General features: G+C 36.5%; 3 protein-coding genes and 1 long non-coding RNA gene across 9 annotated transcripts; 3 read left to right on the top strand and 1 right to left on the bottom strand.

Annotated features, from left to right (window-relative positions):
• The first annotated feature begins 27,187 nt into the window (after positions 1 to 27,187).
• LOC105385072 lies at positions 27,188 to 28,932 on the top strand. The gene is made up of 3 exons (XM_011555386.3): positions 27,188 to 27,464; positions 27,920 to 28,109; positions 28,603 to 28,932. Exons 2-3 carry the CDS (start codon positions 27,923 to 27,925, stop codon positions 28,869 to 28,871), a joined length of 456 nt encoding a protein of 151 aa, XP_011553688.3. The 5' UTR covers positions 27,188 to 27,464; positions 27,920 to 27,922; the 3' UTR covers positions 28,872 to 28,932.
• Positions 28,933 to 44,018: 15,086 nt separating this feature from the next.
• LOC119691031 lies at positions 44,019 to 52,027 on the bottom strand. The gene is made up of 4 exons (XR_007266900.1): positions 51,665 to 52,027; positions 50,581 to 50,783; positions 45,151 to 46,169; positions 44,019 to 44,622 (listed from the first exon to the last, which is right to left on the bottom strand). It is a non-coding gene; the product is annotated as an uncharacterized LOC119691031 (long non-coding RNA).
• A 1,828-nt stretch (positions 52,028 to 53,855) lies between these two features.
• On the top strand, positions 53,856 to 142,286 carry LOC105385073 (synaptogenesis protein syg-2). 3 transcript variants are annotated; one of them, XM_038111937.2, is made up of 17 exons: positions 53,857 to 54,125; positions 59,951 to 60,153; positions 84,451 to 84,601; positions 101,067 to 101,263; positions 108,348 to 108,458; positions 116,014 to 116,220; positions 120,051 to 120,205; positions 121,620 to 121,764; positions 122,396 to 122,526; positions 124,721 to 124,883; positions 126,558 to 126,709; positions 127,691 to 127,913; positions 128,814 to 129,029; positions 133,591 to 133,719; positions 135,133 to 135,234; positions 139,857 to 140,005; positions 141,322 to 142,286. In XM_038111937.2, the coding sequence occupies exons 2-17, from the start codon at positions 60,060 to 60,062 to the stop codon at positions 141,421 to 141,423; spliced, it is 2,427 nt and encodes an 808-aa protein (XP_037967865.2). In that variant the 5' UTR covers positions 53,857 to 54,125; positions 59,951 to 60,059; the 3' UTR covers positions 141,424 to 142,286. The 3 variants fall into 3 exon arrangements, with proteins under 3 accessions (XP_037967866.2, XP_037967865.2, XP_048480801.1); XM_038111938.2 differs by lacking the exon at positions 139,857 to 140,005 and having other exon boundaries at positions 53,856 to 54,125; XM_048624844.1 differs by lacking the exons at positions 53,857 to 54,125; positions 59,951 to 60,153; positions 84,451 to 84,601 and adding an exon at positions 84,791 to 84,853.
• Positions 87,611 to 94,566, top strand: LOC119691943. Of its 4 annotated transcripts, XM_048624839.1 has the most exons (4): positions 87,611 to 88,791; positions 88,921 to 89,108; positions 89,572 to 89,820; positions 90,338 to 94,566. In XM_048624839.1, the coding sequence occupies exon 4, from the start codon at positions 90,345 to 90,347 to the stop codon at positions 93,858 to 93,860; it is 3,516 nt and encodes a 1,171-aa protein (XP_048480796.1). In that variant the 5' UTR covers positions 87,611 to 88,791; positions 88,921 to 89,108; positions 89,572 to 89,820; positions 90,338 to 90,344; the 3' UTR covers positions 93,861 to 94,566. The 4 variants fall into 3 exon arrangements, with proteins under 4 accessions (XP_048480796.1, XP_048480798.1, XP_048480799.1 ...); XM_048624841.1 differs by having other exon boundaries at positions 88,921 to 89,820; XM_048624843.1 differs by lacking the exon at positions 90,338 to 94,566 and having other exon boundaries at positions 89,572 to 90,128.
• Positions 142,287 to 144,179: the final 1,893 nt, after the last annotated feature.

Here is a 144,179-nt window from a genome sequence, read left to right as displayed (position 1 = left end):
TTCCTTTGAACGCATTCCAAAGTGTTTCGGTTAGCATCTGCACATAAGTACACTCTTGTATACTTGGAAGTACCCAGTTAGATCTAGAGCGAAACAATGATTTGTAGTGTAATGTAAATTAAAAATAAATAAGGTTTTTGAATACTTAGTTGCATCAAAATTTGGTAAGTATGGCAACTAACGTGCAAAAGAAAATAACTGAATGATGATGATTAAAATAAATAGTAGTTTACGATGTCCTGTCGAGTAGCCGGTGCTAATTTATTTCTTATGACTGTGATTTGGCACTAATACACGCAGAGAAATATCTGGCTACCTAAACGAGAAAAAACGCTACTGTAACTAGAACTTCTGTTTGCAGTCGTGACAGCAAGACTCGCGAAGTTAACTTTACAAAAACGATTCTGTTATTATTTTACCTGTCGGTTTATTAATGGCAACTAGATGTTTAGTGTAACCGACCAAACAATTTAATACTAACTACAAGGTAACTTACGCGCCTGTTACAATACCAATGTAATTGTAACCATACGTCAAGTAAAGATTACTAGATCGATTTTAAGGACTACTATGCAATGTGGTAACCATAAACACTTTTTTCTTTGGGTTTACTAAATACTTTGCTGTATCTACTAATGAATTTGTGTAATATAACGACTCGAACTTTAATGATTACTGTTCATATTGCAACGCTAGCTGTATGTTTTTTGTAACAAGTACAATACACATTGTAATGCTAGCATCCTAGCTATTGTTACAGCTACTATTTCGTTTGCAGTACCTACTGGTTTAGGAGTCGGCGCAGACAGACAACGGAAAGATCCTCGCAAAAATTTCCGCGAGGATCTTTCCGTTGTCTGTCTGCGCCGACTCCTAAACCAGTAGGTACAGGCATACGAAATAGTAGCTCTCTGGAATCAAAAATAAAAATATGAAGTACATAGAAAAATGACATTTATTTTATATTCTTAATTCTTCTCAATACAATCATCAGGGTTGTATTGTAATTGTAACCACTTGATTTATTATACCTATCTTAAATTGAGATCAATTAAATATCAGACTCGAATAAATATAGGATAACAGGGTTTTTTTAAAAATGATGTAAGTATTTGTTTAAGTTGTTAAAGATCAATGTCCAGGCCCTGTAGCACGGGGCGCTATTAAGACGTGACAAAAGTACTCAGTCGCGCTCGCTCTTGAAGCTGCGCGATGTGAGTGAGCGCGATGCAAAACTCTTATCACGTCTTAAATGAGCCCCGTACTAGCCCTTCTGATCAGTTATGTTATGAAATCATTAACAGTGCTATAGTTTCTGTCCTTTTTTCTTAGCTTTGGATGGTCGCCATAATTGGTTTTTCGTCCTGCATGTGTGTTGGGTTTCCCAGAAGCAGCGTCGAAAGCATGAATGCTTATATTGACTCCATTTCCTCGTAATTTTCATGAATGAATGAATGAATGAATGAATGCACCCCACCAGCCAGGAGTTACCCTGTATCACGGAAATCGCCGCGCCTACTGGGGGGCGCTCAGTTTTGAAGGGAGGAGGAACACACGCTCAAGGATAGGTGAGGAAAGTGAATATCATCGACCGAGTATGCACCCTAATTAGCCAATCTAGGAGAATAGGTAAAGGTAGGAAATAGGTTTTTGGAGAGCGTAAAAGCCATCTTTGGCATAATCATTGTTGGTATGTAGGTGCCCGATGTAATCCGTGTGTCTGTTGGTGCTCGATGTAGTACTGCATGCATGTAGGTGCCCGCTGTAGTCCCTGTGCCTGTAGGTGCCCGATGTTGTCCGTGTGTCTGTACGTGCTCGCTGTAGTACGTGTGTCCGTGGGGTAGGTGCTTGAAGTAATCCGTTTGTCTGTAAGTACCCAATGTTCTCCGTGTGTCTGTAGGTGCTTGAAGTAATCCGTGTGTCTGTAGGTACCCGATGCTCCCGTTTGTCTGTAGGTGCTTGAAGTGATCCGTGTCTATAGGTGTCCGATGTAGTTTTTGTGTCCTGTGCTGATGCTGGAGTGGTTCCGTGCTGATACTGGAGTGGTTCTGTGCTGATGCTGCTGTGGTCCTGTGCTGATGCTGGAGTGGTCCTGTGCTGATGCTGGAGCGATCCTTTGGTGATGCTGAAGTGGTTCTGTGCTGATGCTGTAGTGGTCTTGTGCTGACGCTGAAGTGGTCCTGTGCTGATGCTGAAGTGTGTGACTGTAGATGGCTGAGTGGTCCTGTGCTGATTCTGAAGTGGTCCTATGCTGATGCTGTTGTGGTCCTGTGCTGATGCTGCAGTGGTCCTGTGCTGACCCTGAAGTGGTCCTGCGCTGACGCTGAAGTGGTCCTGTGCTGATGCTGAAGTGGTCCTGTGCTGATGCTGGAGTGGTCCTGTGATGATGCTGGAGTGGTCCTGTGCTGATGCTGAAGTGGTTCTGTGCTGATGCTGTAGTGGTCTTGTGCTGACGCTGAAGTGGTCCTGTGCTGATGCTAAAGTGTGTGACTGTAGATGGCTGAGTGGTCCTGTTCTGATTCTGAAGTGGTCCTGTGCTGATGCTGGAGTGGTTCTGTGCTGATGCTGGAGTGGTCCTGTGCTGATGCTGTTGTGGTCCTGTGCTGATGCTGCAGTGGTCCTGTGCTGACCCTGAAGTGGTCCTGGGCTGATGCTGAAGTGGTCCTGTGCTGATGGTGAAGTGGTCCTGTGCTGATGCTGTAGTGTGTGACTGTAGATGGCTGAGTGGTCCTGTGCTGATTCTGAAGTGGTCCTATGCTGATGCTGGAGTGGTCCTGTGCTGATGCTGGAGTGGTTCTGTGCTGATGCTGCAGTGGTCCTGTTTTGACGCTGAAGTTGTCCTGTGCTGATGCTGAAGTGGTCCTGTGCTGACGCTGAAGTGGTCCTGTGCTGATGCTGAAGTGGTTCTGTGCTGATGCTGTAGTGTAGTGACTGAAGATGGCTGAAGTGGTCCTGTGTCTGATACTATATTTATGTCCTGTAGCGTTCCTATGCCTTGCGTCTGTGACTTCTGGGCTGGGTAGTGTGGGCGGGACTGATGAGACTTATTCCGTGTTTGTGTGCGTCTTCGAATGGTGGCGATAATTGATGGAAAGTAAATTGGTTGTTGTCTTCTATTTATTATTTAGTTCTAGCTGGCTCGTATGTAGGCAGCGGTTGCATATTGACAATAGTTGATATATTGATTTTATTGTATTTTAACCTGTGTTCATTTTTCAGTTTCCCTTGAATGGCGTTCGTTGATGTAGACAGCTACATCTCTCCATATAACAAGCAAGGTCCATATAGCAAACAAGATCAAAAAAATACTTGAAAGAATTCTATTAACATCTTCGGTGAGCTATTGTTTTAAGGGTGCAGTTTCTGTCTATAACATTTTTGTTATATTCTATTTGAAAGTATCTTTGTTGCAATGTGGGAATTTTGTTTAACCAACTTTGGCTTTGTCTACTTTTACCCCATTGTTTCAGTTTGGGTCTATTTTATGGCTTGCAGATGTTCTGTTTCTTTTAGCGCAATGGGTCTATTGCCGGACTTTATTTTAATTTTTTATTCTGGTCTGAAAGAGAGCTTATTTTTAAGAATTACGTTTGCTGTGGGAAAAATATTAGTTTATGGTCCTAAACCCTGCACGTGTTTGTATAATAGGATACCTACGTTAGAGTTCAGGATGAATGAATGAATGAATTGGGGATATTTTAATTTACTAACTAAAGTTAAATTTATTCGTTGATATTTTGCTAGATGGTGGAAGCGTCGTGCTAGATATTTTTGGATACAGACGCACTAGTTTAATTATTAATCCTTTTCAAAATATAACAGATATTATTTTTTATTATACATTAGGCACACTGTTCATGCAATAAAGAGTTTGAGATTTTTTGTTGTTGACTAAAGGTAAATTCATTGAATGATATTCTGCTGGATACTGTGCTATTTGGATAAATACATGGTAAAATAAAAGCAATATGAGATGAAAAAAATACGCATTAATCACCACGTTTTTCTTAGTTACTAGAGTAAGAAAACTAACTTCGAAAGTAACCACCACTCTCGTTCAGGAAATTGAGATACTTATATTTCAAATTTAGCATTTGGAAGGATGATAATGAATGCCTTCTGTCAGGTGCCTCAAAGGTCTAGATGGTAAACTACGGTGGTGCGGATAGTTGGTATTTCCGAAGCAGCGTCAGCCGGTCTCTAGATCGGGGTTGGAATTCTCTCACCAGATTCTCGCGACGATTGTTGCTTTAGGTTTGGGGTGTGACGGTGGCGGCTTGCGAACTTCTATCACACCTAAAGGGGCCGCGTCACACTATAATTATACACTTCACTCATACACTAGAACCGCACACTTTATTTAAATGACTATATTGGTACAAGGCAAGATATTAGGTAATGTTATACTCTAGTGTACACATTCCAAAACTTTATCAATAAATAAGAGATCACTTAATAACTTATAAAGACTCAAGCGCTTTCGTACAACGGTTACTTATTAACAAAAGGCAACGCGAAACAAAGGATTTTTATGCGTAAGGGCCAGCGGCCAACACGTGTTGGGGCCCGGGAGCGCCCGGCGGACCCGACCGTCCCGCTTGCCTGTCACAATGCAACTCCGACTCCATTTCCTCGTAATTTTCATCATCTAAAAAACAAAAGATTAAATTAAAATATTTAAAATGGTATACCTTATAATATAACCATAATGTTAATGAAGTCGTACATTTTATTACCTATCAAGAAATACAATCAAATCGCTAATATTTTAATTAAGTTAATTATTAAATATTTTAACAAGTTAATTTATAGTTAGAGGTACCAACTTACTTTCAAACGTATCAATATACTGATGTAAACCCACAAACCCCACTGCTGCAATAGCTGTGGGATATCTCCGTCAACGTCATCGGATATCACGCACAAAATCACGTCAAATTTAGCGTAAAATACACAAAAACAAATAATTTATAATCAGTGAGCGCTAGGTGAGCGTGGTCAAAGACACAATGGCGGCCAAACAGTATTTATGATGGCTGATATGATGATTTACAAAACATAATATAAACAGAACAAGATACTTAGCTATGAATACCACCTCGATTGTTATTGTAACATTATTATTTTAAATATTCTAAAACACGCTAACAGAATAGCACGGATTAATACATACATTGTACCGTTTACTATTTCCGGGGTGGTTTTTACTATAATATTCTTGTTAGGCAAAACCACTACATAAAAAGTAAACCAAATTAAACACAAATTATACGACACTTAGAACGATATGTACTGCAAACAATAACTTAGTTGTAATAAAAAGATTATTGTTTTGATTACAGACACACTCGTAGTCCACTAGTAACATTCTAAATCATTAACCGGAACTAGATCATTTAGTGACTGTGAATCCCTGTTTCTTAGTACACACAATTCATTATTATACATACTAACATAATTATTGTTTAGGATGCAATAATTATTGATGTTTTAGTTCAATAATATTTTTTGTGTGCTACATAAATGAAATAATGTACCAGTGCTACATAATGTAACATACGATTAGTAAGAGTGAATAATTAGTCGTAGATATAACAAGGACCAAGTATTTCAAACTAGAAAAGTTGTAACCTGATTCAACTAAACGATTTAGTAGTTCTGTTTGTCACCAATTTCTCTGCGTGTACTAGGTACTACCGCTTCATAAAAATCGCCCTGATAAATAGGGCTACCGTAGCAGTTTTATATACTTACGATATAAATTTAAACGTTACATTATGTACCTACAAAATTTGATATAGGTAATGTTAAGTAATTACTATGTTAAAGTGAAGATTGTGCAGAGCACAATTGCAGTCACTACTTAAATCGTCGTAAGCATCGCTAAATCTTGTTTCCCGCCGTAAGATCAATTATTTGTACATCACTTCAGCTTTTACGAGGACAAACAATAGCTGGAACTGTACACAGCGTATAGCATTTGTCGCTTAAAGCATAAAGACCAATTTTGTGTGGGTGCGATTTACTTCACGATCTGTTTGCAAACGACTTTCGGCTACTACCAGCTCAACTGGGAATAACAATTGTTAACTTTGAATGATCCTTAAGCCATTCCATTTGGTAGAGTGGCATGTTATCCATACTAAGGTAAGACATTTCGGTTTTAGTACACAGGTAGGTGGTAAGTTTTATGAGATGTGTTAAAATATTCTATCTTCGGTTTAGCTCGGGGTGTAAAGTTGATACGCGAAGTCTAGAGTTATAACTTCTAAGCCTTTAAAAGTGCATCAAGTTTGCGATATACCAGTGCGCTAAGACACTCTAAGTCGTTTGGCAATTTATGTTTTAGCTGTGAAGGTGTTCATTATTAATTTATACGAGTATAATAATCATAAACTTCCATCTATCTACATTATTTTTACTAATGTTACGCATGTGAAAGGTTCTAATATTATAAGTAATCATAATTTTCATATCAAAAGCTCCGTTTAGGTCGTGTTGGTATCAGGCTATCTACATCGCAATATGACTACATCGAATTTTGACCTGGTAGCAAACTGACTAGTTGTGATTTAGCCTAGTTCTTTTTATTGACTACATCGCAAGCTATGTAGGTATTAAATTGACTACTTAGTTTGTTTGACCACATATTATTATGCCAGTACAGTCAACTTAAAACTAATTTGCAAATCCTTTTCTATAGTAGATCATCATAATAAAGGTACATTGTCATTGTCATACTGTATGGGTCTTGTATTATGTACGGAACCCTTTAAGCGAGGTCGTCTTGGCCGGTTTTTATAACTTCTTACTTCATTAGTGCTTGAGTTACCTCCTTCTAATTTGGAGTAGGTACTGGCCACTTGATTATTTGATAAGCAAAACATGATTAAATGTCATTTGATATTGACATTACGTACTTATTCAATTTTATTAATTATTTATTACTTTCCTATTGAGTTTTTCCATTGACATATATTACTGAGTTTTTCCAATTAAGATGTCGAATTTAAATCTAAAATTTATAAAAAATGATGCAGTTCTTTGGTGTGACGGATATAGATATTATTTTGTGAGAATATATTCCAATCAAAATTCCTTTTGGCGTTGCTCTAACAGAAGTGAGTGCAGTGCATCTTTAACCCTTAACGCAGATAGAACTGCCATTATTGTGAGAAAAAAAGAATCGTAACAAATAAAAAATATAGACAAAATGCATAGGGAACTGGTTTTAGAAACTGCCAAGAAGAATGTATGCGAAAATATGTCGGCAGTAAAAAAATTACGAAAAGGCTGTAATGGATTTCGTGAATGTAAACCCTTCAGCAACTAATGCAACCCATGAAATAAGAAGTTACATTATGCTATTTTAAGTGGTTACAGAAGTTACATTATGTTATTTTTAAGTGGGTAATGCTTGGTTTAAGTAAATAAATAAATATTTGTATAAAGAATAATGTAGTTTCGACTGTACCATGATGAAACAAAACAGAAACGAGACGAATAAACGACATAGTCAAATTGATACCTACATAGCTTGCGATGTAGTCAATAAAAAGAACTAGGCTAAATCACAACTAGTCAGTTTGCTACCAGGTCAAAATTCGATGTAGTCATCAGTGGCGGCTGGTGCCTCAGATACCCGGTGGTGCACTTAATGGGTTTAGTAAATTTTGGAAGAAAAATAGATTATTACAATTAGAAGTAAAAAAAATATAAGTATATTTTACCTTATTTATATTTTAAATCAAATCTGCGTTCCTTTTTTGACGCGAAATTGCTTCTCCGCCGAAACGAAAACAACACACGGAAATCAAAATAAAGCATTTAGTCATTTAGTCTCTCACATCCACATAACCATTTCTTTTTATTGTAGATTTCACTTTTGAAAATTCAGGTATTTTGTTTGGCACTCCTGTTTTAAGATGAGAAAAGGCCGAGGCCCAGCAGATTTAATGTCCTGTCTATTTTGAAATGTCCTATTGCTTTTTATGAAGTCAATATTGTATTTTGCACTCATTTTCACTCACACACACACATACACACTCACGAAATCTTTACTACTTTCTTAGTTAATGAGAAATTAGAGTAACAAATTAATTACGTATTCGCGCGCGAAAGGTGAAACTGTGACAATGACATGACAAGTGCATCGTTCGTAGGTCACGCCACCGGTCAAGGCCAGCGCCCGCGCTCCCCGTGGCGTCATTCGTATTATTTCGGCAATTTCCGGTCGCGTGCGGCGCACGAATTTATCCTAGAACTGCATACAGTTTGTACTGAGCATCTTCCGTCTCACGCGCCAGGCGATTTCCATCCTGTTTCATACTACATGTAGGAGCTCGCTCCGTGCGACAATCCGAGCGCACGAGGCCGTTTTTGTTCAAGCAAAAATAAGATCCAATTCTTTCGCAGTAGAAATCAAAATAGGCCAGCTCGATTTAATTTAACTCGTAACGATAATCAGATTTATGTAATTTCTGTTTAGGGTAGGTATTACGGTTGATATATTGGTATTTTTTGTGAAGTTTTTTTAGACGTACCTAGTATAGGAAGAAGGAAGGTACATATTTAGAAGGTTTTTAAATGGTAGTGCGTCGCACGGGCGCACTTGAGGTGCAGCCGCCACTGGTAGTCATATTGCAATGTAGATAGCCTGATACCAACCAACCCAAAAATAGTATCTCCATAGGGAATCAGTAGGGAGTACAAAATCTTCCGACACTGTGAGCAGTCAGCGACTAACGCTTATCTGACTGCCCAATCTTTTCAACATGGTCACAAACCCTAGTCTGCATGTCATCGACACAAAAAGAAGAAGATTCTGGTTGTAATATTGTCAAAATGATCATAACATAAACTTGACATAGCCATCGCACACATAAACTTGAACAAGGTGAGATCCCCTTTTTTCGTCATTCTTCTATGAACGGATGTTTTTTAAACCTGCCGCCCTTATCATATTTTATGAGATGGCGTCGTTTGGGCTTCCTTACGGTATGATTATAAGATGCACATAGAATTTTGTGTACGCTTCTTTGTTATTCCGTTTATTTATGTTCACATTGTTAGTACTGAGATGCTGGTTATACACACGGGACGGGGTAAATAATTCTTCGGGGTTTCTAGTAAATAATTAAAATACACGTTTTAATTATTTACTAGAAAGTTTTATTTCTATACGTTTTGTATGGTGCACGAAAGGAGCTTCGTCGAGTGATGTAATGTAATGTCAACATCAACTGTACTTTTTAATGTCCGGCGCACCCTAAACTGTCACCTAAGTGAGTTACAACTAATCCAATAATAAATAGAAGATTGTACAACTCTAGTATTTGTCTCCGTTATACCTACTTATAAGAAGCCTAAAAGAGAAACAAGCATACTAGGTATTTTTGAATTATAGGTGAATTTCACTGAAGGGATTTTATACAGACACATGTTTTATTGAAAACATAATATTAATTATCACCTACGACTACGATACTAACAAAGTAAATGCGGAAGTTATTAATGAAAACCGACGAACTCTATGAAAACCAATACAAACATATGATGAAGTCCTCAAAAGTTTGTCTATGCGTGTTCCACGCAGTGTATTCCCGTATTCCGCAGAGTATTACACGGCCTCGACTACAGAACAGGAAACGTACAGCGGTAAAGCCTCTAACTTTTATATTATTTCGATTATAATAATATTATGTACTGTAGATGGTACTTTTCAGCCGTTTAATTGGAAGCTTTGTTACCAGATACCTAGATACTCAATTACGCAAATAGACAGATACACATATAATTATACAGATACACAGAGACTAGAACACCTCTTTTTACGTTGGGGGTTAGAAATATACTTTGACAAGGCGCATTTCCGCCCAACCTCAATGCAGCTGCTTCCTGCATTAAAAAAAGCAACACTTTTTTTTAATGCAAATGCAATGGGTTTTGGCAATTTACGAGAACGAGTTTTGCCATCTGCATACCTACATTATCTGCCAAAAGTTTTATGATAGTTTCCACTAGAGACGACACTTTGTATGCGAGAAAATGTAAACTTTTATAATTTTCGACAAACTATCAAACCTGTACTAGACGTACTTACTGTACCCGGATAGATCGCTCACTGTACCCGGATAGTTCGCTCACTGTACCCGGGTGCGTCCCTGAAAGTTTCGCGCGACCAATCACTCGGACGTCCGCGTCACACGTCGCCGGCGGAAATTTGATTCACAACTTTCTTTTACACCGGAACCGGCCTGATGAGTCGGGATGGACTGTTTACCGGACGACCGATACTTCTTTAGTTAACTTCGGGAAATTGAGCGTCTAAATGCGACTCTTTTGGTTTATTTTACTGATACGGTTTCGTGTGTATATGGGACGCTATGACGTCTCTAGAATTTATTTTCCTGTTTTAAGTAACCTGTTTAGAAAAAAATCGTTCTCTTGAAGTTACAATTTTCAGTCAGCAGGCAGGAATAAAAACTTACCAATGCAGGTATTGCCTTTTTCTAAAATTCGAAATACTCTCATGTATCGACACCAATATTTCACTAACCACCATATTATTATACAAGAGGATGACACGAGGTGAACTTGTGTCGCGAGCAACACGATTCGCTCCGTAATCTATCATTTTTATGAGTACACCATAAAGGCAGTCAGCGCGCAAGCCAAGTGTATATAACAGCCTATAAAAAGCATTCTGCCGAGAAATTCACTAAACTTCATATCGCTATATTTGGCGATATATTGGAGCTGTGAACGCTGAATATGTTAAGCTTGTTGAGAACAATAAAAGTTGGTCGCGGCAGCCGAGATGCTTACTGCACTTTAATAGCTATAACTTTAAGTTTATACGTGTGTTTTATACGGCTATGGTAATACAGAGCAGACAAGCAAAAAATAAAGGCTAAAGTTGAGATAGAAATCTGTGCATAACAGAACCGTATTTAAATGCGTTTATGCGCTATTGTTAATCATTTAAATCGATTCATTTTCTAGACATGTAGCCTAAGCCTAAGTATGGAACCCTTAATTACAAGGTACATGGAATGTCTGTGATATATACAATATTTTCTAACGGGGATAACACAAACTAGTTACATGTTGTTGTTTGAAACTGTGGAATGTAACTGTTTCATTTGAGATAATGTAACTTGAGGTAGATTATCACATTTAACCATAATATTATTGTGTGCTGTAAACATTCCCGAAGACATTCATGCACTGAAATACGATGCCATAATAATATAAAAGGGAAAGTTGCAAAAGTGAAGAGTTTTACTGCAAAGCATTAAGCTGAAAATGGTTATCTCATGTTTTGTTAAGGTATTGTAATAATATTTTTGTGACAGATTTATGATTAATAAATGGATAAAATTATTGGGTAATAATATAGCCTATAAAATTATTATTTTTCATAAATCTTTCTAGTGATTATACTTACGTAAAAAATCATATGCGGACACAAAAAATCTATTTTCCTTCACATGTTTAATACTCATTTCCTTTACAGGCGCATTTTGCGCGACTCCATCGCTCAGGGTGTCGAAATGCCTCGCACGCTACGATCAGAAAATGCACTTACCACATTCTACAGGAGGGTTACTCTATACTGACGAAAAACGAACGAACGAGACCTGTTGTATATGTCGCAGGCATCTGGTTTAATCTCCTGTTTGATTGAACCGCTAGCCCGTTCATTGGATGACGCTACTCAGTTGAATGACTAAAGAACAACTCGTCAAGTGGTTGACTGTAACGTCCAACGTCTTGACTGAACGTTATTCAGCGAAGTCGTTAAATGGGATATAGTATAGCAACTTTGTAATGTCTGGTTAGGATGAACATGACCAGACAAGAGTCAACAAAAAGACTATGTTACAAAGCTCTCATCTCACAAATTAACGAAACAATAACAATAAACGTACCTTGATATTGTTGTTCATAATTATCCAGTTTCAGCACATTTTTTCTTTAAAACTATCCGCCGGCGGTGTAATAATAGGTAAATCCATGTTGTCACACTATTTTAACATAAATATCGCACTTTAAAGCTAATTTATTTGCAAAAAATAACAATACAAGTGCTTTTTGCGTCAGCTGTTCGCTGTTAGACGCCATATTTGTTTTATTCACCACCTGACTGATTTTAAGTCCGCTAACTAGTTGGACGTTTTGCGACGCTTGTACAATCAACGTTCGGCCTAGTCATACAACTGAATAGCGACATCCAATGAACGGGCTAGCGGTTCAATCAAACAGGAGATTAAACCAGATGCCTGCGACATATACAACGAGATAGAGTCATGGCACAGCAGTTCTCCGAAACTTCGTTTTTCGTCTGACGACGGACTGGTGTAGTGGTTAGTGGTCCTGACTGCTATGCCGAAGGTCCCGGGTTCGATTCCCGGCTGGGGCAGATATTTTTTTAAAGACAGATATTTGTACTCGGGTCTTGGGTGTTGATATTTATATTTAATATGTCTATGTATTTTTGTAGCTAGATATATCTGCTGTCCGATACCCATAATCGGGTTCTGCCTAGCTTGGGGTCGGATGGCCATGTGTGAGATGTCCCCACTTTTTTATTTATATTTTAGAGTGACCCCCCAGGCGCCGCGTCGCAATACTCAACATACTGTTTGTTTCTACGTAGTTCTCGACGCGTAATGAACTTTTCGTGCTATTTGACTAGGACTTCCTCGCAAGTGCTCAGTAAGGAAGATAATACAGCGAGGAACATAATTGTAGACTTGCGTAGCTATACCTTATTTATTTATTTATTTATACACTTTATTGTACACATACAAATAAAAACATAAAAGAGAACAGTTACAAATCAAAAAAACACAAACGTATACAAAGGCGGGCTTATTGCCAAAAAGCAATTTCTTCCAGCCAACCTTCGACTGGGTGAAAGAAAAATGCCATTAGATCCCTTAACTAATTTGAGTAGGTACAATTATCAAACTGAACTTAGCCTATGATTTAAACCTAACCTTAAATTATTACTGTATAGATTACAACTACTTACAACATAAAATATACTTATAAAAATATAAATACATATATATACCTATTTTACCTGCCAACCTAATGATTCAAAATAGTGATGCCTAACATTTTTTTTAAAAGTTGCCATTGATGGTGACTGTCGCACTCCCTCTGGCAAGGAGTTCCACAAACATGCTGCCTTCATTGCGAATGAATCGCTATAAGAGGCGGCATTATGATCAGGAATGCTCAACAATTTGTTCTCTACTGACCTCAACGCTCTGCCCTGAGAATGAGAACACAAAAACGAAAACTTGCACTTCAGGTATTGGGGAGATGAGGGGTTATTTAAAACACTGTACAATATGTTGAGAATGTGAGTATTCCGGCGAAGGCGAATTGGAAGCCACTGTAATTGAGCTCGATACTCAGAAATGTGATCATATTTGCGCAATCCGAAAATGAATCGGATGCACAAGTTCTGGAGACGTTCGAGTTTGTTGAGTAGCTCTTCAGTGAGGTCAAGATAGCTTACATTGGCGTAATCAAGAATAGGGAGCAGTAAGGACTGTGCCAACGTAACTTTAGTGTTCAGTGGTAGAAAGTACTGCAAGCGCTTAAGAGAATGGAAGGACGCGAACATCTTCTTGCTGACAGCATCTACTTGGGGAATCCAAGAAAGTGTGCAATCCATGATCACGCCAAGATTTTTTACCGAAGCTACGTATGGTATGACAGTCTGATCGTATGTGACTCTCGTGACAGCTGACACGTCAATTTTGCGAAGCATTCGTGAGCTTCCGAGGATAATTGCTTGTGATTTCGAGGGATTGAGCAGTAGACCGAAAGACTTGACCCACTTAGAAATAATTTCCAAGTTTTCATTAATACAACTAACGGCCGTGTTCAAGCTCTCAGGTGGTGCACCGGCATAGAGCTGAAGATCGTCTGCATATAGGTGGTAGTTAGAAGTAAGTTTGTTTGCCAGGATGTTGATAAACAGGGAGAACAGTAAAGGAGAAAGGACGCCGCCTTGAGGAACGCCAGCAAGAACTTGACACCAAGAAGAACTCTCAGCATCAGTACGTACACACTGCTGACGCCCTTTGAGATAAGACTCGAACCACCTTGTAACTGCCGGAGATACGTTAAGAGATTGAATAACACCGAGGAGTAACTCGAAGTCAACCGAGTTGAATGCATTGCTGAAGTCCAGCAACGCAAGGACTGTAAGTTTCTGATCGTCGATGTTGTGCCTGATGTCATCGGTGACTTTTATTAAAGCTGTAACTGTACTATGGCCTGGACGAAAGCCGGATTGAAATGAGTTCAGGAGTTGGTTGTTGGAGAGGTAGGAGGACAACTGTTCGAAGACTAGGCGCTCGAGAACTTTGGATAGAAAGGGTAGGATAGAAATGGGTCGGAACTGGGACAAGGACGTGGGATTAGGGACTTTTGGTAATGGAAGAATGAAGGCCTTTTTCGAAAGGCTGGGAAAAGAACTGCAAAGTAAAGAATAGTTCATCAAATTCGTGATGTGCGGTAAAATTACGTCCAGAATAGAAACTATCATGCGGGCACCGATATCATCAATACCTACAGCTTTGCTAGTAATATCAGAGATGCATCTCTTAACGTCACGGCCAGTAACAAGTTTGAAATTGAAAGAGGGGCAGTCAGGGATAGGCAAGGAAGAAAGATGATTAAGAGCTTCTGTTCTAATTTGGTCATTTAGAACTAATGGAGGTGTAGAGAAATGCTTGTTTAGAGCAGAGAGGTCAATGTCGAAGTTAGAATTTGCCTTAGACTTCCCTATGCCCAGTGTTTTCAAAAAATTCCACAATTGTGAATTATCACAGTTTTCTATGGATGTATGGATGTATCGGCGTTTTGCGTCCCTACACACTCTATTGCAGCGATTCCTCAACTCCTTGTACACTTTCAGGTTCTCTTCAGTTGGTTGTTTCTTGTAGCGGTACTTGGCGTGATCTCGTTTCGTCATGAAGCCTTTGATCTTGTCCGTAAGCCACGGGGCAGGGAGCTGTTTGACACGGACAGGACGAAGGGGTGCATGTTTATTAAACAGGTTCGTGAGAAGAGAGTTAAACATAGTTACCCTCTCGTCAATATCGTCTATGTCGTTCAGCTGTGCCCAATCAATGGCTTTTGCATCCTCAAAAAGCCGCTGCAAGTCCACTTTTTTAAAATTACGTTGGAGAATAGTACGCTTTTTAGGTTTGGGAGTGCGGACCTTGTAGGAAACATAAAGAAGATCGTGGTATGAAAAACAATCAGCTGTGAACTGACCGTGTTTCATAACAAGATCTGGAGAAGAAACAATGATCAAATCTAGGAGAGTAGGTTCTGAGTTAGGCGGGTGGTGAGTGGCCTGAAGAGGTAAAATGTGAAGGTTTTTAGAAGTGACAATGGACTGCAAGGTATTAGAACGAGAGTTGTTTTTGAGAAGGCAAGTGTTGAAGTCACCCATGACGATGGTATTGTCGAATAAAGGGGAGAAATCTTCAAGAAGCTTCTCGAAGGAGGAAAAGTAATTTACAGTCATTGAAGGACTATAGCAAACTCCGAGGAGAATCCTGGTGTAGCCTAGACGCACTTCTATCAGAAGGTGTTCGGCTTTCTCAGAATACTCACTCGGAGATTTGCTGACGATGGTAAAGGGAATATGACTACGTAGATAGATAGCCACTCCACCTCCGCCTTTGTTAGTTCGGTCGTTCCGAATAAGCTGAAAACCTGGAAGAGGGTAAACGGATGAGTCAAGAGAAGGTTTTAGCCAGGATTCAGAAACAAGAATGGCATGAATATTATTATTATCAAAAGATGTAAGCATATCGGAGTAATGAGCCGGAATACTCTGAGCATTTATGTGAACTACATTCAGAGATTTCGGACAGTTCGAAAACGCATTGTTGAGATTCGAAAAGAGAGAAACGTAGGACAAGTCACAACTGCTGGCTGTGGCAATAGAGGAACAAGAGAGAAAAGAATCATCGTCATCATCACTATGGGCAGAATCATAAATACTCATATTAAAAATATATACTTAATAGATACAATACAATATACTACTATGTAACTAAATATACTACTCTAAAACTATTTGTTATACTAAAATATTTTACCTGCACTATTATTGCCAAAAACCATATAATAGTTTGTACAAAGAACATAATATAAGTGTCAAATACTTATTCTGAGATTTTGTTACAAATTTTTAACGTTATCGTTATATAGTTCGTTACCGAATAAAATTACAGATTAACTACGCTTATGACATTGACAATTTGACATTGACACTTGAAAACAAACACAAAACAAAATTAAGAAAGTTTGTTTGCCCCCCAGAAATCTCCGTTTACACGGGGGAGTGTGTAGCCGTTCTTGAAGCTTGTAATTTTATCGAAGCCCATAACATTGATAAGGCTGTAGTTTTTACCGATTCTCTGAGTTGCTTACAAACTCTAACACAATGTCCTTTTAAAAGTAAAACCCACTGTAGTTACACACTACACATTAAAGACTGCCTTAGAAGGTGTAACGACAAAAGTCTTAGAGTTGTTCTGGTATGGATCCCAGGTCATTCTGGTATACCAGGCAACGAATACGCAGACCAGCTAGCAAAAAGAGCTTCTTCAGATGCCAGCAGTGACCGAAAATATTTCCAAATTCCGACTTATGACCTCCTTAGCCTCCCAGCTAAGGATAGTTTGACTATCTGGCAACATGAATGGGAGAAATCTAGCCGGCTCAAGGGCCGATTGTACTTCTCCATTCAACCGAAGGTTCCTCATAGACCGTGGTTTTTTAAATTTAAAAATCTTCCTAAATTAATTGTTTCCATCTTGTGCAGAATTCGTCTGGGTCATTGTTGCTCCCCTGCTTTTCTCAATAAAATAAAACAACGGGATTCGCCCATGTGTGAGTGTGGACAGGACGAGGGGACTCTAGATCATGTTTTCCTGAATTGCCCCATTTTTGGTTTAGACTCATTATATCCATACCTATATAAAATCAAAGTTCCTCTTCCAATAAACTTTCATCAGTTGTTATTAAATTTTCATGACCCTAATTTTATCATCGCTATTAGTAAATTCATTGTTAACAACAAAATCAAGTTATAACTCCATTCCTCAAATAGTAGTATAGATCTATCTATATATAATATGTATTTATCTTTTATGTTTATTTATATACATTCGTAAAGTTTTCAAGATCTACCTTCAATAAATTACAATTCAAATAAATACACATGCAGTGTCATGACATGATACTGGCAGAAATTGTTGGCACACCCGACAGATTGCCATAAATTAAATTTCAATTCAATTCAAAATTAAGAAATACGAAACTGAAGGTGGAATAATTTTAAAGAATAATTAATTACCTTCAATCTAAAGTTCGAAAAAAGAACACTGAAAAACTTGGTAATTAGGCACTGAAAAACACACATTAGCGCTTGTCCTTGGACACAGTGGCCTTACTTCGCGTCACGGGTGCCGCGGCCGAGGGAGCCGGCTTGCTGGGCTTAGACAAAGCCTTGGCACCGGGTGCCTTCGCGGCCGCCGTGGTCGTCGGAGCTGCTGCAGGATGCTTCCTGCACAGCTCGTCCAGCTGCGCCGCCGACACGATCTTGACGCGGCTGTCATCAGGGAGCTTTACATACACGGCCCCATTGGCCGTCCAGCACGCCCGGATGCCGAAGTGCTTGCGACTGCGGCTGTACAGCTCCTGCCTTGTCCTGGTCAAGAACTCCGAGACCACCACTGAGCTAGTCTTAAGGCACTTCTTCTTGGACCAAATGGTTGCCTTTGTGGACATACTGGCTAGTCTGACAAGAATGGGACGCGGTCGCTTGGAGTTTGGTGCACCCAATCTTATGCACTGCTGCATGGAAGACTCTTGGAAGTCAGCGATCCCCAGCTTAGCCACAGCAATGTTGGAGATTACACCAGGAAGGTGCTCATTGGGGTCTTCTGATATACCAGAGAAGAGCAAGACCTTGCGTCGACTCTGAGAGTCTAGCTCGTCCACCTCGTCTTTGTTTCAGCAAAGATGATTCCTGTGACAGCTGACCATTTTCCGAATAAATATTATTGCAAAATCTGTCTCAATTAATTGCATTTCATTGGACATGACTCATGCAATAAGTGGACAGACAAAATCTGTAAAGAATTTGATAAAGTATGAAAACTAAAAACCTCAAAATGTCTCATAATAATAATAGCTGAAACGAGGCATACGGCCCCTAAATGCAACCGATATCGATAGTAGTACCGTTGTCTCTTATTGCGATAAATATCATTTATTTATTTTATTTTATTTATTAGCGAAACAAACAGCATTATTTTAAAAATAAACTTTAACTAAAGAAAGAACTTATAACTAAAATGCCAATTACATAATACACTCACGGGCAATGAAAAGGTTCCACTGAGAAAAGCACCAAATTACTTTTAAACGGAAAAGGCTAGCTTAATGCCGTCTTCTACAACATTGAAGTACATTTAACAGTGCATCAGGATATTACCAACTAAAATAGGTAGTATTTTGCTCCAATTTTAAATTAAATCTTTGAAAAAATTCGAGTCCTTTGTTGTTGGAATTTTGTGAGTGGAACTTTTTCATTGCCCGGCAGTGTATATCATACACATTGTGTGTGTCGCAGTCCGTTAAAAGTCAACTATAAGAAACGATTCTTCTACTACATTGAAGAGATATTTGCCGAGAATAAATATGGTTAATACATAATATATTATGTATATGTCAAAAATGGACGGACAGAGTCACTAACCACTATGCCATCCGTTCGTCTCCTTAGGTCCAATAAAGCTTAAAAGACATTAAATTTAACTGATTGAACTACCCACCACAACTACCTATAACTTTAAGAACATAATGAGCTAAACTGGTAGAATCCATTAACAATTCACTCATGCTTAACTTTGTATGGCTGTTTGAAAGAGGAGTTCAAACATTTGCGCGTTCATTTACTTTTAAAAACATCAAGTCTACTAGCGCGCCGCCTCTCTTTAAAATTACTAAGCTGAAGCTACTCTCATATGCACAGACCTTAGAACAAGAAAATTAAAAGAAGAGATTTGCCTACCAGAAACTTGCAAATTCTTGTTTGAGTTTGAGAGGTTTGAATTGAGGTTCAAAAGTTTTACAGTGAGGTTGTAAGTTCTAAATGACGACTTATGTTGTAACCCCCTGCAGAGTACCAACTTACTTACCATATAGTTTTTTATTTATTTAAATTAGTATAAATGGCAAACCTAGTAAGTAATACTTAGTATACTAACATGATTTGGGGTCCAAAAGTTAGCTATGGTGCAAAAGGATTAAGGAATAAAATTCAAAATCTGCTTTTTCCTAATACCTAGGTACTTCTTAAAGACTAGGGTTAGACTACAGTTTAAACCCGTGATAAATAAAATAATCGGCCAGTCAGGTTAAAATTTCTAATCTCACACATGATTTGTTCTAAGCTACATTCGCAGGTAAAGAGTCATGTATCTTTGGAATCTAATACACTTAATGGACTCCGTCGAGTATTCTAGAATTACCAAACAGCCTCACAGAGGTACAAACCAAGTAATTATTCGAATGTACGAGACTGGAGGCATAAGTGGTATAGCAATGTATGCGTTATGTATTAAGTCATTAATGAAATTAGCTTTGGAGTTAGTTCTAGAATTATGTTTCGCCTTTGGTTTTAATATTAAGTAGGTTGACTAGACCGTATCTAATAATTGGATGGTTTTTTTCGTGTCTGGATGGAAGTTTTTTTTATGGAAAACTTCGAACGAAAAACAAAAATAACATTCCTATTAACTACAGATGAAACATTCAATAATTTATATGTTAATGTTCGGAGGTATATTAATATTAAATACCATTTAAGGTTGAAGTCGACATTCGGGATTCCACCGGAGACAGAAGGGTGAAACTTCTTAGTTAATGTATATTTCAGTACCTGCAAAACAGTTTGGCAGTTCCGGGCGCTTCGAAAATCATATTTTAACATTTATTAGGGAGTTCCCCCTTCATCGACTTAACTTAAACGCAACTGCTGATAGATTTAATTTGCATAACATGAATTCATGACGAGCTCCGCTAAAAGTGGGATTCAGGATTTCATCGATGGGGGCTTGCCAGCAGCTAGCATGCTTTTCCCTGCTGTCAAATGAGATTCATAAATTTGAATAATGAGCCGTATGGAAATTACTCTTTCGTGAGCGGAAATCCGACGGTTTTAACTGTTGTCATGTGATGAAGACAAGATTTGGTTTCAAATGACATGTTTATTCCTAGTCTTTTAAATATTATAAATAATTTATATGTTAAACCACGTACTTTGCTTATGAGTGCACAAATCTCGCCCCGTTTCCGCCGCAAATCTTCCAAAATTATGTTGTCTCTTGCTCTAACAACGGTATGCAAATCCTAGTACCGTTTTACATACAACGTAATGTCTGCTAACGCAGCGGTAAAATATATCGTATGGAGTGTCGAGACCCTACACTGAGTGGTTTGAGCAAACTTGCTGCGTCCTAGCTTACACTGCCGTTCTGTGTTACTAGAACAATCCCATTCAGTCTTAATACACACTAGATTGCGACTTTAGGTGCAACCTGCTTCAACATGGTCCTGTTATGACTTTTGAATAAAAATCACTATTATTGTATTATCATAATCATCATCAGCCCGTAATCGTCCACTGCTAGATATAAGCCTATCTGACTGAGCACCACAACACTTTTCGGCCTTCCTGATTCAGCCACTACATACCTGTCTAAAGAAGTTGTTGGTCCAACGGGCCGGAGAGAGTCTCACGCTACACTTTCTTCTGTTCGTGGCCTCTACTCAACAACTCGTTACGGATCTTCGGCATATATGGCCAGCCCACTCATACTACAATTGTTATTAATTTTAAATTAAGTTAATAATATATTATGATGTACACTTTAATAAATAAATAAAGTTTTTTATAGCTTAATACACTGCCGGGCAATGAAAACGTTCCACTCACAAAATTCCGATAACAAACGACCCCATTTTTTTCAAAGATTAAATTTTAAATTGGAACAAAATATTACCGATTTTAGTTTGTTATATCGTGATGCTCTGATAAATGTACTTCAATGTTGCAGAAGACGGCATTAAGCTAGCCTTTTCGGTTTATAAGTGCTTTTCTGAGTGGAACCTTTTCATTGCCCGTGAGTGTAGTAAATATTTTTCCCCTTTCGGGAGACACCACTGACCAGCCCTTGCTGATGCATAATAATAATTAGGTATGTGTGTATATTTATCGACAAAGTAGAAATCTGGCAAATACGACGTAGCCTGGCACATGACGAAGGTTCTAGCTGTTGCAGTGGCATCGTACTATGCTTTAATAAATCCCATAGCCATTACACGTAAAATGACCTGCCCGATGTAGATCCTACCACTGTGGAGTATGAGATACGAAATTAGATGACTGCTCAGTTATGCTTATACCTACGGATCTTTAGGGTTATGTCAGCATTAAGTGTATTGCTGTCTGTCAGTATACGGACAGAAAGAGATAGACATAGATTTAATCCCAACCAACCTTTGCTTAATGTTCCTTTCGGCAACACCGCATTAGCGTCAAACTTTTTTCAAAAACCGCATTTTGCTCTATAGCTCTTCCTAGGGCCACTTGCACCAACATTATTAAATGTAGATTTAGTGTTAAATCTCGATTTAGTGTCAAATTCTATATGGATTGACGTTTCTTAAATCGAGATTTGACACTAAATCTACATTTAAATGTTTGTGCAAGCGGCCCTTAGTAAATAAATTCTTAGGTTTTAAGTAAAACCTTCGTAAACCAAGCTCATGATAGTATTTGCTTTGTTATAAAGGTGAGCGAATTTATGTGTGTGTGTTGTTTGTTATAACAGTCATATGTTAGAACAATGAAGCGCCAATTAGACATTCAAGTTTTTATATTTACTTCCTCCGTATTCGTTATGAAAAGAACAGTGTTTACCTCGGTTGAACCGCTTGGCTAACAATGAACCTACTGTTTCACAGGAAATTTAATGAGTACTTACGTCTTTAAACTAGCAAAAGTAGTATGTCAGTATTCAACGAGTACTTTAAAACAAAACCTAACCAACGTTAAAAACCCCAAACAGAGCCGCATAACTTTTGAACGGCTAAGCCAATTTTGATAAAATATGGCTAAGAATACCTGAGGTAACATTACCTATGAACAAAAAAAAAACAAATGGAATCGGTCCGGCCGTTTGGAAGCTACGCTACCACAGACCGACACACAAACACGATAAACTTATAACACCCTTTCCGTCGGGGGTTAAAAAACAAACTGCACAACAGTTTACCTCGCATCCGTTGACTAAAGGAGTTCAGTGTAGCAGTTTACTACACACACAGTCGCAATTAAGGTACAAAGGCCGTCACAAGCGCCCTTTGACGAGCTAACAATGCAGCCAGGAAAGTTAACCATCTCCTTAGAAGTAAACACAAACGCTATTTGCCCATAAAATGAGTTGTGCGGCCAGCTGTATGTCAAGACAAGGCAACTAGTTATGCGAAAGAATAGATACTTTGCATTCAACTATAAAGTACCAAAGTACCAACAGACCCCTTAGCATGAATTTTCATCGTGAACGTGAAGTAGAATTCATCGAGTAATTTTGTATGAAAATATGAACAGCGCCCTTGGCGGTCGGTAGTAGAACTAAGATTTTCCTACAAAATTCATTCATAAGGGGTCAGTACTAGTAGGGTGTTGCAAAAAGGGTACACCAAGCAGAAAGGGTATGACTCAGATACAGACGAATTGAGAATGCAATCCTTTTTTCCAAGTCGGTTTAAAACTAAAAATCGCTTTCCAATACGGCATTATTTGCGCTTAGCAAAATTTATCGCGTCTACCTATCTATCTATAATTCAAACTCAGATAAAGACCATTCCTCAAGTTTGCCTTCCTCAGATAAACGGGGTTGGTAAAGAAGAGTAAAAGAACTATTGGAGGATAAACTGAACAGGGTCCTTATTCTGCAAGCAAAGCTGTTACTACATTGTGGCAGCATTACTCTGTTGTATGAAGTGCCGTTCCGTTGCATTAGGGTGCTTACATAGAGAATCGGGTTCCATGTATCTACCTGTACCGGTAACCTGATTATGCGAAAGCGCTCACTCACGGAGCATTTCCCGGATTTTTTAATGTCATGAGCGCTTTCCCATAATCAGGTTACCGGTACAGGTAGATACAGGGAACCCGTTTCTCTATGTAAGCACCCATAGTGGTTTTATTGAAAAGTATTGTATCATACATTGAAACGTACATTATATTATTGGAATAATTACGGGGCTACCAAAGGCTAACTAGTGCCACTAATTGAAAACAACTTTATAATATATACTTACGCCTGGCACACCCTGAGCAGGTGATAACACGGTGACAAAATTACTATAATAGTGATTGTCACCGACTCTGTAAAAAGAAGAAGAATATAAACTTTAATACAGATGACACTAACTCCTCCAGTCATTGTAAAAAAAAAGAACAGAAGTTACAAAGCTTATATACAAACTATAGTTGCAAAATGGCGGTTAATATCCATTAAGTATAACTCTACCTAGGTATATAATCAACTCAAATAAACACAACAAAAACAAACAAACAACAAAAACTCACGGGCAATGAAATGCTTACACTCAGAAAACCACCAAATACTCATAAACGGGAAACCTTCTGCAACATTGAATCACATTTATCAGAGCATTAGGATATTACCAACTAAAAACGGTAATATTTTGTTCCAATTTTTAATTAAATGTTTGAAAAAATTATGTTGTTTGGTGTCGGCATTTTGTGAGTGGAACTTTTTCATTGCCCCTAAGTGTACATTCACCTACCAGAATCAGGCGTCAGTTGGTTTCGGCTGCTGCGGGAATTTCTCCGGTCGCGTTTAATCCAGTCTTATTTATGGTGAAGCGGTTAATTCCACCTATTTTAATCCTGTAGGTAGAGTTAATGCAAATAGAATCAGAATAATTTGCCTGGTAGAAGTCTAGTTATATAAGAATTATACTGAAAATTATCGCTACTCTACATACCTCTGCTAAAAATGAAAGTCAAAGATAAATAATATGGCTTTTATGACCGACGTTGATTGCTCATCCTAATCCTAACTAATATTATAAATGCGAAAGTAACTGTGTCTGTCTGTCTGTCTGTCTGTCTGTCTGTTACGCTTTCACGCCAAAACTACTGAACGGATTTTAATGAAATTTGGTACACACATGGTCTAGACCCTGAGAAAGAACATAGGCTACTTTTTATCCCGGAATTCCCACGGGAAAACTTTTTATGGCGAAGCGAAGCTCGCGGGAACTGCTAGTAAAATATATATTTAATTTATGAAGGATCTTCTACTTGATCACGAGCTAGCGCTGCGGTTTTGTGAATAACCCGCTATGTACAGAGTCACCTGTTTAGTATGCTACGTTATTTTCAGGTCACAACATCCCTCAGGATGCATTTAGAGCTACCTCCACTAGAATTAATTTGAATACGGCCTTCGTGCAAGTGATTTCATAGAAGAGATGTGTAAATTTTGTTGCGTCATTATTATCGTGTGTGTGTGTGTGTGTGTGTGTGTGTGTGTGTTTGTAATGCTAGCAAATGGATACGTGTCGAGGTTATAACATGATTTCGGTAAAGAAAAATATTAATAAGTAGTTGAGATAATATAATATTATGTTATACATAAAGCACCGATCAAGGTGTCAGCTTCCTGCATTTTCATGAAAATCCGTCTAAAAAGTGTTTACGTAAAAGAGTAACCAATATCCAAAATGAAAAACTTTTGCGTATTTCTAACTCATTACTATGTAATTCGCATCATAGACACGCAACCCATCCCAATCAATGAATATTTAACTTGTGACTCACCGACTCACATTCAACGCAAAAAAACTAGCAGACCAATCAAGTTAATTACAAACAATTTGAGCACCCCTTTTTGTTACTTTTATGCAGTTTAACCATGACTCATGTAGTATTAATGCATTTTTGCATACTCCCCCTAGTCTTCTGCCGCCCATTTCATAAAAAAAACATCATAATTTTCATTTCAGGTTTCGGTTGGATAGTTTGTATTAGCTACCTATTGTTACACAGTTGGCTCGTAAACAAGATTAAAACCTCTCAAAATATGACACATATTCGCTTAAGTAGGTATTGTAAGGATTCTATTTTTCTTTACGTAATATGTAAGCCCTCTGGGCCCGCATCGATGACCTTAAACAAGGAGCCGGTAGTGGGTGGATAAGGAAAACCGAGGATAGATTATAATAATAATAATTATAAAAATATGTTGGGATATCTCACACACGGCCATCCGACCCCAAGCTAGGCAGAGCCTGTGTTATGGGTATCGGACAGCTGATATATCTACACAAATACATAGATAGATTCATATTAAAAATAAATATCAACACCCAAGACCTGAGTACAAATATTTGTCTTTAAACAAATATCTGCCCCAGCCGGGAATCGAACCCGGGACCTTCGGCATAGCAGTCAGGGTCAATAACCACTACGCCATTCGACCGCCATATTGTTGAGGCACTCCTTGCTGCGAAGCTGGAGGGTTACCTACTTCATACTAACGAAAAAGTAACGAACCAGAGATGTCGAACTATCGCCAAGATTTATACAACGAGATGGAGTCGTGGCTAAGGCAGCAGGGCAAAAACTTAGTTTTTCGTTAGGTATTTAGAGTGACCCTGGACCTGGCTGTACTTTTTATATCGAAATTCCCCAAAACGATTTTAAGGCTAAGCCAAGCAAACAACTGTTAATCTTAGCCATACATGTTTAAAACTGATCCGTAATACAATTTGTTTTTATCACCATCTTGGGTAACACAAGGGCGATAGTGGCCCCGCTAGTTGTAAAGAGAGGTTATGTTGCTGCGTACATTTATAACTACGATTTTATCACTATGGATTAAAAAAAAACATGATTACTGGACCATCTATGATTGTATCTGGAACTGAGACAACGTACCTACCTATGAACTTGTAGTATACGATACTCTACGTTGTTTTTTTTGCATACACATTTATAATTTCAATAAAACCATTTTTATCACTACGCGTTCGCATTTCACACCTTTTCGTGGTAACTATAGGGTGAGTCAAGGCAATATACTTCCGGAAGGTAATCTTTACGATCAAACTTTATCTGCTGACGTGAGGGTCTGGCGCCGACTAGTAACATTTAAAATTGCCAATATCCGTCGCCCTTGTTCGTAATGTTGTATGTTATGCACGTGCGACGTTGTTATACCGTGGTTATTGGTTAGTCATCAAATAGGGATAATGTGTAAAATTGAATATTTAGAAGTAAAGTAGAAATCTGATGTATGTTGTATGATAAATCGATTAGGTCCCGTGGCTGATTGGCTAGACAGTTGTGTCAAACTTAATAATATGAAATCATTGAACTTTATAATTTGTACTTAATCATTCATTGGTCATAATTATTATTTGAATTTTGTAAACAATAAAATATCCGCGTTTTCAATCAGAATTGAAATAAAGGTAAAAAACAAAGTGATTGTGTCCGAATGATGAGGCTAAGTACGAATATATTTTATTTATGTATAGTAGGAAGTGATAAATTTGCAAGAAAGCTGTAGTTACATTATGTAGGTACATATTATTATGATTTTAAATACAACACCTGCGTTATTACTTTCCTAACATTTCAATAGTGACTTCTAGTCTATCACTAGAAATCACTATTGAAATGTTAGTAATCTGCAAATTAGGTACCTCGATTTCGATCGATGTGTATCTATAACAGGTAAATAATTCAGGTTCAACTGTTTTACATACCCTCCATATCCTTTTTCGAATGCGTAAATTGTGTTTTATCTTCAACCTTCAATCATTTGCGGACAACACTTAATAACTTTGCCAGACACAATAATTTATCCACTGTCTCTTAACTTGTCTTAACACATTGCAACGTCTAGGCTGGTTTATTTATCCATTTAACCCTAAAATTTAAAACTCAATGCAACATTTGTAATGATCATCGCTATATAATGATGCATTGTTGTAAGGCATTCATCAGTACCATAATGATTCTTTCCACGTTAAGACTGTTTTATTTTATCTCACTTATAAATGCTTTTGCGAGAATTAGTCGACAAACTAGTCTGGATTACGAAAACATTGGAAATTTCAGAGACTTTGATGGCGATACATTTTTGCTGCTAAAAGACCTTTGCATCAAACTTTCTACATCTTTAGTATACCACAAAGATCTGGTGAAGGATATTGTGTGGACCGGAGTCTATTATTGGGGCGTATTTTTTCAATTACAAAAAACATGTTTCAATGTGAAGCTTATTGAACCTACGGTTGAGGTAATAATAAAAAATACATTTAGCTTATTCATTCATATTCCAAAACATTTCACAGACTGTTATTAATTTGTACAACACAACAACGATAAAAATAATACGAGAGCAATGACTACCATTTCATGTAAATTTTCTCAATATTACTTTGTACTAGTCTAATTATATAAAATGCCTTAGGGCCTGTTTCACAATGTCTGCATAATGGCTACGTGGCCTGTGGGATAAAAGACATGCTGTCACTGTCTAAAACTTTTTTTTACAGAGAGTGACAACATGTATTTTATCCCACAGGTAGTAACTATCCAAACATTGTGAAACAGGCCCTCATAATAAATAATTATAGTTGTGTGTGCCTGTAATTGATACATTTTCACAGATTTTGATTTTTAATGAACTTGGAAATTAATGGTTGTTAGTTATACCATTTTAAATAAATAAATAGTATTCTTATTTACCAGGCCATGCGAGACGCTCACAACCAGATGGACGAATACCTCGCCACTAAACCACACGACTGGTACGCGGCATCGCTACATATCATAATCAAAGATCACTTGAACACCAGAGAGATGTTGCTGTACCAAGACCCAGGTTCACCTCAAGGGCACTTCAACGCGGTTCCTCGCACCATGCTCCCACAAAGATCAGGTGAGTTAATGGAATGTTAAAATCATAAAAAGTTGTTTTAGGAAATTTTAGTATTATAATCTCCAGTAGTGGAGAGGCACTAAAAGAAGAAGAAGAAGAGGAAATTTTATTCACAACTTTCTATTTTTGTTGGTAAGAATTAACTTAAAATTATATCTTTATAACGTTAAAAAGCTGTTTGATGCTTGAAATCGGTTCCTCGTTGTTTTTAATGACTAAAGGCCACTTACACCCTTACGTATAGGTAATATTATATGGAAATCGGCCGATTTCACTACAAACATACACGCACTACACGCAGGCATGGCGAGTCATCATCACGATCATCAGCCTTCTATGGCGCACTGTTGGGTATAGGCCTCCTTGCTTGTACGCCAATCTTTCCTGCGTGTTGCACACAATAATAATATTATGTATTTGAAAATTTCAAAGCATACCTGTACCTATGTATACACATACAGAATGATATATTTCGTGCATAAATTCCTTTCAGTGCAACCAGAAGAACAAGAATCAATGGACATGTTCGACTTGAGACTGCAAGTTCTTCACACGTCCAGCGCGACCTGTCCCAATGCCAAGTTCCTTTTCATACTAATGTGTGACGCGGGAGCGATACTCCTGACCACTGTTGAGGATAACAGCAACTGCCCCGATAAAGAAACACTAGATGAAGTTATTAACAGTTTCACTATGCCTCTCGGGAGGTACTCCTGTGAAGCGTATTTGAATATGACAAGTTATTTTATTTATAATTTCTGATCGTGGATAAAAAAGTGTAAGCGCTAATATAGTTAAGAACTTTTCGTTCAAAAAGGTTATTAAATTAGGTACGTTTTCTTGGAAAACTACAATTTCTTCTACCTCTACATTGTTTCAGTTTGATTTACGGCTTCATCAGTTTTCTTATAGAAAATGTAAAAATTAAATATTTCAATTTGCCGCACCGGTTGAGAAAATATAGGTAGGTACAGCTAGCTGCCCCGCGCTGAACCTAATTGTAAATGAATGAATGCATTAATAATAAATTACGCCCGGAACCACTGCTGCTGTTAGAAAAATAAATTCCATTATAGACTGATGAGATAACGCTTTAATATTGATTTTAAGACTTTCCCAAAGGAATTCCGGGATAAAAGTGACCTATCGCACTTAGGAATAATGTAGCAATAAATTACTTATAAACAATATCAAAATCGGTCCGAATACAACCAGTTCACCATCCACAAACTATTTTTTTTCACAAAGATACATAATAAGCATTCATGATCATTAATAACGTTAGTTAGTTAAATACTTTTAGTAGGAACACATTATATAATTTCAACTTAACACTGAACCAGACGGACTAGCAAGACTTGCAACCAACAGCTATCAATTTACACCTGGAGCATTAAAATCCATTTAGGAGCCGCTCGATTTAAATAGATTACTCCTCAGAGGGCGAACATTTGAAATCCTGCATCGATTCTACTAATCCTCCCTCCACCGAATATTGGGGATCTAGTGTCGGAATAGGACCACTGCAGGCCATCAGGATTTAATTCGAAATCTTCCGAGCAGAATAGGGGTGGCGAAACCCCCAACTTAATTAGCGAGAAAACTTAATTACAAAATTCATTTCATACTCGAAGACTGCAAGTCTTAAGTAAAATTTTATGCAAGTGGATGCTGTAAAAACTGTTTTATGCAGAAGATAAATAAAAATAAAGCTAATTGATGTACATTTTGCTAAAAGGTTAGATGTTTTTAAGCTTGATGGAAGGCACACTTTATAAAAGTAAAATACTAAATTTGCATTTAATTAAAACGTATTGTAGGAAAATTGATTATTTTTAGAAACAACTTATGACATAGGTACCTACATTTTGGAATATATATTATTTTTAATCATAATACGCGAGTTCATCATTCGTTGTTGTAATAATTTGGTTGGAGGAAACTAACTAAGTACATAGATACGAAGTAAAGCAACTCATAATTAAATGACATTGAATTGTCCTTCAAAACTCTTGCTCTAGGTAGATCTCGGGCTTATTCTAGTATACTACTCTGTGTAAAAAGTATCAGGACTGGATCAATAAAACACAAAATGTTTGTTATTCATCCAAATTTATTTTTTCACCTACGAAGTATTTGTATTAATAGACGCATTTTTCCTGAAATAAAAATGACATATTATGTATCTAGCCTATCTGAAACCTAGTTAAACATTGTGAGATATGGCGTTTCGACTTTCTCCGTGTTCGGCATCATAAGGGTCACAGTGACAGTTAAATAAAGTCCATTTTTCTCTCCACCTTTAATTTGCAAGGTGCGGGTGCCTATATAAATAGAGTGAGTCGCCCGCGCGCCTCAGTTGTAATATCACCATGCAGAAATGACTAGGTTTCAGATAGGCTAGATACATAATATGTCATTTTTATTTCAGAAAAAATGCGTCTATTATGTAGTCTGAGCCTATCTGAAACCTAGTTAAACATTGTGAGATGTGTTTATTATCGCATGGTGGAGAGAAAACCAACTGTGACCCATAAGCTACTGATGAGTATATCAGTAGATAAATATTTGAATCTATAAATTTATAATGCATAGATTTCTAGGTAATAGATATACTAAAAAGAAAGGTGTAAGTATACATAAGACTTAAGTACTTCCTTATTATTCCTGACTTGTCAGAAAGTTATGGAAGGTATGTACCTATACATATAGGTAGGTATTTATACATATGGATACACACAGTGCCTCTTCGAAAGCAATACTTATAAGTAATTATTGATCAAAATCTTGTTATTGTCAAGGCAATATTTTTAACATACACTAGCCGAATGGATGGAACCAGTGAAATACTTTACAACAATATTTAAAAGCTGTAAAATGTAGAATATCGATCCAGGCCGCTGGGGCTCAGGTCAGCACATGCTGACTAGGGTATGTAATTCTGGACTGACCTCAGAAATGCAGCAGCCGACCCTGGAGCCTCGAGGACCTGCTCGGTCAGCCCTGTACGACGACACGGCCTGCAACACCTGGCGCGGCATCTAGTCCTTGGAACGAGGAGTGGTGCTTGAAGGGAAGATAATTTTACTAAATATCTCAGCCTCATCAGCTACTGGAAAAGATTAGATGAAGGCTGTGACACTGGCGGATAACTAAGTATTCAGTTTTTCAAAACATGATGCAGGTCACTATATTCATATTCTAGATTGACAAGTAACACACAGTCTAATTTTGTATTCTAACTAACTCGGCGGTTAACGAGTTCCTGTGCAGTCCTACTAGGAAGGAAAGTTATTTTATAAGCCTTTGCACCGATTTTGTGGGCTACTATCATTCTGTATCATCATGTGTGAATATTATGAGCTCTGGCAGCATTCCTTGGTAGATGACATCAATTAATAAACATTGATTAACACAACAATAACAATTATAATAGTTGATAAATGAAACCCGGCTAACATGTCTTAACTGGGTAAGTAAATGATCAGTCATGCCACCAGGATAAGTAAAATTTTCAGTACTTCATATGAAAAACATTAACAAGGTCACCTTTAGGTATGTTCGTCAACACTAAGGGCAGGTCTCGGCCAAAACCTTAAGGCTTCGCCTTGTTGAACTTCAAAGGTACGTAGGTAGGTACCTACTTACATTGTTGTAGGTTCGATTTTGAAACCATTAAGTCAACCTGGATAAAACAAAATAAAATAGCTCGATTAAATAAAGATGGTACGTAAAGATGTTAGTTGTACCTGATCAGACCTGATGCAACGACAGCCAACAAAGACTCTCTAATCTGTGGAAGCAACAATCATGGTGGCGGGAACATGGACAGTTGGACGAGCCACTTCGAGCCTGACTTATCAATCAGAACTGACAGTTCGCCAACAGCAGATAGCTTGCGGCTATCTATAGGTAAACTTAGGTAGTTAGCTATACCCAAGAAAAAGTCCTTGGACATCGATATGACAGTGGAACGGCGAATAACTGTGACATTCTTTAAAACAAAAAGGCTTGTTGTTGTTGTTGTCCAGCTAAGGAAGGTTACCTACTTCAGCAACCTGGTATTGCATTCTGAAAGAACTGCGAAGAGTTAATATTATGACTAATAATTATTACTTATTTAGAAAGTTTTCCGCAAACTCTAATAAATCAAGCAGCTACCACGTCACCGCTGCCCGGTTATAACAATGCACTAGCTTAGTAGATATATATACCAGTTCTAGCCTTCAGCTAGAGGCCAGAGAGCTCCTAAATGAGATGCGAGTACGAGCATGACACAAGTAATTTTTTACTTGGTAACTAGTTACGTAACTAGGTAACTGAAAGATCCATAAAACAGTTGAGGATTACTCAGAATGGAATTGTGAAAACGGCACGTCTGCATCTTAACCAGTCAGTCTAAGTAGTTTCAGCAGATACAGTGTTGAAAAATAGTTATGAAACGTTTGCGCCAGAATCGAATTAAAAATACATTTTCATTAGAGAAGCCGTTTAGGCATGAATAGGTACTTTCACCCTTTGGATTGTGCTCCAAATGATGACCTTCGAAATTCATAGAAATTTAATGACGACTGCCATTGTTTATTATCTAGCCCCGTACATTGAGTAGGGCTGCGGCTACACGTGATGTGATACTCAGTACACATTAGGTATATGCATGTTCCCAGAATAGTGGAAGTTATAATTTTACCAAAAGGTAGTCGTCTCGTGCAAGAGCACCGTGCAAGAGACAGCTGCTGCGTAGGAGGTTCACGCATTTTTCAACAAAGAGCTCGGATACACACTCACAATCCACTGGGACATAAGGAAGACAGCTAATATGGTGCCACTCAGAAACCGCGATGACACTCCGATCATGATCACCGGACAGTAGGATCATAATAAATTCGGTAACTTGTGAAGCGGTATGGTATAGCAACAGCGACTTTCACGAAATCAGGAATTAGCTCAGTGCTTTTAGGTTGAACACTCGCCGGTGGGATTCACTTTGCTCACAGCCGAGAAAAGAAAAGACTCAAAGCTGGAATCTGCCGATGTGTCATGACACTTAAGATAGTGTCTGGGGGGTCACTTTATATGACGAAAAACGAACTTTCAGTGCACTGCGGCGCGAGCCGCTCTGTTTGTATGTATTAAACGTGCCGATTGCACGACAACTCTCGTTCGTTCGTTTCTCATCAGTATAGAGTAACGCTCCTGTACTTACCGTGCGTCACCATTCCCATGAGCAGTCCAATGATCTTTAGGCAGTTTAGAACAAAAGCTGCATTAGACAGTTTCTTCAGCAGAGACATCGAAATAAAAAATTGATTGCACAACTATCCCCAGGAGCAGTCTACAGGTCACTTTGGGCAGTTCAGAAGAAAGCTGCTTTAATAGAATACCCTACCTCAGCGGAGGCATCAAATTGAAGTGCTATAACAATTTTAGAAGCGGTGCACGTTACCCGATTTGTCGTCATCCATGCCGATGCGGCTACGGCGACTGCAGGTGGTTACTCAGGCTTCGTTGGTGTGCCCTTGTATGGCTAACATGACCAACCTTGGCAGTAAACGTTCGTCTGCATATGCCAAAATCACTGATGAATAGCGCACGTTACTCGATACTTTCTAAATAAGTCACTCATAATGATGGCTGATGATGATGATGACCGTGCTAGCAATAGTGCAGGCGGTTCCGCTGAGCATAAAATCTCTTCCCAGACAGGGGGCGTTTGGATCTGGCAACCAGAACAGGAGTGCCAGGTGTGCGCAGCGATGCAGGTGGGACAACACAGCCGCCAGGGCAGGAGTACATGGCTGGGTCTATGCAGCGATGCAGGTACCACAAACCGGTGGCCAGCGCCAGGACCGGGTGTACGCTGCGATGCAGGTGGCACGAGACGGCGGCCAGCGCAGGAGCACAGGGCCGGGTGTATGCTGCGATGCAGGTGGCACGAACCGGTGGCCAGGGCAGGAGCGCCGGGCCGGGTGTACGCTGCGATGCAGGTGCCACGAGACGGCGGCCAGCGCAGGAGCACAGGGCCGGGTGCAGGTTACACGAAACTTCAATTTCACCGAATCGGCCTGCCTACCCTCAGCGGGTAGGTACCGGCGGATCACATTACTCACCGCACATGCCACAATGTCCCAACATACTGAAACTCGGAGCCACGTGCTTCCTGTAAAAAATCCTATGACGGTCCTGGAAAGCTCCTGTTTGTAAAGCCTTACATAAGCTATAATCAAGTGCATTATTATAATAGCAAAGTTTTTATCAACTGTTTTCTAAAAATATTAGAAATTGAGGGTAGAAAAATATATTTTTATTATTTTTTCCTGTATAAAATTAACATATGCTTTACTTAAAGCGGTCATTAATGTAAGTAGATCTAGCTCAAGCGCCACTAGTAGGACCGGAATATGTGATCAATCATCACCACGACTATTGAATCGGACCCTACTGCGTGGGATAAAAACCCCAAGCGCCGGAGCATTATGACCAGTGGCTGAGCTTTTAAAAGCAGTAAATAATAGCATTTTACTCACGGCTTATCAACTCAAACCTTCGTTGCGAAATCCTCAGCAATGGCTGCGTGCGCAGCAGCCGGCAGGCCCCGCGCCGCCTGGTCCGCATCACGCTACAGCTCCCGGCAGCGAGGACTCCGCAAATTCAATATTATATTTTTCCCCGTCGGAGCGAAGCCGACGAGAACCGTGGCTACATTGAGCCATTTTGCCGAAGTGTTCACTTCAAAAATCAAAAACCAACTGAGGCGCGCGGGCGACTCACTCTATTTATATAGGCACCCGCACCTTGCAAATTAAAGGTGGAGAGAAAAATGGACTTTATTTAACTGTCACTGTGACCCTTATGATGCCGAACACGGACAAAGTCGAAACGCCATATCTCACAATGTTTAACTAGGTTTCAGATAGGCTCAGACTACATAATAATATAATTGCTCCTTTTGCTTCACAGCATTTTTTTAAACGCTGTTTTCAGAGTTGTGTTTAGTACTCGCTGGGATTTTTCCTTATTGTCTTCTATCGATTGAAAACAGTGCCACGAAGTGATACTTTGAGTTTAGGAGAAGGAAACAAGAAGGAGCATACTTTGAAGATGATAAAATAAATTTGAATGAACAACAAACATTTTGTATTTTATTGATCCAGTCCCGATACTTTTCGCACAGAATGTATTACAGATGTTGCGCACATACTCATAGGGTCATATCTGTTATAACACACACTCATAATAATCACATAGATATTGTTCAAAATGACAGATGGGAATATTAAAATCATTTTATAAAATCAATACAGAGGCGATGTTTACTTTGCGGTTGCGCCCTCTGTATCACCCTGTACATGTTTATTTACTTATATCTTCTAACCATCATAAACAATTCAAAGGCCGCCCGCCCATCAATCTTGGGTTAAACAAATTGAAGACTGACAGACAAAGGCTCGTTATAGCTAATTCCAATTCTACCAAATTACCCTTTAAATAAGGAATCCGGGAACTAGCCACAGAGTGAGCCAAGGGACTGTTGGAATCATTTTTGTTTGTCATCATACCGACGTTACTAACAAGCTGGTTAGACAAATAATTTAATTTTACCCCGTTATTCATAAAAACAATATTGACCGTTTTAGCTATTGAACTGTTTTGTCACTCTGTGGCAAAGAATGCTGCGTTGTTATCCATATATTTTGGATCATGTCTTATAAATTTATGAAAAACAACACAGGGCGGCGACGCACCGCATCAATGGGGCCACGCCCTAATTGACACTACTAATTATTTAGGTAGGTACATTTATTACTCTACATATGTCGAACCCAATATTTATCAAAATACTATAGCGACTACTATTTCTACGTCTCGCACCAGTCAGTGACTGGTAGATTACGGGTCGATCACTGAGTTTCCATGTGAAGCTGTAATGCAAAAAATACATTTAAAACAGAATCAATATACATAAGGTATTTTTTTTAGACGACCGGATGGCGTAATGGTTATTGACCCTGATTACTGAGCCGAAGGTCCCGGGTTCAATTCCCGGCTGGGGCAGATATTTGTTAAAACACAGATATTTGTTCTCGGGTCTTGGATGTACCCGTAAAATGGCAATAGGCCCTAAAATGGTAATATAACACTGGCGAAAAGTGGGTGCAGCAATGCACCTCTGCCTACCCCGCAAGGGAGTACATTAGTACAAGGTGTGAGTGTTTATATATATTTTATATTTTATTTTCAAAACAATAATTCCGAAGGCATCTGTTCATTTGAACCACATACAATAAATAGTCTTGTAGCCGGGGCCATGTTGCTTTGCGTATACTACAGAACTTTCTGGACTGGCAGCCATGATGGAACAATGGCATCGCGAATAATACAGAAACTGTTTATTTGTATCCAGTTGGTAGGCTGGAGCTCTGGGAAATCGTTTGTTACAGCTATTGTTAGCGTATTATCAATGCTGCGCGTTCGTTATTAGTGCTTAGTAGATCTTATTATATTCAATTTCTTTTATAAAGTATGATGGCCTTGCCACAAAAACTTAGATAAACAGATGAACAGATGTTTAGTGCTAACAAACGCCTGATAAATCTGTCAAATTTCTGTTCAAACACTTGCTAAACATTGTTTAAAGTAATTTTTCTTTACTTATAATAATTTCCTTTCTTTACGCTTTAAGAAGCTATAATTATACACTCACGGGCAATGAAAAGGTTCCACTTAGAAAACACACATTTACTCCTAAACGGAAAAGGCTAGCTTAATGACGCCTTCTGCAACATTGAAGTACACTTAATAAAGCATCAGGATATTACCAACTGAAAACAATAATATTTTGTTCAAGTTTTAAATTAAATGTTTGAAAAAAGTCGTTTGGTGTCAGCAATTTGTGAGTGGAACTTTTTCATTGCCCGGGAGTGTATTATATGACACCCTCTATCTTAAATACACACGATTTTTACCGTCAAGCGGGACAAATACTTGATGCAGCATCAAGCTTACTAAATAGTGTTTTCTTTCAAATATGCTTTACAAGTATGTCTTTTACGTTTATCAAGCATACTTGAAGATACAAACTATTATTTCACACCAGGACTTAGCATATAGCAACATCCAGAATCATCATCTTCCAAGCCGTTGCAATAAAAAAACGCACGACCTCTTATTCTGAGGAACACATATACTTCACTAGATTCAATAGATCACTACTCTAAGAATCAAAATGATACAAATTTAATGATCCCGTATTCCTATTACTCACAATTTAGGTTATAAACAACGACTGTTAATGTTGCGAAACATAACACCGGCTTCCAATTAAGCTCTACAGTATTTTATTAGTCCTTGTTATAACAGTCTCACCCTTTCCTTATCAGTGCAGGCACGCATGCCAGGAGTATTAAATCATAAGTCCCTCACATACGCTTGCATTGCATAGGCAGCTGCATATAAGCGAAGCGTACAAAGCAGTAAAGTAACTTAATACTTTGAACAGACGGTGACGATGAAATTTATCATTCTCAGATTGACCAGGAGTCTAAAAATTTGACGTGTGGAGTAAAAAAAACATGGAATTTAAAGTTTATAAGTTATAGATCACAATGACCTCACTTTGCATTTTTATAATATCTGTGTAATCACTGAATTATCTCAAACATTGCTTAAGCCTTCTCACTTAGCTGTCAGCTCTGTTTGAATCTAAATCTAAATACTAAGTATTATTATGTTAATTTTCCTGCTTCATGAAAATCTGTCATTGGTGGCATGCAGGTTGCTTTTTATTCAGGCGGGAGTCGATTCGCTTTAAACTTTTCTTACATTGTGATGGAAGTTAGATTACTGTTTCGACTTTACTCTGCCTGCGTGCTGCGTGCATCATTCGACAGAATTAGCCGGTACAGTTCACGCGGGTCAATATAATTAGCCATAATTGCTGATGCTAGGGTGAATTATTAAGCCCCAGCCCGGATGTATGACGTATCTTGGGATTGATTGCGTAATCCGAGCTGTGTGTCTATTGTCATTGTAAGTTTGTATTTTTAAAGTTTCTTAGTCGAAGGCTAAAATATTAGGTCCTTACATATGAAATTGGCGTTTTGTCGTAATGGCCACTTTGATCTCAAATATTACCTTTATGGTTAGGAATTCCAAATTCAAATTCATACAGCTATTTACTCATGCATTTGTGTTTCAAACCCCCTAATTCATTTGTTTTTTCTTCTTTTGTTTTTTTCTTTGTGTCACTCTGTTTACAAAATGGAAAACTTGAAATATCACGTTATTTACGAGTATGAGTTCCACCGTGGAACCAGTGCTGCAGAAACGGCTCGAAGGATTAATGATGTGTATGGTGAGGGTGTCGCAAAAGAAAACAAAGTGCGTTTTTGGTTCCAACGTTTTCGTTCTGGAAATTTCGACCTGCAGAACAAGCCTCGTGGACGGCCGGAGACCAAAGTTGATAATGAAGAATTGAAGGCTATTGTGGAAGCGGATCCATCGCAAACCACGTCCGAGTTAGCTGCAGGCTCCGGTGTTAGTGATAAAACTATTCTAATCCACTTGAAGCAAATTGGGAAGGTGAAAAAGCTTGAAAGGTGGGTACCTCATCAATTGAGTGAAGCAAACCGACAAACGCGCGTCGACTGCTGCGTTACGTTACTCAACCGGCACAATAATGAAGGAATTTTAAATCGAATCATTACCTGTGATGAAAAGTGGATCCTCTACGATAATCGGAAGCGCTCATCGCAATGGCTGAACCCTGGCGAACCAGCCAAATGCTGCCCTAAGCGAAAATTGACTAAAAAAAAGTTGCTTTTAAGTGTTTGGTGGACTAGTACCGGTGTCGTTCACTACAGCTTTCTTAAATATGGCCAGACGATTACGGCAGATATCTATTGTCAGCAAGTGCAAACCATGATGGAAAAGCTAGCTGCTAAACAACCGAGGCTGGTCAATCGCTCTAGGCCACTGCTGCTTCAGGACAACGCTAGACCACACACTGCACAACAGACGGCTACCAAATTAGAGGAGCTTCAATTAGAATGTCTTAGACATCCACCGTACTCTCCGGACCTTGCTCCAACAGATTACCATTTTTTTCGCAATTTGGATAACTACTTGCAAGGAAAAAAAATCAACTCCGATGGGGCAGTCCAAACCGCCTTCAAAGATTTTATTGATTCCCGCCCGAATGGTTTTTTTAGTAAGGGGATCAATGAACTACCTATGAGATGGCAAAAGTGCATACATAGCAATGGCACATACTTTGATTAATTTAATATATTTCATTTAAAAAAAAAAGACTTTATGTTCCTCCTATAGAAAACGCCAATTTCATATGTAAGGACCTAATATCTATGTAAACGAAAATCTAAGATCTGCCCGTCTAGTACAGGTTTGATAGTTGGTTGAAAATTATAAAAGTTTCAGTTTTCTCATATGCAAAGTGGCGCTTCTAGCGCAAACTAACATGACACTTTTGACAGATAATGTATGCAGGTGACAGAAGAAAACCAAAACTTTTTTCGTTTACATAAATTGCAAAACTCGTACTAGAGGCCCTGTCCATTCTGTGCCCGTAACCGTATATCACAAAAACCGCGTCTTTTAAAGTAGAGACAGAAACGATAAATAACTTAAGATAGCCATGCTAGTTTTGGTATAAGGCCACTTTTTGGGTTCTGTGGTACAATGGCACAAAGAGAACCTTGTGTAGGTAATTCTATACACTCACGGGCAAAGAAACAGTTCCACTTACGAAACGCAGACAACAAATGGACCCCATTTCTTAAAACATTTAATGGCAAAAAATTTGAACAAAATAATAACGTTTTTAGTTGGTTATATTCTGATGCACCGTTAAATGTACTTAAATATTGCAGAAAAAGTTGTTAAATATTTTTTTTCTGTTCAGGAGAAGTTAGAAAATTTTCTCGATGGAACTTTTTCATTGCCCGTGAGTGTATTATTTTGTCCTGTCTGGTCGTTTGTTCATCTTATGACTACATAGTTAAAGCAAGTTAAAGTCTGTCGTTAGATACATACAGCAAACCGCTAGCTGAGATTTGTCAAACAAAAATAAAAACATATTTATGAAGAGACTGAAAATAACTTTCACAACACTTTTACCCTATCTTCTAGATACTATGAAGACGTACAAAATTAATTTGATTGCTCTTGTATTGAGTTATCATTGAACGATAATGTTAAAAGGCTTCTTCAATCACGTTAACAAGTTAACAACTACCTAAATGAAAAGTTTTAATAGCTACTGTAAGTAAGTATAAAAACATTACACGTAGAACTATGTAGCGTCTCATGTCTTTTAACACATCTAGGAAAATATTATGATCGTAGGCTCATCAATAAATATTCAATACTTTTTGACGGCTGAATGGTGTAATAGTGGTTAGTCACCCTGACTGCTATGCCGAAGGTCCCGGGTTCCGGGTTCGATTCCCGGCTGGGACAAATATTATTTAAAGACAGATATTTGTACTCAGGTCTTGGGTATCTATCTATATTATATATTTGTGTAGATATATTAGCTGTCCAACACTCATAACACAGGTTTTGCCTAGCTTGGGGTCGGATGGCCGTGTGTGAGATGTCCCCACGTATTATTATTAATTTTTATAAGATATTGACATTGAAATTGATAAGATTCGGCGATGAACCAACGTTCAACTAACTCCAAGAACTTTCCCAATATATTTTATATGAAGGTTATCTGTTTGTAAACTCATGCTGACTCGCCCTCACGTTATAATGTAGACAGTGGGCTCTACCTTTTTTGGCCTAAGATTTATTTGTCTAATCTCGTATTGTATAGTAACGTTTGGTCAAAGTCTCGTTTCGCCGAAAATCGTATGGCATAAATCTTGTTTAGTAAAAAGTTATTTCGCATTTAAATCTTGTTTAGCCTAATAACGGTATGGCCAAATCTCAAATAGCCTAACAATACTATGGCATAGCTTATACAAACTACTAATATTCATTTGGCTTTAACTTTGACGAAGCGTCTCCCAACATAGCGCAAACAGGTGCCTTGCATTGCATTATTAAATTTTCCGCTATGTGGGTAACGCTCCGCTCCGCTTTGCTTTCGACGAACATGTGCACCTAACACGCTCCTCCTCGCTTTGCTCGTCGTCACACCTATCTTTAGGTTTCGATCCAATGGGGTTTAATGGCGTTTGTAATCATTATAATGGTCATTCACTTTCGATATTTTGATAATTCAATATCGTGATTTTCGAGATGTAGGAGAAAAATACCACAATTTGTACATTTAAAACATACTTAATATAGTATTTATTAAGATAATATTGGGAGAAACAAGATTATACCAATACGAACAATTTGAGCAAACGAGACTTCGGTGTTTCAAGTTTATGCCAAAAGAGTTTTAGACGAAACGAGTCTTATGCCACATAAGTCTTGGCGAAATGATGATTCTACCAAAAAAGTTTATTAGTTATAATTATAATAATTAGTTTATGAGTTATGCGAAACGAGTTTAGGGTAATAATGACTAGGCGAGATGAGGAGAACCCCTAGAATATTCATGATACCTCTTTCTAAAAATAGGCAAGTACTCAAAAAAGTTGAGTGTACGCTAGAAGTATGTAAAAAGGCGTTCCTGTCATATTTTATGTATAAGAAAACGACGATGGCCATTCACACGTTAAAAAGCTGACGACTGTAACCCTCGAAGGGTTAGTCAATTCAATATGAATGTAGAATAATTCCTAATACGTATAAACAAGTTCAACAAAGTTGCTAAGCGCCCAAAAACTCTGAGGTACATTTTGTAGCTGTTTGTACATTTACCCCAAACAAATTCGTCTTTAACTTTTACTTAAGGAGCCGAACATTCATTAGTATGAACCGTTATCTGTGAACTTTAGAGAAGTCTAATCACCACAGAGTGTTAGAAACATCGGAAAGTTGGTAGAATTTATTCCCCGAAGCTCCTACATGATGTCAGAAACTGATCGCTTCTACTGTGGAGTAAAATCGGAATATCGTTTTTACCGGGAGCCTACGTCATACAAAGAACATTGCCTGCAAGTTTCAGCAGGAAAAATTCAGTATTTTTGGGTGTCCGTTGATTTTCAGTCAGTCATTCAGACTGAGGGATTTTATAAATTTAGAAGATAATATAGATGTTTATTTATTTAAAATACGACTGTTATTATTAAATGTTATAATATACTATACATGCTGTTGCAAATATAGTATACTAACAGAGAAAAACAGTTCCCTATTACTAAAAAGTCATGTGACATTGGTCGACGGTCAAAGTTTCTATGGAGTACTACATATTTTTTTCGGACAATTATTTTCTTTTAAAAGTAGTAGTAGGTACAAAAGAATTCCAGAATTCAGAATGACACTTCGAGTCACCCCCTTTCAGCTTAGTATACCAATTTTGCAACACCCTGTATACTTGCCCTGAAACAGAGTATTCCCGTGGGTGAGCACTGAACATACCTTGCGTTCAAACTTTCTTATAAGAGAAAAGGTAATATATGTAAATGAGTGTAACTTTATTCCCTCGAAGCTATAACAAAGACTTTGACCGTTGATAAGTAAAGAGGGATCTACCCCTCGTTTGGATTATAAGGAGGAATAACTTATTATAATAAACATTAGAGAAGTAATGAAAACATAAAGGACTTAGCGCTTCCTGAATTTGTTGTCTCGCTGTAAAATTTTATGGGACGATGTTTCATTGTTGCTGCCAAGTTACTTTGACGGTGGTACTGTTTGTCTTAGTGAAAATGGGGGTGAGCTAAGCTAATATTGCTATTTGCACCTAATATTGTAGTATTGTAGTACCAAACAAGTACATTTTCGAGCAATGAAAAAGTTCCATAGACAATAGCAACAAATTACTCTAAATCGGAAAAGGATAGCTTAATGATGCCGTCAGAATTTTACCACCTAAAAACGTAAATATTGTTTATACATTTTAAATTAAAGGTTTTTAAAATTGGGACCATTTTGGTGTCAGCATTTTGTAAGTGGCACTTTTTCATTGCTTGCGAGGGTAGTTAGTCACTCAATATAAGTAATTGATGTAATATGAAGTAGATCATATATTATATAAAGGTGAAGGGTTGTAGAAAGCAATATCCTGTGTCATTACAATGTACGTTGAAGGCGTTCTTCTTTGCGCAAACAAGAAAATAAATTCATAAGGTAGGAAAATTTCCATTTTCTTTTTTCGAGGCTCATCTATTTCTTGAACGCTGAACCATTTTTAATAATCCTATACTGGGTGGTACATTACCTACCTAATTCTTATCCATATTTGTATGGATATGAAGTGCTTATAATTTTATTGTATCTATGTGTATGGTAGCTAAAAAAACATAACTAAAATTTTAAAGTTTAAAATTTCTAACATAGATCTTCGAGTATTGTAAACTCCCAGTTGGGTCATTCATTAATTTGGTGTTTAACTAAATGAGATGTATATTTCTCTTCCACATTGCATTTCAAAACTGTTTCGATGGAAACTGAAACATAATAATATATTAATACCTACATATTATAATTTACTTCAATTCATTAATTTCTCCTCTAAAATAAGTAGGTACCTATTCCAACACTGATTTCATTTATGAATTTAATAAATTTGCAATATTAAGATAGGTCCTACATTTAACAACGCAATAGAGTATATTTATAACAAATTAAAGGCGACTTGCACAAAAATCTTAAAATCTAGATTTAGTGTCTAATTGACTTAAGGAAAGTCTAGACTTAAGATTGTGCAAGTCGCCCTTAATATTGAAAAAATGGGATAATTTGGTTGCACATTTTGTAAGTGGAACTTTATTATTGTTCCTGTTAGCTTGGTACTATAGAAGATGCTGAAAATAAGACACTCAGGAAGTTTGAAGTAAAATACTTTTATAAGGAACACAAACTATTCAAAAAGGAATCTAATAACAAACAGAAGTCTTTTAAAAGTTATCCTTGTTTTTTCTGCCATCTTGAATTGAATGAATCCGCATGAATCCAGTGACCGGCCAGTCAATGCGAATCACAGACAATATAGAAACTAAAATGAACTAAAGAACAACTCCTAGCTACATCTAGTAATCCGGCCGGACCTATGATGAAATAAGTAGCTTGATATTAGTAAAGAATAGCATTGGTAAATTTAAACGCTAACAGTCGGCCGTCCTGTTATTGGGAATGTCCCCATTCCCTGTCGGCCATTCGAACGCTAACTAACAAGTTCTAAATTTATGTTAACAAACTGAATGAATTAGCAAAATTAATAAAGTTATTATATCTATGCGGTGATATTAAATGCACTTAGCAATCATAATTAAAACAAAACTCAAAGAGACTATAAGTAATTAGTAAACCATATTCCGGCTGTTCTTATTGATGTACTTAATGCTGGTCTGACGCTGGTCTGCTACGCTGCAACGTTGCTAGGTGAATTTTTGGTCGGCTACACTGTATGTTCATTGTTCCTCAGAATCTGAAATAGGTACACAAATTATATATTAATTAGTTGTTTTTTTTTTTTTTTTTGTTTATTGTTCTACTGCTGGACAGTGGCCTCCTTATTAGTGTTCTACTGCTGGACAATGGCCTCCTTATTGTTGTTCTACTGCTGGACAATGGCCTTATTAGTGTTCTACTGCTGGACAATGGCCTCCTTATTAGTCTTCTACTGCTGGACAATGGCCTCGTAGCAGAATAAATCAAATTAATTCGTACGAGTAGGTAAATTAAATAGTGATTATTTGAATATTGATATGATTTTGTTTCTGATATAATTTTTAAAATTTAAACATAATCTTTATTTATTTTGAGTAACATTAAAGTGAAAGAAAGTATTATTATACTTAATAAGAGTATTATAAGAAATATAGGCTTAGTTTACATATAAAATGTCACTAGTATTGTGGGTACCGCTTGTGCTTCGGCATACCAGTCACAACCCAGTGTGAGTACCGCTTGCACATCGGCATACCAGCCACATATACTCGGACAACATACTTACTCTTTATCAGATAAATAGTATAGTGGGTACCGCTTGTGCTTCGGCATACCATTCACAACCCAGTGTGAGCACCGCTTGCACTTCGGCATACCAGCCACTATATACTAATTATCATTAGGTGAGCACCGCTTGTGCTTCGGCATACCATTCACAACCCTGTGTGAGCACCGCTTGCACTTCGGCATACCATTCACCTTTTATTATAACAATATTAAAGTGTGTGTATTATCATTCAGTGAGTACCGCTTGTGCTTCGGCATACCAATCACATCCTTGTGTGAGCACCGCTTGCACTTCAGCATACCATTCAACTTCATTTATCGGAACAATACTGTTCGGTCATCCATTCTCATAATATATTTATAATGCAGGTATCTTAGTATCAAAATATATTCCAATTCTTCTACTTTATATATAATATTCTTGTATTTTTATATTTAAATCATCATTTATTATAATAACAACAGTGTGTTAAACATTTTGATTTATTAGGACAATACTGTTCAGACAGCCATTCTCATAATATATGTATATAAAATGTAAGTTTCTTTCCATGTTCTCATAATGTATTCAAATTATTATATTTTAATTCTAATATTCTTGTGTCTTCATATTAAATCAACATTTTCTTTGTAATTTTATTAAAGTGTGTTAACCATCTTGATTTAATAGAGCTTTAGACAGCCATTCTCTTAATATTCCAATACATTCTTGTATTATGTGTATAAAATGTAAGTATTTTCTTTCCATATTCTCATAATGTAGGTATTCCAATCCTTTCATTTTATGTCTTATATTCTTGTGTCTCCATATTAAATCGGCCTTTTCTTTGTAATTATATTAAAGTGTTTTAACGATCTTGATTTAATAGATCAATGCTGACCCTCAGCCATTCTCATTATGTAGATTTTTATATGCATATTCTCATTTTATGATTATTCCAATTATATCTTCATATTTAAATCATCGTTTTCTTTATCATCATCATATTCATCATACAATATGTAAATATTCCTATCCTAAAACAAGAACAGGAATTAGAATAGAAAAGTGAGAAATAAATTGCATATTAGTCGCAAGTAATAAGTTACATCCACAGCTTAATAATGAACCTAGTTAAGTAAGGTATAATATTATATTATGTACTTTTATCATAAATAGTTCTTATTACCTTTATCTATTTACAGGAAAATTAACGAATAATTTATTATAAAAATTTTGAAATAATGATAGCCAATTACAAGTTTTTAATTGCTTGAGACACGGATAAAAGTTAAGTGTTACAGTTGCCACGAATTAATTATGAATTATTCATATATAAATTAGTTGATGTAATGGCATTCCTATTATATTGTAACATGATTATATTATAATTAGTTAAAGTTTCGTGGAATTTTATATTAATTATTTTAAATTGACCGTATCTTAAGTATTAAGTTTTCTATCAAATGAATATAATATAATTAGAGTTAGTATGCATATGAGTTGCAAAATCAAGAGTATAAATATTTGAGAGTATCATTACATAACATGACAATATTTGTGCATATTACATGGTGCATGGTAATAATTAGCATGCCATGATAAGAATTTACAATCAAGCATTCAGCAAGTAAGTAAACACATATAAGTAGGTAAAAACACCTCCTGTGGGTTGACTGGTAGAAAATGCTTGTAGCATTAAGTCCACCCTTTGTACACTTATTTTTATATTTGTGCAATAAAGGATTAAATAAAATAAAAATATGTAGAGGTAAATACAAGTAGGTGCTTATAGCTACCTTTAATTAACAGCCTTTTCAGTGTCGGCATAATTAAAACTAGAAAATACTTAGATACCAATGGTACCTCAAGATACAGACCAAGCTTAGTTTGGTGACCGCTATCGCTACTGTATACTTAATTTTTTTTTTTTTTTTTATATGTGCAAAATATTGATTAAATATCCTATCTCATTATAAATTTCATCGATGTCAGCATATTCAAAGAAAGTACAGTGCATTAATTTAACCTACTATTTTTATTTGTAGATAAGTACAATAAAGACTCTTAAAAACATTTCTTTATAAGTACTTCGTTTCTTTTTTTTTTTATTGTTTCCGTCATTGCCTTCAGATTGATCTAGAGTATTTCATTCACCTTGTTATGAATAGTGGAGGACTGTTAGGTTAATTGTATTTGAAAGTAGGTTTCATCAAATCATTTCTACGTTTTTATGTAAAGGGTGTTTATTTTTTAATTTTGTTTTATTGAATTTTTATCTTTATATATGATAGGCCCAATGGAATGAAATTTGTATGTAGGTACTATGTCAACCTCGCCATATTATGAGGACGTGGGCTTATTACGAGTTTTGAATATTGAATATTTGATTATATATAGGATAATGTCACTTTGTTTGACTTCTCCTTTTGTAAATAAAGCCAGCAAAGTAAGATCATGTATAATTAATTCTGAACCTCTACGTCAGCAAGCCAGCGGCAACACAAATAAAATATATATTTGAAATGTAGGAAATAAAATAGATTTGAAATATTTTGTTTTAATTACTGCTCTATGCCCAAATAGTATGAGATGGGTTCTTGGCAGTTCCTACAGGGATATTTAAAGTAACTGATGTGATGACTGACTGTGCAAAAGCTTTACAGTCTATTTATAAAGTCCAGAACTGAAATTGATCCGAACTAATTGTAAAATACCGTATTAAATTGATCTATTACCTTCATCTAAGCACCAATCCGTTAAACGATATAGTCAATTGCTATTTTATTTCCTAATATAATTAACTGTAACTGTAAGTATTCAACAGGCAATGACATAAAGTCTCCACAAATTCGCACTCTTTACTTCCATGACTATAGTTAGACTGTATATGTGGTCAGTAGTCGTGTTCCTTATTTAAATAAATTAATAAATAAATAAACAAATAGTACCTACGGTATAGTTTTTAATTATATCTGTGTTGTTGACGTTATGTGATTCACACCAAGGTGATTATCAACTCGAGAGACTTATATAGCTTCCACTATGTTTTTGTTTTTTTTTATGACGCTTCCTTATGTCTGGTAAGTAAAGTTGGTTTTCCTTTTAGTCGTCAAAAATGTATGGGATTTCAACTGTCCAAAAACCAATAATATAATGGACAGAGCATAATTGATATTTTCACACTGTAGTTTGAGTTTTAAAGTTCACAAAATGTAAGCATTTTTAGATTGAAATCAATGTGAGGCTGAGCATTGTTATGTATGGAAACTGGTCAATAGTTAGTTTTATTTATATTTAGTATTAACAAGTCATGGAAAACCAATAGAGAAGAGAGAGAATATTCCAGGTTCCGCAATTTGTTTGTTGTTAGACATTTGTAAGATAGTATCATGATAATGCATGGGATATAATCCCGTTTAAGTTTATCTAATAAAGATGAAGGCTTTTGCTAAGTCTAGGAATACAAATATTGTTTTCTAAAATTGCTTATAATCATAATATAAATTATTATCATTGCAACTATGTTGGTGTTACATTAGTTTTAATTCTAAGTAAATATATATAATTTCCATTATCATAGTCTCCTATACGATATAACGACTTTTCCTTAAAACTCAACAAAGCAGTAGGTACTTAAAAATACAAAATATAACACTTCATAAACATTAAAGTTGTAATATACCTATGGTAATTTATATTTATTTAGCAGATCATGAATAAAGTATTCAAAACTTAGGGACCTAGTGGTATTTACTAACAGAATAATAACATGTATTTATACTTAATGTTTTTAAACTACGGAAATAATGTTATCAGATTTAAAAGTTGTCTGAGACGTCCAGCCTTCTTAAAGGTGTTGGAAAAGACCCATATTGAAACTAATACGGATAATAATATGTCATAAAATGGGTGATTGCATGTACATTCACTCTCACTCAGCACAAAAGGTAAACAATCTTTGTGTGTCCTTTTTAATAAAAATACAATTAAACAAATTAACTACAGCCAAAATACTTACTTTTCCATCTTTATACATATATGAAGTTGCGGTTTTTGTAAAACAAATGTTTGTTTGTCAAAGTCTCCCAGACTCTTAACAGATTAATAAGGTAGTTCACAATATATTAATAACGTAAGTTTTCCGTCGTAAAAACAGCATTGATGAAGAAATAACATATTGTGTATGAGACCAAAATTTGTTTTAATGAAATTCCCAATTAGGTACTGTGGAGGTCCACAGTTTAAGTTATGATTTGTTTCAAAAGGAATTATATGAGTTACTAGTAGGAAAATGCTCATTATTATACATAAATATTTGACTGATGATACACTATGACATTATAAAATTAATAATGTTATTCAACATTGATATTTATTAATTGAGGCATTATTGTACTTGTATTAACACAATTCGTTAAGTCATTATTTATTGTACCTAATGTTTAAATTATGGAAATAGCATGTGTGCATGATTTGTACTCTCAGCTCTCAATATTCTGCTGAACACCTGTTATTCATACATTACCTATGTTCACAAATAAAGAATTGAATAAATGGTTTAATTACGAAATCAATCATTCTATGCATTTCATGTGTATTTATGTTTCATTTCATAAATTTGTTTTGAAATTAATTCAAATAAAAAGACACTCCAAGGCCGCTCAAGATCCGCGCCAAGCAAGAAAAAATACATTATACGTCTTGGATTTTGCAGATATTACTAATAGTATTAATTAATACTTCTGATTTGACCTGCCTGTTGCGATGTGAATATCTATGAATTACACAGAATAGACTGTGCTATTTGATCCTTTTGGACATTGTTTATATCCTGACTTGTTTAAAATACAGGTAGGTAGGTACTTACTATCCACAATAATATTCGGAAGCAAGAAAGTTAGTAATGTAATGCTAAACCTTTACAATAATAAATGAATGTAACGTTAAAATGCAATACAGCTGTTACAGGTCATGATTAAATAGGTACTAAATGGTAATTTAATGTTCTCGACTAATCTCTGTATTTGACTTTCATATAGATAACTTATATTATTAGGACATCTTTATCTTTCCTGTTAAAAGTTTTTCCTAAAGAAAGAAGTTCAACAAAATTTTACAGTTTGTGAGCCAGGTTGAACCGCCTGGGTGGTATGATAACTAATAGGTATATTGGAGTATTGTTTATCTATTGTCTCAATGGTGAGGCATTCAATGTATAGTTTTAATTCATATGTTGTATTTTTTTTTATAATTGATTCGAAAATAAGAAAACAAAATGACAGAAAATAATGTAAGCATGCGGGTATAATGAAATGATATATCTGAAAAGATTTTAAATAGATGATGCATGCACCTTCACTAAGGCACCAATAAAAGCATACACACACACAAAACATTTTCGTCAACAGATAGCATACAGAAGAAAAATCAAACACTCTTACGTACGTGTACAACTCCAGCTGATGGAATAGAGAGAAAACTTCGCCACAGATTATGGATTTTGCATTTGTATCACTTTCTGAGTCTTTTCTTAGCCATGAAAACTCATTTTCCCAAAGTTGTGTGTACTTCTGTGTCCTTTTTTTTCTTCGTCAAAACTTTTCGATTTTTAGATGGGGTACTTGCGTTATTATTATCAGTACAGGATGCTTGATCGGCATTATCAATGTTCATCAATCACGTTATAACGAATGGATAAAAGTATTCCAAACAAACAAAACCAATGTCACAAACAAAACAAACCTCAAAAACTTCTCAAAATAACTTGTCACATGTGACATTTGACGTTTGACATAAGTGGCTGCGTTCAAGATCGTCCAAAGTAAATAGTCGACTTTTTTTTGGTTTTGATTATGTGTTTTTGCGTAATATTATATGACTAGTAAAAATGTGTAAAAAAAAGTCTATTTTAGCGTACTCTATTAGTGTTATAGATTATAGATCACGCTTAAATGATATAGAGTACAATACTCTAAAGTAGGGTTGGCATTCCATGGTGGATATTACATCGCGGTATTAAGATTTTTTTTCTGTAGGATATTACCTACATCGTCAGTTCATGCTAAAAATTCAGTTATTACTTGATCAATTAAATCAAAGAGAAATAAACTTTATGATTATTAATTATTGACTTGCTACAGTTGCTACTGCTAATTCACAATAATGGGAGGAATTGCGAATTCTCCATTTTGCATTTAGGCCTAATACGCACGCGATATTTCAAATAAAGTAAAGTACTTTGCATTCACTGTTGCTGTTTGCAAGACAACAGTTTTAATACAAATCTACCTTATAAAGCTGTGTTTTGCACTTTTCGATAATGAAATTAATCACAATGATAAAATTTTCGCCAAATATAGCGTGATGATCGCGTTTTTACCTTTTATAACCTTATTTGGACTTTACGTGATATTAATTTCTTAAGATAGTGGTTAATAATACGTAAATTTCTTTTCAGTAATCATAGAAACTGCATATTGTTATATCCATAACAATTTTCATAACTAAGCACAGAAATAAATTCACTTACCGGTGGGCGTAGACTTACTCATCTCAATTCTGAAATGTTAGCTTGGTACTATAGAAGATGCTGAAAATAAGACACTCAGGAAGTTTGAAGTAAAATACTTTTATAAGGAACACAAACTATTCAAAAAGGAATCTAATAACAAACAGAAGTCTTTTAAAAGTTATCCTTGTTTTTTCTGCCATCTTGAATTGAATGAATCCGCATGAATCCAGTGACCGGCCAGTCAATGCGAATCACAGACAATATAGAAACTAAAATGAACTAAAGAACAACTCCTAGCTACATCTAGTAATCCGGCCGGACCTATGATGAAATAAGTAGCTTGATATTAGTAAAGAATAGCATTGGTAAATTTAAACGCTAACATTCCTTAGTTTATATCCTAATTTAGGCGAATGCATATCCAAAGCGCTATCTATTTATTATGGTCTGTAATTTAAACCCACACACACAAATCATATCCGTCTACAGTATATCCTGCAGTCCAAGGATGTAGCCAAGTTTAAATTGAATAAGGTTCTCTGTGTACGTTATTCACTTTTGGTTAGAATGAATTTAGTACTACATGTTAATTATTTAAGCTGTCTAAAGTTAAAACAGCGCTTATTCTGAAGTGTTTGTAAGGTAGAATAAGTCACTTATTTATATTGTTACCTTCCCTCTGCTCTGCGGCTCGAATCTGGCTGTTTTAGGTAAGCTTCGGCATCGTATGCAACAGACGTAAGGCATTCAGTATTATTTATATACAAATTCACACAAATGCGTCCACTTTATCGGCATTTCAGACGCAGTTTCTCCTTTTATGACAATCCGTTTGATGCGATATGTACAATGCCGATGTAGACACTTAGGTAGATAAATTATAATACTAATACTAAAATCACTGTGGGATAAATTTTACCTCTTAATGTTTATTCAGAAGCAGAGAATACGGATGGCCTTTGAATGACTTTAATTTAGCTTGTAATAGGTAACGGCTACTTCTCCTAATTAAATTACTCATTCTCTCAGAAGAATGTCATTGAAATAATTGTTCGGGTTGAATCAATTTACGCAAGCATGAGCTCGATTCAGGAGGTGTAGAGATAATCCTAAGTATTAATATAGGTATGTATAATCTCCGTTAGTATATCCACTTCAATTTTTCAAAGAATTTTTGAAGTTTCAAGACCGCCAGAATATCTTTTTTCAACTTTCACTAGAAATAAAAACGTTATCGTTATTTACGTTATCGTTACTATCTCCGTAAAAATATGAATAACATTTAAAACAAGGTGTTGATTGATTTATTGTGTTGAGTTAGTTGAGTTGTTGAAATCTAATACATTATAATTGGGTATGATCTATTTCTCTCCCCAAATCCCTCATTGGGTACCCTCACTGAAACTAGCTAGGTACTTTTGTATAATAATTTAACTTCGCTTTTCAGGTGTAATCCTTATGGAGGTACTTCAGCTGATTTGTTATTGTTTGTATAGCTTAATTATCGTACATTGGGCTATTAATAGTAGTAATTATGAACTCTACAGAGTCTTTAAAACGGATAGAAGTTTATTGAAATTTGCATGTGATTAAAAGTCCCAGAGAGTCTATTCATCTAGCCTACCCCTCTAAGAAAGTATCTTGGTCGTACTGAAAAACTTAATCCGCTAACTTACGTCCAGGCTGCCTTGATAAATATTTAAGCCAAATTACATCTAAAATGTTTGCTCATATTCCCATAGGAGGGCAGCGGAGTTCCTCTAACTATCTCAAGCACCTACTGATAAAGTAAAGAGCCTTAGATGGATTCACTTTAAGCAGGACCTTTTTCAACTAAGTTCCAAGCAGGACAGATGCCTAGCGCTGGAGATTTCATTAAAATCTTAACCGAATTAAAAATTTAAAAGTGATTAGTACTACAATTAGCCGCCGAGATAGTAATTAGCGGGATAGAGACGCCCTGACCAGAAGCGAGGCTACCGAGATTAATTATTATTAAGGACCATAATTGGGAACTCGAGCGAGAGAAATCTGCGACCGCCCTTGACTCTAAAAACTCCCCCAAAGTTATTTTATTTGACAGTAAGCCAAATGTTTAATTAGTGGGAACGGTTGATACCTCGGACGAAAGATGGCGCGCTCCGGCTTGATACAGACGCGGAGAAAAGTTGATATATTAATTAACTCCTGAATAAGTCCGTCAGGCCGAAGAGTTACTCGCGCATGCGCCGTGGGCCTGTCAACTTGCGCCCTTAGTAATATCGCGACTGTCGTAGCGCGCACACGTTCAAACGACACGGGGTTGAGAGCCGATCTTATTGCCTCAACGGTTTAATCGGATGCGGTGAATGAAAAAATTACAGGCGCACTTTTTGGCGGGAGCTTTGAATTTGAATTAAGAAGTGTACGTTGGATTTCGAATGTTCGTTGTGTGAGTGAGCGATGTGTTTGTGACGAGTGAAGTTTCAGGGGAAAGACGGTGAGTGTGTTCGAACTTTTAAGTGTATTGCGGAATCTGCGGTACAGCGCCACTTATCTGTTAGCCCCCAACTCCACTACTTTATAAATACTTATGTTATTTTCCGCCACCAAATTCCTTTATATTGCGTCTGAATAATTTAAGCATACAGTTAGAAAGCTGCTCATCCCCGCATTCTTTCCGAAAATAAAATCACCTAACGTAATTAGTGTGACTTTTTTTATAATTACTACTTACTATTTTTTATAGACAGTGTTATTTATAAATTGTATTGTTACTATTATCACGGTTTATGAATTTAACATATTTTTTATTTCATTTAAAACTGGTGTCCCCAATCTAAACAAAAACATCCCTAAAGTAAGATAAAATACCTAAATTCATATATTTTTTACGGACACAGTTTATAACCTATATTCCTTTCTCAGTAACTTAGCTTTACATTCAACAGAACAACTACACTTAACACTGGCTTAGTACCTAATACGAATGAAAGAGATTCTCTTTAATTCTCGTGTCATGATGAATAATTTTCAACTACCTGCTGTTATATTTAGATTCGTACCCACTACACCGAGGAAAGGCAGACCTGTCATGAGGATAACACTGTGTGTACCTATATACAGTATCTCTCGGAAAATATCCTCAATAACATTATTTTCATTTCTTGAAAATTCAAGATATCCAAAGTTTTCAACTCAAAGTTATGATGACTCTTTAATCCACCTACCTTCATACTTCAGTTTTTTTTCTATGCGGACTCAATTCGACAGCGGAAAAAAGTTAGGTATGAAATTAAGTTTAGAAACATAATGAACTTAGCTATATTTATATTTTGATGAAATTAGCGACTTTTCCGCACGAGTTATTGTTCACCTTTAAAGGGTTTCGCGTGGGAATAAAGAATAAGGGATAATAAAAAAAAATTAACGTAGAGATACTTAGGTATGTACATTTCAACTTCAACACAATGTAGTTCTATCTAACAGGCGTACAGGATCTGATTCCCCCACAGATCATAGAATAGGTCCCATAAGTGAATCATCATGGTGAAGCACAAACTCCAGTCAGACAAACATCATCAGATGGAAGATGAATAAATTGTAGAATATTTTATCAATAAACATACGAGCCTTATTGATTTACTCACACTCAATTTTGTCTCGTGCAGTCAAAGTGTTTGCGCGGGTGGGTATACCCCGTATACCTGCTATTTTTACGGGGCGAAAATATTATTCTTCATCCACAATTAGCAGTCGTAGTTGCCATAAAATATGCTAAACCTAAAGCAGAGACAGTTACTCAAGAGATCTTGGCTTCTTAGCAGCAGTGAAGTGATTTTGTATACCTACATACATACAGGATGACACAGATAAGCTGAATTACCTTTGATCAAGCCATTAATTGGATTAGACTCAGTGGCCGGTCACTTGTGCAGATGCGCTTAATTGTCTGAGCTCCGAAGTGTCTTCGTCGACTAATATTTATCCGTCGGTCAACAAGGAAAATTATGACATTTTAGCGGTTTTAATTTATAAAATACTGGTGAATTGTTTCTTCTGCTGTAGGTTCTGTGTACCTTTTAAATCGGTATGTGGCTACGATCATTATATTTTATTAAATAAATATACCTATACCTACTCGCTAGCGATAATTAAAACGTTTCAGATACAGCGCATTAAAATATGTATATCAAATTTCAAAAACGTAAATATATGTATATGTTCAAATTTAAAATTAAGTACTTAATTGTTTTAAAAATTTGTGTCATTTGGTGTCGGCATTTAGCGACTGGAACTTTTTCATTGAGCACGAGTGTAAGTGTTATAAATTATTACGTCAAAAATATCAGTGGCTGTGGAGAAGTAGGTATATAAGAATAATTATCAATGTAGATTAAAATGAAAAAGGTGCCGGCGATATATTTCAGCGCGTTACTTCGTGTAAAAATAAAAGCGTTACCCGTGACAAGGGTGAAGCAACCTTTTAGGGGACACCCTTGAAGCTGAAATAGATTCGCGGAAAAGTACACCTAACTTTTAGGCCGTTTTTATGCAAAATAATTTTAGGGGATTATTTTGACGATCGCATTTGTTAGTCTCTCATCAAACGGACGTGGGTTTAAATTCTGACTTTTACTGACTGATAAGCCAATTTAAATAAGTAAGTTGATTGGATACAGCTATAATATTACATTAGCCATGAATTACTTTACTCTACACCAAGAGTAGCATTTGCGGCGGTCGTGCAACTAGTTTTTTTTAACTGATGTTTATGAAGGATTTCAAGAATGATGTACCTAGTGTACCTACGTATATTATAACAATCCATCTTCAGTGAAGTTCCCTGCTCTATACCATGTATGTTGGGACATTAGGTAATTAAGTTACATGACGCAAACAAATATTAATTATGCACTTTTACATTCAAGGAAGAGTTAAATTTAATACCTTTTCACCCTTAATAACATTAACGTTGAACAACATTCAACTACGAACATTTTAGATCTAACACATACAAGATGTAGGTAAATTACAAACAAAGATACACAAAATATATATTAAGATTTCGATTAATTTCTCGAATACACTAAACTTTAATTACCCGGTAGTATCGGTACCTATGCCAGTAACAGAACACTATGAAAATATTAGATTAATTCATTTCATAAACTCACTTTGAAAAGAATAGATTCTGTACCCTGTTATCGTTCCCTTCTAAATAAACTCGCTGTAATTTAATCAAAATAGATGTTAAGACCTTGGTTACAGACTGAAATTGAGGTCTCTAGAAAAATATACATAATATTTCCCTGTCATCTACAAGAAAGAGATGTCTGAAAAATCATTTCTATAATAGAGTAGTTTATAAGGTCAAAATGTTAAAAATATAAACCTAATTTTAAAGGTACAGTTTTATCAGTGCAATTCTGGAAATTACAAACTGTGTTAATTATAACCTGCACATCTTCGTCACAAAACGATAAGCCTGTATAAAACATAAGTACAGACGAATTGAGAATATCCTCCTTGTTTTAATGTCGGTTAAAATGCATACGGCCGTTGGAGACAGCAATAACCCAAGAAAGGTAAATTTCGTGCGTCTGAAAAGCTGTTCATTAGTTGCAACGCACCATATTTTGCTACTACTTTACGGTCAGAAATATAGCTATTTATTCAAATTAATTTATCATATTAATAACTAAAATTACTCTCAAAACCAAATCTAAACATACCTACTTATTTGTAACTACGTCTCCTTGTATTCCGACTGATGCTAGGGATTAACTGACCTTGTAGACAAAATTCAGGATAAAAGAGAAATATACTGCTCGGAAAATTCGCACAAATTGTTTATCTTGTTTGAGACATGAATCAGAAATGACTAGAGTCTCTGTTCCTTGATTTATGTAGGCCGCCATGAATTTAATATGACTCGGAGGTCACAAGGCGAATCGTCTACAGACGAACAAAATGGTTATTTGATTACGTATATTATTACTGTACACACGGCGTCGCTGTCATGACCCTCAAGCAATAAACGTTACATACTTATGTGATTTATTAATACCAGAGACAATAGCAACGCAGTATTAAGGAAAAAAAAACATACCTGAGGTACAAATGAAAAATGGCAGGCAATTTTTACGGAACCCGCTAGAGATAATACCGATGGTGAATAATACTTTTCCTAGGCGTAAATCGGAAATAATAGAACTTGGCATAAATCAGAATGAGACCCAAATCATTCATGTCTACTGCAGTTAATCCACAGAGAGTGAAATCATAGAGCACAAAAGGTTATTTTTCTTTGGCCAAAAAACACCCTATAACGAAAAAAAAGTATGGCTATCACGAAATTTTCCTAACTCCACCGTGCCCGTATAATACACTGCTCCTTTATATTATAAAGGGAACTAAAAAGCGGTCCTATATTTTCCCGATGGCAACACAATTACTTTGCGATCCAACTTTTGTGCTGTTACAGGCCAGCTAATGGAATATAGCGCAAAAAAACTTGCCACGTCAAAAACACGAGTGCAAATATCATAGTTGCTTTTCTTTTCAAAATAACAAGAGCGTACTAGAGCCCGTCAGAAGCAGGGTGTTGTTTTTATTTCGGAAGGGATACCGTTGAAGTGTCATACTGAGCAAATGAGGGTTCCGTAATCCGGGTCGGTGCGCACTCGAAACTTTAAGGGTTGCGTGCGACGGAATCTCAGAAAATATCGTACACGTTATGTGTAACATAATATATCATAATTTTAACCCTCACTTGAAGTGAGATGCTTTTTGAATAGATTTCTCTTGGCAAATGTATAGTTAATACTGTCTAACAATGACATTTATGGTGTAAATAATCATTAATCAAATCACAATCAAAGACAGATATATTCTCTTACTATATTATTAACTACTAAAAGCGGCTACTATCATTTATCACCCACGCAAAATGAATAGGTCAGTAACAACACAACCTATTAAAGTTACATCAATGGAACTCCCAAATGAATACCCTCCTCATATTAGTTGACATGTTATTTAATACCAATATTGATAAGGCTTTATTAATTTTGCAATAGGTCTTACTTAGATCACAATATAAGCCGCAGGTGTTTTTAGCGAACAATGCTCTGAATATGCTTAGGAATTTTCGCTGATAGTCTGTGGCACTTTACACCGCTTGCGAAGTAAGGAGCAAAAATGAAGAAAATCACACCCACTTCAAGGAAATTTCATCACTATATTGTTGTTGTTGTCAATCCTCAATATTTATGTTAGAATTTAATTAGCATTAATCTCATATTGTATATTATGATCGGTATTAAAATATAAAACACATATTTTATCTAATTTAAAAAGTCGGCATGGCACATTCGATGGACAGCGTTTAAAATATCTTTTAACTCAAGATACTATTTTTAAAATAAGCTTAATTTAAATAACAATAAGGTCTAATTGAGGATGCGGGGAACAATAGCTTCCTCCCTTATAATGTAGGTCATTGAGCTTCTCAGACCAATGAACTTGGTTAGACATTAGACAAGTGAATGCGGGTCATTTGTTGGAGACAATCACGGTATCGGCTACCAGAAAAATATACTTTAATCAGCCCCTATTAGGTTTCACTTTGATTTAAACTTCCTACCTATTATGATAGACTATTTTGGTAGACATTATTAACTCACAGATACAGACCTATGATATGCCTATGTATTTAAGGAAATACACAATAATAATGATAAGCTATATTAATACAACAGTCAACGGCTGAATAGAATTTCAAAATTTACCTCTACAATACATGGCCCGAAACCTCAGACAGATATAACTACGTGGTCAGATCCCCAGGGAAATCTCATTATTAGTCTCAACTAAACTATTTCGTTTAGTACACGTTTTGTACAAACTTTGTTCATAATAACAGCGTTCACAGAACAAATTTGCGACCCCAGCTATATTTGTAACCAAACTTGAAACTTTCATCTAAGTTTCGAAATTATAAATTTGACCTTTTACTTTGTTTTATCTATGTGTGATTTTTTGAATCTTCGTTTCTTCGTCGTGTATTCCATTTTTCATTTTATTTTGTTCTTTTGAGGGCCATTGTGCACAAGCACTAACATAGCAGCTGAGAATAGAGTAGAATATTGATTTGAAAAAATAAGACTGATTGTTTCTTGTATGCTAATGCACACTAGGCTCAGCTCAGTCCTTAGTTTACTGTATGTGAATACAATACAACAATTACAAATACTTTTATTTGTATATGGTGTTTATGGAAACTTGACACCGCACTAATTCTTAATTTTTTTATTGTTTCAGAACCAACTGTGCGCGGGCGCTTTGCGAATGGAAGCGAGGCAACTAGTCGCTCGGGGTCGCGAGTGTCTTGTGTTTTTCCTTTCGTGTTGTGATTTAGATAGAAAAATAAATGTATGCCGAGATTATCCAGAGAATATCCATGACGTTACTGCTTCTGGTGGTGACGTCGTCGCCGTCCGCCACACTCAACACCATTATGGCGGGTAAGTTTCACACACAGATACACACGCACAGAGCCGTGGTGATAAGACCTCGTGCTGTTGAAATCTTGGCATAAGCCAATGTAGGTACTTATTTGTTGCAATAAAGGAATTAAAGTGCAATCATACCTCGTGTTTTCACGGTGATGGAAAACCTCGTGAGGAAAATATGAAAAGTTATTTTCTTATCGTAAGACTTCATTAACCGTGACGACACGACTCGATATTTCTTTAAAATAACAGATCTAAATAAAGATTTTAAAGGTTTGTTTCACCTACTAATTATTTGTAGTACTTAATTATTTGACCTATACTAATTCTATGAAATTTCAGAATCCGGGCAGGAATTTAATACTTTTTCGTAATATTACTGAAATAGAAGCCAATTAAAGGAACTTCCCCGTATTTAAATAATGTAAGCAAAAATACTAAAGGCATTTTTATAATTAATTAATGTTTCTCAAATTATAACAAAGATTTTAAATTTAACCTAAATTAACCGTTTTAATTACCCGTATTTACGCTGCAGGTCTGGAGGTCAAGTTATATTTATTTATTTATTTATTTATTTATACTTTTATTGCACAATATACAGAAGTAAATATGTACAATGAGGTGGACTTAATGCTAGAAGCATTTTCTACCAGTCAACCTGCAGGAGGTACCGGGAGCAAATTGTATGGGAGTGCAAAAAAAAAAAAAAAAAAGAACTTTACACGATTTTAGAGAGAAAAAAAAACAAATAAGTGCAACAAATAAATATAAAATCCTGCAACAATTTATGCTTATGGAGTTTACTAATAGATAATATATAATCCTATATGCCTAATATATATATATATATATATATATATATATATATATATATATATATATATATATATATATATATATATATATATATATATATATATATATATAATACATAAATACATAAATAATATTATTATATAAACACACAACAATAGAGGTGTTATAAAATGTTAACTGAAAATTCTTCGCGGTTGAGCCAACGAAAGGTAACGTTCACTTCCATTGTTAGTTCCTGGGAAAGGGTAATTAATTATTTTAACATACGTAACGTGCGTGTTACCTTATTTACTTACTTTGTATGTTTGCAATGCGTGAGTACGTAATTGTGTAGCGTAGGTTGGAAACTTTAAGGCACTTGATAGACTGGAAAAAATAAAATTTACCTAAGGCTCATAGCCTTATGTACCTATTGTCATAACAATAAACTTATCTATCATAACATATTTTATTGTACCACAAGTCAATAAAAAAGCAATAATAAAGTCCCCTAACTCAAACCGATTATGTGGTACAATAGAAAACCTTAAAAGTGTTTACAAACAAAATCCGATTCCAGAAAACAAATTTCATTTCTAATACCAGCAACGATTAGGTTAAAAGATGTTTATTTCATAACGCATTTTCATATTGTAGTATAAAGTTTACATTTTAGTAGTTGCATTGTGAGATTGATATTTGTTATTTCAGGCCTTCATTGTAGGTAGGTACTTATACATTTTCTCCTCATAAAATTTTTAAAGACAAACGCATATATTATCCCTTAATATTCCACTGCAGGACATAAGCTTCCTCCAAGAATGGAGGATTCTTTCCATAATCTCCACGCTTGGAAGGCGGGTTAGAGATATCAGACAACACTAACATTTAACTTCCAAGACACAACAAACATCTGCCCCGGCCGGGGATCGAACCTACGGCAAAGCAGTCAGGCTCGCTAAACACTACACCATCCGATCGTCATTACTATTTACTTCATGCAAAATAGCGTATATTCCAGGGCGCAGAGTAGATATGTGTGTATATTTGCGTTCCTGGCCCTGTAGCACAGGGCGCTATTAAGACGTGACAAGAGTTCTCCATCGCGCTCGCTCTTGAGGCTGCGCGATGTGAGTGAGCGCGATGCAAAACTCTTGTCACGTCTTAAATGCGCCCCGTACTAGCCCTTCTCCTCTAGTGTTAGACAGAGTGCTAAGGGTCAGGGGGATCACTATATAAATGGAAAAAAAGGAAGGAGAGTCTTCACGCAATTGGTACCCTTAATGCAACTTGATAGAGTCGTGGTTAGCGGAGCAGTATCGTTTTTTAGGGTTCCGTAGCCAAAATGGCAAAAACGGAACCCTTATAGTTTCGTCATGTCCGTCTGTCCGTTTGTCCGTCTGTCTGATTTACTCGGAAACTATAAGTACTACAGTGATGAAATTTGATGGGAATATGTGTTGTATGAACCGCTACAAAAATATGACACTAAATAGTAAAAAAAAGAATTGGGGGTGGGGCCCCCCATACATGTAACTGAGGGATAAAAATTTTTTTTTCGATGTACATACCCGTGTGGGGTATCAATGGAAAGGTCTTTTAAAATGATATAAAGTTTTCTAAAAAACATTTTTCTTAAAGTGAACGGTTTTTGAGATATCAGCTCTCAAAGTCGTAAAAAGTATGTCCCCCCCCCTCTATTTTTATAACTACGGGGTATAAAATTCTAAAAAAATAGAGGTGATGCATGCTAATTAACTCTTTCAACGATTTTTGGTTTGATCAAAGTATCTCTTATAGTTTTTGAGATAGGTTGATTTAACTGTAATATTATATTTGCTGCTACGGAACCCTTTGTGCGCGAGCCCGACTCGCACTTGGCCGGTTTTTTTATAGCTCCGGAACGCTGGGCTAACCACGACTCTATCTTGTTGAAGTAAGGGTACCGATTGCACGACAACTCTCGTTTGTCCGTTCATTCGATTACTATAGTGACCCCCCAGGCTGCGAGGGCCGCTGTCAGTGGGCCCGCCATTACCCGTCCAACTGAGATTTATCTGAAGCACCCGGCTTGTAACTTTAACAATATCTTCCGACTTCTCCAGGACTAGACAAGTTTTTCCAATAATGTATTTGCTAAGGGTGTATATTGGTGGTGATTGGAAAAGTGGCGCCGTATGTTTTAGTTTTATTCTTGCACGATCACGGTTTGATTTGGTCTAAACTAAATGGCTTTGTTCGTAATTATTGGTGATGAAATATTCTTTTTATTTTCTGAGTTTGGTCATTATGTTATGTTTATCATCATTGAGTTATGAAGTCACACAGCGTGAGAAAGACAATTGACTTTTTATAGGCAACGAGGCAGTTTTCAATGGATTCATATATTTGAGACGCTCAATAAACACAGTATTAAATAAATAAAAAAATATAGGTATAAAAATGTTGGCACTCTCATCAGCAACATGAGCTATTTTGAGAACTAGCGAAATTCGAGGAAGTCACTTAAATATTATGCGAATATGTACTAATATAACAAAGGTACTAAACTTTATCAGGAAAAAGCAATTTGGGCCCTTCATGTCGCAAAAGTCTTCGCTCAATTTAAAGGGTCAATGGGCTTATAAAGGAGAAGTCACGTAGACTCAATCTCATCTATACCCTTTATCAATCGACACCTGAAAATTTATTATGTAGACTTTTTCTATACCTTCATATAGGAAAAAATAATATGAAAATATGGTAAGTACCTACCTTGGTGGCACACCTATTTAATGATACTGTGATTTTCTTATTCAAATTTTTTATTTACAAAAAATTGCGTTCTATTCACATAGTTTGTGCACTTAGGCCAACCCGCACTAGGCCAGTGTGGTGGGCTAGGCCTAAAACGTTCCTTCATTTGAAGGAGACCCGTGCCCCACCACCAGACGAACCTGTGTCACGTGATGGGTCGTGATAATTTCAACTTTGATAAATTAGTTTTAAATTACATTACGTTGAATAATTCTTTTTTTTACATCGTAAATTTAGGATGAAAAATCACAGCTACATTTGTAAAATCTTCCTACGTCCGTCGCCTGGACATAAAAGTCAAATATTATGCCAGTTTCAGTTCATTTGGGATTCAGTACACACTCCATGCAGTCCCCATGTTACTGTAACATTCACGTAATATATAAGACGGTCACGTTGTATTATGATATTCCTGTCATGCGATGATATTTATCATGGGGATTTGTTTCGTTTAACATTTAATATCCGCTGTAAAGGATGGCGGCGGCTGGCGTGCCGGCTACTTGTGTTGGCCGCTGTTTGAGCCAACGTTTGTGGGAAATTTGTTTCTATTTCAGTTCTGATATTGTGCAACAAAAGAGCTGGACTAAGTTTTGTCACCATGGTGAAAGCATTGGGCATTTTTAGGGACAGTTTTATAATAAAAGTTGTTCAGAAATACCCCCTGAGTGCACCAGCCCCTTTTTGCTTAGTACCACGTACCACTTTTCGAATATCGTGTATTAAGCTTGGTTTGTTATTAAATTTAAAGTAACACGCATTCGTTCAGGGATTGCTGAAGTGGTATTTTTTCTCATTATAAATGTACCCATTGCACCCCCTGAACCTTTCTATTTCGCTAACCTGAATGTATAAATAATATACATATATGAAAAACATTATTAAAGGAAACATACACTTCTTGAATTTTCCTTGCTAACCCCGAAAAATAAGGAGGTAAAAATCAATACCTACGCGGGCTTTGATGTTTAAGATTATTCGGTTCGTCAAGATGGTGCTTAGGTTAAAGAAAAAACATAGTATTATGTTCATGTTAATATTAGCGTTTTTTAATAGAAGATTAAATTTTGCTTCTCCATAGAAAATTTTATGTGAATCATACTAGTCTGTGTATGTAACAAATAACAACATAATAACATTATATTTACAATAAAGTACTCTTTATTCGCACCCAAAGAATATAATAAAAAAAACAACTTACATACTAAAAAGAAAACAAAACAAAAATTAATCAGTCTGTACCAGTAAACCTTTTCTTTAAGTATATGTATAATAAGATAAGAATTTAATACAATATATACCTAGGTACTAACGTCATAATAATATTAAACAGAGGTAAATCACGTGGTGCCACGGTCGTCACAACTTTATGACACATGTCAAGCGAGTCGTAAATTAAGTTGCCTGCTATTAACTTGTCCGCTAGCCTGAAAATGAAAGGGATAGGTAAATTGACCCATTCATAAACTTTACATGAAGTCAAGGGCCAGAAATATCATAAATTATGTTTAGAGTAGCTGCCGTTTTAACGTTAATACCTTTTTGAGTCCATATAATTTATAATGTCATGTTATGTTCTTTGGACACAAAAAAAGAGTCGTAGTGGTGGTGTCTCCTTTGAGAGGTCAAGTGTTCAAATCCTGGCAGGTACCGATTAATATTATTTTAAATTTAGGAATTTAAGTAAACCGCATAAAATCCGTTGTGCAAAGATCTTAAGATACATACTTTGACTTTGCTGTACCGATAGTGACAGCCCTACGTCGTGCTTGTGGTGAAGGAAAACATGTTGAGGAAACCTGCACACGAAATTTCTATTTGTATTCTAACTTTATAAATTGTCAGACATAATTTAAATAGCTCTTATTAAATACAGAATAACATGAAAATAATCGAGTTTCAAATAAGGCAGTGGTAACAAAACAGCGACACAAAAATATCGAAAGCAACATTAAAGTAGGTCGAACAGTCGTAACTCCGTGGATGTCATAATAGTTGGTACAATTCCAACACTCAGGTAGAGTTAAGTCTATGAATAGCTATCTGCACAAGTTTGTGGAACTTGAAATCCAAAATATTCGAATTCCGCAATTCGTGAGAATATGCAGTGACGGAGATAACAGTTATATTTATGCCTGTTACCGGTTGTTTAATTCGGTGTTCTACTAATATTGTGTTTTGATACATGGTATTTTTCGCGCATTTAGCTTAAAACTATTAAATTATTTCTTAAAAACTTTATGTTTGTTTTGCATCATATGACATAATACTTAATCATACCTAATATTGTATAGAGAAATAACCTACAAACATACAAAAAGCAAATTAATTTTTAAATACCTAATTATTAATTTAATAAGACCGGGACGAAATTTCAAGACGAAGCATTCATCCACATAACAATATTATTATAAACAAAAGCTATAACACAGACGTCTGGAAACTTAGAGCTTAGCAGCTAAGGAACGCCAAAAATAAATCCTCTATTCTACCTCGAAATACGTACGACAAAGGCCGGTTTTAGGCCACAACTTGGCGATCCCGCATACTTAGGAAGGGTAATCTGGCCAGTGTGGACACAAAACCGACGACATGCGCGGTGTAAGGTTTCGGATTTCATTGTAAGCCTTGTTGCGTAATACGATTTCCGAATGTTACCGTCATGTTGTTAATGTTTTTGAAGAGTGTTTGTCGCTGGTCGGATTACAGCGTTTAGCAGCTGGTGGCAAATTGTTTTGGAGTTTATTGAATTGGGGTATGCAATAGGAGCCTTCTTGATTGATGGGGTGCACTAAAGGAACCTCCTGGAGTGACCTGCTTCTTAGCTACTATAAGAGTTAGTAGCTAAGAATCAGGTCACTCACACTGTATCTTTATCTGTCAAATCCTACTTTAGATGTTAGTGTGTGTTACTGCCATGTTAAGAAAGATAAATCGTTTATTTTAAACGTTAATAGTTAGTCAGTATAAGTTTGATTTATAATCTATTGAACCTACTTAGAAAGAAGAATGTTAAGTTGGACTCGTAAATAACTATTCTACGTGTATTATGTGATGATGAGTAGAAATCATTTACTCACTTAATTTACGGCGTAAAATAACATTTAACAAAGTAATAAATGGGCGAAATTATATTTTCTTTTTCAGAAGCTTCACCAACGAAAATCTTTTCAAATTTATGATCACCTTGAATATTCTGAATCTATTAACGTAAACCCTTTTGCCTGTAGATATTAACATAAAATGTATTAATAAAAAAGGAATGAAAGAGACAATATGATGGAGTGTTCCGGACATAAAATTGTACCGGTCATTTTAATTAACGCACAAGGCTTTAGCGCAGACAAGTCCGGTAATTGCTTTTTTGTTGATAATCACAGCAACAAAATAAAGTAAACATGAATTTCAACAGTAATAAAGGCAGCAATTCACGAAAACAAATTAAAATACTACACTGTAGTAACAAAAAGGCGAATGCAAAAATTGAGTTTAAAAAAGTTTCGTAACAGGGTTATACCTGCTCTTGCTTACAGATTAGGCGAGCGCTGCAAATGGCATATTAGAATGGAATCCTTTAAAAAAATTTTGCCGCATCTGATCCAAAATAATCGAGTGAAACTGCACCGGAAGCGCAGGCGAACCGAAATAAAAAGGAACAAAAATCGGAAATTTGGTAGCGAGTGTGCCGTGATGGCTTCAAAAGTCTTTTCAGGTTTTTATCCGTTCCAGCGAGCCCACTTTCTCATCGACATTTTTAAACACCTACAAAATTCCAATGAATACAAAGCGGTGCTAATAAAGTGAGCGATGTCGTTAATTTTTTTCATAAGCACAAGCCGTGACGTGAAAATTCTCTCTGTATTCATAAATTTGTGAAAGAAAGATACTCGTAATAATTTTGCACCATAAGGGAACACCTGGGACAGCCTGCTCGTAATAAAGTTTGAGAACCGCTGCCACAGCTAGGCACGAAGCCGCTTTAACAGAAATTAAAAATTATCTCCTGAATTTTATGTACATTTTACCTTAAGCTGGATTGCCTCAAAGCCTAGCCCCATTTTAGTAAGGCCGGCTTAAAAGGCTACTGAGAAATTAAGTTTTGTTGCTTATTTAATTTTACGACTACATTCATTTTCAGCACCGTGTTGTATTAACATTTTTGAACGTTATAATTATAGCGCCTACTTATTTTAATATTACAACCGCCCTAAGCCAATACCCGTTAGGTATATACTTATGTCAAAATTTAATATTCGGCTCACCCGTTTTTCTTTCTCCTAACAATCAACTTAAATAAATAGCATGAGCAATAACATAATATAAACATAATAACATTATATAAATATGTAAACATAAATAAGATTATGTACACAACAAGCGGCACCGCGAGCTTTGCTTCACCTTAAAAAAAATCTACCGACGGTAAGCCCCCTTTTACCCCATTAGGGGTTGAATTTTTGGAAAATCGTTTGATCAAATTAATTTTTTCAGACCGAAATTTCTCATTCAGTCATTCAGACCAAAGCATTTTATAAATTTGGATAAGCTGCGTACAGACCGGCCCAAAGAACGCCCAACGATGGATATTAAAATTTATCATACGTAATACAGGGCAGATTGCAGCAACGAAGGTCAACGAAACCCATTCGTTGACGTTCGTTTGGCCGGTCTGTACGCAGCTTTAGAAGATGATTATTTGCTTTTCATTTGTGAATTCCCAGACAACAGTGGAATTCAGAATGCAAACTATATGAATAAATCGGATGATGTCAATGTAGCAATACTTAGAAATTTATAGGTAAGCTTCGCTACAAATCCCTGTGGTGTTGGGTTTGGTGACATACTGGGACCGTAGAATGTTAACTTAATAATAAAGTAAATATTATGATTGTGGTTTTCATTTAGAGTTGGGATATGAATGTAGAGATGACAACACATTATCGATCATACCTTTGAAATATTAAATTCTTAATCATGCGGACAGTCGAAGCATGGCCACATATTTGTTCCATCACTGCTCTAATAACCCAATGAGATAGATTTTTGACACAACAAAAGAGATATCAGGCGCAGTGCGTGATTCACTTGTCCATCTATCCTACATAATTGAAATTCCGTATAAAACTATAAAAAACGAAATAAGAACACATCAAAATAATCCAAATGGTTCCGTAGCAGGAAAACTGTTGGCGCTAAACGACCGCATTGGCGTAATCTTTAAAACGTCCAGATTCGAAAAGGTCTCGGATATAAGTAGGCTGATAGGAAACGAGATAACTTTGTTTTGTTTTGTGTTGAAATCCTCTTTAACGTAAAAGTAAAATGAGCTTTTTTTGAACGACCTCGGTAGCTTGAGTGACGAGTAGGGTTCAAATAACTCTTGAAAACTACGATTTATGAATCAATATACCGCACTTATTTATTTTAGAGCCTTGCAATAGATAATGCCTCGTCGTCTCATTCAAGACGTCAATGTCATAGTCTCAAATCCTGGGTTGTACCAATATTGTTAATTATTTTCATTTAAGGGGCTTATTACAATGATGCCGTTGCTCTTATGGTAAAGGAAAATCGTGAGGAAACTTCCACATTTAGATCATAGATGTTGTAGACCCTAATTGCGTTATACTCAAACGAATTTGCTACAGCAAAAAGTGAATGAATTGCTTGTGAGTTACCTACTTCTGACTGGATTAGTCAGTTTAGGAGATTACAGTCGTGAGTATAAGTATACTTGTATTTTTTTAAATTATCATTTTTTTTTAATTCATCTGTTAGTAGGTAGGTATTGAATATATTATGAACTTCAATTATATTAAATGAAGGGTTAGATATATCGTCTCTTCTTGTCCCGGTCCACTATCCATTGCGGATTACCGGGCCTAAACCGTAAGAGAAACCTAAGGTAAACCTCAAAGGGTCAAATATTCCGTTACATGAATAATTAATCGAATCGAAACTCTTGAAGACGAGTCCGTTCAAATACTACCTATACCTTCTCTAACGAATTTCAAGAAAATCTAAATTTACTGAAAGTGGACCGTGTCGGTGCTAAAACTATCATGTTTCGATCTCTTGGGTGCTGACCCCATTAAAACTGGACAGGGCTTTAGTTTCTTTGCTGTCGAGGCTTACTCTTACGTTATTATTTATAGTGCTGCATTGGTCAATTGCAGCAGTGAGCGTTTATCATTTGTGAAAATCTACCTCAGCATAAACTTAAATTTTACTCAACGACAAAATATTCTGCCAACCGAAACATAAAATCTGTTCGAGTTGATATTTTCAAGTGATATTCGAGCATGTGGTCCAGACAGTAATATATCAATATCACTTATTTTATGTTGCACCATAAAATAAGCTATTTTCAAATTACAACTTTAACGAGCATTCAAGTCGTTTGATTTCGCGTTAAAATAATCAGAAGCGAAACCGAAGTCGTGACCACGGCTTATCTTTGCCTTGAAAGATTTATAACCAACTGGGGATGAGGGGTAAAGGGGGGGACCTTAATCTTTTCTCCCACTTCCACCCGCTCCCCTTTTCATTTGTACACTGAGAAGTGTAACGGTATGGGTTGTAGCAATGTCCTGTATCATTGCCCTGTTAATTTACAGATGCTGCGCCGTGTAACTTGATATTGACAACTGAAAAATATATATGTATTTTGTCAAAACTTTAATTTTGAATCTTTAAAATGAGATTTACACAGATAAATAATCATTCAATTAAATGGGAAAAACGAGGTTTGCACGTTATAATTACTAAGTGGCTTCAGCATTGCTACAATTGCAGTTCCATACATAACAATTATATTCATAATACGTTTTGTTCGACTCTTTTACTGAACCTTTAACTGAAATTTTAATTTATATTAATAAAATTGAAATTAAAATCGTATTTTTAAAATACTATATTGATGAATCTCGCTTCAGTTGACATCTAAAGATGGTTCTTATAACCTACTGCTACTTTATGTATTAATTAAAGTAACAACGTACGGTGGCCTGCGCCTAAAAGTATACAGGCGGAGTTTTTAAAATAGTGATCTCAAGCTCACATGCTGCTCAAGGACATCCATATAAACACCACTGCTACACATCACACTCAACACATCCCTGGATTTATAACAGATGTAGCTGGTCCCTTCATCATCAGGGATCGCTATTTTAAAAACTCCGCCTGTATACTTTTAGGCGCAGGCCACCGTACCTATGTAACTTCACAGTCCTCGTTGTTCTATGATTACAGGAGTTCGTGACAAAAACAACAAAATCAGTTCTGTCTAATTACATATTTTGCTGTCATTCGTGAACAAAACCATTTAATTGAACCTAAACTTAAACGTCGATCACGAAATATTCCATGCCAATGTGTTTTTCATTATAAAGTACTAGCTGTTCCAGCGCGCTTCGCTTCGCCTTAAAAAAATCCCGTGGGTATTCCGGGAAAAAAGTAGCCTATGTTCTTTCCCAGGGTCTAGACCATAATTGTATACCAAATTTCATTCAAATCCGTTCAGTAGTTTTGGCGTGAAAGCGTAACAGACAGACAGACAGACACAGTTACTTTCGCATTTATAATATTATAAGTAAGGATTAGGTACAAAAGCTTTTTTCAAACAATTCCTGCTGTGACTCCAAACAATCTCAGATTTTGTGAAAAGGACGTTAATACCATTTTTAATACTAGATAGATATCTAATATTAAAAACGAAGATCGATAGTTTGCTTGATTACCCAAAGTCTGCAAAATTTTGTAGATAGGTATGTCAATAGGATGCAAATACCAGAAATATTCATATTTGAAAATGATTTAAAAGGCAAACATAAAATTTCCTAGTGTTTTTAAATCCATTAGCCATGCCCTTGACATCTATAAAATTTATCAGATTTCAGGGCTTGTTCAACATTCATAATCAACTCTATAAGTACGTATATTACTTACACACATAATAGCCTTAAACTTAATACTTATGTCTGGCATTTAAAAACACAAGTTAAAGTGTTAAGCTCCAACTTGTTTAAATAATAGATCGTCTGCCTTCACCATTGAGTGACTCATGGATTTTCGTGCACAAATAGAATTGAGTAATCGAGAAAAGTAATTTATTTACCTGTTGGGGACAGAAACAATCGAGCATGAAATAAAAAAAAAGAATTGAAACAATCTCATTCCTGAAAATTCGCCTGAATGAAGACAGGGACTCAGACCGCTGGTGCCTTGGGAATATTTGCCTTTGAATTTAAAAATATTATTGTGCTGGGTTCTGTACCTTAAACGTAAATAGATTTTCTTGAAATACGATTGTGTACCTATGTTTATTTGCTTACACAAAATGGAATTTTAAATTCCATAGGTAAGGTTGTGAGAATAGAAAGTTCTAGAACTCTTTATAGAATATATAGGTATGTTCAGGAGATAGCAATGAATCTCAAAACCTAAGTACTCGTATTCGCTATCTACGTGTGTATATTATTTTGTATATTTCGATACACGATACGTTGTATACCAGTAAGTAATTGAGATAATGCAAGAAATGTAATCAAAACCTTAAATTTGAATTTCAAGGATACCAAAAACTAATGAATTAGAAAGAACAACTGACCAAATAAACCCAACAACTTAACGTTATATATAACGTTATAATATCTTGGTCTATCATTTTCACATACTAAGTATATTACAGCTGTACTAATAGTGATCATGCTTAGTAATGGCCTGTATGATATCCCGTATGGTCTTTATCAATGCTATTGAATAAGACAATACTAACTACTACGTATATTAAAGATACGAGTACTAGATATATTGGAGCTTAGTCATCTACTCATTGTCTTGCCCTTAGTGTAGTGCCAAACAATACTCTTATTCCTTAATTCGGGCTGTGTTAGAAACGGTATTCTATCTTTAGATACTCTTTAAAATAGGTTCTACACTTTTGTCAACCCTGTTTGACGCCTTCTTTACACTGTTTAAATGTTTTTTTTTGCATAAATTACTACCCGTATCACAGATAACTACCATCTATGAGACACTTTCATCAATTACTATATTCTATTCTATTCTATTCTCTGTGGGGGTGTAAGTACCTGCACCTGGCTCTCTCGAGTGGAACCTTTGTGCATATCCCCAAGGTCTAAACTGCCTTCCTAAGCTTGGACCATTTCCCACCACGCTGGTCCACTGCGAGTTGGTGGGTTCACATATCTAGATGTGCTAAATCTAGATATGCAGGTTTCCTCACGTTGTTTTCCTTCACCGTAAGAGCGATGGTATACATTGTACTTAAATTCAGAAAAGAACTCATTGGTACATGTCAGCGCCGGGATTCGAACCCGCATCTCTGGCGTGAGAAGCGGGCGCTTACCCGACTGAGCTACCACCGCTCTCTACTGAGCTACCACCGCTCTCTATAATATCTCTATAATAAGGTTCAATAATTTATCTCGTGCCCTAAACAATACCTACTGATGTAACATGAAATAAAATAAAACCATTACATTGTTCGCCATTAATAATTCGCGGAGAAATTTTATGGAAGCACTTTTTACGGCCAACAAAAAATAAAACTGCCCTCTCTATCAAATTTAAATGCTTTATAACGTCTGGGTAGCCACTGTATCGCGTAAAGAACGAAGATAAAAAATTATAATTTATGCCTTATATTAGGTACATACTGGAAAAATAATTGTGTAACGAGTTTTAATGTGTTTCGGGCCTCAAGGTCGCCTTGGTTTGTACAGAAAGTATATGTTTTTGGGTTTAGATTCAAAAAGGGTACAAAAACACAGGCAAAGCGTAATTTCATATTATTTGAATCTCGGCAACGACATTATACGCCGGAAAAATTCAGTTCTCCCTGCGAAAGTATTTGCATAATAATGGTTCTTGTTACTTACTACATATATACTTCTATACGCCTGGAAAACATGTAACGGTAGGGTACGTAAATCATTTTAATAATATCTTGAACAAAAAATACATTGGTATATACTTAATTACATACCTACTTATGCCTACCTTCTGCCCTAGATCAAAATAACCTAATCAAAATGCATTAAAAGCTTAGTAGTAATTGTAGTTTAGCGGGTTAGGATGCTGCAAGAGCTCAGGTGGTACAGTTTTTTTGGATCCTGCTGATGTGAAGGAAAAAATCGTGAGGAAACCATACAGGTTCACATAATCTAGATTTAGCACGTCTAGATATGTGAAGCCACCAACCGACAATAGACCATCATGGTGGGAAATGGTTAAAACTTAATTAAAAAAGGTCTTGGGCAGCTAGACGTCGTCGTTTGTCTACACCTGACCGCATTGTTCTATGTTAGTCATAATGGTAAGAGGATTTGCCTTTTAGATCAGTTGTCAGTTACTGACTAAAATAAGAGTCTATATTGACCTTTCTACATCGAGATATGCAGGTTTCTTCACGATGTTTTTCTTCCCCGTAAGAGCGATAGTAGACATTTTACTTAAATTGTAAAACTCATAAACTCATTGGTACAAACCAGCGCCGGATTGGAACCCGCATCTATGACGTGAGAAGCGGGCGCTTACCCGACTGAGCTACCACCGCTCCACATTTTAAACTATAATAACCATTTTTTTTGGCTGCGTTTAGTTGCTTAGGGCCCCGTGTATTAGAGTCAAGGTCGACAGTTTGAAAGGTTTTCGACATAACGTGTTCCAGTGAGCTCAGCCCGTAATCGCGGTACTTGTTGTTAATACGACTGTATCATGCAACGTTAGCGCGTGGGGCTCCATTTCACTGTAAAAAGTCCCTTGAACTGTGCTGAAAGTGTACTATTGAAAATTTTAAAAAGTTGGGTATATAAAAATGTCTCATATACTATATACTACACTTTAGATAGCTTAATTAACTTAAGAAATAAATCTGCGTTTAAAAAAAGATCTTAATAGTGTTATAGTTACTATTTTTTTTTACGCGACTACAAAATTTGAATTGGAAAACAAGGCTAGGTATTTTCATGGGAAAACTTAATAGATGAAATTATGTTTGCTGGAAAAAAATAAGAATGCTGAATAGATTATGATAGGAATGAAAAAGTACCCCAAGAAACTCTATTTATAACATTAATTGACGTGATCCCTTAAACAAATTTAAGGGCGTCTCTTACAATATATTTAAACGCAATTGAGTTTCTGAAAGAATAGGTGAAAAAACTGTAACATTCGTCTCACAAAGAATGAAACGAAAAATTGGCCTTTTCATTCTTTTACAGTCGTTTTGCTTCAGAATAAATTGAGGGTCGTATTATTCTTTTGTTAAAGTTCACCTCTTTTTAATTATTATTGAAGCAATTATATTAGATGTAAACTTGGGTTATGTTTAGCAATATTAATAATAATAAAATATAATATTCAGGGTGTTGCAAAACTGGTATAGTCAGCCAAAAGGGCGGGACTCCGAGGGTCATTCTGAACTACTTTTACTTTACAACTTTTATAAAGTAGCAAAAAAAATACATCTCCATAGAAACTTTGATGGGCACGTTACTTTTTAAATATGGGCCCCTAACCACCGAGTCACTTCCTTTCTGCTTATTTCTGCCACTTTCGGGCACACTGTATATACTTACCTATTTATATTTTTAATAACCTAAGTAACCACTTAGTTGTTGTATATTTTTGTTCATACTACATAGTATTGCTACTAGTGTATTCGTAGAAATTAAATTACAAACAGGCCTATTATAATGATGCCTTTGGGAATTGGTACACCACTAGTATATTATTGTTTGTGAGCTACACCTGTTTTATTTCAGAGTCCCTATCATGAACAATAAGTAATAATTTTAATAACAAATTCTAACACATTATTCAAATACACAACAAACGGGTACAGAAAAAGGTATGCAGCGCATCTTTACATGCTGAAGTTATTATTAATTATAAAACACATTTAAATATATTTAACAATACTTACAACACCAGATAAGCCTTTACAGGTTTGTGTGTATTGTGATTTTCATCTACCAATGTTATCTTTAGGTACGGTCATGTGCAGAGAAACCTGACCCCCTCTCATAGTAACAATGCTTCTTACTAATAAATAAATTACCTAACTAACATAAGATTTTAAAACTTAAAATAATTCAATATTATTTATTATGATTTGAGTCGAGTCTTTCGCTCTGTGTTCGTGATCGCATCACAGTTCCAACTAACATAACCCATACCATTACACAGACATTCACACCACACGCACACATTGAAACCCCATCATCAGTTCGAATCATGGACATATATGACTAGATGCCACAAATGCACTCATTTCTATGACAAATTTGAGTGAGCGTGCCGAAATTTGAATAGATATTTTTATTTTTGACACTGATCATGACAGCTCGAGCTAAATGTATGAACGAAAAGTTGATCATAATGATCATCCCTTTTGACACGCGCAGTACGGACACTTGGGGAATCTAGTGTCATATATGTCTGTGGTGCGAATTAAACACCCACTTATTCGAACACTTTCCTTTGTCAAACCGCACCTTGTACATCAATAACTGTTGTAAATGGACTATGGGCGTATTTCGACTCAACATAGGACATTAATCCTTACATGACATGCGATTCTCGACTTTGGGACTACGGGTCACGTTAATACATTCATTTATATTCACACATTCAGGTATGGAAATGTTTTCGGGTTATCAGCAATGTGGTCTGCAATGTAGTCTATAGAATATACAGTATACTTCATTTCAAATTACATTAGACAAAAGGTTAAATTAAGGTATCGTGAAAACCGATAGTGTAAAAATGGTAGTCTTAACTTTGAATATCAACCAATTAAGGTAGACTAAAGAGTATGATTGATAACATACATCGGTTTGAGCATTTGTCTTGTGCTTTTTGAAATGAAGTATAATAATTTCATTTATTCACTTAAAACTTTATCATGAAATTATTAAAACGTCATAAGTATCTTCCTACTTGTACAATATAGAAAACTTGCCAATTCTTAGTCAGCAATAAACTTCCTCCAGCCCCCTATCATTGAAACTCACCGCGCACTTAAAACAATAACGAAGCTTAGTAAACAATCCTCCGCTCTATAAATCAAAAGGCAACATCCTTACCGAGTTTATATGAGTCGGCATAACTTACCTACATAGTGGAATGGTCTGCATAATTTAAATTGATCGTAGTAGTCTGGTAAAGTTTGCGAAACCACTGAATCATCTCGGTGGTTTAGACGACATTTAAAGCTGTAAAGTTCTGGTTAGTTGACTCCGCAGAGCTATTTCATAATAAGAGGTTTATAATGTCGACGAAAGTGCTTGTAGCACACGTTTATTGTTAATTGATAGGCATGATTTACTGTAAAATTCTAAATCGAGCCTCATTTCCATTTTTATATCGGTGGAAAAAATTTCGACCAAATAATTCATAAACCGATTCTGCTTCGTACAGTTTATAGGAAAATATTCTGTAACTGAAAATTAAAACCATTTTATCATGTTACTTTATTTTCACTTGTCACTCGTGACTGTCAAAGCGTCAACTGTAGCCGTGTCGTGGACGGTAAAAGAAATTTCATGTAAAAAAAAACATTGTATGCTTCAAACTTGACTCTTATGGCATTCAAATTAAGAGCTGAATGAAATCCAGCACGCTCTACCTGGCACAGCCGGTTAAGTGTCACTTGAAGCTTACTCGACAAAATTCGACGTGACAGTTCTATCCACTCTGTTCATTGTTGTGTGTTTTAACACACAACAATTATTTTTTTATTCGTAGGTTTACCTACGAATAAAAAAATAAAAATAATATCAAGAATATGAGGCAAACAAGATAAATGAATTGGGAAATTTGAAAAACTCTAGTGATCGTATCTTATTCTTGTCGTGTCGGTGACAATCACAATAGCTTGGGTTTGTCACCACGGTGAATGGATTTGCCAGACAGATGAACGTCAGTTGCTGACCACCAAAGGTAATCAAAAACAAACCGAACTTATTCGTATGCATGTGATGGCACTTTTAAGTCGTAAATTGATACATAATTGTAAAGTTTTCGTAAATTATTTAAGTATATATTACCGCAAAAATTGTGTCAATCATTTTATCATGTACCATTAGTCCTTACCTAACATGTTCTGTAAGTTTTGGTCCCAAGGGTTTTAAGGCTTCATCAGCCACGATTTATTTAATGTTGGTTTACGAATTAAAACATAAATTAATCAAGAACTCGAAGTAAACATAAACACCAGTCCAAATAAGCAACTTTATAATAACACCAAATAATTTCACAAATTTAGCTGTCGCCATTTCCGTGAAGTGTAAATATTACGTTTCAAAATATATTTAAATCCATGAAGCATTTCAGCAGACGGCGGTACAAATTTTAGCTACAATTTGCTTCGACGTCGTTCTTCTATTAACAATTGGGATTCTGTTCGGCTCGATTCTCATAGATTAATCGTCGAATTTGCATGTAATTGGCGATATGGCATTTTTAAAAACTGTAAATTTAATTAAGTATGCTGGATTTTATGACACTATTTGAATATTGATTTTGTTGCTCGCGTAAATTGTGAAGTTAGCATTTTGACTCCTATACATTCCAGCTGGCGCTACACGGGTTCGTGCACTATATCTCGATTCTCCATAAATACGGCGTCGAGATTAAACGACTTTATCAACGTCGATAACTAACCCGTGTAGCGGCAGCAGACCAAATATAAAAAAAATTATTTGCTTCATCGTTTGCACTGTACACAACACACATCCATTTATTGAATAAAAACTTATTTATCGAAAACATTCATATAGTCAGTCGCCGTCCAGTAGTTGCAAGCCTCTGCTAGGTCTTTTACATGTGCAAAACTTACACAGCAATAATACTAAGTTCGAACATCACACCACGGAGTCAATAGTTGATTACCGGAACGGGGTCCTTGTTAATTAACTGGAGCTGTGGCTGATCCACTTCGGCAAACACGCCGCGCTTGAGATAACGTAATTGCTAGAAATTGGTGTGTTGTTTTATATCGGCAGAGGTGGGTAATTAATTTAACTAGGAATTTCTACGGAGTAGGCACCTCTTCTTACCAGCCAGGGAGTAGAGTAGTGCAAGGCGTTTTTATTCGTAAAATATATACGTTTGAATTATTTATGAAAAGGGGAGATTATTTTGTGTAGGTATATTTATGTAGATATTTTTGTAACCTTAAAACCGCTAAATAGAATTCCAAACTTCCCTCACAATTTAGGTGCCTATAATTTTTTTTCCTAAATCAATCAAAACAGTCGTCGAAATACGAGTATAATAGGCCCGTTTGGACAGCTACACAAATTTGATATTTACTCTTGTTTTACTTGATGAATTACATAAAAAGACACATAATCTGGCTTATTATTTAACGGCCGAAATAAAAAAGAACTTTTAAAGCACCAAAAGTTACTTATTGTTTAGATTTTTCATGATTTAGGGTAGACACCAGCTGTCATCCCATACATTTTGGAGCTGTCCAAACGGGCCTATTATATTTCGACGAATATAGGAGCTAGCATAGCTTTATCATCTACAATAATAAGTTCATACAGGTGGGTAAATTAAGTGTCAGTGCCGGAAAGTAGGTGAACTAATTATGCTCGCGTGAGCACTCGTCGTGATAGTTGTGGCACACGTATTGTATTGAAAATATAATTACATTTGATTCTGTTATGAAATGAAATAATGAAATGAAATAGGTTTATTTGCACGAAAAGTGGTACAGTATAGGTGTTTAAAGAGTTTACATTACAATAATATAGGTTCCTCACAATTCACCTGTTAAGGCATGCAAAAATTTGTCACAAAGCTATACACTATAATTCATGTTAATTTTAATGTTAGGTATCTTAAACTAACATTATTTACATAATTAAAACTTAAGTAGGTGTATTAGAATTTACAGTTATTTACGATATTATAAATGTAAGTTAGTTTTATTAGTTATTCGATACAAATATGATTAAAGTTAAGGTACTCTTCGATGGAATAGAAACATTGATTCACAAGCCATTTATGCAATTTCTTTTTAAATATGATAAGGGGATGACTCTTCAATGGCGCTGGTAATTTATTATATATTTTAATTAACATTCTGTAACAGCTGCGCTGGCAAAATGTTGTTCTACATGGGGGGTACACTATTTTGTTTGGATGACGAGAATTCTTTTTTATGTCATCATACCATGTGAACAAGGTTCTATGTTTGTGAGCAAAACACGCCATTTCGTAAATGTAGAGACTCGGCAATGACAAAATATTCAAGTTTTGGAACAATGGTTTGCAAGTGTCTCTAGGGGCTGCACTGCAAATGGCCCTTATACACCGTTTTTGTACAATAAAAACTCTATTGATGTCTCTGGCGTTTCCCCACAGTATGAGTCCATACCGCAGAACTGATGCTACATAGCCGTGATATGCTGTAAGTGCTGTAGACTTATCAGCGGTCTTTTTTAGCCTGTGTAGGGCGTAGACAAAGCGGTCTAATTTGTTACAGACTTTTACTATATGCGGAAGCCATGTACATAACTCATCCATGATTATGCCCAAAAATGTTGTAGAAGTTGTATTTTCAATAATTTTATCGTTACATTTTAGTGTCATATTTAGTTTTGTCATTTTGTTGTTTTTGAATTGTAGATATTTTGTTTTGTTTTCATTAACTTTTAGATTGTTTGCACTTAACCAGTTTGTCACCTTATTAATAGTAGTATTTATATGATTTTCAAAATTAACAATGTCATTATTTTTTATAACTATGGAAATGTCGTCTGCGAATAATATACACTTATCATTTGTGATTTCAGGTAAGTCATTGATATATATTAGGAATAGTAAAGGCGATAAAATCCCTCCCTGTGGAACACCATAGTTATTTGTTTCGGGTGTAGAGCTGTGAACTACCAGCTCTCTGTTTTGCGATAGTGTTGTTATTTGCACTATTTGTTTACGATCCGATAAGTAGCTGTTTAGCCAATCGCGTGCTATACCTCTAATCCCATATTTCTCGCATTTTTCTAGGAGCACTTTGTGGGATACAAAATCGAACGCCTTAGACATATCGAAAAATACAACAGCTACTGGCTTTCCTTTATCGATATGCTCTACCACTTCAGTAATGAGTTGGAATCCAGCTAGGCTCGTAGATTTATTTTTTTGGAACCCATTTTGCTCTATTCTTATAGTGTTATGTTTTAACAAAAAATTTGTTACACGTCCTTCCATTGCTTTTTCGTATATTTTAGACAATATGCTTATAAGTGCAATGGGACGATAGTTGTTAATGTCAGCTTCGTCATCTTTTTTATGGAGTGGCTTAACAACAGTAAATTTCAAAGCAGTCGGGAATTTGCCCGTAGATAGAGAACAATTTATTAAATAAGAGAGTATGTCAACTAAGTAGAGTGCACATGACTTAATAATTTTTGTGTTAATTTGGTCAAGACCTACTGAGTTGGTCACGTTAAGAGATTTTATAATGGTCATAACTTCTTTGCTGTCGCAGGGTTTTAAGTATATAGAGTCATGAATAGATGTTTTCTGTTTTATTTTCAAATTGGTGTTTTTTGATTTAGTTTCGCTATCGATAAATGTTTTATTGAACTCTGTAGCTATGTCAAGTGGGTGGGTCAATGTTTTATTATTTAAATTATTTTTTTCTATATTGTTTTTTTGTTGATTTTGTCTGTTTTCTTTTATCAATGTCCAAACTGCCTTACATTTATTTTTTGAGTTGTTAATAAGTTTTTTACTGGCCATTACTTGTGCTTTGTTGATACATTTTTTTAATGTTTTTGAATATGTTAAGTATTTACATTTATTTTCTTTTGTTTTACTTTCATAATACTTATGACGTAGATATCGACTTTTTTTGCATGCTAGTTTTATGCCTGGTGTGACCCATTTTAAGCCGTTGCGGTGTGTATTTATTTTAACTTTCAAAATAGGAAAGCAGAGGTCGTAAAATAGTAGGAACATTTCTTTGAACTCTACAAATGCTTCGTCAGCGTCTTTCATTTTGTATACGTGTGACCAAGAAAGTGAGCTTATACAATTTATGAATTTGTCAATGTTATCTTGGCTGTAGTCTCTTTTTTTAATATAGTAATGATGGTTACTTGCTTGTAGGCATGTTTCGGTAGGAAATGTCATCAATTGGCATGTGTTGTGGTCAGACAAACCGCTTTGTACAGTTTGCGATGATTTTATGTTAGAAATGTTACTGGCAATGTTGTCGATACAAGTTTTTTGTCGAGTAGGTTCCTTTATGTGTAATTCAATATTATGGTTTATTAATAAAGCGATTAGTTCTTTCGTCTCTTTGGTATTTTTTAAGATGTCAATGTTTAAATCCCCGCATAAAACAATATTTTTTGTGCGTTTGGTGTTTAAGTTATGTAATGTTTATGCGAGTTGTTCAGAAATATTTTACTCACCTTTCTAAAGTATTTAAATCTGCTGTGTTTATATTTTTTTCTATAATGATCGAGCTCTAATTACCTTATTTTAATTATTGAATACAAATACATGTATTTTTGACTGCATTGTATAGTTTTAATGTTTAAAAAATCCTGACTTACTTACAACTGAGTAACTAAGTTTTACAATTTCTGTATTTTTGAAATTATACTTTGCTGAATCCTATTGTAGTGCTACGGGCTACGCCGTAGCGAGCTACGACAGCGTAGCTGGCTACGAAGTCTCGTAGCGTAGTCTTGTTAATTTTAAAATAAATTCAATTAGAGTAATTTTCCTAATGAATCATTTCGGTTCGGATAGGTTTTCCTAAATTCCTAAGTTTTTTCATCCACTGATATGATGGTATTTAATATTATGTTACAGTAGGCACAAACACAAACCTCTAAGTATTTCTAAGTACAAACGGTCATTAGCGATCTTGCTCTTGGGCGGGATCTGGCTTGTCTCTCCACAGTGGCAGTGGTTGTATTACTTTGCTGAGTGTAACCCTGAGAGCTGAACAAGGCAGCTGACGGCCGCGAGTAGCCGGGACGTGTCGGCCTCAAGTTACGACTTATTCACACTTGCTGAAATAACTACACTTTTAGTGCCAATTTCTCCATAGTCGGTTATCTAACCGACAGGGATTGATTTATAAATTAAACGTCTACTCCATATAAAATTCATGACAGATGTGTCAATGGTTATGCTTTAACGGACTATGGAGAAATTGGCAGTAAGGTCTTACGAATAAGGCTAGGTTAGATAATGGAGAGGAGGAAGTAACAAAATGTTAGTTCTTGCGAAAAAAAAACTTTTTTCTTTTTTTTTTTTCTTTTTTCTTTTTTTATAACACAAAATTTTAAAAAGTTTTGTACCTATCGGTTAAATTTCGTAGTTCGTACTCGTATGTTGTAATACTGTGACACTGTGGCTCTTAAGTTCGGCTCTTAATTAACTACTTAGTAGAGTAGTACTCAGAAGTCATAAAGTAAGTTGTCTACTTTACAAGTAGGTACAAAGAATGGTCTTATTTTTATAGCAGGTCTTACCCGAGTCACAACTCAGCACTATCTCTGCAGGAATTCCGCCGTCTCTCGCCTGTCACTCGGTGTCCCCTTAGCATGATAAAAAAACTACCGGGAAATCCAATTTATTTTCTATTTATCCGAATTAGGTTTTTTTTTAAATAATAATGCAGACAAAAGAAGATGCACATACTTAATTATAACAATATGCATATACAGTACGATCTGTGGTCAATCAGAACTAGAAAGGAAATGAAGCGAGCCATAGCTAGGTACCTACATAATATATTATGTAGACTACATACACATAATTATATACCTACGTACTTATAAATTAAACGGATTAGCGCCAGAACGACTTGCTAAAAGTTATCAGTAAGGTTTCGTAGATTAAGGGCCTGTTCCACAATGTCTGGTTAGTGGCTACCTGTCGGATAAAATACATGCTGTCACTCTCTGTCATTATTTTTTAGACAGTGACAGTATGTATTTTATCCGACAGGTAGCCACTAACCAGACATTGTGGAACAGGCCCTAAAACTCCGAAACACGTCTACTTTGACAATTCTCTAGGAAATGACACTAATATATCCAGGACTCACTGAGTACCTACTACTCTTCACAAGTTCTCTACTGAATGTAGCATTCCTAAGACCCTCACTTAAATTCATGCCCTATCTTGAAAATGTAGAGTAGACGGTACAGTGAAACATTTCGCGCGTTTTGGCGCTACAGTATACATATTGCCACATTTCCGTGAATATACAGACATTCTACTGCTAACCTGAACAATAACAAACCTTTTTCATCATTACTTAAAGTAAATTAATTCAAAGTTCAATAATTTTGTTCAATGAACAGTTTTACAACACGTTTCGCCTTAAAAAAAAGTTGTATCTCCCGTATTTAACGCATCGCACACTTATAAACCATATAAACCTCGCGGGTTTTGTAATATATTGTACTAACTTTTTATGAAATAAATAAAAGATTTTAAAAAAGTTTTCTCGGAAGCACACAGTTATCTCAATGCTTACATTGACATAATATTCCTATGAACGTCACAAATAATTCAAGAAATTCATAATGAACATTTTCTTTCCACTCGCTTCTTCTTCGCCTGCGTGGTGGCCCGTGCCCCAGCAGTGGGGACGTGATGGCTTATGAATGTTGTGATGATAATGAAGATTTCCCTCCACAGGCAGTTCGCTCTCATCGGTGCCGGGCACAGTGACGCGCGTGGCGGCGGTGGTCGGCGGCGACGCGCAGCTGCCGTGCGACGCGCGCCCGCCGCAACGCAACGACAGCTTACTGCTCGTCGTGTGGTACCGCGACGATAACCCCGTCTACAGGTGATGACTCTACAGCTTAGTGGATAGGGAGCATTGTTGAACAGTAGGTCACCTTGCGACGCGCGCCCGCCGCAGCGCAACGACAGCCTGCTGCTCGTCGTGTGGTACCGCGACTATAACCCCGTCTACAGGGTGACGATCTTACGGCTTAGTGGATAAGGAGCTTTACTGAACACCTGAACAGCGGCTGCCGTAGCGCAACGACAGCTTGCTACTCGTCGTGTGGTACCGCGACGATAACCCCGTCTACAGGTGACCTTGACCTTGCGCCTTTAGAAGCATTATTGAACAGTAGGTCACAAATTACAGCTAGGTGCTTGTGGTGTGGTACCGCGACGATAACCCCTTCTACTGGTGACGGTCTTATTGAACAAGGAAAAATAGAAAAAGAAAAAAAAAAAATACGCACTCACGCCTTGTACTAATGTACTCCCTTGCGGGGTAGGCAGAGGTGCATTGCTGCACCCACTTTTCGCCAGAGTGTTATGTTAGTCCCAATGTAATAGGGGGCGGGCCTATTGCCATTTTACGGGCACATCCAAGACCCGAGAACAAATATGTGTGTTTAAACAAATATCTGCCCCAGCCGGGTATCGAACCCGGGACCATCGGCTCAGTAGTCAGGGTCACTAACCACTACGCCATTCGGTCGTCAGGAAAAATAGAATAGCTTAGCAAATAAGATACATTATTCAGTCTACTGTTCATCATCAGGTAACGGTACAGCCGGTACGACCTTATGTCTCATTGAAGAAGAAAAAAAAATAGTAGAAGACTTTATATAGCTAAGTAAATATGAGGCTTGCCAAAAAATGTAGTACACCTTATTATTATGGCTAAGTGAATATGAGGCGAGACTGTCGTAATTTTCGTCTCGAGAAGCGGGTTAGCGACCGTCTCCACGAGTGAGAAAACCGTAGCGATATTATTAAAGGTGGCATGCGTTAACCCCCGCCGGAAAAAGAGGGGTCTTATAAGTTTGAAGGTAGTCTGTGTGGTAGGTCTGTGGTAGCTTAGCTCTTAGACAGGTGAACCGATTTTCGTTTTGTTTTTTTTAACCCGAGTTTTCTTAGCCATATTCTATAAAAATCGACTTTGTTTAAAAGTTACGCAACTTTTATTGTTGAATGTATGGGGTTTGAAACGTTGTTGTTGCAGTCCTATGGCACCCCAGAGGTGCAGAGGGTCTCCACTAACGTCCGCCACTTCCGCCTATCTTCGGCTGTACTCTTGGCCTCACTCCAGCTTAGTCCAGCGGCTCGCAGCTCGTTTTCGACGCTTCGGCGCCATGTTTGGACAGGGCGTCCCCGGGAGCGCTTGCCATTTGGTGGCCTCCAGTCAAAGGCTATAGTTGCGGCATTCGTAGCTCCTCATGCCAGCCTGCTCATCTCTGAGGGTCACTGCTACTTTCGGCGCGATGCGGTTTAGCAGGATCTTAGCTAAGACTTTGGCGGCAGCGGGCAGTAGCGTGATGCCGCGCCAGTTCTCGCATCGCGATGGGTCCCCCTTTTTTGGAACTTTCACCAGGAGTCCTTGTTTCCACTCGGCGGGTACTTGTCCGGCTTCCCAAATACGGGTCAAAAGGGGGAACAGTAAAGTAGCAGACATTGGAGCATCAACCCTCAGCATATCTACATGAATATTGTCGATACCTGGCGCCTTCCCCGGCTTCAGTGACTTCACAGCTGCAACTACTTCTTCAAAAGAGGGTGGCGCTGTTGGTATATCCAGAAGAATGCTGTCGTTATCCATGCTGGTGGGCTCTTGTAGGTCTGTGCCCTGGGCTTGCTCTAGGAGACTTGAAAAGTGCTCCGTCCATCGCAGCAGCTGCTCGCTCTGGGTGCACAATAGACTTTGAAACGTTAGTTACGTTATTATGTATATCCATAAATTACCACGCCGCGATTTGGTATAATTATTAGGACTGACATAACACTCTCAAAAAGTGGATGTGGTGATGCACCTCAAAGGATCATCGCAACACGGCAACGGTAACAATTTTTATGCTAGCTTATTAGCAAACATATTCCACCTTTATTTCTCGTTTTTGAAATATCAATATTAGTAGCCAACTGTTTTATATTGGAATCTCTATATTCATACTCGTATCTCCCTCTAGAACACCAAACAAAAATAATATTATGAACATATTCCCTGCATCTTATAAGCTGTGGGAACTGGAAAGAAATAAAAAACTTGGTTCTTACTATAAAACATAACACGTGTACAGTATTATTTATACAATAGATACCTTTTTATCCAAGGCCATAGACTTGTTTGATCGACTATGTTTACAATAACATCACAATTAGCCCCTGTTCCACAATGTCTGGTTAGTCGCTACCTGTCGGTTAAAATACATACTGTCACTGTCTAAAAAATAATAACAGAGAGTGATAGCATGTATTTTATCCGTCAGGTAGCCACTAACCAGACATTGTGGAACAGACCCTTAGACGTATAGAAAGTAATGTGAAAGGGTGTGGGAAGTACCGATACAACACAACAAAAATATACTTTTACTTTATTGACCCATTTTCAGTTCGCTTGAATTCTAGGTAAAATTAAAGCAGTATGAGATATTTTTCATCAATGTAATATCAGTGAGCTGCTTCCAGTTACCTTACAATACTTAGTTAAGAATTTGATATTATAATCCTTTCTAAACTCTATTTTTTTCGAATTTCCAAAAGTGTTTTTGAATGACCCTTTGAGTCACCTTTCACCTTACTAAACCACTTTTGCAACAACTTGTAGAACGTGGCATAAAATTTATGAATTCAAAGGTAGTTTCAACATAAAATACTATTTTGATTTTACTACTGTTCTTCCTCTAAACATACAATATGTTGGTGTTAATATTTATTTTTAGTTCAGCTTGGTAAGTGATGGGAAAAAGTAATTTGAAGATTGAATTACGCGGAGCCTTTTATGTTAAGCATATTGTATTTCAAAGGGGAGATAATACTTGTTACTCAACTGCGATGAAGAAAAATATAAGTGATAGGTGTACAATACATGCACATGAACATAGATTAGTTCCTAATTCAGTCGCATTAGAACCACCGTACTGTCAATGTGTGTCTTTATTTAGTGATTAAAACCTCAATATACAGTCCACTATTTAAACTTAATTATGTGGTTTTTATTTAAACGACCAGCACGCCACATAATATGGTCCATCTTCGCCTAAATTAATAATTGATAAAGACATTAGTGTTGCGGTTCCATGCGGTGTTCTGTGCGGCTCACAATATCAACCGCCATATTGCGTAGTGCGGGACTTAAAATAAATTGCGTCGTGTGTGTGCGCAAGTGCCACTTCAATAAGTGACTATAAACTTTACTGTGAAAAGCTGTGCTTTTTAAAAAACTGTGACCTGTGTTGCTGGTGTTATTGGTGTCATAGGACTCAGGCTGTGCTATTGACAGCAATTATAAAAAGGACATTGTTGCCGTGCTGTGCCATTGACAGTTATCAGCCACGCATTGCGTGGTACGAGTAATAGTGCTACCTAGTGTTAATCACAACATACTTACTGTGTTCGGGCTGTTGCTATTGAGCAGTATTTTAATACGAACATCAGGACTAAACAAACATAAATTCAGCCTGCTATTGAGGCTGATAAATTATACATAAGTACTACAACAAATATTGTAGGTGCATATCAATCTTCATAAATATCGTCATTCGAATAGCAGAGAACAAGGTGAGCTGACTGAGTTCACGGTCAAGGACGGGAGCGGGAACATACGTCATCGACTGATTCACACAACTCCACGAGGCATCCGCCTTTGACAAAAGGAGCGGGCTATATCGTGCTGCAACGGGCAGGAGCGAGACAGCGAGACGTCGCTGTGCGAAGAACCCACCAATTGCGGACGAGAGCGGCCTCGGTGAACGTTTCCGATTGGTTCGTGAATGAAGCAAGTTCGCGACAATTCATTCAATTTCATTCCTTGACGCGCGACGCGAGCGCCTTTGAACTGTGACTGCTGCGCATTAACGCCATTTTGTTTTCTCTGTTCTCTTTACTTATTACGCAGTGTGCTCAGTCACGTTTTTTTTTATTAAAAGTGAAAACTATAGTCGAATTGCACAATATAACTGTATTAATTAATTTTAAAAGTACGATTCACAATGGAAGACGATTTAAAACGCATGGTTGCGACCAGAGGTCAATTTAAAGGTACTATCACTAGACTAAGTAACCTCAAATTAGAAAATGTAACAAGGGAGCAGGTTCTCGTTAAAAAGGAACAGCTAGTGTCTACTTATCATAAATATTGTGAACTAACTATTGATATTTCAATTCTAGACCCGAACGACGACGAAAAAATTGACGAGTATGAGGATAAATACTTGATAACTTTGGCGGCACTAAATCAATGGCTCAATGAACATCAGTCAGCAGGTAACATTGAAGGGCCTAGCCAACCCCCGAAGGTATCCAGTATGACTCATCAGAGTCTTCCACGGATCGAGATTGGAAAGTTCAATGGCCAGGTAGGCAAATACCACGATTTTGTAAACTTGTTCAAAAGTATCATTGACAATGACACTAGGCTGTCGCAATGCGATAAATTTTATTATTTAAAAACCTTATTAGAAGGTGAGGCTGCGGATGTGGTGCAGCATTTAAGCTTAAATGCCGAAAATTATAATGTTGCTTTGCAATTGTTAGCTGAGCGCTATGATAATAAGTTTAGGATAATTAACCATCATATAAACAGCATACTTGATCTACCTGTTATAAAGAAATGCTCTGCTGCTAGCTTAAGAGAGCTTGTATCCAAAACTAAACAACACTTGTCAGCATTAACTAACCTAGAAGTTCCCACACAGCACTGGGACTTAATGATTTTATGTATTTTACAGCGTAAGATTGACATGTACACCTTTAGATGCTTTCATCTAGAATTAAAAGATAACACTTTACCTAAACTAGATTTATTTCTGAAATTTCTAGATCAGCGAGCATCTGCACTTGAAACTGTGGCAGAGGTGCAACAACCGTGTACTTCTGTGAACAAATACCATGGAGCGAGCTTAGTGGCGGCTGCTGAGGGCCAAATAAGCAGATCATGTACCTATTGCCAGTCCAAGTATCATAACAAGCTTCATCAGTGCCAAAAATTCAAGCTAGCCTTGCCATCTGACCGCATAAAATTCGTTGAATCTAACAAATTATGCAAGCTTTGCTTAAACTCACATAAAGGTAAGTGTTACTTTGCGTTTAGGTGTGCTACATGTAAAGACAAACATAATACTTTAATTCATGACAGTGATAGTGTTGATTTATCAAAACAAGTTGCTTTATCAAGAAATTTAAGTGAAAATATATTATTACCTACTGTAAAGGTGAAGGTTTATGATAAAAATGGTAGGCCAATGTACTTGAGAGCCCTTTGCGACTCAGGTAGTCAAACTTCATTTATTTTGTCCGATGTGGCAAACAAAATTGATTGTCAATTGTTTAATGAGAAAACCATTATCAGTGGGATTTGTGGATCTAATGAAATCAAACAAAAGGCATCATTAACTGTTTATTCAACAGTAAACAACAATACACAAGATTTAACCTGTTGTGTAGTCAAAAATATAACTAGTAACTTGCCACAGTTTCCAGTTAACAAACAAAGCTTAAATATACCTCCAAATGTGCAACTAGCCGATCAGCAGTTTCACATTAGTGATAAAATAAGTATTCTATTAGGATGTGATATATTTTTCAGAATATTAATGAGAGAACAGCTGCCAGTGGCTCCAGGTGGGCTATATTTGCATAACACTATGTTTGGCTATATTGTAGCAGGCAAGTTACCACAGCATGGTAAGTATAAACAATGCCCGGTTAGTAACTTTTGTAGTAGCACAAGTAATATGATGTTAGACTCAGAGTTTGATCAAAATGAGATACAAAGGTTTAATTCAATTGACAATTCACTAAAAAGGTTATGGCAGTGTGAAGAGGTGCCTAAGGTCTATACAGAGGCCTCCTCAGAGCAGGAACTTGCTGAAATTCAGTTCTGTGAGTCAACAAAATTAATAGATGGTAGGTTTGAGGTGTCTTTACCTTTAAAGCAGGACTTTAAGGATATAAGGCTAGGTGATTCTTTATCACGGGCTCTTCAAAGGTTTTACAACCTAGAAAAGAGGTTCATTAGAGATCCTTCGTTACAGGAACCCTATAAAAAATTTATAGATGAGTATGTACAATTAGGGCATGGTAGATACTATGATATTAGCGATTACAATTTAGAGCAGGACCCGGTGTATTTCTTACCACACCATCCAGTAATTAATCAAAATAGTAAAACAACAAAACTTCGGGTAGTGTTTGATGGGTCAATGTTAACTAATGAAGGTGTTTCATTAAATGATCACTTATTAAATGGACCTTGTGTTCAAAAGGACCTATTTAGCATTTTGATCTTATTTAGGTTAAATGGTAAATATGTGTTCATTTCTGACATTAAAAAAATGTTTAGAAATATTATGTTGAACAAAAAACAATGTTCACTACAAAACATACTGTGGAGAGACACACCACAGGAAGAAATAAGATGTATTCAATTGCTAAGTGTAACATATGGTCTCCGAAGTTCAAACTTCTTAGCTACAAGGTGTTTAAATGAGTTAGCTTACCGGTTCAAGGATAAGTACCCTCTGGGGGCAGCTACTTTGTTAAACAATGTCTATGTTAATGATGTCAGCGTAGGGAGTAATGATCTTGATGAACTCTGTGAGATTAAAAAACAGTTGACTGAGCTACTGAAGTTAGGTAGTTTTGAGTTGCACAAATGGAGTTCCAACCATCCAAAAATATTACAGGATATTCCTAAGAGTGATCAAAATCTTGAGGATATTGAGTTTTGTCAGCATGAAGATGCCTTTGTTAAAACATTAGGCATAAAGTACAATGTAAAAAAGGATACCTTTAATATAGGGTGTTCACAAAATGAGGTTCTTACAGAATATACCAAAAGACAGATTTTAAGTTTTTTGAGTAGTGTATTCGACCCGTTAGGTATAATAGGGCCTATAATTGTATTGGCAAAAATATTCATGCAACAGACATGGATGCTGAGGACTGCTTGGGATCAGGCAGTGCCCTATGATTTAAATAAAAAATTTAAAGAATTTGTTGAAAATTTGTTAGGTATGTCAGATATAGTGATACCTAGAAACATAAGAACATACGAACTTCAGTTAATAGAGCTAGTAGGGTTCTCTGATGCTTCCAACAAGGCATATGGAAGCTGTTTATATGTTAGAACTATTGATTATCAGGGAAATGTTAGTATGAACCTTCTATGTTCTAAATCCAGGATTAATCCTATGACTAAATTGACCACACCGAGATTGGAGCTCAATAGCGCATTACTGCTGGCCAAGTTAGCCAAAAAGGTGTATGACACTTTAAAAACAAAGTTTAGCTTAAATGTGTATCTATATGTTGATTCAACAATTGTTTTGGCATGGTTAAATACAGAACCAGTCAAATTAAGTGTGTATGTAGCCAATAGGGTTAAGATGATTCGTGACTTAACTAAAGAGTTTTTATGGCTGTATGTAAATACCACAAAAAACCCAGCAGACTGCCTATCCAGAGGTGTTGAGCCACACTTGTTACAAAATTATGATCTTTGGTGGTGTGGTCCAGATTATTTTAAAGAAAGTAGCTATGTACATAGTAGCAGGGGGCTTAATTTCCCAGAGCAAATTCCTGAAGTTAAGATTTGCGGTATTTCTATTGAAAAGAAAAAAGAAAAGTTTGAGTTACTGTCAAAATACTCAGATATAAATAAATTAATAAGGGTAATTGCTTGTATATACAGAGTTTACAACATTTGTAAAAAGGAAGGCCACTTAGGAGGTAACATAACTTGTGCTGAGTTAGACTTTGCATTAAAAATGATAATTAGGTGCGATCAAAAACATTATTTTGAAAGTGAGATGAATGCATTGACCTCAAATAAACCAATAAAAGGTAACCTTAGTTCATTGAACCCGTTCATTGATGACATGGGGCTACTGCGAGTAGGTGGTAGGTTGCAGCATGCTCAGATTCCTTATTTTCAAAAACATCCGATTATTTTGGCCAAGGGTTCAAATATTACGCATCTAATAATAGCTAATGAGCATAAGCTACTCATGCATGCAGGTCAAAGAATGATTTTATCAACTTTAAGCCAAAGGTATTACATTGTTAATGGATTAAGAGAAATAAAATGTGTTATACATAAATGTATTGTTTGTTTTAGGCTTAAGGCTAAAACAACGGAACAGCTGATGGGTTCATTGCCATTTGATAGGGTAAACCCTTGCCGTGCTTTTGAGAAAGTAGGTATTGATTATGGGGGTCCCTTCTCAGTTAAGGCACACCGTATCAGGAAACCATTAATTTATAAGGCATATATTCTCATCTTTGTATGCTTCGTCACAAAGGCGATACACATTGAGTTGGCTTCTAACATGACCACAGAATGCTTCCTGCAATGTTTAAAAAGATTTATAAGCCGTCGTAACAGGCCATCAATAATTTATTGTGATAATGCAGCTACATTCAAAGGGGCTAGCAACCAACTCAATGATTTATATTCAAATCACTCTAAAAAGGAGCACCAAGATACAGTGCATAGATTTGCAAGTGACTTAGGTATTGAATTTAATTTTATACCGGCATATTCACCAGTGTTCGGAGGTTTATGGGAGGCTGGCATAAAAAGTGCTAAATTTCATATGAAAAGGGTTATAGGCAACCAAGTACTCACTTATGAGGAGTTAAACTCTGTAATAATACAAATAGAGGGTGTATTAAACTCAAGACCACTCATCGCCTTACCAGCTACTGACACCACTGATATGGCCTATTTAACTCCTAGTCATTTTTTAACAGGAGCTGCTATGACTTCTATACCTGAACCTGATGTGAAAGATATACCCATTAATAGATTATCTTTCTGGAAACAATGTACAAAAATGATACAATGTTTTTGGAAGGCATGGCACAAGCAGTATCTTGTGCAACTACAGAACAGGCCCAAGTGGCGTTCTGATAGGCCTAACTTAGAAGTAGGTACTTTAGTAATAGTAAGGGAAGATAACTTACCTCCATTACAGTGGAAAATGGCTCGCATTGTAGAAGTGTATCCTGGTACAGATGGCAAGGTTAGGGCACTCACTGTTATTAACAGCAAAGGCACTAAAATGCGAACGAGTGTGCATAAGGTTTGTGTGTTGCCTATAGAATAAGTTATCTGATACCTTTTACTTGATTCTGTCACTCAGCTCGATCTAGAGGTAATTTAAATTCTATTTGCTAGTTACTTTTTAGAGAATAAATAGTTTAGAATAATTATAACAGTATAATACCTTCAAATAATGTTGTGTTTACAAAATTACAGAGGTAATTTATACTCTTATTTGTCGTACTCTTATCATACATGGTATAGAATAAGCTAATTGTTAGTAGGTATAATTAAGCATATTTAATCGTTAGTTAAGTTGTACTAAGTACTTACCTAAACTTATGCTGTGTTAACAGTTGATTAAATTTAATAATAATTAATTATTTAAGCAGGTTCTTATGTAGCCATCTATAGAAATGTATAACCTAAGATAATTAAAATAAATAGGATTAATGAACTGTACTCAACATAAGTATTCTATAGATATAAAGAAAATGTAAGAAACTATTGTTTACTGATGATATTGTTACAATTTCATGTCAGCTATCTACCTATATTGTTACATAAATGTAATTTCAGTTTGGGAGCTTAATTTTTTTGATTTGTCAAACAATTATTGTTATTTTTGCCTTGGGCCCCAATTATGTACAATACATGCACATGAACATAGATTAGTTCCTAATTCAGTCGCATTAGAACCACCGTACTGTCAATGTGTGTCTTTATTTAGTGATTAAAACCTCAATATACAGTCCACTATTTAAACTTAATTATGTGGTTTTTATTTAAACGACCAGCACGCCACAATAGGTATAAGTAGTATATAAAAAAGCTTAATCACGTTTCATAAACTATATGACTTTGACACAAGATGTGTTTTATTTTGTTTGATAATAATCGGCTGCGGTGTTATAAGTTTTAGATTTTAGCGACTAGCGACCCATATTGAACGTTGATCCGGTCTAGTAAGCATAAGCAGTGATTTAAAGAAGTCAGTATATTTTTTCAATGCACCTCTGCCTACCCCGCAAGGGAGTACAGTAGTACAAGGTGTAAGTGTTTATATTTTTTAAATATTATATTTTTTCAATAAGCCTAAAACATAACCTGACCAATAAAGTGCGATACAAGCGCCGGGCGCTTTGCGCAAATATCTGTGAACTCAGTCTATTTGCTTTAACGCCATAAAATTCCTCGGCAGTGAATTACTGAGCTGCATAATAGCTGCGGGGAGCCTGGCCAAGTGATTTTTAATTTAACCGATACATAAAATAGCTTCGCCGTTTTGTAAAAAGGCGATTATTTCACAAGCGTCTGTCCACTGCTCGTTATGGGCTTTACCAAGATATTATATCTGATGAAATGGAACACAGTTTTTTTTTAATGATAGCTAATCCGCGGTTTATATTTTTAAAAATTCAATTATGAATATTAGGTTTTTATGATATGTACTTACCTTGTGTCAGCTAAAATGATTCCTGTGACATTTTTAGGTTTTAGAGATTTTAGGTTATAAAATTATAGATTTTGTCTATCAACTTATTACATGACTTGTATCCAATGAAATGTAACTAAATGACATAGTAGCTATAGAAAAAATCAATGCATGGATTGTTTCTAAGGGACTGCATTTGTAACTGATAATCCTTTAAATTATTAGACAAAGTTGCAAACAATCTATAATAGGAGACCAATATTTTAAGCTTTTGCGAATATATTTTACGAGCTTACTTTCAACCAAACAAACCAGGTGCAAAACCAGACCAAGTGGACAAATGAAACAGATTAGTACCTAAACAGGCTTAGCTATTAGCGAGTTCATACGCAAACAGGAGTTCCAAAACACATCTGCTGATGGGATTAAAGTCACAACGCAGCGAATTACTGCCTAATTTGTACTGGCTAAACCGGATTCATTATGATTGAAACGATCTATCTCTACCTGGTTGAACTTTATCAGTGGCCTAACCATAATCAAGGCAAGGTGCCTAAATACAATGCACAAAAGTCGCTTACGGGTGATCTCTAACTACCCCTTTGGGGAGTAAAATCATGAGCATAATCGATAATAATATGTTGTATATGTATGTGTACCATTGTATTTTTTTAAGTAAAATTAAATGTTCATGTTAATATTATCTTCACACATATTTACTTAAAACCTGATTATGAAAGTTGTACCATGGTATAGAAAAGGAAATATGATAATATCGTCGCATTGGTTGGCCTGGTTCACCAATTAAACCGTTAAACGAAGTGAAATTCAGCATAGGATGTACTGTATGTATTTGTAGGTAAATTGGCTCCAAAACCCGTGTTCGACCCGATCACTGATAAAATTCACACCGATATACCGCATTCAGTCCATACATTGTATTCGCAAACACGTGATTTAGTAAAACAAGTGAGTCTCGCTTTGTATTTTAGGTATTCAGGGCCCATTTCGATCGGAGCTGCGGTGAAATGTGGATGTTTGTGCTGGTGCGAATATTTTATGGAAAACGCACAAATGTATTTTGGTCTTACGCAAATGAGATAAGGAAAAATCTGTAATAGGTGGTAGTACCTATTACAGATTTTTCCTTATCTCACCAAGATAAATCACAACTAACGTTTATTTATAACTTAAGTATGGAATATCGCGACAGTATTTTCTGTCCTATCGTTGAGCAGGACTTCATGTTAAGTGTACAAAATAGTGTTAAGTTACAATGACTCAAACTAGCTGATTCAAAATATATAACATAGTTTATGCATAAACGATTTAATAGTTATTAGAGTAGTTTATTTAAACAAGGTATTCCTACCTAACTGGTATACGGGTTTGTTTAAACAATCACACCAGTAAAAACAGTTTCACAAAATAAATTCAATTTACTGAGCTAACGAATTGTATAAACCAGGAAATAGCTTTGTTTCATGTTAGGGCAGCTTTCACCATTCATTTCAGATACCGAGTACAACTTTTAAAACACTTAATATAGTACAGATTTTTTTACCTTTGACAATGGTTTGAAATAAAAGTTAGAATTTTTATATTTAGTTTGCCTACGGATTTATTAATTAGCAAAGAAGGATAGGTTTCTGTTGCAGTGATTCTAGGGAGAAGCCGATAGACAGGTGAACTATTGGCTAATTATGTCTATAGAGTAAAGAGTCCATCTGATTGTTTTTTTTTACATTCGAAATCCTATACATATTTCATGACAGTTAACGTCGCCCTCACAATATCATATCATGTCATACCAAATAATCACAATATCAGATCATACCAAATAATTGCTGGAACCCTCACATCCTAGTTGTTTTGCATGCGAGCGCGCTTGTATCGATTGCAGCCTGCTCCAGCTATCGCGATGAGACTGGCGTGAGATCTGCATGCATTCGGCAAAGTCAAGCGGAAGCGACGGAACACTCCAGTTTTCAGCTATTGTTTGTGCAAACGCTATGAGGTTTCTCACAGCCGTAAACTGTTGCCAGTTTACTCACCAACATCCGCCGCAGTCGGGTAAAACAATAAATCCCGCCTTCGGTCGAACCAAATATTTTAAAGATACATCCTTTTCATCTTACGCATCTGGCGAGCACACATAAAATTGGGGGCCAAATTTTTCAGCAAATAATTCACGATACGGGTAATAAATTCGCAATAAGAACCTTTCGGAACCGGGCTGGTTACATAAAGCAGAAGTGCCAAAAAAAAAGCTGGAATGTGACGCGATGCGGCATACTGCGGGCCAGATATTGCGACGACATGCTGCTCATGGAACCACATTTACTTTACGCATAAACAAGAGTCTTTTACAATGACAGAGAGCAACGTAAAGCTTAATACAATTAAATTGCATTATGAAGAGACAAGTTTCTTTTGTTTCGTTGTTCAAAGGTTGTTCATAATGTTTATTGTGACATATCTTAGTTGTATCTCCTAAGTAGTGCATGTAATTAAAATGTATGAAGTTGCCACATCACTTATCAATATGAACGCAGAGAGAGTTGTTATTTTTTAATTTTCTACAATAATCGTTTTTTTATATTTTTGATATTTACGCGACCGCTGCTGCCAATCTCACAAAGCTGAATAATGCAATAAACACCCATTTGACAGCGCGTGCTATGCGTGATATTCTAACTCGGAATGCTGATTTTTAAATTCGATAAAAGCTTTATTCAACAAACGTTTTTAAAGTGGTGTTATAAAAACAACGCAAACCTTTAGTTTTTCTAAGATTCAATTAACATTGCACAGGACTGAGACTTATGCTTTAATTATTTCTCAGTGAGCTTTTGCTTTTACACATACACGGCTTCGATAGAAGATATTTATGTATTATCGAACTGGAAAAACATATTTCCTAAATCTAAAACACTAGCAATCCCATCATGGACCTCGTCAATCGAAAATCCAAGATAAGATAATAAATTGAATCTAGTAAATGTAATACTAAGAAATGTATGAGAAAACCACTAGGAAACTGGAAAAGTTTCTTAGCTCCCAAACCTATATGTAGATACAATCTACCAACCAATAGTACATTAAGAGTTCGTAACAGTAGTTCATACATTATTATTAAAGTTCATAAAAAGTTATGTGACTAGGTATTTGAGTGACCATTTTAACATCGTTATCCCAATCATACCGACCTAAAAACAACCATAATTGAAAACAGTCACCGTATTTCCTAAGGCCATTATTATTCTGTGCTAAGGCCTGAACCTGTAATCTGACTTGAATAATTTACTAATATTATTAATTTACTATTTCAGTACTTTAGTCTGTGCGTTGATTCTCAGTCAGTCATTCAGACTGAATGATGTTATAACAAAAAGAAGATTATGTGATTTTAATTGTAATACGCTTATGACTCGCAAATGTATAAGGACCTTAATTTGACCACTAGCTTGTTTGACTTGCAAAAGGACCTATTGGTACAAAACTTACTTGACAGTTGAATGGTTTGATGTTTACTTCGCCTCTGTAATTAAATGATCCATTGTAGAACGAACCCAGTAAGTACTTGCGCGGGCTGCCAACTGGCGTAATTTAGAGACCCAAGATACATACTGACTAAGGTACTGTATTTAAATTCAATGGATGTTTATAATTATAAGTTGAAAAGTGTGCTTAGCGTATTTTTTTTCTTCTACAGCTGTCATTGATTAGTAGTGGTGAGTTATAGAAACTAATTGAAAGAATCAAAGGTCCATCAATAATCGATATTATGCCTCATTTAACCGCAGTGTATTGCCAAATCCGACGATCCAATAATAGCTAAGAAGCGCTAAAGTGAAATGAGCAGAAAGCGCTCGAGCCGTCTGCAGCAGTCATAAACAAAAACAATAGTAAAACCTTTTCGAGCGCTGCTAAATATTAGATCACGAGGAAGACTATCCAGGGCGTCGGCTACCGAAGTTCTGAGTTATAAAGGGGGTTGATTAGCATAATTGGTCCGAAGTTGCACGCTTCTTGGCGATCTCACTTAACATGGAGACCGTTCTAGTAAATTGTACTATGAAGTTATAGCCAGAGCTCGACAAATTACAATTTTGGCAAGCTCCTTTGTTTTTGTCCCGCTCTAGAAGTTTCTGGAATCACTGAAAGGAGCTCTAGGGAGCGCTTGGTGGAAGGGTACAAACTTATATTACATGTAGAGACAATTTTCTGAATACAAGACGTAGGTGTATGAATTGGTTTTTGTGATTCTGTCTTTATACAGTGAAAGTAAAAGTGTTTTTGTTAGAATCTACTGTCGCAGAACAAATGATTTTCGGAATGTTGCTCGGTGACCCCATTTCTGATAATATTTTTTAGATACCTAGTGGATGTAAGACGGTGTGATAAAGAGATAACAATACCGTAGAACTATGCAGTGAAGAGCCAAGTTCTAATATCAAAGTTTCTGTTACATCATAGTTATAAACTTCATGCTAACTGTTACGAAACTGTATGTTGGCGTTCACGCCAAAACTCACGTATCGGGCCAATTTATTGTGTAAACGTTTTTGGATTTATTCCAATATTTCGTTTCGTTTCAATTTTTTTATGTGAATAGAAGCACATAAACGAAGTAAAGCTGAAACTAAATTCATTTTATGATTTGAGACTGTCATGTGGAGGTTTATTTCGCTAAGGCACTTGGTAGTAACGGGTCCTACTCAAGATATGAAGAGCACTCTGTTTGCTTCTAATAAATGAATGTGACTTCTAAAGGAGTTTTATCAAAAGATACCGAGGATCGCATCACGCAATCAAGACATATTGAAGATTTGATGTTTGTCTTCAAACTTGCTTCAAACATAAGTAAGTGCTCTAAACTGAATGAAATTGTAGTTTTGAAATTGCATGTTTATTTATTGGATATTTATTTATTTTATAGTTTAGTTAAAATAATTTTATAGGCATTTTGATTTCAAAATGCAAAATAAAAATTACCCCCTTTTGACTTAGCATACTACTTTTGGAACACACCGCAAGTGTATGAAACTTTGGGAAATCCTAAACAATAGCTTAAAATATAAAACCCATCAAACTGAGGGCCTTTAACAAACTACGCAGCCGTTAAATTCAAAAGCAAATCCCTCGGCCCGCGCATCTACTCATTAGACCTAATAATTCCAAATTCAAACCGTTCTATAATCCGAACATGCTACATGGCCACATAGACTAAAATCGTCAGCGCACCGCTGTATATCAAATCTGAATAGGTCGCACATTGTGGTCGCGTGCCGCGCAACACGGCTAATCTCCTGTGAATTTACATCGTCGGACGTGACGCTATTGATTAGTATTTCTACGCTACTGTTGATAGTACAATGCACACGGAATGCGTTCAAGCGTCCGATGCGGGCAATAGCAGCCAAATGGGGCAAAATAAACGTGGTATTCGAGGCCAGTTGAGTTGTTGGTGGCTTCGAGTTGCCCGCGCTCGGTGTAACTGTTTACTTAGAGGTTGGTTGATGGGCACGGCTGAAATATGGTTGTTTGCAACTTGGAAACTCTGTAAAAGATTCCGCTGAAGTTGATAAATGTCGGCCCGTAAAAACATGATGCTGTTTATTTTAATGACAAATTGTTAAATTACTTCCTTTAAAGTGTCAAAAAAATCAATTTAAAAATGTAATTTCCTGCCAGCATCCAGGTTCCAATTTCAATCAAAGCCCAAAACAATTAACGTCTTGCGCGCCGAAAAAAGGCGACCCTAAGCCGTAATCCGTCCCATTCCATCAGGGCGTCTCCCGCTTGTTTTTAATTTTATTTTGTCTCCGGCAGTTACGACACGCGGGTGCCGGGCCCGACCGCCCACTGGTCGGAGGAGGCGATGTCGGAACGCGCGCGGTGGCTCGGATCGCCTACCTCGGCGCTGCTGGTGCGTTCCGTGGAGGCCAGGGACCGCGCCATCTACCGGTGCCGCGTCGACTTCCAGGTGTCACCGACGAGGAACTACAGGATCGCGCTCGATGTTATTGGTAAGTTTTGCTTGGTTGAGTTTGGAAATACAATTTGTATTTTTTACAATTATTTTGACAATTGGAAATGTTTCAGTCAACCAATAACAATATACGAACGTCTAGCCATTTCACAAATTTTGCTTTTTGAGTTTTATCTGGAAGTTATTTTAGACTTGTCAGTTTTCGTAGCAAGTAATTAAGGGTGTAGGCACATTGCACAAGCTGCCATTGTATGTCGAAAGCGGTGCTTTAAAGTTATGTGGATAAGATTCAAGTATTACACATGTCAGAATAATCTGATAAACTTGCTACAACCGCACAAATGGGTTTACTGCAAAGGGATAGTAAGTGGTGATTCGCAGAAATAGATTACAAGTCGTACCGAACATAGGTTAAGAGGATTTCCTCGATCCGAGGCAATTGACGGAATTGGGTCCGTCTGCTTGTAGTTGAGATATTTAATAGTATCCTAGTTCTTTGGTGGAACTGAAATAAGATAAACTTTAATGGAAAAAATCAGTACAGTATAAAGTATGACTAAAAAAATTTGTACCTCAGTATTATAATAGCAACAATTGTATACCTAATATACATTTTCCAAACATAACAATAAAGAGTTAAATAAAAATAATAATAAGAATGTAATGTATATTGTTTTTGTTCCATCCCACATCCCAAAAAAGTACGTTACGACATAGTTTTTAGGTTTAAGTTAATTATTCGATCACTGAAACAGGAACATTCGTCACGAAACTTCAAAAATCCAAATCATCTTCATCAGTATCCATTACGGTAGCATTTTAATATCACGACTCACGCAACGGCACGCCAACAAAAGGCTATGAAAAGAACTCAGCCAGTTACAAGTTTACAACTTGTTGTTTAAAGTCTGGCCAACGCTTTTGAGGGCGCCACTTTCGCGGTGGACAAGTTTTGCATGGAAATTCCGTCACGTTTGGAAGATTTGCGTCGCAGGAGCGCGGCTGAGGAAATGTTGTCGATGTTTAACGTAATCTCGATAAGGCGGGAGTCCGCTCGTAAACTTGACCCCCCTTATCCGGTCGGAATCAACACGAAAGTTCGGAGTAGGGCCGCGGCCCGCGCATGATTTACGAAGGACGCTGACAGTAAAAATACTTACAAGTTTTGATGGCGATATTTAATTTCCATTCGATCTTGATACTGATGGAAAGACGGATATCATTATGTGCTTTTAATCTTTCAATTCAAGTTTCTAAACTTTGTATGTTAATGTAATCTTACGTCTTTTTCAATATTTAGGGTAGGTTTAGGTTTAATTGAGTTTTTTTTTTTACTAATTTAAAGTTATTGGCGTAAAGTATATTTGCATTTAAGTACCCAACTTTGTATAAGCTTGTGTGGCATATTTCCTAATAAACTTATCTTATCCAACAAATTCAAAATTGAGCTTTCAGCCAATCACAGTGCCTGAGTTTTTTCAATTGCGCTGCTGCGCTTTATTACCACTTAATCTCACTTAAACTAGCGGAATTAATATAAAATGTTATTTACCATCATAATTTACCTGTATAATTAACCAAATATAATCAAAATGACTGCATCCATATTTTTCATATTCGCAAGGTACAGTTAATAAAGCAGCGCAGTAACGGTGGTCGGGTGTCTTCATAAAAGCGAGCGTCGTCATAAACCGCTGTGCCCTTTGTACGTACAAAATAGCGGCCCATTGTGTGTGTTCGGTGTTCACCAAATCATTCACGGCGCGGGATGTAATCCGCATTCTGCGGACGGGAATTCTCACGAATTTTTCGAATCTACTTTGAGTAAAAAACAACTTTTTGACACGTTCTTTCACCTGCCAGTGTTGGACTTGTTGCGAATAGTCGATACGGATCGAAACTATCGCGTGAGTAAAACATTATATTTACATTTTGAAACAATGGGATCACCTATATTTGTTTAGGTATACTCGTTCTACATTTTGTTGTATAATGTATTACCAGTTGATTCCACGGCCCACTATAACGGGTTGAGTTGAAAGTAGAGATGCCACGAATATTCGGCAACTATTCGGTATTCGGCCTATTCGGCCAGTTTTTTCAGTATTCGGTATTCGGCCGAATAGTAAGTAGTATTCGGCCGAATACAGAATACTTAAAAAAGTTACAAATATCTTACAAAAGGGAATTAAAAACTATTTAATCGAAACATTTAACTATCAAACAATCATTAATTGCGAAAACCTGAATACAACATCAGTATTTTTAATATTTCAAATTAATTAAACGCAAATTGTGATGAATATAGACAAGTTTTGCGGCATTTGTTCATTAGAGACAATTGCGCTTTTTATCATAAAATATACAATACCTACTAATGAATGAGGCACAGGTATTTTTTTACAATATATAAAGTTTGGCTACTGATTCGAGTTGGTTGACACCAGTTGTACGGATCTGCCGTAAGATTAAGAAGATCACTCTTTAAATAAAACTTCAAATTATTGAATTATACTGGATCACCTGCCGAATATTCGGTATTCGGCTGAGAGCGCCGGCCGAATATTCGGTATTCGGTATTCGGCCAAATCACTATTCGTGGCAACACTAGTTGAAAGCGCTAATAAACTATGGTGGTTTTTAATTAAACTCCAACGCAAATGATTAAATATCGCGCAGTAAATTGAGTATGTAAATATTAAATTAAAACACGCACACTACACATCAATTTACATGCGCCCTACTCATATTGAAGGTTCAACTGGTGAAGTGGGCACTTACACAGCTATTTCACAGCGGCTTATCATGTAAAATTGTTTGCAAAATAAGCATTTTCATCCGACCACACTTGACCAGCAACTGTGCTATAAAAAGTCATGAGAGTGGAAAAGTGCTGTAATACGCTCACCGGAGCATTCAGACGTACAACTTCAGCAACTTTAAGTAAAGGGTTACTCTTGAGTTTAAAGAATTTATTGTTTAAGAAATACAATGCAGCAAAAATGCGTACATTGAAGTGAAGTAAAATATTACTACAATAATTATATGTATAATGATGTGAGTGTCGCCATACGTTTTGGTATAAAATAAGTCGTACGTTTTACTAATTATCACAATCAAAGGAGAATGGCCATTTCTCTATGGCGCCATGACCCAGAGCGGCCATTGATGAAACATACACTAACGTGTAGTCCGTAACTACAGTATATCCTGGTATTAATTTTATTATTATGAGGCATGGGAGAACGAAAATATAGGTGCTGAAAGATCAAGTCTTTCTACTGTACTAGATGTTACCCTCGAGCTAAAAATTGATTTTAAAAGTGGTCCCGTGGGAATTCCTGGATAAAAAGTATTCTATGTTACTTCGGGATAACGGGAACTTGAATAGAATGAAATCATTTTTGAAATTGGTCTTTTTATAAAAATAGGTTTCTAAGTGTGAAATGTGCTAAAATAATTATGATATTATTTGCATAAATAAAGTCATGTAATACATTTTGTGATGCACTATGTATTGGGGATCCCATGATTTACATTATAAAACTTATTTGTGCGTGTACTATTCAACAAAATCTTATTTAACGAAAAAAAAAAATTAATTAATTTACTTTTGAACCCTAATATCTCAAGAACCCCATGGTTTAGATTTTTTAAAATATTTTTCCCTGATAATAGACATTTTTATCAATAACTTAAAATAGGTTTGGTTAGTGGCTGCTAACTTACGCTAAGCGGGTCAGGTTTCGCCATTCTTCTTTATCTACGCATTTTTAAGCTTTTCCAGAGGTCAACCCTTTAAGGCGATGTAAAGCAGGTGCGAAAACCTTCTCCTATATTATTGTATTCAGCAGTGGCCCTTCAGCGCAACAAAACTCGACTAAACTACTGTTAGTGGAGGAACCCGCACAATAAACATATTTAACCGCCATTACAATCCCAACAATAAAACCGACATAACGAAAACAGGGAATTTAATGATACTTTCTTTGTTTAGTCCGATTAATAGAATTTACAAGTACCATTATCACGGGCAATAAACGTGAGGGCAACGTTTCCCAGTGTGGGCCCAACGATCTTGATAGGACTAGTGAACCGGTGGCCATAAGCCCGCCCCAAACTCCCTTTATCGTCACGAAATCAACACGGGACCTACAAAGAAAGAACTTTTTGGGACAAACTTTTTTATTAGCGGTATAAAATGTACAAACTGTTCGTTCGGACTGTATTTTTTGCCTTTTCTCTCGCCACCGCATATTTTTACGACGTTCAATTTTGAGGCTCGATGTTCCGGTAGTGGATATTTTTTTGACGTGAAACGTTGGGACGTGTGCGAGCGAGCGGTAGCTATTTTTATAATTAAACGTGCCGTGTAATGTATTACTATCTTGACATGCAAGTTTTGTGGATGATACATTGAGGATATAAGTTAGTTAAGTACCTATGTACCTACTTTTGAAAGTTCCATAGATACATAGTATAATGTACAAGATACATAGAACTACAACAGCATTCGAGTAAATGTTGAGAGAGAGGTGGTTATAGTGTTAATGAAATATAATTAGTTCGACGTAACTTGTTCTAAATATAATTAAAATCAAACCTTTTTATTCGGAAGGTACAGTAAGCAATGATGAAAACGCTACACGTGACTACGATTTTGTTTATAAAAATGAGTGTTACAGAGCGGCTCGGCAACGGCATTGAGCAGGGAACTGTGTAAAAATACGTAAAGGTGGGAGTAGGCACGCGAGGATTAACCCGGGCAGAGCTCTGATATCGAAACATAAAAGGGTTAGCTTCTACCCTTCTACCACCCATCCTCCATAAACAATAAAGAATAATAAGCCAAAAAAATCTAGTTTCAAGAAGATATTATTTCCCAAAATACTTAGAATTCAGACAGTAAATCTTGTTGAACTTTTTGATCATGTTGCTTAATTGGTTTGATTAAAATTTTACGCTCCACCGTTAAAATAAATTAATTTAAAGCCCTTCGAAATATTCGGGGCAACAAAACCAAAGTTATGTAAACAATAACAGTAAATAATAATGCCAATATTTACAGCAGTCCATAACAACTGAAATAATTCACACGGCGGCACTGCGTTGCGCCATAACGTTTATTACCCTAAAATGTCCCTTAAAAGTTTGTCGTATCATTCAGTTCGCACACTTATGTGGATCATAAAAAAACAATGTGCGGGCGGCAGATGTTAATTTTGGTAAGCGATCGCAATGTTGCGAAGAATGAGGCTGAACCTCGGAACAATGGAAACGGAAGGAAGAATACGGAACCCTCCCATTGAGATGTGAACGGGAACTATCTGGTAATGGGCATCCGCAAACCAACACAATCTAAATAGTTCACCGGATACTTTGGCACGGCGATTGTGGCAACTGGTAACAAGCCAATCGAGAATTGAATTAAATGGATATACCCTAAGTTAGTGGTTCAGTCTCGATCTAATCGTTATTTCCATCCATACGCAATATTTGGGCATTTGCGTAAGAAATTACATAAGTAGGTCATTATTGGTTACATACTAAAAAGATGTTTGTGGAACCCCATAAAATTCAGGGTCTATATAATTTGGTCCATGTCCAAGTTTCCATACTAAGTATACAGCACTGTAAATTATATCGATTTAGCTTTAACTGAAAGTTCCGTAGATATCACTTGGAAGTTAGTGTAGTAATAGGAAAAACATATAATTGTATCTAAAACTCAGATCCTGTCTCAGAACTCAGATCAATCTGGACGAGAAAATATCGTGACAATAAAAATATAGCAAAATATTATTATTTTGCTCGTCATACTTTTATGGGTCCGTTTATAATGTTAATCAAACTCTAACATTTAATAAAAATTTACGACGGTCAACGACTCTTCATATCGAAACGATTTCATTATAAAAGTTTGATCTGTATAACTACTTAACTGACTATATACCTACGTTTGTTCTAGCCTACCTAGCCAATGCTGTCCTTTTATTAATGGCTAGAAAATATGCGACAGCGCATAGTTGGAACCTTATCTCCCTCATTCATTGTGCCGGTGCCACAGCGCGGCTCTTCCCGTGATTGTCGAGTCTTTGCTCAATACTCATATTGCTAGGCTTTTGTTTCGATGGCTGGAACATTTTCATTTCCTCAGCTGTGTTCCGCTTTGTAGTGCGACAAGGGTGTATCGCGCCGCCTATTCAACTGTTTCGTGAGAGTGCTTACGCTAGTGTTTCGAAGTGCGGCTACGAATTTAGGTTGGGAAATTAAATAAGTTGGTTGGTTAATTTGAAATAACAACCGCACTGAGGTTGGATTGGATGGTGCAAGTTAATTTCGAATGCACATAATAGGGTTGCTCGTAAAATAGTGCCAATAAAGAGATAATATACACTCGCTAGCAATAAAAAAGTTCCTCTAACAAAATGCCAACACCAAATGGCGCCTTTTTTCATTTAGGTCATTTGAAATTAGAACTAAATACAATCACGAGAAATGAAAAGTTCCAGAGATATAATAGAACCGCAATTACAGGTGGAACGTTTTCATTGCTCGCCAGTGTACTTACGTTTTCCTTTTAGAAGTACCTAATTGGGTACTTTGCCACTGGATCATTTTCATTGCTCGCAAGTGGCAAGTGTTTAAAAATAAAACTTCTATGTACTTGTATACATAGGTACATGGCATCCATTTATCCCAAAATCGTTGTTAGAAAAACGTATTTTCTACCAAGGACGCACGAGCTTTATTCTGGGGGACAAAAAGATTCTAATAAAGCGATAATGTAAATTGTAAGAGTATTACTGAAAAATAAACATTTAACATAGAAAATTTGTGGGTCACATGACTCTAGACTACGAGGAGGAAATTTACTTTCCACGAATTTAAAAAAGTTGTATAACAAAAGTGGTTCAAAATTACGGTTGATAGTCATCCCCTTTACTTACTAACCACTTTTTGCATCACCCCGTAGATCTACCAATCTGTTAATCACTCACTATCGCTTTAGAATTTCTGAAACGCCCAGGATAAGGTGCTAGAAGCACTTACGAGTACATTATATACCCGAATGTTACGCGTATTCCGCTCGGAAACTAAGTGGTATTATTATTCCCCAGAATTGCCGAGCAAACCTGTGATTTTTGATGAATTCGGCAAGGAGATCGATGGAGTCGCGGGCCCCTACAGTGAGGGAGGCAGCTTCAGGCTCACCTGCTCTGTCAACGGTGGTAAGTTTATTTAAGGATATTGAACATAAATGCATGTTTGTATAGGTACTTATCGTATAATCGTTTCTTCTTTCACTCTAAAAACTTAATGTGAAGACAAGGTTTGGATCATCATCTACAATATGTAAACCCTAAATCGCGTCGAATAAAGCTTCTCGCCAAATTATGGATGCACCTAAGTTCGTTTTTCTGTTTATTAATAAGGCGGCTCTCACATTGCCCCACATAACTGCCCCCCGCTTTTCGTGAAGTGTATGAACGCATGGTTTTGTAAGCAATGTAAACCAGAGAACCATCTGTGTGTTAAAGCAGGCAAGATAATGGTGATGATAACTGATATTTTATGTTTTACAGCTTTGTTTAACAAGATCCCACCCTATATTAACATTATTCCATATTTTTTTCGGTTGGGTCTTTAAGTTACTAATAGAAATATTCATTTTGGAAAAGGGCTCAATGTTTTATTATTGCTCGTTCGCTACCAGACGGCCGACGAAACAAAGTAATGACAATACCGCCATATTTAATATACTACAATACAATATACCTATGTACAATACTATTTTAAATTTGAATAAGTTCAATAGGCTGCCTATTTACCTATGTGTTTATTAAAAAATACAGACATGATACATTGTAGATACCAAGGCAGGTACTCTGTGAACCTACTCCAATTAAAAATGGATAATTTTTCTCCGACCGAGTGACGTCGCGGCGCTTCCCGGGAGGCGTGAATAATTAATAACATTCATTTTTCCAATTAAAACTGTGTAATGTGATGCCGTCAAAAGAGTTTTCCTATATACCTACTTTAATTTTATTTATTTCAGCCTTGATTATTTTTATCGAGGCACGTGTTTTACCTTTCATAAAATAATATTATTGTAACGTACGTAAGGTTGAAATGTTTTAGTAGGTACAGTTGAGTTGTTCGTCCAGTAAAATATTTACAGTCTATGGCACTCATTATTAATTATTCAGGAGCGTCTGACCCCATTTTTATTTAGAGTAAAATTGCCTTTTTTGTTATAAAAACTTACTAGATTTTGTGTTCATAGAACTAACAAAGGGTTCCATAAACTTATTACTTTGAAAAACACAAGTTTTGTTCGACTTTTATGTCAGTCATTCAGTCAAAACTCGTTTCGTATCGGACACCGAACCGCAAGCACAGTAAATAATGATGTTTTTACAATTCCACTAACGACACTAACCTAACGCTAAAATGCGCTGTAGTATTGCAGTTTAAGGGGATTACGAAACCTAAAATGCTAAAGTCGGTTTGATATACTTGATTAGATTGGAAAAACGGTAGCTTCTATCACTTTGAGAAAAATATATATTGTAGCAGAGGGTATACTCAACATGATATTTGCTTAGAAATTGGTGCAGGATTATAATAAGTATGTTAAAAAAAATTGCAAACAGACCATGTCTTTTGCCATTTTTTGACTTATTATGAAAAAACCCTCGAAATCAGTGGGCCCATTTTCATGGAATCTTATATGTATGTGTAGGTAATTAAATTCTTAACAAAGTTACCTTAAAGAGTTGGATTTAATGGACCAGAAGTCAACTTTTTTTGCAAAAAACTAATAAATTCCGGTTTAAAAATGATGACGCCGTGACAGATTTCAGATTTCTTCAGTCGTCGCCCTGGTGGCGGCCTGTTAGGAGCGATACCCACGCCATTTTATTTTTAATCAAATATTTCACAAAAACTGATTAAATCAACAAATGATGACTGCAAATATTATAATACATATGCATTTGCTATGAAAAGTTAATTTTCTAAACATTTTAGATGGAGAAAAGCCGAAAATTCTTAGAAAACATTTCGCCTTTTCGATTTGTTTACATTTTTTACTATAGAGTTACAGATGCATAGATAAAGGTAAACATTATACATAATGACACTTATTAGATTCTCCGAATAAGAACTATACGGTCAATACAGTATGCCAAAGCGCGAGCCTGTTTATATTCTGAGGGGTAATAATTTAACTTTATTTTATTTTAACGGTTGTGTATGGTAGGTAAGCTACACAATATACAGGGTGTTGAAAATTAAGTTCTCAATTTGTATTATTTGAAACCAAAAACCGTATTTTTTTATAATATATATTTTAAGATGTGGTAGTCTGTACACTAAAGGGTGTTCAAAAGTATAAGTACTTTTAAAAATTGAAGAACTAAAATGTACATATTTTTTTAAATCTATGAAGGTATTTAACAAGCTTTGCAAAAAAAGCGGTTAAGTGCGACTTTATCTACATATATACACACATACATACACTCTCACGCCTTGTACTAATGTACTCCCTTGCGGGGTAGGCAGAAGTGCATTGCTGCACCCACTTTTCGCCAGTGTTGTTTAAATCCCAATGTAATAGGGGGCGGGCCTATTGCCATTTTACGGGCACATCCAAGACCCGAGAACAAATATCTGTGTTTAAACAAAGATCTGGTCCAGCCGGGAATCGAATCCGGGAACTTCGGCTCAGTAGTCAGGGTCAATAACTACTACGCCATACGGTCGTCTAGTATTAAAAAAAAACTCATAAAAAATATGTATTTAACACAGCTTTTGAACTCCTGAAGGAAATAGAGGGGTGTTATAAGTTTAAAGGAAGGGCTGAACCAGTTTTTTTTTATTAGGGTTATAGGTAATGTACCTATATTTTTTATTATTTTTTCAAATATGTAAATGTCATACCATTATTGAATTGCCATAAAATTACATATAGTTATAGTTATAGAAAAGGGCAGGGAAACCAGTGCTCATTCGCCACTGCAACCTAAAAGATCTATTGTGACTCCCCTTGCCAGGTCAAATCTCACTCTACAGGCCCAGGTAAACCTGATATTACCTATATAGGATGTTGCAAAAAGATTATACTATGCCAACAGGCGGTGACTCAGGGAGTTATTCTGAACAACTTTTGTTCTACTAGTTTTGGAAATTCTCGAAAAATAAATTCGGTCTTTATAGTAAAAAGTCACGTGATCGAATAAGTTTCTTTGTAAAAGGTTTTATTTTGTGAATTTTCAAAATTGTTGAAGAAAAGTGGATCAGAATGACCCCTAAATCCACTTTTGGCTTAGCTTTATACACATTTTGCAACACCTTGTATATCGTCAGCGTCACCTCAGATCGTAATCATCGTAACTCCTCGTGACCAACTTTAAGAGGAGACACATATACTGTTTTATTTGTAGTTCTAGTTAAAATGATCCGTGCGATTTATGGCCCTTCCAGGAGCACCTGTTTTGTCAAGTCGAAGAGAATGGCTCGTATTCGACGCAACCTGCAGTACTGGTGGGATTGGTTGGAGGTCTGGACAGCACGTAGCTGCAGCAGCCGTCATGCCGTCAAAAAAAAGTTGATATTCATGTTAATAATTAGATTTTAATTTTACAATATTGCAAAAAAAATATATTAACATTGTTGAGTATGTTATTTTATTTTAGTAAATTAGTAATAAAAACAAAGGCTTATTGCATAGTTTTCGTTCACGCTCGCCTACATCGCACGTTGTAAGTATATGAGAATAAAGGGAATTACTAAATTTTCTTGTTTAAAAATCACGGTTTCTGGTTTAGAGGAAAACAAATTGTAAAATGCGGAATACAGATTTTTTTTTCGAATAAAGAGTAAAACAAAACATGTAAATTCAAAAAACGTTTCTATTGACACTAGGGCATACAATACCGCAATACCGGGAACCCGGAAAAAAATAAGTATTTTTCAATACCAGTATTGAAAGTTAATACCGGTATTGAAGTAATACCGGAATCGGACTTTTTAGGCTATAAATAAAGCGATTAAGGTATAGTTAGCCTTGTGTTCTTATATACTATGAAAGCGCACTTGTTTCCAATAGTTTAATGTAGTTTTTGGCCGTTGGAAATCTACTGTTGCCCATGCGTAAACCGACACCAATTTTTTTTTTCAAATCTATCATTTTAACTCTAATACTCAATTGTCGTAAAAATCTATATCTATAATTACAGAATTTGATTGCCTTTTCTTGTTTAATTTTGGCCTATAGTCCTTTAAACACAATATTTGCCATTTTTTTTTTTTTAAATCATTTATTTATCCCAATTACATGTTTTTACTTAATTCTATCTAGCCACTATCGGAAACCACTAGGTTTATCTGTAGCAGCGAAACATAACTTATAACAACATAATACATAATTTATAACAACAAGAAAGTCTAATACCGGTATTAGTACCGGAATCCCGAAGTAGTAATACTGAAACTCAATACCGGTATTGAAAATTATTCCGGTATTGCATGCCCTAATTGACACCAACTGACACTAATTGACTTTTCGCCGAGAAAAGTGGAGTTACAATGTTTGCGATCTAAAGTGATTATAGAATAATTAGAACTATCTATTTTTTTTCAGTTAACCTGGTGTTGACTGAAATTGTAATTAGGTACTGACTCCTTGACTTGAAAATAACTTTTTTTATCATCGTTATTACAAAACCGCAATTTTTTTAATACAGCAATATTTGTAGGTACTTACAGTGAGCAAAAGAGCGCAACAAGGTTTTATTTTTTTTTGGTTTTAAGAAACAAAAATATTATTTCTATCATATCCAAAATACACATACTTAAGTACATATTATACCTCACCCAGACCACCCCATATCACCACCTTTGCCAGCTACGTAACCTTTTGGGACACCCTGTATATGCAGAGTTCTGCAAACTACTGTTCTGCTTTTAAAACACCAAAATATAATAATTAAAAAAATTAAAAAACCGACTTCAAAAAACCACTAAAATGTAAGAAATAATTTAAGGTTTACACAAATTCTACTCGTATGAGACAGTACAAATATACCTAAGCAGGAACTGTTCTTTTTTGATGTTGGTGCGGTGACAAAGTAATCTGAAGAAATATGGCACCAACTTCAAAAAAGAACAGTTCCTGCTTAGGTATATTTGTACTGTCTCATACGAGTAGAATTTGTGTAAACCTTAAATTATTTCTTACATTTTAGTGGTTTTTTGAAGTCGGTTTTTTAATTTTTTTAATTATTATTTTATTTAATAGTTTTTAGTTTATTTGTAATAATTTTCAATCAAAAGTAAGGTGCAAATGATACCAAAATGTCCTACTAATCAATACGAATCATTCAAGCCTAAACACGAACTAGTTGCTATATACCGTTGAGGAGTTCCCCTGACTGCCTTCCGTTTCCATCATCAGATCAGCTCAAGGTCACCATCATATTTTTTTGTTATAAGAACTATATTTACGTTCTTAATTTCATTAGAATCGGTTAATATGTGCCCAAAATTGAAATTCATACCCTGTTTTTACCCCTTTACCCACCCTTGGGGGTGAGATAAAATTCTGAAAAAAAAATGGGACCACCTGGAAGCTCAACCCAATACAACAAAAAAAGAATTTTCAAAATCGGTTCATAAACGGCGGAGTAATCGGTGAACATACATAAAAAAAAAAATAAAAAAAAAAAAAAAAAAAAAAAGATCCCGACGAATTGAGAACCTCCTCCTTTTTTTGAAGTCGGTTAAAAACAGGTCGTCTAACTAAAAGGTCACGTGACCAAAAAAAAATATATGGAGAAGCGTTTTTTTTTTCACGAATATAAAAAAATACGTAGGATAAAAGTTATTCAGAGTAACGCCCTTTCGGCTAACTATACTTTTTTTAATACAACACCCTGTAGTCCCTCTTATATTAAAATCTGCCCCCAAGTGAGGCTATACTTAATTCGCGAAAAAAAAAAACGCGAATTCTTACATTCTGATTTCATTTCCAGGGTTTTAGACATAACATCAATAACATGCTGCACACGTAGGTTTCGGCTTAGTTTAGTATACCCTTTTTGCAACAACCTGTATAAATATCGGCACGGGCACGACTTTTTATAATTAATGATTAAATATTAACCCTAGAGTAGTCGCGCCTTTTTGTGTGACGCGAGTGCTCGCGTGGCGGCATTTTGCCGCCCCTATTAAAATGTATTTTTTGGACACTTCATAATTACGAAAACTTATAAATGTATATAATTTGAATAAAATTAATCATATGGTATTAGAAAAAGTAATATTTATAGTTTTTATACTATAATTGTCCATTATATGAACTATCGTTCATGCTTTGGTAAAAAATCTGATCTTTTAGGTATAAGTTTGTCTTAAACCACACAAAATCAACAAAACTCAAAATTATTAAAAAAAATTGACGTTATCGTCATCAACAGCATTTATTTCAGCAACACAGTCCTGAAACATGAACACAAAGTGATCGTTGCACAGTAACTTTCTTCATGTATTGCACCCTTTTTTGACCTACTATTTTTCTTATATGGACATAGTTATATGCATATACCCTCTCTTCTTTAGGGTGTTTTATGTTGGTCTGGTGGTACAAAACGGGAGACTTGTACCACCGGACCAATAAAAAACACTTATGTATTGTCCATATGTGAGATTTTATTGTTATACGTGGTGTAGTTATGGGCAGAGCAATTTTTTCCAGGTAAATTCTTCGTAAAATTAACTCGTTAGTAAATTAACAAAGTTATATCGTTAATCGAATGTAAACTGAAATAGATACATACCTACATTATATTTACATTGTTATTACCAAAAAACACAAAAAAACTAACAATATTTCATAACAATTGTAAAAAAAATAACTAAAATTTTACTGACGCGAGTGCTCGCGCGGTGAGCATTTTGCCGCCCCGTGCGACACACTCTCTTCAATTCTCTCGTCCTGCCGTAACCTGTGCACTGAATTTCTCCAAATTTACGTAACATGTAGCAGAAGACCGAGAAGTCAGCTACATAGGCGCTGGACCTTGAGGAGTGCATAGTTCACAAAATAATAAACATTCTTTGCTGAGGGCGGCAAAATGCTCATAGCGCGAGCACTCTAGGGTTAAAAATACTTTCAAATAAAAATAAATATTTTCGTATCACTTACAAAACAATATTACTTACTTAGTATATGTTTAACAAAGTGGCATGTCTTCACTTTAATGTTTTCGAGTACTATGTTAAAATTTCATGTCATTGTCCGGAGAACGCCCCGCATACCTCAACCCCCCTCACTAGATTTGACAGATTCTGATTTTCTTCTAGCTTTAGTGACAGCCTTAACCTTAGAGTTTAACTGTAGCTTTATTCTGAGTCAGAGCCCTTTCACAGCCACAGCACAAAATGAACACAAAACTTTTCATAATCCTCTTTATTGTTGTAAAGTGCTAAGCATATTTTATTAGTGTAAGTATGTTTTGTTTTGTAAAAGTGAATAAATGTTTATTCTTACTATTTAAATTGCTATACAATGGGGAAGAAGACCAAGTGAAACTTTGGCAGCACAATCGAGTGTGCCTTTCAGGTTCTGTCTGACCCATGACCATTGTTTGGGCGAAAAAATGGCGACAGAACACTGACAATTAGAACTGGGGAATCAGGCGCACTCGTCTAAGGCGCCATCTGTTTAACTTTCAGTGTTTCTTCCCATTTCCTCTTCTCTACATATAACTTCTCCCCCAGGCAACCCGACCCCGCGCGTGCAGTGGCTGCAAGGGGACGTGGTCCTGGCCACGCTGGGCGCCGGCGAGGCGCGCGACGGCCCGAGGTCGCTGACCCTGGAGGTGCACAACGCAACGCGTGCGCAGCTCTCGTCTGCCTACACCTGCACGGCGGATAACACGCTGCTGGCGGCGCCGCAGCGGGCTAGTGTTAGAGTGGAGCTTTATTGTAAGTACATTTTGCTTATTAAGGTGTAAAAAATCGGCCTATTTTATTGTATTTTTGTCTGTAGACAGGATTGTAGCTACAATAAGGAAGGACTAGGTCAGAGTGTTGTGGCATTCCTCGGGAAAGGTTGTCCAGCAGTAGGCGATTAGCAGTTGGGTGCAATCTGATGGTCATACTTAAAGAACGATATTTTCCAGACCAAATAGATACAAGACAGACAGAACAAGATTGTGTTTTTTTATACACACATACGACGTGCTCTATCTAGGATTATGGAGAGCTTATGCAGCATAAACATCATCATAACAACCCATCACGTCACCAATGCTGGGGCACGAGTCTCCTTCTAATCAAGGAAGGGTTTTAGGCCTTAGTCTTCCACCCGGCCCTAGTGCGGGTAGGTTGGCCCCAACACAAGTAGGTACTATTACTATTATTAAAACATACTGAAAATTTGCTGCTAACATTAGTGTCACTGCAAAGGGGGACCTCCTTGTCTCATTGCTAGTGATGGAAAAACCCTACGATAAAAGTTTTACTAGCCGCAAATTCAAGCGATTAGAACTCCATTGATTATAGCGTAATCGATACTTTAATGGAATTGGCGCCAACTATGTCTCTACAAAGACAATGACAAACGACATAATTCTGTAATTATTGAGCTATTAGAGAGGTAGGCATTATGGAACTAGCTTTTTCCCCTAGCTTTGTGTTGCCTTAAAACAGTTCCCATTGTTTTGTGATGACTATAATATAATTATACTCCTTCGGTACATGCTATTGCTATCCTGTTAAACCACCTGTTCCAGAAATATTCTCGTCACTACAGATTGCTTTTAATTTTTTTGTCAAAATTAATTTTCCTAAAATATTCGTTTTATGTGCAAAGAGCATTTGCAATTTTAACAGCATGCACATTCATCTTTGATTGCTGTTAAAATTATAAAACTTTAAGATATAAGGTAGGTACTACTCCTCCATCAGGGCCCATTTATTTTTCCACATTTATGTTATTCCAATATGGCACCTAATTCCAGAAGCCAAGGGATTGCCATTTATCATTACGTTACTTATCTTCTAACCGACTTCTACCTCACAGTATACCTAAACAATATAAACCTTATCTATTCACTGGATTAGCTCTATTCTTATTGTATTTTCTCCTAAGACATACAATAGGTATATATTTGAGAAAAATACTCGCACATAATCCCCACAATCTCGATAAGATTATTTGGGACAATAATAATCTCATATGTATAAGCATTAATGTTACTTTATTGAATATAATAACTCAGTTCACTGCACTTGAAGTAAAAATTATATAATAAAATGTTGGTGAGATACTTAATAAAATATCATATATTGTTTGTGTTACCATAAAGTTGGTCTTCTCTCTAAATCACGTTGTAGTTAACAAAACAAACCATAACATAAGCAATACAAAACACCATCTGAATAAAACACGTACCTATAACTTCGATAACTGCAATTTCTTGTCGAAAAACATGTTGAAGAAAAGCTTCCGAAAATACAACTTAGATAGTCGGCAGATGGCGTGTTATTGTTACCCCGTACCAGACGTTTCCCCTCAGTAATACGGGTTCCGAAACCTTCCTCCCGATTTTTGATAACATCTTTATCGCGAAACGAAGTGTAGGCCCCTTTCAGATACATACATCCTTTTTACTTTACGTTCCCTTCCCTAATATTAGCGTAAAAGCCCTTTATAAAAGCGCCCTTGACCGTTACAGTATATTATGTACGTTATTATTGATTCTTTTAACCCTAAGTGCGTACTCCCGGTGATAGAGTGTAGTGTAATGTAATGTAATGACCCTCATTTTTCATGATACTATGAAGTGTGTATACAGTGTAATGAAAACTGTCGGAGACATTGTCACAACAGTTTTGTCATGTTTTTGATGAACTACTTTTTAAATTATGTGTGGCAAGTGCTACGTGGGGGTTAGAGGTTAAATAAATAACGTTAAATATGAATATTTGTTATGTTCTTGAAATTATGCTACCAACAATCGAATTAATTAAATGAAATGTGGATGATTTATTGTTTCTTGATGTGGGGAGGTCGACGTAAATATCCACAGTAACAGAGGTACCTAACGACGAAAAGGTTTCTAAACAAATAATAGTGCTTAAATGTGTTTTGAAGAGGGTATGAGGGTACATTTGAGTACGGATGGATAAAGAAACGTTTAGGTACCTTTACTTCAGCATTTTTGGGTTATATTTAAACATTTAAGTAGTCGCACGTTCCTATTTTGATCTTGATTTCTGAAAACAGGTAGTTAAGTAACTACGAGTATATATATATTGCATTTATTTTTTAAATTTTGCGACGTTCCTCATGTACTTATCAATAAATATCGATGACAACTTAAATTTATACCATCAAACTTATAACTGATATTCCCTATAGGTACACCGGACCTCTCTCAAATCTCGTCGACTCATCGCACCACAGTTTAGCGTCGGAGGGGTCACTCTATATGAAGAAAAACGATGTTTCGGAGCGCTGCTGCCCGAGCAACTCTATCTCGTTGTATTGAACGTGCCGATAGCACGAGAGCTCTCGTTCCTTTTTCTTCAGTATAGAGTAACCCTCCGGGCTCGGTGGACTAATCGTTTGTCTCCGTCGCCTGCCGCCGACTGCAGTCTAACCACTAAGTGTCGACGGGCCGTCAGGGGAATACCCGGGCCGTCTCTTGCTGCCCTTTCGTACCGTCTCCGTCTTTGTTATGCTGCCCTGGTAGAAAATTCTCGCCCAGATGATTTCACGATTATGAAGATGCAATAGGCATTGTGCAATTGGGGAAACTTTTAATGCGGTTTTCACTTAAGTTACAGGCATTTATTGAGCAAACACTAGGTTTTCAAAATAAACCAAAAGTAAGTACTCCCTTTCGGAAAAGCATAATATTCCGACTAAGATACGACTCCATCCAATCTTACTATGCATCTGTCGAGCACTTGGCTCGAATCATACGATCGGATCACTCACTCACAGGCAGTCAGTAGTATTACCTGTAGATTCAACCAATCACAGTGTAGATAATTGCTACTATCAACAAGTTACAAAGTTAGCGATAGGAGGTGTCATTGGAATTGTAGGTACTTATCTATCGATTTCTGATAAGTAATAACTATTAATAGTTTAAAGCTAGCTCGCAGTACCTAGAACTTACAATGTCACTTGTTGAATTCAACAAACTGTTTGTCTACCATTAAGGGCATTATAAAAGTTATTTTTGTTTTGCACTAGTAATATGAAAGATAGTAGGTAATTTACTTAAGTCTAACATCCATCCGTCAATTAGACCGCTGTATCAGAATATAGAACAGAGTTGACAGTTCATCAATTAATACTTTATTTGTTTTTAGTCAAAAGTTGAAATTCTGATATAAAAATGTAAAAAAGTCATACGAGCAACCCTTTAGAGATACACACACGTAATACATTTGGATACCGTCCTATTTATGAAAAATGTGTAAAATATCTAAGTTGACTGAAGGAAACAAATTTCGGAAAATACGGCTCAATACTTTCGTCATTCTAAATCCACTACTGGACAAAGCTTTCGCAAATAGCGCCACAACACTCTGTCCTGGGCCTTCCTCATCCAGCCAATGCCGACTACTTGTCTAGGGCAGCGGTTTTCGATTTAGTATTCTGCGGAACGTAGATGTTCCGTGAAAGGCGCGCAAAAATACTAAATAGGTGGTCCGCTAAAATAACGGTGAACAAAAAAGGGTTCCGTAGGAAATCTGGTGTTATTACTTTTTCAAAATTGATTTTCAATTGCCAACAGTGCGTCCACTATCCGTGGAGATCCTGTCTCGCGAGCAGCCGCTGTCAGTAGGCCGCGTGGCCGAGGTGGGCTGCGTGACGTCAGGAGCGCGCCCGCCCGCCCTCATCACCTGGCGGATGGGCGGGCGGGTGCTCAGCAGTGATAGCGAGCAGAGGGTAAGTGGGGGATATTTCATATGATAGTAATACATCAGTGGGGTGTCGAAAAAGTGGTATACCTAGTGTCAATAAATAAATTTACCTAGTAAGCCGAAAGAGGGTGACTCACCTGGACATTCTAAACCTTTGTCCGAGTCCTTTTGAAAATTCATGAAACAAATATTAAACTCCTCATTTAAAAATCACGTGATCCCCTGAGCCTGAGTCACCCACTTTCGGCTTACTTTAGCCTTTTTTATAAGGCTGTATATCCGTATAAGTTTATTATAGGGCTGATGATGATGACAAAATATATTTATAAGTACCTATAATAGCTCTGCAGTGTGTTGCGGTTCCATTATTGATAATGGAATTACGATTTTTCTCATTTTCTTCGGTAAAACTTTCTCCCACGTTCGTGTGTCAGACCTTTCAACAAAAACAAAACCTTTTTTGTTAACAACGCACGAAACCAAAGCTATCAATTTAATATACCATTTACAAAGCCATTTAACCCCTCTAATGCCGGAGTTGGATTAGTGAAAACAGATTCCCGTGTTCCATAAATGCGCTGTTTATTCAAAAGGTTTCCATTGTTAGTGTAAATTCATCAACTGCAGGCAGTATTCAATCGTTAATTGGAGCCGCCGAGAGCTACACTCAGACTGCGCGAATTAAGAAATATAATGAACCTGGGGCATTTCCACTACGAAACGAACCAATTAATGTAATGCATTTCCCTTATCACCACACAAAAATATAGATCAGTGTCGGCTACAATAAAAAAGAATATTGAATAGTAGCGTGAATAATGTAATACCTTTTCCATTAACTACGAACAAAGGGCTGTTAGAGGAAAATATTCTTAGTATTATTCATTGCGCCCAAAATACCGCTTTGAACGATACAACACGTTTATAAATAAACGATCAGCAGCGTCAGTATGGATATGTGTTATCATAAAGTGCTATATTGTGTTCAAATTTAATTTGCGTCAATTTGAGTTCTTTTACTCGAGTGGAATCAATGGAGTGTTATTAACTCCACAAGCATATTTACGGGCTCTCACCTGAAGCATAATAACCCCTACTGACCCAGTTAAAAATAATGGTCTCGCTAGGTTTGTCTTACTTTTTATGCCCCAGTTATAGGGAAATTTATCCGATATGCAATCCAGTGGGAAGTTAGGAAAAAGGTTTTATTAAAATGTATGTTAGGTGAATTTAAAGCGGTATTATGTAGAAGATCTAGCACGGTGTGCAATATGCGCGCTTCAAGACGTTTAAAAAAGTTTTGCATCACGATAATTTACCTAATTTTGTCACGTATTGAAGTGCGCGTCTTGCGCCCCGTGCTAGGCTAGCAGGCCACCAAAACCATTACCAATAAAACAAGTGTTTTTTTTTACTAACATGAAGTTATTTCCACACAGCACTCAGAGAACGGAAACGAGACTCAATCGGTCCTCCGCCTCACTCCTTTGAAGGAGTACAATGGGCAAATCCTCACTTGCAGAGCTGAGCATCCAAAGCTAAACCACTCCGCCATTGAAAGCAAACTACTGTTAAATATATACTGTAAGTCGCTTCCATTTAGTTTGCATGCACATTGAAAAAGTTCAATGTAACTGCAGTCAAAGAAGTTCCCAGAAAACGAATATACATTTTATCGGAAGAATTGACTCAGTATTGTCTGCAGTTGGCGCTCCGTCGCTCCCGGCGTCGCGTCGCAGTTCTTGTGGGACTTCTTTGAACAAACTCTTCTTATTATACGCTATTGTTAGAAAATATCTTATAGCTATATACGCTGCGTTGCTTCACTTAAATTGCTGTCTCGATACACATCTATGTGAAGGAAATTCAATAGCAGTTTACTGAAATAACTTCCTCGCAAGAACATTAGTTTGCCCCTGCCAGGCACTTGCACTAAGTATGCAAACGAGTTTCAATGAAAACTCTTGAATACCTTGCAAAGACAAAGCATAATGAACTCCTTTGTAATTAGAAAAATGTTTTCCGTACTTAACATTCTGGAACGGTTCAATTCATTCAGACAAAGCTAGAATTAAATTCCAGTTTCAACCTGTAATCTAGTTAGACAACTTTAGAACCTTTTAGAGTCTTCTCACTTGTCTATTATTTGAATTTGACTCTTTTCCTTTCGTCGGTAGAGTTCCATTTTGTAATAGTGATTTTTTGAATGCAATAGACGTGCCGGTTACCACGATGCTGCTCGGAGCCAAGATGAACCCCAATGATATTGAGGAAGGCGATGACGTCTACTTCGGGTGTGAGGTCGACGCCAACCCGCCCGCTTATAAAGTGGTCTGGGAGCATAATGTGAGTCAACACGCCAAGTGACATTTTATTTTGCCGGTTTGTAAAATAGGATTGGATGTATTGTGCAAAAATGGAGTGGAGTTTTCTAAAAGCGAAATGTCTCTGTATAAGGTTTCGTATTCAATTCTGTGAACGCGGCTCTCTGCGAGGAAATATTGCACTTTGCCGTATTTATTATAATTTTTGCAATATTTCTGCCAGACAGTATTGAAATATGGATTTATCCGTGTAAAACTATCCATTGTGTTGCATTTCTATACTGTATTCAGTAGCAAGAAAGTAGCAATTAGTCTTTTATTTTATAAGTTGGTAGATAACAATTCATGCTACAACCACAAACCTTTATTAAATCTTAAATAAGATAGTATCTGTGGTAAAAACAGAGATAATAATATTATTTCTAAAAATGTTTAAGTTATAAACTAAAAAAACAAACATTTATATCAAAACCGAAATACCAAGCAGTTTTAATCAACTTTTTTATAGTTATGAAGCGACTCGCTAAATATCCGCCCGAGGATTCTGAACGCAGTCTGCCTCAACATTTCATTGAATTTTTAATTTTAGAACTGGTTCTGCTAGATTTTATACACCTACATCTGCACGTATGAAACGCATACAGCCAGCTCTATTATAAAGCGGTTTAATACGAGTCTCAGTTTTTATTGCCGCGCCAGGGAATGCACAGATTTGAACCGAGGTGCAGGTGCAAAAAACAGATCTTAGTGCCCGTTATAAGGATTAAATTTAAAACGCCTTTTTAAAAGCTGGTTTACGGTAAGTTTTAGAAATAAACAGGGTAGCTTAGGGATATAGACACGGTTTGTTTTCTTTAGCTCTAAAATTTACTTCTTTTCTTCTAAAACCTAAACTACGTACTGGTATGTAAGGGTTCTAACTAGGGATCTTCAAATCAATAAAGTTTTACACAATTACTATCTCACTATCTTGAGCTTACAGTGCGATCATAAAATAAAATAATAATACAGATTACAATTTTGTAATGCCACATGAATTACCTACCTACGATTTTTTTACGAATAAAATAAAAATAAAATGGTTATTTAGATGGTGTAGATATTTTACTGTGACAATATATTCAACAGGCTAGTTGGAATGTTTCAACTGGACCAAATTTATAGCCTTCCTAATCTACCAGCTAACGGAAACAGTAATTTGACACGATGTATATAGATAGATAGCCCATTAGCAATGCGTGAATGTGCTATGGTCAATGGTGGATATATATGCATTGAAATTAAGTCTGGTTTAGAATATTATTCTTGTGTACACTGACGAGAAACTTACATTTAATATTTTACTAAAAGCTCCTAAAATAGACATTAACTAAAAGCTCGCCAATCCTCGAAGATGAAAAGGCCAAATGGGGGACACTCTATAACTACCATTGAACATCTGGCTATAGTAGAGAACAACGGTATTCCCATTATAGAGACAGACAAAGTCTAACCCTAAATTCTTATTGAACAATACAAGTTCATAGTAAAACTTCCTTTGAAATATGAAAATAGCTACAGCAGGAAATTCAAGACAATACTTTGTCCGAATTTGAAATGAAAATGATTTGGAATCTAGCAATAATCGCCGTTTTAATCCTTTCAAGGATTTAAGTCAATTAGACCGTGACATTGTAGAAATAGATTTACTTAGAATCAGATGTCTATTTGAGCAAGATGTTTACTGTATAATTGGCTTTGAAGAGTCTTTAACGATGCAAAAACAGTTGATTGATCCATTCCCTGCTTCTACAGGGGTTCATTTTAAATAATTCTGTTCTGCAATTGTTGCCGATATTATTTCAATCGCGAGCAATGAAACAGTTCCACCCATAGACTTAGTATATACTTACGCCAGTTTATACTAAGTCTATGGTTCCACCAACAAAATCCGACGCATTAGAATACGATATTTAAGTTTATAGTTGGTAAAATTCTGATGCGCTGTGTGAAATGAAATTTAAAATTACAGACGGTATAATTAGGCTACCCTTTTTCGTTTTAGAGTAATTTGTTGCTATACTGTAACTTTTTCATTGCTAGTGAGTTAGTATTTATTAATTTTAAACCTACTTAACATTTTATTTTCATTTTAATACTTAGACTTTAAATTGCATTTCTTTATCTCCTTATCCCAAAAACCCATTCCAAATCTAAACCGTTTTTTCCATCACTAGGGCATCCAACTGCAGCACAATCCGTCAAACGGAGTGATCCTGACAGGCAACAACAACCTGGCGTTACGAAACGTGTCGAGGCTGCAGGCAGGCAAATATACCTGCACAGCCTCCAACGTGGAGGGCGACGGGAAGTCGCCGCCTCTGTCCCTGCAGATTGTCTGTAAGTTTCAGCAAAGTTTGGGTTCTCATCGGTGTATTTATTGTGGTTTGTGAATTGTTGAACTAGTATTAGGTCATTTGGATTCTTAATTAATTATGTAAATACTTTAAAAAACATAGCATCTGTCAAGGCCGGGATTCTAACTCGCGTCAAATTTTAACAAACAATTTTAGGAGCAGTGGTACTTGAGGCAAGCGCCTTCTCACGACAGAAATGTGAGTTCAAATTCTGGCCTTGACAGATACTGATGAGTTTTTTTGGAATGTATGTACAATGATTAAATTGCACACGGTAAGTGATATAATATAGCGAGGAAACCTACGCATCTAGCTCTAGCACATCTATGTAGATTTGTGCCGTGTGTGTCTACCAACCCGCAGTGGACCAGTGTGGTGGGAAACAGTCCAAGCTTACGAAGGCAGTTTAGACCTTAAGAGGATATGCTTAAAGATTCCATTCGAGTGAGTCAGGTGCAGGCACTTACGCCCCCGCAGAGAATAGAACAGAAATAGTCTGTCCATTATGGTCTTACACAGAATTAATGTAATTACTTTATCTCATTCCCTGAGTATCATGTTCATTTTAATCTAATGTTTTTGCTTTAGATAAAAATAACGTTGTAAAAAATCTAAGTACTATTTTATGTAAGTACTTTATGACAGTAAAATACAAATATACTTAATATATTAATACAGGTGAATTGCACAATAGTAGGTGAGAGTTAAATTATACATAGGTACGTATAACAATTCTCGACTACAAATCAGACTGCCAAGGACTAGTCTATTCCAATCCGATCGCTAAAATTGTAGCAATTTATCTCCGTCCTGCGATAACATAAGTGCAGTTTTATCGAAAGAAAAAACCTTTGGTATTGCTCCATTATTCTAAAATGCCATTGTAAAAGTAAAATTTACTGTGCTCTTGTATTTTTTTGTTATATTCAGTAGTTTTGTTCTTTAACGAATAAAAACTAACGTGCTCACATCGAGCGAATATTAATTTTAATCAGAAGCTATAGACAGCCTACTCTAGTCACTAACTTGTGATTGATTGCATTCAATAATAAAATACTAGGTATACGAATGGAAAGACAGTGATTCTACACTTCGAAGTTCAGTCGGCAACTCACACGTGGGCTTGCCTGAATTTCGACGCTACAATACTTCGACATATTGTAGCGATCATGACTTATCGATCTATGTATTTTAGAAGCTCCCTACATGGCGAAGAATATTATACAGTCGGCAACCCCATACGTGTACCATAAATAAGTTAAAATGCCTCTCCAGAATGGCCACTGTGTCACAAGCGCGAGGTGGATCTGATCATCGCGTTGTCTTCACTTAGGGGCCCCTCTATTCTATTCTATTCCGACGAGTTGTCTTTTCGCCGTACTCAATCAACCCCTCGACTATAATATCACCTTGTAGTGTAGTGTAGTATTGAGACGCCTTCTATGACAGCATATAGTAGAAATACTTGGCACAACGATACTATCGTCGCGATTTCGTCACCTGTGCAGACGGCCCCTTATTTACCCGTGCACCATAAACAAGCTAAATTTCCTCTAAAGAGTGTCCACTATCCCGCAAGCTTGAGGTGCCTAATCGGCATGGCGTCTACACTTAGTTACCCGTGTAAACGTCATAATAAGCCCAATTCCCTCTCCAGACAGGCCACTATGCCGCAAGCGCGAGGTGCGCCTCATCGGTGCGGCGCTACAGGAGGCGGCCTCGGTGCTGTGCGAGGTGGACGCCTTCCCCGCGCCCGACACCTTCGAGTGGACGCTCAACAACTCCGCCGGGTCCATCAAGGTTGATCCTGTAAGTGGCTTCTTGATCTGTGGTGTTCGTCTTTTTACTGTAGGGTGATTTTCAGTAAACGATGGCTGCAATAAAATATTGAGTGTTGAAAGCGAACACGAAAAAAAATACATGCGAATGTCCTTCGACAAATGTCCTGCGGTAAATTTTACTGAATTGCATACTTAACCACATTAATACCTATCTTATATGTCCTCTTTATAGTCCGAGGAACCAATCCAAAGTAGTGGTAGAAGATTTGTTAACACATAAACGCCTATTTTACGAAAGGAAGAGAAGGAGGTGCCCATTCATAAGCGAAAACGAAAATAAATTCTTAACACAAAAAAGATCAGCAGGCTTTGAGTCTAGCCTCAAAGGAAAACTTTAAGTCCTTAAGACACAACTGCAGCTTTTAAATAAAATAAAAAATGCGCAGTACTTTTCGAAAATACTGCCGGCTGCTTTTTAAGTGCAATAAAATTTTATTTAACTCCGCTTCAACAAATAAATTTTATCGCTTATCTCATAAAAGCTGGGTATTTACATGATATGTTTATCGATAAATACTTACTACAAATATTGAAGCACTTATTTTATTTGATCTTCTTACGGCGTACGTACGTAATACGGCTAGACATTAAACCAATAATAGCTACCTTCTTGCTATATTGCTGGTACGAGTATAAGTAAACACCACAGTCATCTAGGTATTCAATGCTTCGATAATATTATGTTCTATTTTTCGTATACTTAGTAATACATATCTTCAAAATGTTTATAAAGGAAAAAACTTAAAATCCCCGACACAGACTTAAAAACTTAACGATTAAAAAGATACATGTGCCAAAAGGGAGTAATCAGGGTCGAAACTCGAACATGGAACCTTCAGCATTCAAATCGCTAGTGCAGAAAACTATAACTTATAATGAAGAATCACAGTTTCAGCTTACTGCAACGCCCTGTACTTCCTCAAACCCCCTAACCAGCTTAACCTTCCAGGAGCGGTTCACCACAGAAGGCAAGGAGGGTCGCTCCGTCCTATCCTACACTCCGGTTTCGGACGCCGACTACGGGTCGTTGTCCTGTCGCGCGACCAACCTGGCGGGGCAGCAGATCGCGCCGTGTATCTACACGCTGCTGCCGGCGACCACGCCCGACCCGCCGACTAATTGTACTGTGTATAACCTCACGCATGACTCGCTGGACCTCACGTGTGTTACTGGTGAGTTTGGATACTAGACACTGTAAAGTAGATGTGCATTGCTGGGCTTGTTAGTATAATATTAGCAAAGCTTTTAAACCTATCATACATACCCCGCAATGTACCTACGTTGACTTAACGCTACGTGTCGCGCGACCACGGATACTTGCCGAAGTATTCATAGAAGGAAATACCAATTCACAACACTACAAGTGCTAGTTAGACATACATTGGTAGGCTTGCTGAGTAATATTTTGCAAAGCTTTTAAATCTATTCATTTTTATTGGTTACAATTGAGTATTCCCAATGTCAAATATATCTGTAAGTACCTACTAATATGTCTAATGTGGCCTAATAATATACTGACCCGTCTCAAAAAATATTCGGGCTCAGTGGTAAGGATAATTACTAATTGTAGTTTATTAATAAAGAGGCATCGCATAACATTTATCAAGTTAATTTGCGTAATTACCCTAATTACAGACCAACACCTACAATTATGTTTTAACAACGCGGTAAATACATTTAATATGTAGGTGAATACGAGTAGTAGGGGATATCTAATTTCTAGAACAATTTAATTATAGCTCAATAGAATATAATTGAAAAGATGCTAAATACCTGACTACTAACTGGAAAAATGTGTCCGAAGCTCCCGCAACTTTTGTTCTAAGAGTATTTTGATATCCATAGAAACTTGATCGGTTACGTGACTTAATACTATTGCGTTTCACGAAATTCCAAAAATCGTGGACAAAAACTTGATCAGAATTACCCCCTGAGTCACACGCATAGTTATTATATACCACTTTTGGAACATTATGGACATTACGAGTAGCATTCCTTTCCACCATTCACCGTACTCCTATCCCCACAAACCCTCTTATTAGTATCACAAGCTCATCGACTCACCCTTGCAGGCTACGACGGCGGTCTCCACTGCATCTACGTGGCCGAGGTCTGGGCCAACGAGGGCCTCGTCACCAACTCAACCAACTCAGCGGCGGTGTGGAGCCTCAGAAGACTGGGCGCCAAGAGACAGCTGACGATCGTGGTGTACGCGTCCAATGCGAGGGGACGGTCGGAGCATATCACGTTTACGGTGGAAACTGCGCCGCGGTTGTCACCGAGGACAGGTTAGTTCTTCTCGTTCTTCTTCTTATGATGACTCTATAGGGACTCAAGGTCGCCTATAAGATATCGTTCTTAGCGATAAGGCCACCTATTGTTTACTGTTCTTAGTTTATAGGTGTTAATTTTTGTATGTTTTTCTATTGTGGTCACCAATGAAGACATACTTTATTTTATTTTATTCATTTCAAATATGATATTGTATGCATTTAATTTGTTTAAAGTACAATCCTGATAATATTTTATGTTTCACAAACGTTCAAACTAATCTATGTCACCGAAACCCTTCCAAACCCTACCCTCCAGATTCACATCTCAAAAACTATATCACGGGAAATCTTATTCGCTGCGAAAATATAAGGGGCATAAAGCAGGATTTTCTCAAGCGAGTTTCAGGTACACGGCAAATACCAATATACGGGGCCCTGACGCAACCGCCGCGCCGTGCGGGATACGTACGATGTAGTGCGGACGGATACGTACGATGTAGTGCGGACGTTATGAACACAAGTCCTTGCTACCTCACGGCTTGAGCTGACTCGTACGGACAGCAACGTTATTAAACTTTCAACTCCGGTATCGATTTACACTTGGACGTTTTTTTAATCAGTCAGCGTGCTTGTGTCTGGAATTCGTCTTTGATTTGTCTTTACATTTAAGTATATTAAATTTGTGTGAATTTTTACGATAGGCTAACGATGTAATGTAATACCTACGGAATCATCTTGCAGATCTTAGAAATTGTACCAATTGGTGTAACAATTTAGGAATTAATTATACACTCGCGGGCAATGTTCCATTCAGAAAATCACCAAATTACAACGGATTGGAAAAAACTATCTTAAAGACGCTTGCTGCAATATTTAAGTGCATTTATCGGGGCATCAGAATACTACCAACTTAAAACATAAATATTCTGTTCAAATTTCCTATTAAATGTAAAAAAAATATTTTGTAAGTGGAACTGTTTCTTTGCCCGTGAGTGTATATCATATTATTATTATGAGCTATGGAAAAATCCTCTGTAAAATTCAACGGTCTATATATTACAGTTAATGAGTTACATCTCAGTGGCGACAGCGGAAGTAATACGGTCCCTCGCGACAACATTCGTGTAAAGAACGTATTTTTAAGTTGTGCTTTAGGGATTTGTTTCTCATTATATTCGTAGTTCATTATTTGACGACCGAATGGCGTAGTGGTTAGTGACCCTGACTACTGAGCCGATGGTCCCGGGTTCGATTCCCGGCTGGGGCAGATATTTGTTCAAACACAGATATTTGTTCTCAGGTCTTGGATGTGCCCGTAAAATGGCAATAGGCCCGCCCCCTATTACATTGGGACTAACATAACACTCTGGCGAAAAGTGGGTGCAGAAATGCACCTCTGCCTACCCCGCAAGGGAGTACATTAGTACAAGGCGTGAGTGCGTGTATTTTTTTTTTTTTTTTTTTTCATTATTTGAACAACCTTTAACGATAAATGACATCATCGAATCGAATTCACACTTTCACAGCATTATTAACTAACAATCTGCTATAGGCCTGCTATCGACAGATACTTATTCATTTTGGTGTTGAGGTGATAGAAGCCAAAACAGCTTTACAACACTCGCAAGCTTTACTCTCGTATACCTACTCATTTATACGATATGTGACCTCCAATCGATATTAAACACAGGTGAAACTTTGGTCACAGCAGATATTTTATGGATAAAGTATGATGCTAGCTGTACCTATACTCTTGAAATGATGTGACATAGAGTGGAGTAGTAAAATAACAGTAGAAATACGTATGAAAATACCATGCGCACCAGAAAATACATTGTAAAAAAACAAACCTGGCAATAATAATAATAATAATTTTTATCCGATCCATCCAATTCACGTGTTATTGATGCTATTCAAGACAATTTGTGTCTCGAGTAGACAAATGTTAGTAGACTAATTAAGGCAAATAATCAATTTGTGAAGAAAATATATAAAGTAAGGAAATACATCTATGATAGAAAAAGGATTAGTTAGGATTGGGAAACATAGAGCTTGATATAACCTAACTCGAACTATAACTCTCTATTTTCTGAAGTACTTACAAACATATTCCTAAATAGCCCAATTTCGCCCCATAGTCTTTTTTTAAGACGAAAAATGTAATCCAAATCTTATCACCAAAGGCTGTGTTTTTCTCAATTTCAGTAGCTACAGCGACGTTAAGCCTCGCACGTCTGCAAACATGTCGGCCATACACGACCCGACTTGTCGGACCACCGGTCGTGTTAGCCTTACAATGTCTTGTAGTATATTGCTGGCGTTTATCTAGATTTATCTACTTTGCTCTTAGTTTATCTCTCTATGTACCTGCCTGGACTAGATTAAGTGATACATGGGGTTGGCCCACTAACAGTGTTCTGAGAAAAAGATTAAGTATACCTACCGCTTTATTTAAGTTTGCTTGGGGTGAAGCTTTGATAAATAAAACTGTGATATGAAAAATCGCAGCGTAGACTTAGCGTGCTAGCACGGGATATATTTTATGGAAATCAGTTCGATTGAGGGCGAAGTTTGCTATCGAAGTACGTAGCAGAATTGATGACCTAACAATGATATGCTTGGCGTGATTTGCAGCATTGTGCTCCGAAGATTCCTCGGAACTTTTAAGTTAGTTCCAGTTTAGAAACTCAGCGTGGATTTTTGAGCAGTTGGCAACTTTATTTGTGGAGATTTTGAGATCATCATGCTTTTTAGTTGGTAAAGTTGGAGATTATAATTATGATGCTTCCTCTACAAAATTTGCTGCATCACAAATGTAGAGATAGTAGAACACTAAAATGCATCACTTTGGTTAACAGTTTGTTGGTTTAAAAAAAAATTAATACACTACCGGGCAATGAAAAAGTTCCACTCACAAAATTCCGACAGCAAACGATCCCAATTTTTTCATGATTTAATTTAAAATTGGAACAAAATATTAACGATTTTAGTTGGTAATATCCAGATGCTCTGTTAAATGTACTTCAATATTGCAGAAGACGGAATTAAGCTAGCCTTTCCCGTTTAGAAGTAATTTGGTGCTTTTCTCAGTGGAACCTTTTCATTGGCCGTCAGTGTAATTATATTACAAAAGCATAAATAAGTATATGAGCTAAGTTAAGTATTTTCTACAATTAGGTATACTTACGTTCTCAAAGTCTCAAAGTGATAATTAAAAAGTCTCGTGAAAACAAAACTTACCACCGCTCCGCACCGCTCAATTTTAACCATTTCAATAGGTATATTAGGTATCCATCCATCACTGTGTCCACTATTATCTAGCGAACATTTGCAACGTGAATTAGGCTATTATAGACCGGTACACCTAATCCTAGGTACGCATATATTGAGTGTCAAGTCATTGCAACGTGTGATTACATCATCGACAACACGGAGTGAGCCCATCAATTTCAGCTTCCACGTGCAATCCATCTACTAGATACGACGAGGTGGCTATAGGACTATCGATATCACCATTGTTTGTGCCATAGACGATGTAGAAGATAGTAATGGACTTAAATGTCTCGGGATCGATTTCCGACTGAAAAAGATTATAGGAATAAAAGCACAGATATTTTGCATAAACCGAGCTTACTGTTAAAAAGATGATGAAAATATAAATAAAATATAAATTGACTCAGAGATGGATGCGGTTACACACCAATTAATATATTCTTGTTGTATATATATGCCTACTAACACTAGATGTAAGAACATTGTATTACTAACTACTATGGACTTCTTGTCTGATAATAAATAAATAATAATAATAATAATAATAATAAATTATTTGGAATGACCATCCACAAGGTGTATGATAGCTCTTTCATTTTACAGAATACCTTTTTCTAACACTCTGTATTAGACTTAACAATGAAAATATGATTTGATCAAATTACGTCTATGTTTCACTGAGTTGAAAAAACTTGAACAATATTCTGTCTTTCTAGGAATGGACAGCCGTCAGAGTAATTGTATTTAACCATCAAAATACTCTTTAAAGTTGTCAGTTGGTATCCAAATACATCATCCAAATGGACGCATATAAAATGGACGGTGTTTTCAACGCTGACGGTGGATTTTTCTATTCAAATCTAGAGTTTTTGACGCATGTCTGTGTCTATTCTGATCCTCACAAATGAAACAGAAACGCATTTGGCTATAAATATTGTTTAAATTACATAGTACCCGATTTAAGATATCTTAGCCCTCCGTCCACGAATGACTTATCAAGTTATTAGAGAGTCATACTGAACTACTTTTGTTCTACAAATGAAAAAATCGGTTCAGCCGTTTTGGAGCTACGCTACACACAGACAGATACAAACACAGATACGATAAACTTTTAACACCTTTAACACCCATATTTTTTATCAAGGCATAGACTAATATTATAAGTCTATGGTCAGGGTTTCAAATCTCCCCTCACAGTGTCTCAGTACTGTCCTTTTTACTGCAGCTAAAATTTCCCCTAACAGTTTCTTACTGCTATCCTCAAGCTGTCCCACTTGTCCTCAAGTTACCCCCTTGCCCGCAGAAGCGCAAGAGGCGTGGGAGGTGAGCTGGGCGCTGGGCGGCGTGCTCGGCGCGGCGCTCACCGTCGCCGTGGTGCTGTGCCTCGCGCTCATCACCACCAGGCTGCGGCAGCGGGCGAGGGACTACGAAGGTAAGTGATGATGGCCCTTGTGCTGCTGTGCGACCGGCTACAGGACGTGTCGGGATAGGAACAACTGGCACAGTGCGGATCACGGTCGTGAGCGGATCCTCTCGTAAAACACTCTTTAAAATATAGTTGACTGCTCTAGCACATTATTATTGTTAATTAATAATGAAAAGGATAGCACTATGGACCTGTATCATTCGTTATGATCATGCTTCAGAATCAGTCCGTAGTTGTCTATTTCTCGTCATATGTACCGCTGTCCAAGAGCGCCTCATCACGCTGTATCATCATCATCACCATCACGCATTAAAAAACCTCAACACAATAAAATATGTACTTGGACATGACATGAGCGATAACAAATACTCTCTTTGCCACCTTGAGTTATACAATAATATAAAATAGACTAGCTAGAGTTGATCACATTTACCAATAAAAAGTGCTTTATAGAATTGCTCGAAGAATTATTCTCCACAGCACAAATGAAATAAATCAGTATTTCTGTACGGGTTCATAAAAAACCACAAGAAAAATGGGTTAAATTTATTAGTATGCTTTGGTGTAATAGTCTAAATTTATCGTGCAGAAATTGGTTCGCAAAATCGACCACTAACTTTGATTAAATGGAACTATTAATCTTACTATAGGAGACTTTGGTAGTAATGAACTCAAAGAAAACGGTTAACAAATTCTAGCAGTCATTCCAGTGACTACTTTTGAAGCCAGAATTCCCTACAGTACAATAATGTACTGTTTAATCACAAAAAATCAGGTTACTTACTACGTTTGTGTCCATGTCTACAATACTTAGTAACTAGCTAATCGTATAAGACGTCTAAATCTAGTGATGAATAAATAGGCTTAATATAAAAATAATGTATTCATTATAAGAAAGCCTTTAACAAATACCAGTAATGGAACGAAACAAAACTTATTTGCTAAGAGAAAAACGTGGCTCGAACAACTTTCGAAGCTCCATTTTTTGTTTCAAAGTACTCTCATTAAGACAATTTTTCAAGAATTTATAACATTAAGGAAAGAATCTGGCACAACTTGGATAAGTTGTAAACAAAATATAACCAGCTATGATGCTCTTTGAATTAATAAAGTAAAGCACCTAATTGAAATTCTTCAAAACATTTTTTCACACATTTCCATTCGCTAAATCTTCTCGTGACAAAATTATCGCAAGAGATTATATAAACACAACAACGAGGTATATCTGATTCACTGATATTTTTTATAATTATAAGCACTACACTGTGAATATTTTGGAAAGTTTGATTGAAATACAGTTTCTCGTTTACATAATTTATAACTCGACTATTTGGTGAATTAGTATTTTTGTTAACTTTGGTTTAGTATTTTAGTCCAAGTTTTTACCACTGCCATTTAATATAAAAACATTTGTTACAGTGACGGTGCCATCTTCCAAAATCCAGAAGGCGTCGTTGCCGAAAAGGAATTCCCCCCACCCCCCCGACGACAGGAACCCAGACCTCATCCCTTTGAGTAAAGGTGCGTAAATATTTACTACATTCTCCCTTTACCTACTGCCTTGGAACTCGATGTTTGAGCGGTCGCTGTGTGGATAGCAACTTAGGCATCGGAGGCGATGCTATGCTGTTAGTGTAAATGTGAAATACTCTTGTGCGTGCTACCTAGGGGTCTAGGGGTATTCATTATTATGTATAGGTACAGAGTGTGCTGTTTAACGAAAAAAATACATCTTGATTGTGTGGTACAATATGTAAACATTATCCAATATTTGCTAGAATCTAATGGTAAATTGAAAAATACATTTTTATTCAATAAATTTGCCAGACATTTGCCTGGTATAAACATAAATATCATACTCATGGCTCATAGGTTACATTTTAATGTAATCACGTAAATGTTGACTCATTTTCGTTACAGCGGATCTATGTCAACCATTACAGCTCTGAAATAATATTACGTAAAATTTAATTAGTATGATTATTTATTTTTATTATAGATTCATTACATCATTTCGCACCTGGTCTGCATAATTAAATATGGTACTTCAAGATTCACAAAATAGAGAAATTTTGAATAAAGAATCTTTCTTTCTCATTAATATTTTCAATTTGGTGGCAACAGTTGCCAACCACACACTCCTGTTAGGAATTTTGCAGCGTCATGCACCGGCGAAGTTGCATTCACACAGATGTTGCCAAACTTGTTCGGTGGACACTAACGCGAAAACTTGAAACTCGCAACATCGGATGCTAACCTAAACGCAACATTTGCAGTTCAAATTTAACTCTTACGACTCACGCATTAGGAGCCATTCAAAGTTGAGAGTTTTGCGTGTTCTGCTGTGCGCGTTAGCACCAGCGGCGCAGTGTTCCGTGTGGCTCGCACGTCGACACGAAACATTTATTGCCAAAGACGTTTTCTGCCGGCAACTCCACTCGATGTTTGTAAATACTTCTGAATACCGCAGTGTAAAACTTTACTTATTAGCCGGCGAGCCATCCGCTTAGCTTCCGTTCTTTTTTCTTAGCTCTTAAGAGGATTAAAGGAGCGGGCTAGATACTCATTGTGTTGTTTGTTTTACTTTATCTCCCAGTCTGGTCGATGATGCAGTTTAGATGCTGGAAGAATAAAGAATTTTGGATTCTAGTCTGACTTTGCCTTAGTTTTTTCTTCAACTTTTCCAGGTAGGGTTTTTGTAGATAGTTTATTTTTTTTCTATTTTTTACTTGGCTCGCGGCCAGCTTCATTGCAATATTCTAACACTGTCTGTTACCTGAAAATTTTCAGACTGAATAAAGTTTCAAGCGGGGTCTAATATTACTACTACTTCCACCTTAAAACTAGTTATTTACTTTACATTATAACGAATGCCTTAACTTCGGATGCGGTTTAATATTCAGACTTGTACTGAAACGGACTCGCAAAGCGTAATCCTCTGCCGTACCGTCCTTATCTCCTGCTTTGTAAGAGTTAAATTTCAGCTCCTCGGATAAGCTCAGCTTTCACTGAAATCTCTAGTGAACATAATATATACATTTAACGGTGATGTTATTAGACTTCTAGGTATACCTAAATTAGTAATTAATAATTTAATTTCCGTTCCTTAGCATGTATCTATAATATAGCAAAGTAAACTAACCTAACTAATGACTGTATTCCTTTGATTTTTCCCAACTCGAAAGTTCTTTTACACTGGTATCCGCATTGCGTTCATATTTATTAACAGTTGCGCCGAATGGTAGCATTTTATTCCATTCCCCGGCACATGTGACTAGCGTTTCTGCTAACAACGGAGCGTCTCCGCAAACAAGAACATCCATCAGGCAGAGGACGCCACATGGCACTGTTTGGAGCAAAACTTTCATATTGCCGCCATGTTCAAATACTTGACTATTCATATTGCGCCTTTGATGGGATAAGGGCGAAAAAGTTTTAAAGTGTGTCCGTTAGGGTTAACGAAGACGATGTTTGAATTGAAACATGAAGTGTACATTTCTGATTGAATAGATATACTTAGTGCCAATTTCTCCATAGTCGGTTATCTAACCGACAGATGTGTCAAAAGTCAACCACTAATACCTGGTTATGCTCTAACCGACTATGGAGAAATTGGCACTTAACCGTAAACCGTAATGTTATTAAAAGTTTCTGCCTTCTGATTGCCTTTACATACCCTACGCTCTAGGTAGGATGCAAGTAGTAGAACGAACATGTATGTGTTTATGAACGAAGACATGTTCGTGCAAAGATCAAGGCAAGTACGCCAGTACACTAGCAAGCAATGAAACAGTTCCCGTGACGATAGCACCAAATTACTCCTAAACGGAAAAGAATACCTTAATGAAACTGTCTGCAATATTGAAGTACACTTAACAGCGCATCAGAATATTAGCAACTAAAGAAGTTAATATTATATTCAAACAAAATTATGGCCTATTGGTGTCGGCATATTATAAGTGGAACTTTTTCATTGCTCGTGAGTGTACCACACTCGTAGTGCTGCTGACAGCTCGTGCGTTGTTGCGATTTCCGACCCGCGATTTTCCATTTCGGAGTGCCGAATTAGGACCTAAGTTTGAATTGTAGGACTGTGATTGATTGAGTGATGTTGAGATCTACTTTAGTACTGTTGAACGCTTGAGTGACTGGCTTTTTAAAATATAATTGAGTTCACTCGCTTTTATTATGTTTTTGGGGTTAGTGGCAGATAAATATACTTACTATATTTGTGTCTGTATAATTTTTTCCCTGATTATTACAAAAAATTTGGGCTCCAAAAACTAGTTTGTTTACTTATTTATATTGTCGATTATAATATAATAATTAAGTACCTTAAATAAATATTTTTTATCACTAAAAACAGTCACGCCACATCTACTCTAACACAAGGATATAAAGTTTAGATCAGCTCAGCAGTGCCCTTATAATTCTGATACATGATTCTCTCTCAAACAGGAGTTGCCCCACTAGCTTTTAGTCAGACTAAACAATGATTGACTTAGACTTTGAAAGTGCATCGTATTGACTAGGCGTCTCAAGACCCCACTATGGTAATCGACTTAAGGCTTCTATCGACTTAAGGCTTCGTTACATTATATTGGCACTCTATAATGGCATCAATTTACAATTTACGTCTTGTTTGACTGAATTAGAAAATTTATATCAAAATTAGTATACATAATTATATAGATTATTGATTGATTTGTTGTAAAACTACAAATGGGTGTATACTGTAAAAATAAATAAATAAAAATAAAAACGTGCAATGCAATGTATATAGCTGAATCGTAAATATAATTAAATTATTTTGTCCGGACTAACATAAACTTTTAATATTGGAGCTCTGAAAAAAGAATGTTCTGCTACATAGCCTCATATTCATTATATAACTTGTTTTTATCTGAGACGGTTGAAACGTATGAGTATAAATAAAGTCAATTTTATATCTTATTAGTCAATAAAGTATCACAGTAATGCTAAGGCTCAGTTTCACACTAAAAGTAAATCTACCTACGCATGAACTTAAGTCCTACTGAACGATAATTCAGCGAATCACAGCGCTGCATTCCATTCTCAAACTCTGCTTATCTTGATCGCACCTGTGTTCATTTTATTTAATCCTAATGTGGACAACAATTTGAAAATACAAAATTTTATTGAATTTTACGCTTATTACTTCGTACATGTTTCTTCGCTTTTACTTCGCTATATGGCCCCACTACTAAAGTCTATATAGGTTTCTTAAAAACAAAAAGGCTATATTTTATGTTACTATACTACATTGACAAGAACCATATAAATGCAAGGCTTTACCAGTGATGGAAGCATCTAGAAGCTTTAGTTTCGTTCCTGGAAAAGCATCAATACCCTGAGCGAGAAGAGGTAAACACGGCAGTGCTATCGATATCTTCCCGCGCCCGGCCACCGGCGGTGTTTGATGAATACACATTACAGTCTTGCCCGGTTACTCATTTGGGAATTAGTTCAGTAAGGCGGTCTCAATTCAGTATTTATAAACTATCTACATCTAGGTAATAAATATTAATATAGGGATTAAGATGAACGCAAGTACGCATGCTCTTATATATATATTTTATTTTATTATTTATCGGTGGGGATTTTATTGTCCTCAATTTTATTTTCAGTCTTTAAATAGTTGAGAAAATTTCGCTTCAATGCATAATGTTGGGCTCTTTATACACGGTAGAATTTCATACGTGCTCGGCCGAAAAACAAGATCAATGTGCTCTAAATGACACTTTGCTAAAAAGTAACTTTCAAGTTATAAATACTTAATAACACCCCTCTTTTTGCATCAGAAGTTAAAACTTAATAATGTGAATTCGATAGATTTATCGAGTACATTGACCTTCAGAACTAGGGTCACTCTTTATGACAAAAAACTAAATTTCGGGGCGCGTTTTCGTTGTAGTAAACGTACCGATTGCACAGCAGCACTCGTTCAGTTTTTCGTCAGTACAGAGTTTCGAATGCTATCAAAAATGCTTCTTTTTGGTCTGGACAAATATAAAAATTCGCATGTTCACTGACACGAAAGAAGAAGAAGTACAGAGTAACCTTTTAGATAAGATTCCCGTGTGCACAAAAGACGATGGGCTAAACGTGTCGATGCCTGGCAGGTGTGGCGGAGTGTCCGCCCGAGCCGCCGCCCTACGCCGCCGTCGCCGCCTCGCCGGAGAAGAGCTCAAGTAGCGCGCACAGCTTGGCCCACCACTCGCACTCGCCTAGCACGCCGCTTTCGCCGCACTCGCAATACCCAGACTCACAGGTAGGCCAATTATTACACTTACCACCCTATGCTAATTGTTTTGGGGGGCGGGTTCGCGTCGCACTGGTTTTTAATACAGATCGTGTAGGGTGTAAACTGTAAATCGAGAAGTGTTATTGCGATAACGATGACTTGAATATTCTTTTAGCAAATAATGTTGTCATTGACCTGTATATAAATACCAAAAAACTTATTTAGATATATTAATAGTGAGATCAGAATGGAGGTGCAGTTTTGACTCAAACAATAGCCCATTTGTGTAAGGAAATAACGCTTAGATCCAGAAAACGATGGGTTTGGAACCTGACAGCAATAAAATTCAATTGTTTATTTTTAAGTGCAACGGGAACGGGAACGGCGGCGCTAGCTCAGCCGCCGACACTCCCGTCCGCAATTCAAATTCACCCATCGCTCTCCAATGTTGCTCCAGAACTTAGCACATCCATTTCACGTGAAATTTATGCAGCTGCATGTGAGCCTGACAGAGTTTTCAAGTAGCAGAACTAAATTCCCCGCCAGATCCTCAACATTTATCCTAATTCTTTGGTTCGTTTCGCGAAGTTCTCTCTGTAGTCGCGTTGCATGTTTAAGTGCCAGTGCAGAGTTGCCGACACAGTGTCGAATGGTGTTGAATTTTCGTATGAAGCACGAGTTTTACGATTCGGTGGTGACGTTTTTGGCGCTTGTCACCGCCATAATGTAGGTTGGCTCGGCGAGGGGTTTAGCCGCCCAGCACCTAACTTCGACAACATGTTAGTAAAGTTACATCAGCGTGCCGCCGCAACGTTCATTTTAATATTTGGTCTCGCCCGCTCCGCTCTGCCAAGTCGGTTCGGTTATGCAATCTTTCATTTTCAACTAAAATACAGTCTGGCATCCATCTTACTTGGGTGCTTCAGTGAAATTCATAACAGTTATTTAACTTTAAGTAGAAAAAACCACACTACACCACTACCATTGACAGTTGTTAGTGTTTAACGAAAATTCAGGCAAAGGCAAAGGACATACATGTTTATTGTATTATGGTACTTTCACAACGCGGAAAATATTTTCATGAATGTTGAATTCCCTCATAATCCCTCACATTTGTAGGCTGTATTAGTATTATTACTGTACCTGTAATTAAATAGCTAACAATGTAGGTAACTTTATTATTTCCCGACAAAGGTTGGCTGGTAGATATATTTTTTTACTATAAGCCAGCCCCCTTGTATGACTTTACTGTTTTTTCATTTTTGATGTATTTATACTGTGTTTTTTGTACAATAAAGTAAAGTTTGTACATACATAAATAAATAATTATTTCCTCCAATCAGAGTGAGTCGGGCAAGACGCACAACGGCACGCTGCGGTCGCATCGCGAGGTGGTCACGACGCGGACGCCGCTGCTGGCGGGGCACCAGGAGAGCTGTGTATAGAACCATACTGGAACCGTACTGGACCCGTACTGGACCCGTACTGGAACCGTACTGGAGCCGTACTGGAACCTACTGTAAGTTAGTCTAATTGAAGAGCTTCCTGCCGCATCCGGTTAGAAATTGGGTCTTTATTAATATAATTGAAGTAATATACCCTGATTACACCTACCGAGGGAAGTGGCAGAGACAGTTTCCTCGGTCAATTGCTAGTTCATTGGTCGAGGAAGATACTATCTCGCACTCTACTCGGTAGGTGTAACAAGGGTATAAGGATGTTTTGGATTTGTTTTGTATAAAATTATCAAAGTTTCTAATCGGATACGAGGATGGTTAATGAAAGGCTGTTTTTTTAAAGAGTATATTGTCAGTCTTGCATTTAATACTAGTGTAAATTTTCTTCTATGACTCTTAAGCCAATTTTACAATGATTTATTATAATTACCAAATTAAAGTTATTTTCTAAAATAGCTCCGAGTTTATTGTCGTTATCATGTACAGAAAGATAATGTTAATCGTAAAATAAAATGATACTTATACTTACTTGTAAATATATTGAATAAAGATTTTATTTTTGTTTTCTAATAAGTAATAGGTGAATTTGAAACTGTTCTACGATTATAATTTAAACTAAGATAATGTAAAGTAACGTATATTTTAATAGAGATAATGTGAAACAATAAAAAATACTAACACATTTGAACAGTTCATAAAAGAAAAAAATATGCTCATTAATAATGGAATATATGAATTTATGTACTGCACAAAATATTGTTTCCGAAACAACATGAATGTTCGATAGACAAGTATGATATGCAGAGATTTTTTATTTACATTGTGATTCAATAAAATGTTAAAATTTTAAATATGTTTCACTTGACTCTAACCCATTCCGCAGATATCTGCCATCGATCAAATAACAGTCCATTCATATTTGCACAACATTTCATCAACAAAAATACCGTTACTTTAATTTCAAAAGAATTTTATTGCTCTACAAAATACAATAAACGATCAAAAACAAGCTTTTACAATCCCATCCGGTATCAGTCTCTCATTTTTTATTAAAATCCCGTATCCGCCGTGATTCTGCGTATCCGACAACAAGGTTATGCAAATAGAAGGAACATGAACCTTTCACTCCTTTTGTTGTGAGAGACGCCGTACATCAGCATATATCAGTGGGAATTTCAGCTCTATTCACACTCGATATTAGAAGAAAAATTAAGGCTATAAATAATGCGTTTATCCGTAGGCCGTCATCCCTAAAGTATTGTGTGAGGCGATGCAGATCGGCACTGTCCGCACAATGCCAGCCTCCGAGGGAAGGCGCCGGCCATTTGTTACTTATTCAAAATGCCAGAATGCCCATTCATCTTGGGCTATTGACCGGGCATGTCGTCTATCAATTTGGCACCTCCACTGATAGATCACCAGCTAACCGGTGGATATTTAGATGTTCAATCGATAAGCTTTAGTAAGGCTTTAGTGTAGTGGCGGCCCAAGAAGCCTTTGTCCCGGAGTTCAGGTTTAATTAATGTAGACATGTCCGACGTGTCAGACGGAAATGCAAATGTCAAGAAACTGGTTGAGCTCCGTACGTTTCATGTTTCGTGTAACAAAAGATTAGATAATAGGAATATACCTATATGTGTGTGCACTATTATGCTACGGTGCTTGTTTGGCTGTGGGTTGTTAAAAATACGTAATGGTAAATAAAATATTGCAATGGATTTTTGAACAAGGATCCCCTTATCATACGTTGACTATTGCACAGTGCACACACATATTTCCCAAAGAATACTAGTTCAGCCACTACCAAGGGCAGTTATATGTATAATCCAAAGCCAGAGTTGGGTCAACTTTTTTATTTCACACCAAAACTGCTGCTTTACTTTTTGGGTCAACGAACAAACCCTTACGAAGTCAGTTAGGTACCACTAACAAATTTTGTCCTATTTTCTAGAAATCCGATTTAAAAGTGCTAAATTACAGAGTAACGCGTGTGTCCACTTTTATTTGGAGTCATAATGCATTTTTAATTTGCACTAAATGTAATTTATGTTTAAATGCACAGTCCAGGCCACCTTTATGTGTTTAGTTAATTGGCGGAATGGTTTTAGCGTAATACCGACGTGACCGAATGGGCGCGCCGAGTTTTGCTATAACTTTAGGGCTTTTTGTTCTGTTCCTGCACGAATAGAGGGATTTGTTCTTGTTTAGTTTGAATGTTTAGTAAATATTACTCGAACCAAAATTACAATGTCCGACATTAGGTACTTATGTTGTGGTTGCAATATTCAGTCTCGCCATGTAGATACCAAGAAAATGTGGTATGGAAAGTAGAGGTAGAACAGGGAAAGCATTTGACCAGTAGTATAACAGTAACTAGGACACAGCATCAGCTATGAATTGTACAAAGAATGTAATACTAAAAAAAGTTTTTTTGTTTCATTTGTTCACACCTATTGTTTTTTGTTTCATTTGTACCTACCTTGTTTTTATATTTTTTTGTGTTATTGTTCATATTATATCTTTTTCTTTTTGTATTTGGTGTGTGTGCAGTGCCATATAAAGAATTATAGAAAATGCTTTTTGCATTAAGTCCCCCCTTGGTACACTTATTTATACAGGGTGTCCCAAAAGTCAACGTCATCCCTTAAAGGGCTGATAGGTCAGCTCTTGAGAGGCCAGAATATCACAATATGACCTTAGTAAAAACTCGATAATTTTCGAGATATTGACACTTTTATAATTTT

This window comes from Plutella xylostella, chromosome 13 (assembly GCF_932276165.1).
Source record: "Plutella xylostella chromosome 13, ilPluXylo3.1, whole genome shotgun sequence".
Taxonomy (NCBI): Eukaryota; Metazoa; Arthropoda; class Insecta; order Lepidoptera; family Plutellidae; genus Plutella; species Plutella xylostella.
This window is presented reverse-complemented; position numbering and strand designations above follow the sequence as displayed.

Coding starts and splice junctions, on each gene's coding strand:
- LOC105385072 (XM_011555386.3), top strand. CDS start 27,923: ATGCGAGACGCTCACAACCAGATGGACGAATACCTCGCCACTAAACCA. Junction 28,110..28,602: donor CATGCTCCCACAAAGATCAG/GTGAGTTAATGG, acceptor AATTCCTTTCAG/TGCAACCAGAAGAACAAGAA.
- LOC119691943 (XM_048624839.1), top strand. CDS start 90,345: ATGAGAGAACAGCTGCCAGTGGCTCCAGGTGGGCTATATTTGCATAAC.
- LOC105385073 (XM_038111937.2), top strand. CDS start 60,060: ATGTATGCCGAGATTATCCAGAGAATATCCATGACGTTACTGCTTCTG. Junction 121,765..122,395: donor ACTACTGTTAAATATATACT/GTAAGTCGCTTC, acceptor TGAATGCAATAG/ACGTGCCGGTTACCACGATG. Junction 135,235..139,856: donor CCTCATCCCTTTGAGTAAAG/GTGCGTAAATAT, acceptor GATGCCTGGCAG/GTGTGGCGGAGTGTCCGCCC.